The sequence below is a fragment of the Pelophylax lessonae genome (assembly GCF_965119305.1).
Source record: "Pelophylax lessonae genome assembly, chromosome: 7".
NCBI lineage: Eukaryota > Metazoa > Chordata > Amphibia > Anura > Ranidae > Pelophylax > Pelophylax lessonae.
Window position 1 is genome coordinate 112,756,640 of NC_138774.1, and position 144,179 is coordinate 112,900,818.

Here is a 144,179-nt window from a genome sequence, read left to right on the forward strand (position 1 = left end):
TGGGTGTCCAGTCTACAGGGTTATCTGCAGATCTAGTCTGGTATGACAGGAAATCCCATCACATGGATGTTGGAAGGAGGAAACCAATTTTCCAAGGACATTTGTGAGTACAGACTGCTGTTAGAGATCTTAGAGACTGTGGGATGCTACTGTTTGTGTAAAGGGGACTGCCCAGTCTATCTGCTCAGTCTATCTAATTCTAACATTTCTTTGATTGCTCAAAGAAAGAAGCTGTTGATCTTTTAACTACTACTACTAAGCCATATATTGCTTTTGCAAGGACTTTGATTCAGTTCTACAGTTGGAAGTTTTCTGTGCTCATCTTTTTTATAGTTCTTTTTCTAGTATCCCAATCAATTCCCCAAACCTACCCCAAAAATAAAGACAGGCCCCCAAAAAAAAAAAAAAAAAAAAAAAACACCCAGGACTGGTTTTTGAGCCAAAGAGTGACAGTGTGCCTGGCTGCCAAACACCTATTGGGAAAAAGAACCTGGGCAATTTTCTAGTGGCTCCTACAGGGGTAGCGCTACACTAGCTTGTATGCAAAAGCTTCAAGCTTGTTAGCTATAAACCATGACCTCTATGTTATAGGGACTGGGGAGCAACAAGTCATTGATATGTGATAAAGTGAGGAATGTTTTAGCGTGGAGGGGTTTTTGAAGGCTGTTTCACAAAAGGCATTGTGGCTGCACCAGCTGGCTATACAAAATATTCCTAGTACTTCCAATACTTCCCTGTGCATTTGCCTGCCCTTTCCTGTGCACCTTTTCTGCCTCCCTATTCATCTGCTTTGTCGGTGCCTGCTTCTTCCAACTCTTTGTCACTTCTTTCTGCCAACTGTATCCTATGCTTTGTCTATGCCTGCCTCCTGTATCCTAAGCTTTGCCTAAGCTTTGCCTTAAAGCTAAGCCTGCCCCTTCCTGTGCTTTTTTATTGCCTTCCACTCTTAAGCTTTGTCAAGGCCTGACTCTTCATGTGCTTTGCCACTGCCTGCTTCTTCCTCTGCTTTGTCACTGCTCTCCACCCCTCCGTGTTTAGTAATTGCCCATCTCCTTCTGTACTTTTTCACTGCTTGCTCCTCATATGCTTTGACAGTGCCTTATGCTTCCTGTGCTTTGTTGCTGCCTTAATATGTTATAATCAGTCTCCTGTATGGTGAATAGGGGTGGGCTGGATGTTCCAGTCGAATGTAAGTTCGACTCGAACAACGGGTGTTCGTGTGTTCGCCGAAAACGCAAACATCCGGGATGCTCAGCGGCAAGTTCGCCCACTGATGAGCACCTCATAAATACACTGCACGATTGCAGTGCGTTAAGTGCTTGTGATTGGCCAAAGCATGTACCTGACCTGTATGCTTTGGCCAATCACAGCATTATGTCCTGTCAGAGCCATGATTGGCCAAAGGCAGGGTGCCTTTAGCCAATCATGGCCCAGGGGCTAAGTCCACGCCCCACACTATATAAGGCTGCTGCTTACACATGCAGCCGTGTATAGTGTGTTATCAGTGGCGGCTGGTGCTCAAAATTTTTGGGGGGGCGCAAAAAGAAAAATGTAATAGGTATTGCTTCGCGGCAAAAAACGCGGTAAAAAATTGTATGACTTTGAGGTCATGGTACAGGCATGGCACAGGTGATGGTACAGGCATGGCACAAGTCATGGTACAGGCATGGCACAGGTCATGGTAAGGGCATGGCACAGGTGATGGTAAGGGCATGGCACAGGTGATGGTAAGGGCATGTCACAGGTCATGGCACAGGTCATGGTACAGGCATGTCACAGGTCATGACACAGGCATGTCACAGGTCATGGTAAGGGCATGTCACAGGTCATGGTACATGCATGTCACAGGTCATGGTATAGGCATGTCACTGGTTATGGTAAGGGCATGTCACAGGTCATGGCGCAGGTCATGGTACAGGCATGTCACAGGTCATAGCACAGGTCATGACACAGGCATGGCACAGGTCATGGTACAGGCATGGCACAGGTCATGGTAAGGGCATGGCACAGGTGATGGTAAGGGCATGGCACAGGTGATGGTAAGGGCATGGCACAGGTCATGGCACAGGTCATGGTACAGGCATGTCACAGGTCATGGCACAGGTCATGACACAGGTCATGGCACAGGCATGGCACAGGTCATGGTAAGGGCATGGCACAGGTCATGGTAAGGGCATGGCACAGGTCATGGTAAGGGTATGGCACAGGTCATGGTACAGGCATGTCACAGGTCATGGTAAGGGCATGGCACAGGTCATGGTAAGGGCATGGCACAGGTCATGGCACGGGCATGTCACATGTGATGGTATAGGCATGTCACAGGTCATGGTAAGGGCATGGCACAGGTGATGGCACAGGCATGTCACAGGTGATGATATAGGCATGTCACAGGTCATGGTAAGGGCATGTCACAGGTCACGGCACAGCTCATGACACAGGCATGGCACAGGTCATGGTACAGGCATGACACAGGTCATGGCACAGGTCATGGCACAGGTCATGGTAAAGGCATGTCACGGGGTCATATCACAGGTCATGGCACAGGTCATGATACAGGCATGGCACAGGTCATGGCACAGGTATTAAAACAAAATCTCCTGCGCTCAAGTAGAGTCTGACGGAGTAGAGAGGTACACTTCAAACTCAGGTGTTAAAAATGCTACCGGTCTTGCTGCCCTTCAGGATCAAGGGTGCCTTTAGCCAATCATGGCCCAGGAGCTAAGTCCACGCCCCACACTATATAAGGCTGCTGCTTACACATGCAGCCGTGTATAGTGTGTTATCAGTGGCGGCTGGTGCTCAAAATTTTTGGGGGGGCGCAAAAAGAAAAAGGTAATAGGTATTGCTTCGCGGCAAAAAACGCGGTAAAAAATTGTATGACTTTGAGGTCATGGTACAGGCATGGCACAGGTGATGGTACAGGCATGGCACAGGTCATGGTACAGGCATGGCACAGGTCATGGTAAGGGCATGGCACAGGTGATGGTAAGGGCATGGCACAGGTGATGGTAAGGGCATGTCACAGGTCATGGCACAGGTCATGGTACAGGCATGTCACAGGTCATGGCACAGGTCATGACACAGGCATGTCACAGGTCATGGTAAGGGCATGTCACAGGTCATGGTACATGCATGTCACAGGTGATGGTATAGGCATGTCACTGGTTATGGTAAGGGCATGTCACAGGTTATGGCGCAGGTCATGGTACAGGCATGTCACAGGTCATAGCACAGGTCATGACACAGGCATGGCACAGGTCATGGTACAGGCATGGCACAGGTGATGGTAAGGGCATGGCACAGGTGATGGTAAGGGCATGGCACAGGTGATGGTAAGGGCATGGCACAGGTCATGGTACAGGCATGTCACAGGTCATGGCACAGGTCATGACACAGGTCATGGCACAGGCATGGCACAGGTCATGGTAAGGGCATGGCACAGGTCATGGTAAGGGCATGGCACAGGTCATGGTAAGGGTATGGCACAGGTCATGGTACAGGCATGTCACAGGTCATGGTAAGGGCATGGCACAGGTCATGGTAAGGGCATGGCACAGGTCATGGCACGGGCATGTCACATGTGATGGTATAGGCATGTCACAGGTCATAGTAAGGGCATGGCACAGGTGATGGCACAGGCATGTCACAGGTGATGATATAGGCATGTCACAGGTCATGGTAAGGGCATGTCACAGGTCATGGCACAGGTCATGACACAGGCATGGCACAGGTCATGGTACAGGCATGACACAGGTCATGGCACAGGTCATGGCACAGGTCATGGTAAAGGCATGTCACGGGGTCATATCACAGGTCATGGCACAGGTCATGATACAGGCATGGCACAGGTCATGGCACAGGTATTAAAACAAAATCTCCTGCGCTCAAGTAGAGTCTGACGGAGTAGAGAGGTACACTTCAAACTCAGGTGTTAAAAATGCTACCGGTCTTGCTGCCCTTCAGGATCAAGGGTATCCAGAACCAACTGGGAGAAAAGACAAAAAAGAAAAAAAGAAAGGAGGGCGCACTGGCCTAGTGCATTATCATTAAAACCATTTATTAAAATATTAAAAAGTGTACAGAATACTCACAAAACTGGTGTGGTATTACACACATCAACAAATCATGTACAATCTCCAAGGTAGCCAAGGTCCCAAAAGTAGCGAATAGGCATGCAGATGGTCGCATGGGGCTGCTGTGGCTAGGCTGACGCGTTTCAGGGGCGAACCCCCTTCCTCAGAGCCAGAGAAATGCTGCTCTGAGGAAGGGGGTTCGCCCCTGAAACGCGTCAGCCTAGCCACAGCAGCCCCATGCGACCATCTGCATGCCTATTCGCTACTTTTGGGACCTTGGCTACCCTGGAGATTGTACATGATTTGTTGATGTGTGTAATACCACACCAGTTTTGTGAGTATTTTGTACACTTTTTAATATTTTAATAAATGGTTTTAATGATAATGCACTAGGTCATGGCACAGGTATGTCACAGGTCATGTCACAGGTCATGGTACAGGTCATGGTACACAGGTACAGGCATGTCACAGTTCATGTCACAGGTCATGGTACAGGTCATGGTACACAGGTACAGGCATGTCACAGTTCATGTCACAGGTCATGGCACAGGTCATGGTACACAGGTACAGGCATGTCACAGGTCATGGTACAGGCATGTCACAGGTCATGGCACAGACATGTCCCAGGTCATGTCACAGGCATGTCACAGGTCATGTCACAGGTCATGTCACAGTCATGTCACAGTCATGTCACAGGTCAGGTCACAGGTCATGTCACAGGTCATGTCACAGTCATGTCACAGGTCAGGTCACAGGTCAGGTCACAGGTCATGTCATCGTGCTGCAGCGGCTTCAATCACTTACCTGCTCTCCTGGGCTGCCTGCGAGATGTCCACGGCGCGCTGCTCCTCTCCTCGAGTCCTCTTCTTCCTTCTTCTGATGGCGGCGGGAACCAGTCCGGCGGGAAGGTGATCGAGATCAGGCAGTGAGTGAGACGTCCACGGCGCTGCTCCTCTCCTCAAGAGTCCTCTTCTTCCTTCTTCTGATGGCGGCGGACAGGCAAACCACCTCTCTCTGGCAGATCGTCATGCTACACCGGTCCGGCGGGAAGGAGATCTGAGTGACTGACGCATGCACCGGCACCGCCCCCAACTACATCAGCAGGGTCAGGATGTCCTGAATGATGATTGGTCCAGGCCGCACGTGGGGTGGAAAACCCCACCCCCCCATTGCCACCACTAAGTCCAGCGCCCCTAGTGGGCTAAAAATTGAATTTTTTTTAATCTTTTCCTTTTTCTTTTTTTAATCTTTTTTTTTCTTTTTTTTTTGGGGGGGGGGGGGGCGGTGCCCCTGCGCCCCCTATAGACAGGCCGCCACTGTGTGTTATAATAGAGATTAGGCAGGTAGTTAGTGGATAGTGTGTAGTGTACAGGCATATGCAGTCAGTGTAGTGTACAGGTATTCTCCACTTTTAAAATGTATAGATATGTTGTAGTCCTGGGTCCCCTCTCAGTGCTCCCCAAGTTTTCTGTCCCTGTCACTTATAGTTCATGAGCAGTACCATGCCAAGCTGACCAAGATTTCCCATAGACACCAATGTTAAAGACAGGGAGCAGTGCCATGTCAAGCTGACCAATATATATGCAGCCTGGAAGGTCAGGATAAGGAAGTGGGGTGACCCAGCGCCCCCCCTAAACTTTACCAGGCCACTTGCCCTCAACATGGGTAGGGTGCTTTGGGGTGCCCCCAAAGCACCTTGTCCCCATGTTGATGGGACAAGACCCTCTTCCCGACAACCCTTGTGGGGGTCTGCCAGTGGAGGGCTTATCGGAATCTGGAAGCCCCCTTTAACAAATGGGTCCCCAGCTCCCGCCCCCCCCATGTGAATGGGTATTGGGTACATCGTACACCTACCCATTCACTAAAAAAGTGTACAAAAAAATAAACACAAAAGACATTTTTTGAGAAGTCTTTTATTCAACAATAAAAAAAAAATAGTTTCCCTCGATGTAAATTTATTGTCAATCACGACGATCGCTGCACCTGAAAAATAGAAAAAAGATTCAAAGACGCTTCCGCCTATTCTGAGGCGTCCGGCCGAATGACGCTCTTGAGCTTTGACAGCTGTTTTATAGGCAAGGGGTGGGGCCACACGGTTACATCACCTGATAACATCGCCCCTTCTGACATCACATGTTAAAGGGGGCTTTCAGATTCCGATAAGCCCCCCCACCCGCAGGCCCCCAAAACCACAGCCCAGGGTTGTTGGGAAGAGGCCCAAAAGAGCACACAAAAGCACCCTTCCCATATTGAGGGCAAGCGGCCTGGTATGGTTCAGGAGGGGGGTGCGCTCACTCATCCCCTCCCTATCCTGGCCTTCCGGGCTGCATGCTCGGATAAGTGTCTGCCACTTTACAGGCACATTAAGGGGACGATATTTAAAGGAGTTTTTCATTTTTATTATTTCACTTTAAGCATTATTAAAATCACTGCTCCTGTAAAAACGATTGTTTTAAAAAACATTTTTTGCATTGATACATGTCCCCCAGTGCAGTACCCGGGTCCTTATACACTTTTCATGGCAATAACTTGCATATAAGCCTTTAAAATGAGGACTTTTGTGTTTTCATGTTCGTGTTCCATAGACTTTAATAGTTTGCATGTTTGCTAGAACTTTTTTCCCTGTTCGAGATGTTCTGGATGCGAACTGAACAGGGGGGTGTTCGGCCCATCACTAATGGTGACATACTGACGCAAAGGTGCATAGCCAGAAAGGAATGTAAGGAGTAGCAGTGGGCATTTTGACTAGAACTTATACACAACAGTGTTTGAAAACACACAGCACCTCCCCCTTGTGAAGTAACACTTATATAGAAACATTTTGGAAATGCAATTGGTAGTACAAATAAAAATAGTTAAAATAGTTTAGATTGAGTTTATTTCAGTTAGTGTATATATATAGGTGCTTGACTACAGAAACATCCACTTTAAAGTGCTGCAGCTGCTTTTTTTAAAACAGTACTCAGCTGGTATCACAAAGAAAACCCGGCTGCATTACATGGTACATACACTCCGAGTTTGCTCCGAGTTAAATTGGTGTATCAGATTTTTTCCGTCAGTGGATCTGGACTGAACTCTTCACATAAGATTTGAGTGTATGTACCGTGTACTGCAGCCAGGTTTTCTTTGTGATACCAGCTGAGTACTGTTTTTGATTGGTTGGTTCACCTGTAACCTAATGATGACACATTAGAGCTGTATATAGGATATTGCGGTGACTAGTTCCAATAGGTAATGACTAAGCCCTACCATTTGTGTGAAAAGCGTACACCTCTTTGTACCCTGCTCCATCTGTCAACTGCTTGTCATATGAAGCTTCAACAAAATAATTTTTAGAAGTGCAGCCGTCTGGAATTATTTCTTCATGATATACAGCATGCGAGATGGGATAGCACCTGACTAGTGTGTGTGGGGATTAACTAAAGACTTACTCACCTGGAGCGGCATTTTTGTTTCACAGAATTTATTGGGACTTTTTCTTATGTGCACCACCAGGGAGTTTGGACACCAACACAAGCTGGCTGAAGGACAAGAACTTTACCCACTGTCCAAATGAAGAAGTACCTCTTTAGCAAGCCTTATATTTCATTGTAACCAATTATATAGAGTGCACTATAAAGCAGTTATAGTTTGCTGGTTACAGAGGTGTTATAGAAATATTGATCACCATTGATGTTACTGTTTACCAATGTAACTGCTTATTGCTGATTTTGTTGGTTGCTAGATTTACTTTAATCTAGTGGTACAGAGCTCTAAGCTAAGCTACTATAACATTGTCATTACAATGTCTATAGAGCTGTGATTGAACTAATTCTCTATTTGCTCATTTAGGCATATACTGCCATTTACTTTAACCCATGACAATATATTGAGTTTCATTACCACTAACAGAAAGGCAGCAATCACAACATGAATTGAGATTTTTCAAGTAAGCCTTTATTGGAATGCCAGAAATTACTTGGTATTGATTACCTGGTATTGATATACATTGCTGACGTTATGAAATGAACGTTTATTCTGTGACTATAGATTTCCTTTAATTCACCTAAAATGGTTCCAAAGGCATAGGGTTTTTTTTTTTACCTTAATGCATTTAATGCTGAGCAGCGCTTTGTGTGTCTGTGGGCACACAGAACCTGCTTGGAAGCAATCACACAAGAGTTCCCCCAAAGCAGGTGGCTTGATATGGGCACTCGGCAGGGGAAGGAGGAGCCAGAAGTGCCAGCAGGGGACCCAGAAAAAGGAGGATCAGGGCTGCTCTGTGCAAAACCATTGCACAGAGCAGGTAAGTATATGTTTGTTATTTAAAAAAAATAAACCATGATCCTTCACAATCACTTCAAATATGTGTCCTAAAGGATGCCACATTCTGTGGAATGTACTTACACAAAAAAAAAATCAGATCAATACCATGAGTAGCTTTATGTATTTTACAGTAAACCACATCAAACAAAGCAAAGTGACACTGCTGGTTTTTAACACCATGCGACACCATGTAGCCATATCATAATAACCCTGCTTATCACCCAGATCTGCTGTTAGAAGCCCTGTGAAAAATCCAAACTTCTTCAAATGAAGCAAACGTGGATGCTCCCTGGTCCAGGAAGCTAATACACATATGGATTCCTTTCATTCAGTCCGTGGACTGAAATGAAGAAATCTAACAGATTCCTTCTTCTATACCAATAGTGCCGATGGACGAGTATTCCAGCCAGGCTATTGCAATGTAACAACCAGTGCCACTATCTGTCAGAACACCAAAACAGTGCCTGCGTGTGATTGGATTTTCTGACAGGCTCATTGAATAATTGGCTTTTGCCAAATGAAGCCTTGCTGACATGACCATACATTGCTTGAATTTTGTCTGAGCCAGCAGGAAGCTGGTGGAATTTGAGCAAGTCCTGCTTAACTTGCAATATGAATACAGATTTAATTACTAGGCAAAAGCACAAAATTACAATAAGGAACTAAAGGGCACATGCCCTGCAACTGTAGAGTAATTTTGCTTTGTCTAACCTCACAATGACCAGTGAAACTTTAAAGCCAAAGTATAGCCAAAGTTTGTTTGGCTGTACATCTCCTATGGATCACAGAAGTGCAGTTCATTTTGCAGTCCTGTGCCCCTTTTTTAAGCAGAGAGTGGGCTGAAGTCCGCTCTCTGCTGACGTCACAGATGTCGGACCAGGTTCCGCGTCATCACAACCTCAGAGTCGGGATCCGCTAAATCCTTGGACCAACACCCGGCTCAGCCTCTCAGCGAGCCGCTGAGAGCCTGAACTGGCCACTCTCTGCCCCCCCACAGCTCAGCGCTCCAGTGAGCGAGGAGGGGGCAGAGCAGAGAGTGGTGACTGACAGTCAGAAGCTCTCTGCTCACAAAGCTGTCAGAACCGAGCGATCAGCAGTGTTTGATCACTAGGTTCTTGGTGAAGAGCTGTCGGGGGACAGATGTAGCATCGGAGCAATGCTGCATCCACCTGGGTAAGTATAAATCTAAAAAAAAAAATGGAAACCCATACATCTTTTTTAACTTGTTGTCATTAGATAAATAAAAAGATTAAAGCCCAACTCCAAACAAAATGTGCTTGAGAAGTTCACCTTTAGAAAAAAACAATTATAAATTCACATTTTTTACAGGTGAAAAAATGTGTTTTTATTATGTTTTTGTTACATGAGCCTGTAAAGCATTGCACCAGCGATCAGCAGATCACTGATGCCATGCAGGTCTCCTGCAGTTCTGTCAGTGTATCGGCTTGCTTGCACTTTGTACTATCAAGACGATACATGCTGATAGGAACAAAATAACTACCACAGCGCTCACAGTGCAGTGGGGGTTCATTAAAAACTCCAGGCCGACAGTCGCAAAGGCTGCCAGACTTCGTCGTTTTCCATTCACAGAGGACTGTGAATGAATGACGTGGCCACAACATGTTCGATGGTGACTGAAACGCAGAGCCCAGTAAAGTGTACACAATACAGAACACACTGAAGGATATAAGTACACAATAGTATAGGCAGAGAAACATATAATTAGAGATCTTGGTAGCTTAAAAAGTGACACAAAGACATACAATCTAACCCTCACACACACTCACTCTGCTCTCTCCTCATTTTATCATAACACAGTGAATGAATGCACAGAATATTTAGAACTGCTGAATCTATGGTAGAGAAAGAGACATCACATGAATGATTTTGAGATGGAAATGTCATCCACCTGAGAGGCCTAGATGTCCAACGAGGCCTGCCATATTTTGGTGAACTGTCTCAGTCAAGCCCAACCTGTATAAATGATCTTATATTTAGGAAAAGCTGAGTTTACCAGATGGCAGACATATTGGGGGAATTTTACCAAGGGCAACTAGACCAAAGATTAGTAAATGAGGTAAAGCTTCACGTTACAAAGAATACTCAGTCACATGCAAAGAAAATAAGAAAAACCTGCATTTTTGCTTCCACATGATTGAAAGATGGAAGTCAGCAGAGCTCCCCCTCATTTACTAAGCCCTGGAGCAACTGCACAGTCTATTTGCCTTTAGTAAATCAACCCCATTGTGTTGTAGGTGAAGTAGGGCTTTCCAGTGTTGCAAAATGGTTTTCCTGGCATGGAAGAAAAGTAAATAGTATGTAATATGACTGTCGGAATGTTGAATGAAATCACTGAGATCACCAAAAGGACACGCCTCGAGTGTGAATAAAGAACTCTAAGTGGATTAAAGAATTCAACCTAGAAGTTCCAGAAGGTGGAGAGGTGAGGGCAAGTCCAAAACATGTGTAGTAAGTTAGCTGACAGTTCTCCACACCTTGGACAACAGGATCATGTTGCCGGTCCCATCAGTGCCTCTACTTCTAAATCTCCAGGGGGTCAACAGTATGGGAAGCAAATAGGGATTAGTAGAGTGATTTTAACAGAATGTTGTTGTTTTCACAGATTTTGCCATCTGTGAAATTTAACCAAAAAGAAATTCAGCATTTTACTTATTAAACTACTAAGAGGACATTTGTTCTGCTTTGTTTTTTCCTTTTATTTGTATTTCCTAAGCTAGTTTTAGTTTATTTCACCTAGTGTCATTTGTATTTTTCCTTTTTTTGTTTAATTATTTGTGTGTAATGTTGCTTTAAATTTATTTCTCTCTCTCTTTCCCTCTCTCTCTCTATATATTTTTTTGGTGAAAAAATGACCGTATTTTCCCTACTTTTCAAGTTAAAACATAGGTTTTGGGCTATACTCGCCGTATAAGACTACCCCCCTTCTGAAGCAAAGCAAGGCAACACCATATACCATATACGCCGAGTATAAAAGTTCCAAAGGTAATTAAGTAAGTGTAATCTATGAAAGTGCTGGCTGTCTGTGCCCTATTCATCTGCAAGGTACCGTAAGTACCGTAAATGTATTCTCTGATAAATCTCCAAGGTATTGTAAGCATAAAAATCCCAAAGGTAATTAAGTAAGTGTACCATAATCTATGAAAGTGCTGGCTGTCTGTGCCCTATTCATCTGCAAGGTACCCTAAGTACTGTAAATGTATTCTCCTATAAATCTCCAAGGTATTGTAAGTATTACCGGTAGATGTATCATCTCTCAAGGCGCTGGCTATGCGGGAATCCGGTACCGGTATACCGTATGTATCGTAGCTTCGGCTACATACAGTATACCGCCCTGAACCAATCATGGTGAGCGATGTATTCTATTATTGAATGCAAAGCCTGCTCAGATTGGCGGAGTCAGAAAGAGTAACATCATCCCGCCTCTCTGACTCTGCCAATCCGAGCATGCTTTGCATTCAATAACAGAATACATTGCTCACCGTGATTGGCTCAGCACGGTATACTACGTAGCCAAAGCTATGGTACAGTATACCGGTACAGGATTCCAGCACAGCCAGTGCCTTGAGAAGATTATACATCTACCGGTAATACTTTTACTTTCAATACCTTGGAGATTTATAAGAGAATACATTTACGGTACTTACAGTACCTTGCAGATGAATAGAGCACAGACAGTCAGAGGTTTCATAGATAACACTTACTTAGTTACCTTTGGGATTTTTATACTCGGCGTATAAGACGACCCCCCCATTTTTGGGGGATTTTTTTTAAGGTTCAAATGTCCTCTTATACGCCAGAAAATAGGGTACAATGATAAGGCTATCGATGGACCATTTTTGACACAAGGACAGGTCAATGTTATATAACAGAAGAATCCATAATGTTCAGGAGTATTTAAACCCCACTATTTATAAACCACAAAAAAATCAATCACTTTCATGAAAACGCTCAAGTAAACACATCTCTTAAAGTGATTAAGAATGTATCCACTCTGGAAAGGAGAAGTCATTTTGTTTACTAGCAGAGTGAGGGAAGGTTTAAACCTCTGACAGGTTGTTTTTTCTCACCTGGGCCTTTCTGTCCTGGTGACCCCCTTTTTACACCAGTGCCACAGGAACACATAGTGAAGGCAGACCTCCTCGATGGAGTAAAAACAGCAATAAACAACTGTTAGAATGTATTTTTATTACTCAATTCATACAAAACAATAAAAAAAAATGGAGTTGGCTTTAAATATGACTGGGAGCTATGAGTTAGAGAACCTTAAACCAGTGTATCTGTCAGTGTATCTGAAATACAGCTTCCATAAATAATATAGATACAGCCAAGTAAAATAACATGATGGCATTGTTATATTTATATGATCATAAGAAATTTGAATAGAAAAACAATCACATGTGCAAATGTTTGAAAATAAGGATATATAAAAAAAAAAACTATTTTGATAAGAAGTCCTTTAAAAAGTAGATTGGTGTAGAGAGCTAAGTACAGTAATTACAAGGGAAATTATTTACCCCATTATATGCTAATACTTGTGTTTAATAAAACTCACTGACAGTTAAGAGGTTGATGGAATTTGAACCTCTTCTGCTCCAACAATCCCTTATTAGTGAAATTCATTTTTAAATTGCAGTTTGGCAAAAAATTGAATGTTACAAAATGGAAAATGTGTTAACAAAAGGCAGGGCCGGGACAAGGGATGGCCAGGATTGGAGGCTGTCCTAGGCGCAGCAGTTTACTGTATAGATGGGGGCACCAGTGAGCTAATTCTAATGCATTTTGACAAGTTAGAGACTTCTGGGTGTAGCATCCCCTCTAGGCTCTCACAAAATAGGTGGGGGGGGGGGCAGTTTGGCTTCTTTGCCCTGGGCGTTGGATGACCTTATCCCGGCACTGACTAAAGATACGTATACTGCAAAAATAGAAATGTAAACATACTATGGATTTTGTTCCACTGCATTATCAAGAAATGGTACCATCTTGCTTGGTTCTGCTGAAGCCAATATAAGAACTTTTTTATCACAATTTTAGTTGCAATGTTTTGTCCACTGTAGTGTGAGCAGATCTATTTAATATTTGAATTAGTGCAATATTGCACCTATACACTTATAAAACTACAGTACCCAAGAGTCCACTGGATATAAGGAATTTGCAGTATCCGTAGCTTTTTTTTGCAGCAGTGTTTGTTTGATCTTCCATGAAGAACAGCAATAATGTCCCTACATCCAACACTTCACAAAACAATTACAAGAAATAAAATTTAATTTAAATCATTATGCAATTGAATCTGATTCTATATGTACAATATTTCACAAGTGTACAGGTGAAAAAATATTAACAGACTTTAGACCCTTACAGTATATGTACATATGTATATACAGTATATATATATATATATATATATATATATATATATATATATATATATATATATATATATATATATATATATATATATATATATACACTGTTCTATGATATGTACTTTTTTTCTATCTTAGCTTTAATAGAACAAAGAAAAGATACTGTCATTTTACTAAAACGAAATACAACAAAACTCAGAAAAAAATAAAAAACTGTTGCAGGTATAAAAATTAGGCACCTCTACATAAGGAACACTGCAAAGCTGTGACACCTTCTAGAAGTGTTGAAGCTTGCCTAGCCATTCCTTTTTTATAGATCAAAATAATATTTGCCATATGAATTAGTGGCAAGTGCATATGAGATATTGACTTCATAGAACAAGTTTTCATTTTTCCGTTTTTGATACAGTTAAAGTTAGTGTTGCATTGATATCAGTATCCCTGCCGGTACTATTCATTAAAGTGATTGTAAAGTCTTGTTTTTTTTTTTCTATTAAAATAGCATACATGTTATACTTACCTCCTCTGTGCAGTGGTTTTGAACAAGGCAGCCCAGATCCTCCTCTTCTCAGGTTCCTTTTCGGCTCTCCTTGCCCCTTCCTCATGTTGAATGCCCCCACAGCAAAAAGCTTGCCATGGGTGCACCCGAGCCGAGCTGCAGCTCCGTGTATCTATTCAGACACCTGATTGGCTAACTGAGTTTGATTGACAGCAGCAGAAGCCAATGGCGCTGCTGCTGTGTTTCAGCCAATCAGGAGAGAGAGTCCCGGATGGCTGAGGCACTCGTGGACATTGCTGGATAGAGAGGGAGCTCAGGTAAGTATTAGGGGGGCTGAGGGAGGCTGCAGCACACAGAAGGCTTTTTATCTTAATGCATGGAATGCATTAGGATAAAAAAACTTTCTGACTTTACAAATCCTTTAGGAAAATATTCGTGCAAATGCTCCGATACTAAAACCGATACCTGGTTCACATATATGCAAATTGGATGTGCTTTGAACTGCATCTGTTTCGCATGACATGTGAACCTTCAGCCTATTCAAAGTAGCTTGGTCAGATTTGTGGGGGCCGGTCGCAGCATATTTTTAAAAAGAGTCCAGTACGATTTTGAGCATGGTTCAGGTGCAAATTTAATTGTCATACACTTTGTGTGTACTTGTACTCGGTCTGAAAAAAAATGGTATTGGTGCATCCCTAGTTGCAGTGATACTAAGCCTACATTTTTTATTAAAATAAAAAAGATGTTATACTTACCTGCTCTGTGCAAAAACATTGCACAGAGCAGTAGCTTATGTCCTCTTTTTTCATTCCTCCTCTCTCTTGTGGGTTCCCCCTCAGCCAACCATGTCTTGAGAGGGCCCCCATGTGGGCAAGCTTCTGAACCAGACTGTGTGGGGAAGATTTACTAAAACTGCACTGTGCAAAATCTGGTGAACCTCAGCATAGAAACCAATCCGCTTACAGTTTTTTTTGCCAAAGCTCAACTGAACAAGCTGGCTGGCTTAGAAGCCGGCTGGCTACCAGATTCTAAGTGTTGAATTTTTTGTAAATCTCACCCTGTGTGTCCATTTACAGATGGCGTGAATCGGCTATACCCCCCACTCCCTCCTAACAGGCTATGATTGACAGCAGTAGGAGCCTATGGCCCCCAATGCTCTGAGTCTTCTGGGAGACTAGGAAAAGGGAGCACCACTGCAGATGGGGCCGTGCTGGATCGTTAGGGGACTCAGATAAGGAGGGGGGGAGAGGAGGTGGTAGGGTTTTTGTCTACCTTAATGCAGAAAATGCATTAAAGTAAAAAAAAAAAAAAATTAACTTTAAAACCACTTTAAATATTATCTGACTTTAAAAACTAAATCAGTGCTTTTCAATACAGTTGGCAGTTAATAGAACTTGGCTAGATATGTTCAGATTTGTAATTAGGATGATGATCTGCACAATTACATATTTTTACTAATATTAGTACAATAAACTATAATCACCTATTTTGGGTAGTAACTGTACTCAGCACCTCATCATTGCTCTGTCTTAGACTCAATTCACACCTGAGTGTTTTCTAGCTTGAAGCTCCAAAACGCTCAACGTCTGGTGTTTCAAAAGCTACATGAGCTACTTTTGAGTTTTTTTCCATTGATTTTAATGGGAACACCTGAAAATGCACAAAGCAAGTGCATTTTTTTCTGGTATGTTTTAGTCTATTATAATTGGTCTTCCCACCTAGTGTTTTTCATTGGCTAAAACAAAAATGCCTTAGGCTTTGAATTCACATGTAAAACACTTGAAATAAGCTTCTAAAACATGCATGTGCAAGAAAACGCTAAGAAAAAAAAAAAAAAAAGAATACCGCTTTACTGAATATGCATCTACTGGGCCTGAATCTGTCATTGTTTGTAATGTACCAATGGACGCATTTACGGTTGAAGTCTTTTTTGAATATGTATAGACAAGATGGTATTGCTGATATTTCATTCTTTTTCTAAAAGTTTATAAATAAAAATTTGTAAAAATTACTAGAATCAGATGAATATGAACATTCCAAGTCCTGTAGAAATAATTAAATAGTCTTTGCTAAAAATAAAATCACTTTCCAGGCTTGGTGTTCCTTCTCACAATGTTTTTTTCACGATGTTTAAGAAAAAGCTTTGTTCTCATATCCAGCCAATCCTCCTTCAATTGTAGGAATTTCCATATTATTGGAAGCTTTCTGGATGCTAGTTGTGCCTTGATATCTTCCGGTACGATGCTGCTCCAGAGCAGGACCCCACTCTGCAGTTGGGGAGCAGATCTTCCGAAAACGCTAATGAGAAAAGGAAGCAGAATATTATGAGTGGAGGAGAGGGGAAGGTGAAGAAAGAGAAGAAGGAGAAGGTGGAGAAGTTAGAGAAGGAGAGAAACGGATGAAAAGGGAAAGGGAAGTGGGATAGGGTTCTTTGATTCTGAAAACTCAACTAAAGATGGAATGGTCTTCTGAAAACATTACCTTGAGAACAATAGCACTAACAAAAAACTACCCACCTGCCAAAGAGATCCTTCACCCCTACATATCTTTACAGTTGCTAATATGGGTATCCAAATGATGCAGAAAACGATCATACACCATCCCAAGACAACTCCCCAGACAGGGTATTCAACATCACCATGCTTTGGAGAATCGAAAGTAATCAAGGACCATAATAAAATAGCCTGGGAAGTAAACAAGAAACATACGATTTCTTAGTATCGTAAGTATCATTTGAGTATGTTAATGCAATTTTCACAAATGTAACAGATTTAAGTCTCAATATACTTCAAACATCCAACAATGTGCAGGAGAAATTAGATTGTAAGTGTACCGATATGAAGAAATAAAATAATACAGTGCCTTAAGGATCTTATTTCTGCAGACAGATAGAGTTAGATATAATTTCCTTGTGGAAGAGACATTTCAGGAGTATTAAGACCATCATGTATGAATACATAAATTACCAATATGAAAAGGTCAAAAACCAACTGTACCCAAGTGTATCTAAACCCAAAAACAATATTTTAAAATATTATAGCTTACTAATCCTTACACATTTTGGCTGTTTTTGTTTTCATCTTCTACAATCTGCATTTCATTTTTTTTGCCCTTTATTTTCACATGGTAATCCAGCCAACAAACACACTTCCTATCTTAGGATGTCTCCACTCTGGATGGATGAGTAATGGAGACACAGCCATACCACACATGTGAAAGGAAGCAGGGTTGAAAAACACTGCAGCAAGGAAGTATTCTGGGTCATCAAGATTCATGAGTGGGAGTGAGACAGCCTGGTGATACCACTACTGCTTTCCATAGATCGAGATGGACATAATTTAGTCAAGTTTTGAACCATCTATATCCATATGATCCTCGCTGGTGTTGATCTCTCTATAATTTGAGGGTCAACACCATCTGGTAAGCAGCTCATCTTACTGTCCTGTGGTGTTTGATGATTCGCTTTTCCATCTGACTCACTGGTGTGTGGACTACATCTACTTGATTACTTTTATCATGGACTTTTTATTGGGACTATGACCATTATTGTCTTTTTTATACTTGCATTGGCGCTGCCTTCTGTTCTTTAAATGGAGACACCTTTGGACAGCAGCATTGTCAATCTGGGGAGAGGACAGTGTTTGGTGTACTAGTAGATTTAGATGAAATTGATTAACAGATTAAAGCTGAACTCCAGCCAACACTTTTAAGCAGTTCCATCAAAAGTTGTTTTTCCTTTTGAGATAAACGTTTTACATAAATTAATAAAAGCTGACCATTATAAGCACCCCTGTGCATTTTTAATGGTTTGTCTCAACCCTCTAACTGCTTCTTTTTCCGGACAGCTTGGTCTATTAAAGATAGTTGAAAAATAATAAACGTACTAGCCAGATCAGTAAGCATCCCATACACCATCAAAGTAAAGGAATCCACAAGCGGTGATAAAAAACAGGCTAACATCCAGTGCTGATCTCCTCCACCAATCACGGAATCACACTTACATTGTTAAAAATTGAATGCGCAGATCAGTATCAGAAACAGCGCCGCGGTCTCCACTCGGAAGGCAGCCTACCGCACAGACGCTCGGAACAGCAGCGGGTGACGTCATCGAAGGCAACTCCACCTCCCGTATGCGTTACGTCCTATGGGACCCCCTATGAATATCCCGTAGGACGTAACGCGTACAGGAGGTGAAGTTGCCTTCGATGACGTCACCCGCTGCTGTTCCGAGCGTCCGTGCGGTAGGCTGCCTTCCGAGTGGAGACCGCGGCGCCATTTCTGATACTGATCTGCGCATTCAATTTTTAACAATGTAAGTGTGATTCCGTAATAAAGATTGAGCTTTTATATACGGTATACACTTAGAGGCTTTTTGTCTTTCCTCTAACATATTGGCTGGAGTATATACAATTGCGGCTGGATCCGGAAGTTCTGCTGTCTCCAGACTGTATTCCTTTTGGAGGGATTGATGCAAAAGGCTTGTCTGACCTGCTGGTAACACAGGGGTCATATATTGAGGTGAGCGCAAAGGAGTGCCCCTTGGTGGAGGAGATCAGCACTGGATGTTAGCCTGTTTTTTATCACTGCTTGTGGATTCCTTTACTTTGATTGTGTATGGGATTCTTACTGTTTATGGACTTTTCCTCTACCCATCTTTATTGTATTAATTTATTTTAGATTTATGCGATTTGCGCTGCACCATTTTATTGTATTTATTTTCATCTGGGTTGTTTCACTGTGTACCCAGGTCGGTGTTCAGCTGGCATATCAGTTTTTAATTCATTTTCTGTCTGCGCTGATTGTTTTGTTTATCAGTAATAGCCACATCACATCTAAAAATAAAAAAAAGCCTGGAGAAAACAAATGCAGACACCACATCTAAGGATTGATAAACTGCAAAATTTTACATTTTTGCTTTTGTGTTTTGAGGGTTTATATACCCTTTAAGTTTAGAGTTATAAAATAAAAACACACATACTCAAACAAAACAAGAACAAAACAAAAACAAAAGGACACCAGTCATTAATTGATGAAATGGTACTTTGATGGCCCCCCCATTCTAAGCCCTTTCCCCCTTCCCACAAACTCTATGTAATCTGCATTACCACCCCCATTCCTGCCATCGAATTAGCCCTGTGTCATTGATGCATCCTTGAATTTTATTTTCTGCTGCCAACAAAATCCTTTTTTTGTGCTGGCTGTACCTGCTCTCTGAGCCTTCATAGACTTGTATAGGGTTGCCCAGAAAGCAGCAACAGGCCATAGACATGAAAGTAAATTTGGGCTCAGTGTGCACACCTGTCCACTGCTGAATAGGATTTTAGGCTGGAGTAGAAGTAAATATGGAAACACTGCAGATGAGATAGATGACCAGACTTACCATTAGCAGAAGGGGAGTAACACCAAACCAGCAAATTCTCCACCACAGCCAAAATGGCCAGCTCTTTTTTCCAATCATCATTTCAACATCTTCAATGAAGCGATTTCCCCCTTCACAAGGCACGAGAGGATAAGTACGTATAAACACTGTGATAGAATTATACCCTACCTTCCCACATTATAAATGGTATAGCAGAAATTATATGCAATAGGAGGGTCACATAGACTATGAGCATAAAAAAACAAAAAAAAACAAAAAACTTTTTGGGGCTTATTTAATATACAAGACGAATAGGAAAGTGCATAAGAGAACAAGTTAGAGCAACCATGGTAGAACAGGAGATTTGAAACATAAATGTGTAGCTTTAAAATCTGCAGAAATTGCATGGTGCAATTATGTCAATATAGATATATATCATTAAACTATGCCATAAAGAATGGAAAAAGAAGGCCTAAATCACTTTTAATTTATTGTTCCTAATAATTGCTTGGTGATATTAGAAAACGTCTTACCATAAATCCAGCAAATCCCAACAAGTTCGAGAATAGCAGCAATAAGTATTCCCCATCCAGCACAGAAATAATCAATTAGATCTACCCAATAAATTCCAGCCTGCAAAATGAGAATACAAAGTAAGAGTTACAGATATGAACCTTAGTGAGGCCATGCTGCATAATATATATATATCCACATTTAATGAAAAATTGGCATACTGTTCATAATAGCTACACATTCATTTTCTTTTTAAATCTTATTGAAATCTTTCCATTTAAAATGGATGTAAACCCCATTCATGAAAATTGATCTGGGCACATATATCTGTAGTGTTTACCTTACTCTCTTCAAAGCCCTAAGTCCTGTGTCTTTCTGCTGCTCCATTCCTCTGTTATCAGCATGATAACTTCTGACAAATTGCTGACACAGGAGATGAAAGCAGTTGTAAATTTGTGTTGGAGTGGGTTCTTAGAGATAGAATAGCAGAGAGCTGGTTGATTCACAGCACAGCTCTGCATGCTTCTTACTTCCTCTGCCTATGTAGAGGAGGTGTGTGCGTGCCTTTCCTCTAATCAGTTGTCACACAGTGTATGCCAAGACTCCACACCCAGTGCTGGAACAGGAAGAAAAAATTCTAACATGATGTGCACTTTCTAAACAGTGTAGAAAACTGAAGACAGCAGATATACAAATAAAACATATGTGGGGAGACTTGTTTTATCTCTGTGTATCATCTGAGGTTGTTCACTTCACTGGGTATATGTGAGAGTTTACATCCACTTTAAATCGGGAGCTCAAAAACATGGAGCAAAGACCACATTCCCGCAGATACCTCCAGCACACCGAGGGAGAGGTAGGGAACATTTTGGTCAAAAATGAGGGAACGCTATACCACTTGGTCAAAAGTTTATACCCATCCTCCCGCAATGTGCTTTAAATGGCCAATTTCCGTGCAAAAAATAGGATATGATCCCTTTGTCTGTTAAGGTCATATTGAAATCTGATTCCCATTCACTGAGGAAGAGTGGCACGTAGCCTCCACGTGGGTGTGAGAGCCCAATGGGAAAATGTCAAGAAAGCATTTGAACTTAGTGATGTACAAATTGAGAATCCAACCTGAGGCACTTATGTTACAATTAACTCCGATACTTAAGTGGCTACAATACCGTATACCTCAAAAGTGGAAATACACTGATCCCCCCTCGATTTAACAATGGTTCTCTGTGATCAATAAGATCCAATAGGCTTTAAAAAGCATTAGAAAAGCAGCATTAGAAAACACGGTTTTATTGAAATGCTTTCCAATTCTCCAAAGACTACCGCTCTTACCTTGCTCAATGACATCTGTATTTCACACCAATTGGTACCCTGTTTTTTTTTTTTTTCAGTACTCTTGTATGCGTAAGGGAAGGGGGTGACCACATTTCCCCTTATACTCACCCTTCCTCTTCGCCTGTACCTTTTCTTTTAAACCATATCTCACCCTTCTTTTCTCCATATTTTTTTTTCTTTTTCATCTTTCCCCTTTATAGGATATTCCTGTCCTTCTATGGAATCAGTCTACAAAATGCTTTTACCGTGCACTATGGGGTTAATTTACTAAAGGCAAATAGACTGTGCACTCTGCAAGTGCAGTTAGTAACTGAACAGAAGCTCTGCCGACTTCCATCATAAAATCATATGCAAGCAAAAATGCTGTTTTTTTTTTTCCTTGCATGCAATTGGGTATTCTTTGCAAAGTGAAGCTTTAACTCATTTACTAAGCTCTGGAGCAACAGTGTATTTGTCTTAAATTGGAGTTCCACCAAAAAGGGGAAGTTTTCGTTTAAGGACTGGTACACCTGCTCCTTGCACAATTGCCATTTTGACAGGTACCTGCTGGTTTCCACTTCCGTTCCGAGCACCGCAACGCTCAGAAACAGAAGTTCCCCCCCCCCCCCCCTGCAGTCTTCTGGGACACACTGACAGGTCAAAACTGCATCTACCATTCACCAGCGACTCGCGTATGTGCAATGGGCACCCGGCTGTGAAGCCGCAAGCTGTGCCAATATTGAAGATGCCTCCCAGGGAGGACAGAGGATGAAGACGGCTGGGCTGAGTGCACCGTTGGATCGTGGGACAGGTGAGTGGAAGTTTTTTAAAAGTCAGAAGCTACAGTTTTTGCAGCTGCTGACTCATTTTTTTCTACAGGTGGCTGGAACTTCTCTTAAGGAAAATGATCCACCATGTCTTAAAATTTTATTGGGTGCTTTCTTGATACTTTGAGTTTGTATTGGCAATTTATTCTTTTTATTTTTATTTTCCTTCATGTGACTAGAGATGTGTTGGTTCTTGACATCTGATCTTATATTTGTGTATTGTATGCTTTGTTGGAAGGACCCAATAAAAAGTTTAAAATTTAAAAAAAAAAAAAATGCAGCCAATTAAAAAAAAAAAAAAAAAAAGCTGCCAAAGAATTTCAATGCCACTTACTGGCAGCAATGAGAATGGGGGGTGGGGGATTCTTAACATTGTTTACATTTTAAAGGCAGCTGGAAATACATTTTTTTGGGTTTACAATAAGATTGCAGGCATCCCCTGCAACTGAGGTTTCATTTTAGAGAAGATATTTTTCTGTTAATGGGATACAGCGGCTGCTGTCTTTCCTTGTATGATGCTTTGCTGAAATTGATCAGGTTGGTTTAATAATGGTAGAAACCCTCTCCTATTATTCAACCTGATAAAAGTGCTTCCAAGGCTTACTTCAGTATCTACAGGTAAAAAAATCTCTTAAAATTATTTTCTGGAACCTTTGGAATGTATAAAGTTCTCCTAAAAAGTTACAAGTTAAGACTTAGTGCTGGTTCACCCTGATGCGATGCGGGAACCGTGAAAATCCACTGTGGGTTACCGCATCGTACCCGACTCGCAGGCAGTTCACACTGCCATATGCAAACCGCTGGGAATGTCAATACAAAGTTAATGACACCACCAAATTAGTTCATATATCACCCTTGCGATACGATTCGTGTGCGGACCAAAAAAAGAATCCTGCACGACTTTGGTCCGAATGCGAGGCGGATTCTGTAATACAATCTGTATGGCTGAATTTGCATTGCACAGACATTGCATGTGATTTGTATAGCAGTACGGTGCGAATCACATGCAATGTCTGACATCGCTATAGTGGGAACCGACACTCAGTCTAAATGATGAAAAAAAAAGCAAAGCAGTTTCTTCTACATTTTTCAAATCTTTGCCCACAAGGGGGCACTGTACAACCACATATTTACTAAAATGTTGTTTTCAAGTCAAATCAGATCTAGCAGATATAACATTTTGTTCTCTCATTCTCTAAACTACTTCTAGAATTGCGAAAGATTGAATTTGATAGACCGGTTTCTTTTGTTACTCTGTTAACTATATGAGTTCATAAGACTGTCTTTGTTAGGCAATTGTATGGCAATAAGATCCAATATAAGAAAATACCCCACTTTTTCTCACTGTGTAAATCAAACTTTTTCTGCCCATGTATTGATTCTGTTACATGTAAACCAAAGGCATCTTCATCCTTGCAGGTTCAGCTTGGGGTTTGTAACCTTTTTAACTAAGGTGATTGGAGCCATATTAGTGCAACAGCACAGGTGAGTATTGTCCATGATACTTTTTTTTTTTTTTTTTTTTAATTTGGACTAACATTAAAGCCCGACGCCCAGCAACTAAAAATGTATCCCTTCAGTGGGGCTGTGCCTGCACTGCAAGTGTTAAATGTTTGTTATGGTCTAGGGCAGTGATGGTGAACCTTGGCACCCTAGATGTTTTGGAACTACATTTGCCATGATGCTCAAGTACACTGCAGAGTGCATGAGCATCATGGGGAGTGTAGTTCCAAAACATCTGGGATGCCAAGGTTCACCATCACTGGTCTAGGGGAACAAAATAGAAGGTTTACTTACTCAATCCTCCACTCCTCCCAGCAGCTAGACCGGTCCCTGCAGCTTCTTCTCCTCTACAATCCAGCAGTCTAGGGGCCTGCCATCATCAAGACCAAATCAGGGTCTGTAGCCCTACATTAGGTGTGATGATGCTAGGGGGGTGGAAGATCAGGTAAGTTACATTGTTTCTACTCTCTCCTAGACAAAACAAGCTATTAACCCTTGCAGTGCTGGTGCAGCCTATACATTTTCCAGGAGTTGGAGCTTTAAAGTGGTAGTGAAAAAAAAAAAAATTTCCCTTGCATGGCAATGCTATGTTATACACCGCATACTAGCACATTATGTGAAACTTACCTTAAAGTGAAGCCCTCCAGCGGTACGCTGTCACAGCTGACAGGGCTTCTATCTTCACCCTTCTCCCTTCTGGATTCTGGTCCTTTGAATGGCCAGGCCGCGATGATGTCACTCCTGCCCTGGTTTATGGCACAGGGCCCTGAAGCAATCGCACGGGTATGCTGTTCCTTCAGAGTGCATGCGCCAGTGACATCACTGGCATCTACACAAGTAAATATCTCCTGCACTTTGATATGCTTAGTACCTACAGATAAGACTTAATACAGGCTTACCTGTAGGTAAATCATAAATAAACAGCCTTTACTACCACTTTTAATATTCAGGACAAGCTACTGGGGTATACTTGTTGTATACTTGTTGTCGGTCAGTGGCAGGGGTCTTCCAGAAGAATAATGTCATGAGTCAACATTTGACTCTTGCTTCTGGGAGGCTGCTTAACCTCCTTGGCGGTATTCCCGAGTGTGGCTCAGGGTGGAATTTCAGTGCCATTAGCGGGGTACCACCAGGGAGCATCGCTGGATCCTGGTAGAGGTTACTTACCTTGTTCCCCGGATCCCGCGATGTATTCCTACGGCATACTGCGGCCGGATCTTCCGCCTGATGCTGTGTGCCCCGGCTTCCGTTCCCTGCAAGCGTCATGTCGCAGGTGGTTGGAACCGGCAGCAAATTTGAAAAGTAAAACACACAAACACACTGATATACTGTAATCCTATTGGATTACATTACTAAATAAATAAATAATTGACCTTAGCTTGCCCCCCAGTGCCCTTGCCTGCAGCAGTTTTACTGTACTTTATATATATATATATATATATATATATATATATACATGTGTATACGTATATAATATATATATACATATATTTTATATATATATATATATATATATATATATATATATATATATATATATATATATATACATATATATATACTTTAACTTATTTATTATATTATAATTCATGATTTTATGTTTCAAACTTTATCATACCCGAGATGTTATAAAGAAGAACGCAGAGTAAAAAAAAATCATATGTAAATAGTTGGTTTGGGCTGCTCATCCTTAAGAATTACATGCAAAATAATTGTACCGCTTTCAGCACCTAAAATCGTAAACAATCATACCACCAGGGAGGTTAAAGTATATGTAAACTCTAACAATAAATTTCCCATATTTCTCCCTTTTGGTCTCTTTAATATCCAATTGAAAATGTTTTTTCTTTACAGCTGTTCAACCAGTGCAAACAAAAATGCTGTTACTCCATCCAGAAAACTTTTGAGCTAATAATTGATCCAGCTTTGACCAATGTAAGTGTTCATATTCCATACTTGACCAATTGACACCACTACTACAATGATCCTCACTGTCTTCAGGATCCCATGTCCGGCAGCTGTCCTGCTGCATAGTAATCAGAGAGGATCGTCTGCTCAGCACAGGCACAATTCTGAGAATGCCTTGCATTTTTCTCAGTGAATATAATGTGTTCTCTGATACGACAGGGTGGAGACTGTTACATCACTGGTCTGCCTCTCCACCTCCTCCAATCAAAGAACACTTTGCATTCATTGAAAAATGCAAGGCATTCTCTATGGTGGCTTGGCTGAGTGGGCATCCTCTATTTGGTTACTATTCAGCAGGGCAGCTGCTTGGCAGGGGTCCCAGAAGACAGCAAGGATCATTGTAGTAGTGATGACTACTACAGTGATTTCAAGGTTCTAGAGGGATCTCACAGGTATGAGATATGGATACTCACATTGGTCCAAGCTGGACCCATGTATCTATGCAAACAACTATACCAGGAATTTAGCCTTAAAGGAGATCTGACCCCAAACTGGATGAAATGTAGCTTGTTTAAACAGTATTGTAAACAATTGCCATTGTTTTTGCCATGCTTTTGCCATATCTACAGGGATTTGCTCTGATGTCAGCTGCACATGATTGCTCTTAACTGGCTTCCTATTTGTGGCAAAGGCAGATTATGACTTTGCAATGTGTGTTGGCATAAACACTTGTACCTAGGACACATCTGATACGGTGACAAAGCAAGAACACAACTGAGAGATAGTTGTCATCCCACAATAAACGTTATAGCAACAATTACACAAAAACATAAATTGACAAAAACATTTCTTACCTGAGTAACGCAGAGAAGTCCAAGTAAGAAAAACACAATACAGGCTCCTACAGTGATAATACCTCTCATCTTCTTCATCACTGCTGGAAATGCGTCGTGGATGGTGGTTGTAATTGTTTCTGTCATAGGAAACATATCGTTTAGGATATTTATCTTAAATTAGCAATTCAATTTCCTTACAAATGGACATTTTTCTCATTAACTGATTTTCTTATTTTTTGTTCAGCGCTGTATGCTGCATATGAACATAATATATGGTATTCACGAGTAAAGCTAGACTGCAGAACCATTGCACACATAGGGACGAATTTACTATGGAAGCAGAGCACATTCAGTCTGCAAAGTGATGGTTCAGTTGGAGAATAAGGCGATGGTGGGGTTGATTTACTAAAACTGGAGAGTGCAAAATCTGGTGAACCTCTGTATATATATATCGGCATCCAGGTATTTTTGTCAAAACTTAATTGAACAAGCTGATGTTAGAAGCTAATTGACTACCAATTACCAATGCACAGCTACACCAGATTTTGCACTCCGCCGTTTTAGTAAATCAAGCCCCACCTTTTTTGCATCTCAGTCCCCCCTTACTTGAACTCCCCCTTCACAGCCCCCCTCCTTGTAACCCAGTGCCCTTCACAGCCACCCTCCTTATATCCCAGGACCCTTCATAGCCCCTCTATCTAGGACCCAGTCCCCTTTATAGCCCCCCCTTTACTTGCATCTCAGTCCCCTTCACAGCCCCCCTCCTTGTATCCTTGCCCCCTTTACAGTCCCCTTCCTTGTATCCCAGTCCCCTTCACAGCCCCCCTTCCTAGCACCCCAGTCCCCTTTACAGCCTCCCCTTACTTGCATTTCAGTCCCCCTTACTTGTATCTCATTCCCCTTCACAGCCCCCCTCCTTGTATCCCAGTTCTCTCTACAGCTACTCTTCCTAGCACCCCAGTCCCCTTTACAGCCCCCCTTAACTTGCATCTCAATCCCCCCCCTTGTATCCAAGTCCCCTTCAAAGCACCACTACCCCTTTTTTCTGTCCCTGTAATGCTCCTCCAACATTTGCGATCCTACCTTACACTGCAGGTAGACAGCAGAAGGCATGGCATGTCCGGACATAGGGAGGGACATGCTTTTCATATTAACAAGCAGGTGATTGGTTGCTAGGACTGCCCCGCATCCAAGCAATAAATCACTGGCTTGTTAACTTGAAAAGGATGTCCCGCCCTCTGTCCGGACATGCCGCGCCTTCTGCATGCTATGGATGAATGCTGTGGTGGCAGCGGGGAGAGGATACCTAGGCTGCTAAGTGGCAGATCCGCGGTCGGGGTGGGATTGGCTTTGCGGTCCGCTTTCAACCCGTGGTCCACCATTTAGTGATGCCTGATCTAGAATTTTGGCAGGGAAGCCAAATTACTGCAGGTGACAGACTTGTCCTTATGCATTTACAGCCACAATTGTAAAAAGTAGAACTAAAGGTAGAATTTTTGTTTTCGTTATATATAGAGTAAGGGAGGGTTCCAATCCTTGTCAGTTTTTTTTTTTTTTTGTCACCTAGGTCCCACAGCCAAAGCAGGAAGTGAGAGGAAATACCTCCAAAGGGAGGGAATCGCATTTTCATTCAAGTGAACTGGACCATGCCTCAACCACCCTACAACTGAGTGTAATGAACATGATTGTGGCATAGTAATGCAAACTTTTGGGGGTTAAAATAGGCAGTGAGGAGGTGACATATTGGCTCCCAGTCACCTGTCAACCACCCTCTGAAAAGCAATCCACCACAGACCTAATTTCAGAGGGGCAGTAAGGGCTGTCAAAAGTGGGAACAAGCCCTTATTGTATTTGGGACACTGGCTTAGTCATTTGGTTTGACTTTGTGTGAATGGCCAGGGTAATATTGGTTTTTACAACCAGACTCAATAAAAGTTACATAATGTTATTAATGCATATTGAAAAGCATTGTTTGTGGTGGAGAACTTCCATTGAAGAACCACATTTATTATTGTAAGAACAAAGCAATGGACTAGAGAAAAGAAAAACTGGAGGAGTTGCAGCTGGCTTGGTTTCATTCTAACCTCTCTCCAGAAAAGTTTACACTTAAGGGCCAAAGGTTTGCAGACACCTCCATGAGCATGTTGAACATCCTATTCCAAAACTATGGGCATTATTATTGAGTCACCCTTCATCTTTGTGGGGTCACCACATGTTTGGGAAGACTTCCCTTATGTTTTTGGAGGGTGTCTATGGCATTTTGTGCCCATTCAGCCAAAGGATCATTTGCAGTGTCAGGTACTGATGTTGGGCAATAAGAACTGGGTTGCCATTGTGGTACCAATTCATCCAACAGATGTTCAGTAGGGTTGAGGCAAGGGCTGTGCACATACCACTCAAGTTTCTTTACACCAAACTTGTAAAAATCATGTCCTTATGGATATGGTTGTGTGCACCTGAATTCAACCATTTGAAAGGATGTTCAAATATTGTTAGTCATATAATATAAGTGGCTAAGGCACATCTCTTTCCATATCCTACAGTGGAGATGTTGTAGGTGTTTGCTTTTAATGTCCTGTTGGAATTCTAAGGCAAAAAAAATGTTTTGCCCAAATATCCAGTTAGATTCATGCTTACATTTTCTAAGCAAACTACACAAATTACAATGTGCACAATTTCCTTTAGATCAACCAACAACTGTATGTAGTAAAAGTGCCTGCCTGATTGTATACAGATTGATTGGATAGTTTAGGTACTGTAGGGTCTCATATAATTTATTTTAGGTAAATCTAAAGTTGTCTGTACAGTCAGATTGTAATGTGTAAGGGAAGAGCATTGGCATTCCGACTGGTCAGGTTCTGGCTTAGCCTATTGTGATTTCAGCATTATATTTTCAGGGTTAAAACAATATAGTGCAAACATTAGACAGTCTTTCAATTACATGGCTTGATGCTTTCTTGTCTCACCTGGTAAAGCTAAGCGACTGCATGTTTTAACATGACCATGTACATGTTGGATAATATTCTTATCTATCAAACCTGATTATTTCCCACAGCATAAAAGCTACTGTTTGACTCATTAAGGAGGAACACTACGAATCCGATTACTCATCTAGAACTATTAACACCCGAGGGATAGAGAAATGTGAAATGTTCCAGCACCAAAGGGTTAAACTTTACCTTGGTTCCTTTACTAAATGCTTGCTGCTAAAACAACATTTATTCTGAGACACTTGTGTCTTTTAACGAAATATTTATTTTTATGCTTAATGTTTTCCATACATGCATAGATTTCTTTCATTTAGTTTGAAGGATGAACAAAAGAAATCTAAAAGATTCCTAAACAGCTAAACAGTATAGATAAATGAACTCTCCTTACAGGCTATTGTATTTTCCAGAGAAACCTACTCAAAGAGGCACTGGGATTTTTAAACCTAGGCCAGTTCGAATGTGGGATGGTTCCTGCTGAACCATGTATAATTGGGATTTGAACCATGTATGGGCAGGCTAAATGTATCCAGTTGATGGATCGATCAACTTGGGTACAACCAGCCTGCAGGATCTTACATGTGATTATCACTAGCGGCTGGTATAGCCACGAGCAATAATCCCTGTCTTCTCCTGGCGGGGACGACTTCCACCGCCCCTCCACCGGGAGAATACAATGACTCAGCAGGAGGGATTCCCCTGTCAACTGTGTCTGTGTTAATGGGGGAATCGACCAAATGTTTTTACCTGCAACCAATGGCAACCCATTACTCAATATGCTGAGAAAACTCAGACACTATCTCTGCTTTTATCTATAGATACAGAGAACGCATTTGATCGTGTTCACTGGCTGTTTATGAACCGTGCATTGATGACATTTGCATTTTCAGGCACTATACTGTCTGCTAATATGGCTTTATATTCTTCCCACTCTGCAAGGGTCCTCTCCTCCAGCCTTCTTTCTAAACCCTTTCCAATTTCCAATGGTGCAAGGAAAGGCTTCCTGTTGTCTCCATCTATCTTTAATCTTATCATAGAACCCATAGCCGAAGCCATTCACTCTCACCCTGGAAGACTGATTAGTAAATTGGCTAAAGAAACATAGCAATACTCCCAATGCAAACTCTCTGGGATGGGCAGACTGGCTATATTCAAAATGATGCAACTACTGTCCCGATGGAACTGTGGACCGAATTTTCTTAACATTTTAGGGGCATTGTACTCAAATCCGTCGGCTAATATTATTGGGCGTGGTGGTATCTTGGATCCGAGGGGAACTAAGCAGGGCTGTCCTCTATTGACACTTCTTTTTGTCATTGCTATAGAGAGGTTGGCGATAGCCATAAGATCTGATCCCAATATACATGGCGTGGAAAGCTCTGGCAGGAGTCATAAATGTGGCTTGTTTGCCGATGATTTATTGCTTTTCATTACGGATCCTGTTACGACCTTGCCCAACCTATTTTCCTTATTGTCAGATTTCGAGAGGGTGTCTGGCCTGAGGATCAATCTTATTCACTGACCCTAAACTCAAATCACTATCAGAGCTCACAAGTGTCTATCTTATAACATTTTTGGAATACTTCACACATATGCATGTCTTGACATTCTTGAAAGCTCACCATAAACCTTCTATGTATGTCCACCCCCCACACTTGGAAGTTCTTTATGAGCCACAGTCCTCCTACCAAAGGCATATCACTATTTTACTCACTCCTTCAATGCAAAGAGACCTTTCGAAAAACTCCTCCCATAATCCAATGGGAGTCTGACCTTCAGAGGATATTAGTGATACAATATTCACACAGTGTCACCTATTGTGTAACTCATTGGGAACTATCACAAAAGATCATGTCCCATTGGTACCTCACCCCCCCCCCCCCATGCCTTGCTTGATTCTCCCCAAATAACTCACCTCTGTGCTGGAGAGGCTGTGGACATATTGGCACCACCGTCATCAACATCTTATGGGCCTACAAAGGCCTGACACGTTTCTGGCATAAAAACTTTCAGCTTATTTGCCAAGTTACTATTGTGCTCACTAGGCCTGACCTGGCTTTAGCCTTACTGTATTTAGGTATAGAGTGCCTCCCCAAGGAATTTCGTACCATTGTAGTCCTTATACTTTTGGCTAATTAGTCACTTCTGCATTAACCACTATTTTAAAACCTATCTATGAATACGAAAATACTCTTGCCATCCAAACTGGGTCTCTTTCAAAACTCCAACAAGTATGTACCTTGTGTTACCAAATGTTATTACTGTCTACATATGCTTTGATGTAATTAGCAATAAAGTTCTGCACACAACTATTAACTACACCATTCAGCAACTAACAATATATTATTATTTAGGGTGCTTAAATCTCTCCACAGTGTATCAACCTGTTAGTACAATAGTTTTGAATATACAGTATATATATGAGTAAGCACACCTCATAGCCAAACTGGTTTAGCAATAAGTTTGTATTAGGCATATACATACTGTACAATTATACAACAGGGAAAGGTCAGAGATTCTTGAGAAAGGAGGTTTTTACATCCCCGAAACTTTGGTTTGTCCTCCTCCCCTCTCTTTTCACCAGCGTGTGGCTCGGCTTTCATTTTCATTACACTATCAAGGGCATTGAATTCCTGTACGTATTTCTGAACATCAACACTTTTACATTTTTAGTGTAGCTCATTGCACCCATATACATGCATGTTTTTTGCTATGATTCAACCTTAGAGTGAATATCTTTGTTGCATTATGCTTGATGTTAGATAACATACTTGTTTATCTGTACCTGTTGTATAATTGTATGTATATGCCAAATACAAACTTATTGCTAAAGCAGTTTGGCTATGTGGTGTGCTAACTCTATATATTCAAAACTACGTATGCTTTAATCCTTTGTTTTTTACCTCTTCCCCCTACCCTGGGCTACTAAGTATGAAGTCCTTTTAATTTCTTCCTTTGTATCCAACTTAATCTCTTGTATGTTTGCTGCTATGCTTTATTACTCAAACATAGTTGGTAGGATGCCCGTTTTGTTTTACCTTGTTATCTTTTCTAAATACCCAATAAAAACGTATTGTTGAAAAAGTCAGTTGAACAATTGGCTTTTGTTAAGCCGGATGGTGCCGACAGGGACTCTTGCTATCCAACCCTGCTATTATAGTAGCGCCCCCTCCTTTTCATTAATGTAAACTAGGCTACAAATGGCAACCCTGAGTCCACGTATTCATGTCCAATAAGTTATTATTGTTTCTTCCTTGCACCAATTTGGGTTAAATTAATATTTAAGTTTATGTAGTTCCACTATTTTTGCACATTGATGTGTATTTGTTATGACTGGAATTACTTTACTGAGTCACAGATATATAAGCTGTACCTACCTACAGATGCAAACTGAGAATCAAGTCCTAAGGTGAGCAACATGAAGAAGAACAGAATTGACCAGAGTGGAGCCACGGGCAGCTGTGACAGGGCTTCTGGGTATGCTATGAATGCCAATGCAAATCCTGGAATAGAAGAGCACAAAGAATTATGTTAATTTAAATGTCAATGGTATTTGAGTATGTGCAGAGTATGCAGCCCATCCCTGATTATCACATGCAAGTTATACAAGTTAAGTACTTTTTGGCTACAGCCTGTATGTAGCACACGTATAATAATTCCCATTCATTTTACAATGATCATGTCAATAATTTTTGGGATTATTGGATTATTTATAATGCAATCAATGTAATCATTGTAAGTTAATTAAAATAGTTTACTGTAATGTATGTATTGCTGTATTTACCAAAATATAGGGATATAAAGACCTTGTAATTATTTGTCATTTTCATGTAGCTGAGACACAATAAAAGGTGCTTTATAGAGTGTATAAATGCACTGATTCATGCAAACAACCATTCACATAATTTCTGCCCTGAGGTTGTTTCAGTGTAATGTCCCTGAAACTGTACACAAGCATAAATACTTACTGTATTATATGTTTAATCTATTACTTATGGACAGTTGGTCAGGAGAAAGTAAACCCATGACCAGCATGTTTCTGCATTGTATTGTATGCGTTGTATTTTAAGGGGTCAGTTTTTAATGTTTTCATGCTAAATTCATACAACATTAACCTATGATTTACATGTTTTCCCAATTGAATGCAATTAGAAAAATTAGCAAATCTTGTGCGAAAAAAATTATAAATAAAACCCCAAGTGTACCAATTCATGCAATTATTATTTCTGAAAAGTTTTAGATACATTACTTTATTGTTAAAGCCATATTAAACTCTAAAGCAAGCAACATATTACAGCTTACTAATTCTTAGATTTGGTGGCTTCATTTGTTTTCTTTTTTAAACTTTCTTTCTTTTATTGTCTCCTGGTGATCCAGTCAGTAAGTCTGATGTTTTTCAACAGAATAAGCACGTTTTCACCAGTAGCAATTTAGACTGTTGAGACAACCCGTTTACCACTGACAAGGGTGCTTACAAAGATCAGCTTTTACTTTCTAATGTAAACCTTTATCCCAAAATAAAAAAACTTGCTGTAACTGCTGTTTGGGCTAGATTTTGGCTTCAGTTTGTCAGTGTATCTAAATCTGCTAGCCCATCTAACACTCTCCTTGCCCCAGACTGGTAATGCTGCTGTCCAAATGTGTCCCCCTGTGCTCCTTCATCCAGACTGAGGACACTCTAATACAGGAGGTGTGTTACTGGCCACATCCCCAGGTGAAAACAGAGAGGGAAAAAGGCTAAAAAAAAAATAAAACAAATGCAGCCACCACATCTAATGATTGGTAAGCTGCAATATATTACATGTTTTGTTTTGGGTGTCATACTGCTTTACACATTGCAAATTGAAGGATTTATATTCTTTTTTTTACATTTTCATTTAATTTACAACTGCTTTCAACCGATTTCAATGACACGTTTCTATACATGTTCTCTCATTATTTCTTTGATGAATGATAAACAATAGTAACTATTCCAGGAGTATACTAATCAGTATAGCCATTATAGCCCACGTGAAAATATATGCTTGGTCATTTGAGTTGCTCAACATTTTGGGCAGTGCGATTTTAGTTAATCAGGTCATTTGAGTGAAATTCATTTTAAGTTAGGTATCACAATTTTACCAAAAGCTAGTTGTCATCTAGTCCATGAAATTGGATCCCCTTAATAGCCAATCTGAACGCAATACATAGGAAGAAACATTTAAAGACAGATAAATGTTATGTGTTTGTGAATTCATCCCTAAACTGTTGCTAATGCATATTTCACTTTAGTTAGCACTGAGTGGTTATACATAGCATAACAATAACAGCAAATACAATATCATATCTTATTGCCCCAAGCTTCACTGCAAAAGTGCATTGCTAGAATTTTCTCAAGCTTATGCCATTATACACAGCCATGCTAAAACATGCAGTTAGTAAGCTACATTTAGATTAGTTACCTGAGTCCACTACGTCTTTTACTGGTTTCTGTGCTTTAAAAGCCATGTGACCAAGTATAGAGAAGATGGCAAATCCAGCAAACACACTGGTGAGGCAGTTGGTTACACACACCATTATGGCATCTCCATAACTATTATTGTGAAATTTGTTGTAGGACGAAAGAGCTGTCAGTCCACCCCACGCCACTGACAGAGAGAAGAAAATTTGCGTAGCAGCGTCTTTCCAAACCTTCAACAAGAAACAAAATATTAAAATCATTTTGATATCTGCATGCTTGTTTTACTGGATAACCCAACCAAATCATTGACCTAAAGGGGCTGCCTTCTTTTACTGAAAAAATGGTAAGCCTTTCACCTTGAAAATGATGCCTACTGCAGCCCCTCTTTGGATTCCATTCATCTAAGACGCAAAGATAAGATGCTTCTTGGTCTTCTATGGGTAACAGTGTCTGGCCACAGAAAACTTGAATTGCAGCCAACTCCTTGTGAATTGACTGAAATTTGAGCCATTGGTGGTGAAAGCACCACCTGGCTTAATAGAAGTAATAGGACTTAAAAATCGTCCAAGCCGGGTGGAAAATTATCAGATGTGCCCGACCTTCAGAGTGCATGCGCTGGTGACGTCATTGGCTACTTCCATGGTAAATATCTCCTAAACGGTGCACATCTAGGAGATATTAATTTTATCTACAGGTATGTCTTATTATAGGCTTACCTGTAGGTTAAAATCACAAAGCGGACTTTACTACTGCTTTAAGACTTTCTTTAGGAAGAAAAATAATTAGATAAATAGTTAAATAGATAATTAAACTGCACATAATAAGACTAGATTTGATGTAAACAGATCCCAAGACTGTATTTCCTGAGTTTCCCCATCATAATGAAGGCCCCTCTTGGCCTAAAGAGAAGGGGATATTAAATTCATTCTCTAAGGAGGCAATCATAACTTTTGAAAAATTTAAAACATAAAAACTGTTGTCATCTAATTGGGCTTTAATTAAACATAAACATACTTTCACTTTTTTCAGTTTGAGAACACCATTTTAGTAATTTACAATAACACAATAAAATATTCATATAACGCTTCTCCGATTAACGTATTGGGATTGATTTACTAAAACTGGAGAGTGCAAAATCTGGTGCAGGTAAAAAAATAAATAAATAAATAAAATCCGGTGCAGCTCTGCATAGATACCGATCAGCTTCCAAGTTTTTTTGTCAAAGCTTAATTGAACAAGCTGCAGTTAGAAGCTCCTTTGCTACCATGTACAGCTGTTCAAGATTTTGCACTCTCCAAGTTTAGAAAATCAACCCCATTATCCTTGTTTACAGTTTGGGAACTTACGTCTGCGTTAGCCAGTTTTGAAATGTCTGATTGCCTTCCAATATAAAAACTAATTCCGTCAGAGGCTCCTTCCAGCGTAACCCCTCGTATCAGAAGAATGAATAGTACAATATAAGGAAATATAGCCGTAAAATACACCACCTATCAAAGCAAACATCAAAAGATCAGCATACTATTCTTCATTTTATCAGATACAGTAACTTCTAAAACAGGTATTACAGATTTAACGGATAGGTTAACATATGAAGTAAAAGACTGACCTTTGGCACCACATCTTTATAACCAAAAGGTAACTTACTTACTTAATTTAAGTTAGCATATCCTCAGGCTATACATATTAAGGTATCAGCAGCAAATGAAGCCCACATTTGCCTTTGTAGCTGAGGGCTTTGTAGAGAGATTTATATTCAAAGTTCACAACCCAGGCAAAGAAATCTTATATTCATTCCTTTTTACCTTTCTTAGAAGGCAGAATCTTTGCAGCCTGCCAGTTATCTAATGTAATAAACACACAGCAGATGTTTCCAAGCTATTAGCAACAACCTGAAACCCAACTTTAGAGTCTTTGTTGTTTGCCTTGAGGATGAATTGCTTCACAGTACAAGCAGCTAGATGGCTTATTTTAAAACGTTATTACCGCTTGTTAAGGATATAGAAACAGGTCTATAGCCTGAGCTCAGGTGCCAAAATGCCCCATTCATTAGGGCTAGAAAGATCTCCATATTATTTGAATATCAATCAAATATCACTTCCTTAGTGATAATAAATTCTCAATTTTTCTAGCTCTAGATCAGAAGGGACCTTTTTGGCTTTAGTTAATTTTTGGGTTGTCCCCCTGACTTATATTGGAATAAAGTCATATCTGGACCTTTATACAGTGGTGTGGCATTGGGTCCTGATCGTTTGACCGGAAGGGAACAGCTTCAAAATAGGTAAGTATAGGCATTGTTTCTTTTACAAGGTAGATAGAAAAGGCTCAGAATAGGAGTGGGAGTAGATTTAGGCATAGTTAGGTGTAACTAACCTTTGGCTTTAAGCCAGCATCAATTCTTACATTTGCACACTTTGTACACTTACACAAAGTCAGAGATATTGTAGGATTACATACAATCAAGTGTATGATTAATCAATTATACCAAGTAGGTGCTAATGATCATCGATTTCAAATATAGGTTGAAACACAGTCATTAAGTGATTGTTAAGAAAGAAGTTTTTTTTTTATCTTAATGCATTCTTTGCATTAAGATAAAAAGCCTTCTGTTTGCAGCAGCTCCCCTCAGCCCCCCTAATACTTACCTGAGGTCCCTCTAGATCCAGCAATGTTGCAGGAGTGTCTCGGCTGCCCGGGACTCTCTTCCTAATTGGCTGAGAAAGCAGCACAGCATCGTTGACTCCTGCTGCTGTCAATCAAAGTCAGTCGGCCAAAGAGGAGAGAAAGAGGGCAGAACCAGGCCATGGCTCCATATCTGAATAGACACATGAAGCTGTGGCTCAGCTTGGGTGCCCCCACAGTAAGCTGCTTGCTGTGGGGTCACTCAACAGGAGGGAGGGGCCAGGAACACCAAAGAAGGACCCGAGAAGAGGAGGATTAGGGCTGCTCTGTGCAAACTGCACAGAGCAGGTATGTACAACATGTTTGTTATTTTTAACTAAAAAAAAACAAGACTTTCCAATCACTTTAACTGAAACAGTAACAGCTGTGTAGGAGGCCTAAAAGGAACAGCCAAACTCTTCTTCTAAGGTGAGGTTCTGGAAGACCATTTTATGTCACAGGTCAAACACCATGGCAAGACTGAGCACAGCAACAAGACACAAGATAGTTATACTGCATAAGCAAGGTCTCTCCTAGGCAAAGATTTCAAAGTAGACTGGGGTTTCACGATGTGCTGCTCAAGCTCTTTTGAAGAAGCGCAAATAAATGGGCAACATTGAGGATCGTAGATGCAGTGGTCAGCCAAGGAAACTGAATGCAGCAGATGAAAGACACCTCATTCTTACTTCCCCTTGACATCAGAGGATGTCCAGCAGTGCCATCAGAACAGAGCTGATGGAAACTAGTGGGACCCAGGTACAGCCATATACTGTCCAGAGAAGTCTGGGCAGAAGTGGTCAACATGGAAAAATTGCAGCCAAAAAGCCAAGAAACAAGACTAAGCAACTCAACTATGCATGAAATCATAGGAACACGGTAAAAATAATGAGTGTTTTGAGGCAACAATGACGCATGGTTTGGGGCTGCATTTCTGCAAGTGGAGTTGGAGATTTGGTCAGGATAAATGGTGTTCTCAATACTGAGAAATACAGGCAGATAATTATCCATCAAGCTATACCATCAGGGAGGCATGTGATTGGCCCAAAATTTATTCTGCAGCAGGACAATGACCCTAAACATACAGCCAATGTCATTAAAAACTATCTTCAGCATAAAGAAGAACAAGGACTCAGAAGTAGAGTCAGTTAGGAGGGAGTAAAGGACTGAAGGCAGTTGTAGGGTCAGCAGCGACAGTAGGTCCACAACGTCAATTGGTAGGTCTGTGCGGGAGAACCTCAGACCAAACAGGAATAAACATAACCACCCATCACGTTTAACTTCCGTAAAACTAAGAGGGGTATATGCTAATGCCAGGAGCCTAGCTAATAAAATGGATGAGTTGGAAATATTAGTACATGAGGAGGACATAGACCTTGTGGGAATAGCAGAGACTTGGTTCGACCCCTCACATGACTGGCTGGCAAATATCCAAGGGTATTCGGTGTACCGGAAGGACAGGGTAGGAAAAGGAGGGGGAGGGGTATGTCTCTACGTCAAGAACAATGTAAGGGTGATAGAGAGGAGTGACATTACGGAAGGGATGAGTATGGATTTAGAATCCGTATGGGTAGAACTCCATAGGGAAGGAGAAAAGGGAAAAGTAATTGTGGGGGTTTGCTATAGGCCACCTAAACAAGGGGAGGAGGTAGGATAGTAGCACTATTGGGTAAAGTGGCAAAGCTAGGATCAGTCATCATATTGGGGGACTTCAACTATCCCGACATTGACTGGGGAGAGGGGACTACACACTCACATAAGGCCGGTCTATTCACGGAAACCTTACAGGATAATTACATGTCACAGTTGGTGGATTCTCCTACTAGAGAAAACGCAATCCTGGATCTATTGATCACTAATGACCCAGACCTAATCTCGGAGGTAGGAGTCCAGGACTACCTGGGCTCTAGCGATCACAGGATGATCACATTTAGCGTAAATAACAATATAGCAAGGCAAGTGGGGAACATAAGAACCCTTAACTTCAGAAAGGCAAACTTTCCAAAATTGTACTCATTGATGGAAAGGGTTAACTGGGACCAAACCTTGGGATCACTGACCACAGAGGAAAAATGGGAATGCTTTAGGAACATATTAAGCAAATGCATCTTGCAGTGCATTCCTATGGGAAAAAAGCCAAACCTGGCTGGCTAAACTGTAGCGTTAAAAAACTTATTAGGGGTAAAAAATTGGCCTTCAGGAAATATAAATCAGAGGGCACAGTATTGGCTTTCGACCAATACAAGGAGGCAAATAAAAAGAGTAAACACGAAATCAAGATGGCTAAAATAAACTTTGAGAGACAAATAGCGGAGGATAGTAAAAAAAAAAACAAAGAAATTCTTTAAATATACCAACAGCAAAAAAACTAGGGCAGAGTATATTGCACACATAATTAACGATGATGGGAGGATGGTTACAGAGGACACTGAAAAAGCAACCGTGCTGAATGCTTTTTTCTCATCAGTATTTACACAGGAAAAGGAGGGGGTACACTGACCAGGACTGTATGGTTAGTGGTAATACACAGGACTTGCCACTATGGTTAACAGAGGGTGAAATCAGGGAAAGGCTGGATAAACTTAACACAAACAAATCACCAGGCCCGGATGGCGTACATCCGAGAGTACTCAAGGAACTCAGTAAGGTTATATCTAGACCACTGTTCCTGATCTTTGCTGACAGTATTAGGACAGGAGATGTACCAGGGGATTGGAGGAAAGCTAACGTGATTCCGATATTCAAAAAGGGCCAGAGGCATATACCGGGAAATTATAGGCCTGTCAGTCTGACATCAGTAGTATGTAAACTTCTGGAGTGGATGATAAGGGACTATATCATAGAGTTTGCAAAAGACAACAGCATCATCAGCAGTAATCAGCATGGGTTTACAAATGGGCGTTCTTGTCAAACCAATCTCTTAACATTCTACGAGGAGGTGAGCTGTGAGCTAGATAGGGGCAGACCAGTGGATGTGGTGTACTTAGATTTCGCTAAGGCGTTTGATACAGTTCCCCATAAGCGCTTAATTTATAAAATAAGGTCTGCAGGTATCGACAGCAGGGTTTGCTCTTGGATACGGAACTGGCTAAAAGGGCGTGTCCAAAGGGTGGTAATAAACAGCGCATACTCAGACTGGTCTGAGGTAGTAAGCTGGGTCCCCCAAGGCTCAGCCCTGGGACCAACCTTGTTCAATTTATTCATAAACAGCATTGAGGACGGGATCAGTAGTTCCATATCAGTTTTTGCAGAAGACACAAAATAGGGCAGGGCAATAACTGCACAGCATGAAGCAGGATGACCTGGACAAAATAACGGAGTGGGCAACGACTTGGCAAATGAGGTTTAACGTGGAGAAGTGTAAGGTTTTGCACTTGGGGACTAGAAACATAAAAGCACAATACACATTAGGAGGGGAACCCTTGGGGGAATCAAAAATGGAGAAAGATCTGGGAGTCTTGGTTGATGATAGACTAGGCAACAGCATGCAATGTCAAGCGGCAGCTGCCAATGCCAGCAGAATATTAGCATGCATAAATAAAGGTATGTATTCCAGAGATAAGTCTATAATCCTTCCACTTTATAAAACTCTGGTCCGACCGCATCTGGTGTATTCTGTCCAGTTCTGGTCGCCAGTCCTCAGGAAGGATGTGTTGGAGCTGGAGAGAGTCCAGAGAAGGGCAACTAAACTAATTAGGGGATTGGAGGACCTTAATTATGAAGAGCGTCTGCAATCGCTTGATTTATTCTCCCTGGAGAAAAGACGCCTGAGGGGGGACATGATAGCAATTTTTAAATATCTCAATGGGGATCTCAGCTTAGAAAAAAAGCTGTTCAGTCGAAGGGATTGCATGAGGACTCGGGGGCATACAATGCGATTAGAGGAGAAGCGTTTTAACCTCAGGCAACGTGGGGGGTTCTTTACGGTTAGGGCTACAAGATTGTGGAATTCTCTACCACAAGAGGTGGTTTCTGCAGGTAGTATGGTGGCTTTCAAAAGACTATTAGACGTACATCTCAAGGATCAGAACATTCAGGGGTATGTGAGATGATTGCAGCCACACACATCTACACTAGTGTTGAGCGAACACGGACTGTATTATTCGTGTTTGTACCGAATAATTGGATTTTTTGTACCCGAACACGGACACGGACACTTTACTCTATGTTCGGGTAAAAATCCGTGTTCGGTCGTTTTATTTCCGGGTTTTGCATGCTTTGGCGCTCTTTTCATGGCGGGCTTTCAACAGCCAATCAACAATCGTTTAACTGGTGTGCCTTAAGCCATCCCAGCCATGCCTGCAAATGTCTCAGTAGCTGTGATTGGCCGTCTGAAGCATGTGACCAAGTCTTTATAAGTTCGAGGCAGCCGCAGCGGCGTCATTATGCTGCTTAGATTCAGGGACAGAGCACACATCAACGTGCTGGCTGCTGATTAGGGAAAGATAGGCAGGAAAAAACCATTTGTGTCCGGATAGAATTGAGGGACAGGTCGGAGTGTTTAGGCAGGGCGAGTTGTAGGCATTTTAGGGATAGAGTCTGCTGAATTATAGGGTCAGTGTCTTCTACAAACTACAATCGATATTGCTGTGTGGGGGGTGGGGTCTGCACTCAATCCTGATCTACGATCTCTTCTCAATCCTGTTAGGGACAGAGTCTGCTGAATTTTAGGGAAACTGTGTTCTACAAACTACAATCGATATTGCTGTGTGGTGTGGGATTGGAGATAGGCAGGTGTCAGTGATCCACATCCATTTTTCTGTGTGTGAGCTGCAGTGAACACAATCTTTTTGGGCTGCAGTGAACACAATCTTTTTGGGCTGCAGTGAACACAATCTTTTTGGGCTGCAGTGAACACAATCTTTTTGGGCTGCAGTGAACACAATCTTTTTGGGCTGCAGTGAACACAATCTTTTTGGGGTGCAGTGAACAAAATCTTTTTGGGGTGCAGTGAACACAATCCTTTTTGGTGTGCAGTGAACACAATCTTTGTGGGGTGCAGTGAACAAAATCCTTTGTGGGGTGCAGTGAACACAATCTTTTTGGGGTGCAGTGAACAAAATCCTTTTTGGGGTGCAGTGAACAACATCCTTTTTGGGGTGCAGTGAACACAATCTTTTTGGGGTGCAGTGAACAAAATCCTTTGTGGGGTGCAGTGAACACAATCTTTTTGGGGTGCAGTGAACACAATCTTTTTGGGGTGGAGTGAACAACATCCTTTTTGGGGTGCAGTGAACAAAATCCTTTTTGGGGTGCAGTGGACAAAATCATTTTTGGGGTGCAGTGAACACAATCTTTTTGGGGTGCAGTGAACACAATCTTTGTGGGGTGCAGTGAACACAATCTTTTTGGGGTGGAGTGAACAACATCCTTTTTGGGGTGCAGTGAACAACATCCTTTTTGGGGTGCAGTGAACACAATCTTTTTGGGGTGCAGTGAACACAATCTTTGTGGGGTACAGTGAACAGAATCTTTGTGGGGTGCAGTGAACACAATCTTTGGGGGGTACAGTGAACACAATCTTTGTGAGGTGCAGTGAACACAATCTTTGTGGGGTGCAGTGAACACAATCATTGTGGGGTGCAGTGAACTCAATCTTTGTGGGGTACAGTGAACACAATCTCATACTTCTGAAGGTTTGAGGGTGCTGCCTGTTCCATACTCCCCCTACTCCTCATCTAGCCTTTTAGGGGTACAAACAATAGTAATTGGGGCCTAGTGTGGTTGTGTACGTGTGATATACATACACTTTTTTGGGATCATATTTTCTATTCCGCTATTTAATCAAAAACCTTTGGGGATCAGTTAAATTGGGGGATAGTCTGTGTTGGTACGTGTGAGAGAGATCCACCTTTCCAAGTTGTTGGGGTTCATCTCATACTTCTGAAGGTTTGAGGGTGCTGCCTGTTCCATACTCCCCCTACTCCTAGCCTTTTAGGGGTACAAACAATAGTAATTGGGGCCTAGTGTGGTTGTGTACGTGTGATATACATACACTTTTTTGGGATCATATTTTCTATTCCGCTATTTAATCAAAAACCTTTGGGGATCAGTTAAATTGGGGGATAGTCTGTGTTGGTACGTGTGAGAGAGATCCACCTTTCCAAGTTGTTGGGGTTCATCTCATACTTCTGAAGGTTTGAGGGTGCTGCCTGTTCCATACTCCCCCTACTCCTAGCCTTTTAGGGGTACAAACAATAGTAATTGGGGCCTAGTGTGGTTGTGTACGTGTGATATACATACACTTTTTTGGGATCATATTTTCTATTCCGCTATTTAATCAAAAACCTTTGGGGATCAGTTAAATTGGGGGATAGTCTGTGTTGGTACGTGTGAGAGAGATCCACCTTTCCAAGTTGTTGGGGTTCATCTCATACTTCTGAAGGTTTGAGGGTGCTGCCTGTTCCATACTCCCCCTACTCCTAGCCTTTTAGGGGTACAAACAATAGTAATTGGGGCCTAGTGTGGTTGTGTACGTGTGATATACATACACTTTTTTTGGATCATATTTTCTATTCCGCTATTCAATAAAAACCTTTGAGGATCAATTGAATTGCGGGATAGTCTGTGTCGGTACGTGTGAGAGAGATCCACCTTTCCAAGTTGTTGGGGTTCATCTCATACTTCTGAAGGTTTGAGGGTGCTGCCTGTTCCATACTCCCCCTACTCCTCATCTAGCCTTTTAGGGGTACAAACAATAGTAATTGGGGCCTAGTGTGGTTGTGTACGTGTGATATACATACACTTTTTTTGGATCATATTTTCTATTCCGCTATTCAATAAAAACCTTTCTAGGGCAAGATCTTAAATTACAGAAATATGAGGAGACCGTCAAATAAGGGCCGTGGCCTGGGTCGTGGTGCTGCTGGTAGAGCTCCTGTTGCAAGGAGAGGACATGGTCGATCTGTGCCAGCTACACGCACAAGTGAAACACCTTCCTCAAGTGTGAGTAGGCGACAGAACCTGCATCAGTATTTGGTAGGGCATCAAACGCCCCTAGAAGTGATGAGGCCAGAACAAGTTGAGGCGATAGTAGATTGGTTTGCTGCTGACAGTGCCTCCAGTTCCTTCACATTGTCTCCCACCCAGTCTACTGCAGAAAGGTCAGAGTTGGCACCTGCAGCCAATGTCCAACCGTCTTTCACCTCACCCCCTTGCAAATCAGGCCAGCAGTCTGAGCCCCAAGCCATACAGCAGTCTCTTATTCTTTTTGAGGACTCTGTCAGCAGGGTTTCCCAGGGCCATCCACCTAGCCCTGCCCCAGAAGTGGAAGAGATTGAGTGCAGCGATGCCCAACCACTTATTTCTCAAGATGAGTACATGCAAGGATCATCGCAGCACGTCTCCGATGATGACGAAACGCAGGTGCCAACTGCTGCGGCGTTCAGCATTGTGGAGACCGACAAGGAGGGCAGGGGTGAAGACTGGGTGGAAGATGATGTGGAGGACGATGAGGTCCTCGACCCCACATGGAATGAACGTCATGCAGGTGACCTGAGTAGTTTGGAGGAAGAGGCGGTGGTCGCACAGAGCCACCAGCACAGCAGAAGAGGGAGCAGGGTGCAGAAGCGGAGCGGCCGTGCCCTAGACACTACGCCCGCTACTGCCCAACGCAGCAAGGGAACGAGCGCACCAAAGTCAGCTCAAAGGAGTTCTCTAGCGTGGAAGTTCTTTAGAAAATGTGCTGATGACAGGACACGAGTGGTTTGCACCCTGTGCAATCAGAGCTTGAAGCGAGGCATGAACCTTCTCAACCTGAGCACAACCTGCATGATCAGGCATCTAAGTGCAAAGCACGAGCTGCAGTGGAGTACACACCTTCAAAACCAAGAAATGTCTCTGGCTCATCCTGCTTCCTCTTCTGCTGCAGTCTCGGCCGCTCCAGCCACATCTGTAGTGATACCGGCACCTGCCACCCCGCAAACAGACGATCTGTCAGCAACACCACCACCTGGGTCACCAACAACCATCTCCACAATGTCCCGTGGAAGCGTTCAGCTTTCTATCTCCCAAACACTTGAGAGGAAGAGGAAGTACCCCCCTACCCACCCGCGATCCCTGGCCCTGAATGCCAGCATTTCAAAATTATTGGCCTTTGAAATGCTGTCATTCCGTCTGGTGGAGACGCACAGTTTTAAAAACCTTATGTCGGTGGCTGTCCCACAGTACGTCGTGCCCAGCCGCCACTACTTTTCCAGGCAAGCCATCCCTTCCCTGCACAACCAAGTGGGGGAAAATATCAGGTGTGCACTGCGCAACGCCATCTGTGCCAAGGTCCACCTAACTACGGATACGTGGACCAGTAAGCACGGTCAGGGGCGTTATATCTCCCTAACGGCACACTGGGTAAATGCAGTGGCGGATGGGCCTGAGGCGGATAGCAATTTGGCGCATGTCCTTCCACCACCGAGGATTGCAGGGCGCTTCAGTTTGCCTCCTGTTCGTAACTCCTCCTACTCCGCTTCCTCATCCTCTACCGCCTCCTCATCCGGACAGCGTAACACCTTCACCACCAACTTCAGCACGGCCAGGGGTAAACGACAGCAGGCAGTTTTACAACTTGCCTGTTTGGGGGACAAACCACACACCGCGCAGGAGTTGTGGAGGAGCATGGAACAGCAGACAAATGAGTGGTTGCTGCCAGCGAGCCTCAAGCCCGGCCTGGTGGTGTGTGATAACGGGCGAAATCTCATAGCAGCTCTGGGCCTAGCCGGTTTGACGCACATCCCTTGCCTGGCGCATGTGCTGAATTTGGTGGTGCAGAGGTTCCTTAAAAACTACCCCGATATGTCAGAGCTGCTGCAGAAAGTGCGGGCCGTTTGTGCGCACTTTCGGCGTTCTCACCCTGCTGCTGCTCGCCTGGCAGCGCTGCAGCGTAACTTCGGCCTTCCCGCTCACCGCCTCATATGTGACGTGCCCACAAGGTGGAACTCCACCTTGCACATGCTGGAAAGACTGTGCGAGCAGCAGCAGGCCATAGTGGAGTTTCAGCTGCAGCACGCACGCGTGAGTCGCTCTGCGGAACAGCACCACTTCACCACCAATAACTGGGCCTCCATGCGAGACCTGTGTGCCTTGTTGCGCTGTTTTGAGTACTCCACCAACATGGCCAGTGGCAATGACGCCGTTCTCAGCTTAACTATCCCACTTCTATGCCTCCTTGAAAAAACAATTCGGGCGATGATGGAAGAGGATGTGGCACAGGATGAGGAGGAGGAGGAGGATGAAGAGGTAACATTTCCAAGGCTTTCAGGGCAGTCATTCGCAAGGGGCTCCGAGGGTGGGTTCCTGCACACGCAAACGCCAGGGACGCAATTGTCCAGCAGGGGCACAGTTCTGGAGGATGAGGAGGATGAGGAGGAGGAGGAGCTGGAGGAGGAGATGGAACCATGTTCACAGCAGGGTGGCACCCAGGCCAGCTCATGGCCATCACTGGTGCGTGGCTGGGGGGATACAGAGGACACGGACGATACACCTCCCACAGAGGACAGCCTTTCGTCGCCTCTGGGCAGCCTGGCACACATGAGCGATTACATGCTGCAGTGTCTCCACAACGACCGCCGAGTTGCCCACATTCTAACTTGTGCTGATTACTGGGTGGCCACGCTGCTGGATCCCCGTTACAAGGACAACGTACCGTCCTTAATTCACTCACTGGAGCGCGATCGCAAGATGCGCGAGTACAAGCGCACGCTGGTAGACGCCATGCTGCTGGCATTCCCATCTGACAGCGGGGCCACAGTGGAAGCACAAGGCAGAGGAGGAGGAGGAGGAGGTCGCCAACGCAACCAGGGCACCGCCAGCACCTCAGAAGGCAGGGTTAGCATGGCCGAAATGTGGAAAAGCTTTGTCAGCACGCCACAACAAACAGCAGCACCAGCAGCTCAGATGGAACGTCTTAGCAGGAGGCAGCATTTTACCAACATGGTGGAGCAGTATGTGTGCACACGCCTACATGTAGTGAATGACGGGTCTGCCCCCTTCAACTTCTGGGTCTCCAAATTGGGCACATGGCCTGAGCTTGCCCTTTACGCCTTGGAGGTGCTGGCGTGCCCTGCAGCCAGTGTATTATCTGAACGGGTATTTAGCACGGCTGGGGGCGTTATAACAGACAAGCGCAGCCGCCTGTCCAGAGACAATGTGGACAAGCTCACGTTCATTAAAATGAACCAGGCATGGATCCCACGGGACTTTTCCGTACCTTATGCAGAATAGCAATGGATACCGACCTTACCCACCCATTGTTCCATTTTTGCTCTTTCTCACTCTTTTGGGGTGTACCCTCATTTAAAATTTTTGAAAAGAAGCAGTGTTGGCTACCTCGTCCTCCTCCTCAGGGCCAGATTAATGTAGGGGCTATTGGAGCTGCAGCTCCAGGCCCCTACCTTTTATATAGGCCCCGGGTTGGCCATATTCACTGTTACCGCTCTTCTGTCACTTGTAAACACAGAAGTCTGGCTTCTATGCTCGCTTCCCCAGGCAGCACCCTCAGAACCTCCCCACACAGCGTGAAGGCCGGACAAGGAGGGACAGTTGGCGATGCATGGATGTGTTTATGGGCTTCAGAGACAGCATCCCATGTTGAATTAGGCATGCATGGCTGCACCCTTCCTCCTCTGGGTGCATGGCAAGGCACGGCCCTTAAGGCCCTTCAAAATCCTCAGCACCAAGCCCATGATGCTGTTAATCCGGCCCTGGTCCTCCTCCACCGCCGCTTCCACCTACACCGCCCATAGGTGTGCGCAGCCTATTGCATTAAGGTGTGCACCCCAAAGTTGAAATACACATGCATGTGTTTGCCAGCAGGGAGAGTAATGTATCGGGGCCATGTACCTGTAGGCAAGGAGAAATAGAGCAGAGCAGGTCCCAGGGAGATCTTTCCCATCTCCTCACTGGCAATGCTATGTGCCCTAGGTGATTAGGGTGTGCCCAGGCACACCCAGCACACCCTGTGCGCACGCCTATGTCACCGCCACATCCACCACCACCTCAACCTCCCTCCTACTCCATATGGGCCTCGTCCTTCAGAGATGAAGAAGAACATTGTTTTATTTTTCTGTTTTTTTTTTGTTGTTTTAAGTTATTTCCCTATCCACATTTGTTTGCAGAGCACTTGCCATGCTCTTAATTACGTTTTGCTGCCATTTGCAGCACTCTAGCCCTTTCCTTTGGTGTTTTAGAGCCATTTTAGTGCCTTAAAGTTCGGGTCCCCATTGACTTCAATGGGGTTCGGTGTCCGGGAAAAGTTCGGTAAAAGTCCGGGACACGGACCCGGACTTTTTTTTAAAGTTCGGCCGAACCCGTCGAACACGGACATCTAGGTGTTCGCTCAACCCTAATCTACACAGGTTGAACTGGATGGACTGTTGTCTTTATTCAACCTCACCTACTATGTAACTATGTAAGTAGTCTTGCAAGTGATATATATATATATATATATATATATATATATATATATATATATATATATATATATATATAGTGACAGTGCTAGGCCTTGCCATGGTGAGGGCATTGGAAAAAAGGCACACAGGGTTTGCAGTAATACAGAGTGTGAGGCTCCAGAAAATTGTTTCTGAGTGGAGAACACTAGGGTTTCAGTTTTCTCCAGGTTTGGTAGTCCTGCATCAGGGTCTGGACTCTGGAGCTTGAAGGCTTCAACGTTTTTTGAGTGGGACGAAGCCCTCAATAACGTGTCCAGGTCTTTATAGAGATCTACAGGCTGTATGAGTATGCAGGTGTGCATGCTCATTTTAAGCAAGGAGCTAGCCATAATCCAAGGCCCCATCAGGGGACAGTTGTGTGCTCCAGCCAGTTGTGCTTCGATTAAGAGAGGTGATATCCTCGACAGACTGCACTCCATGTTGGAGATATTCCCCACCAGCAAGACTGGGAAAGTCAGGACAGTTAAGGTCTGGGAAAGCTGATGTGACTACGCAAATCCAGGGGACAAAGAGAGTCTGTAAGTCTTAAGGGAGTGAGAGAGCCTGGGGTGCCAAGAGATCTTCTATCAAGAGGCTAAGGGATTGATTTACTAAAGGTAACTAGACTGTGCACTTTGCAAAGTGCAGTTGCACTCGGCAAGTGCAATTGCTCCACAGCTTAGTAAATGAGGTATAACTTCACTTTGCAAAGAATCACATGCAAGGAAAAATTATTGGATGATGGAAGTCAGCAGAGACTTATACATATCTATATATGGAGATAGATAGATAGATAGATAGATAGATAGATAGATAGATAGATAGATAGATAGATAGATAGATAGATAGATAGATAGATAGATAGATAGATAGATAGATAGATAGATAGATAGATAGATAGATAGATAGATAGATAGATAGATAGATAGATAGATAGATAGATAGATAGATAGATAGATAGATAGATAGATAGATAGATAGATAGATAGATAGATAGATAGATAGATAAATAGATAGATAGATAGATATAGATATAGATATAGATATAGATATATATAGATATATCTATATATATATATATATGATAGTAAAGTAGTAGCCAAGTTAAACCAACCCAAATATAATCTGATTTTCGAGTGCACGGTATTAAGCTACCTGAGTAGTATATGTTAATATTTGGTAGAAATGGAGTCTTTATGAGGTAATATAATTTCATGTTGGGTTCATCTGTACAGTTTATGACGCAGCCTCTCTTAATGGTTTACGGTGCACTGCGTTTTAATGCATGGCTGCGTATATCATTTACAGGGCATTGATTTTATTGGTTTAGAGCTTTATTGGCAGATACAGAAGATACAGAAGTACTTTCCATAAGGTTACATCTTGAGACTTGAGTTCATATTCTTGACTTTATGAGATAATATTTGCAATTGCTTTATGTTGCTAAAGGCATGTATTTTAGTGAGGTTGATTGTTCTGTAGCAATACTGGAGTAGCCGATTTATTGTTCAGCCTGTTAATGGTATACTATATAAGAGAGTGGCATACCATATAGTTTTATGTCAGATTTAACTAATTATGCACAGGAGCTAATTGACTTTGAATATGACTTTCATGAAGCGGAAGCTCGGAGTGATGACAGTTCAACTTTGAAGATGCTTATCATCATCATTGATATGCTCATGTCTTTTAAAGTGTGTGTTAACCCAAAGCGTTTTAATTTCAGGTATAGTGGAGAAGTGGTAAAACCTCTGTCAGGTTTACATTGTTGGTTGTGTCCCTTTAGGGAAGATGCCACCTCATAGCTTGGTCTTTTGACCATTGCTTGAGTACTCATGGCCATATTATATACCAATTTAACTAATACACAAATAAAGATCAATATATTTTTCATCAGTGTTAGTGCCCATTGATATTCAGCAGTTGAACGTGTCATTATACCATGTGTACTATGTTTTTATGGGCTTAAAGTGTTACTAAACCCAGCACCCTGCATTCACTATATCTGGTCTCCCACAGTACACACAACATGGAAATGCAATTATTTTAGTAAATATAAACTGCTAAATACTTTTTCTCATCAGCAGTATATAGCAGTCTTGTGACTTCTATCAGTGCCTGTTTAAAGCGTTTTCATACTGAATGGGCTGTCCTATCAGGATGCAGGGCCCCTGACCCTCTGTCTAGACAGTGCTGATTAGTCATATGCTGATCACATGCACTCTCCCAAGAAAAAAAAAAACTCTTTAGCAATACACACCAAACTGAGCTTGTGCAGCCTGACTCCAGTAACTCTTAAGCCCTGTACACACGTACCGATTGTCGGCCGTAAATATTCGGCCGACGACCGATCGGCTGATTGTAGGCTTGTTAGTATGATGCTTCCGACAGCCGACAGCGCATTTTCGGCCGAACAGAATCTGTCGTGCAGACTTTAAAATTTTTGTTGTCCGTCACCAGAACGGCCGATTGTTCGCCAGTCAGTACAGATTTCAGCCGACAGACAGCAGATTAGCAAGACTGGGCATGCTCAGAAAAGAAAAAAGACAAGGAAAGTTAACCATCACATGACATCACTTCTGCAGTCGGCTGTTGTTGGCTGACAAAATTCGTGTGCAGTCTTTTGCAGTTTTCAACCGACACGACAGCCCTGGACAAAAGACGGCCGATCGTTCGGCCGACGATCAGTACGTGTGTACGGGGCTTAACCTGTCTTATCTGGACATGGAGGATCTGTGCATACAGGATCAAATAGCCTTTTTACTCAATGCAGAGGATTAACCCCTTAGGTTCCACAGTGAGTATAACAAGCATGCTTTACTGCATATACACACTGATTTTACTGGTGTGGGTTTAGTAACACTTTAAGCCCTATGTACTTTTAAACTTTTGTAATAAAGCGTTGTATACTTTTAAATGAATATTTATATGATCCCCTTCATTGCCAATAAAGTCCATTGGTTTCTTTTTTTCACAAATTTGTCAACTTTTGTTTGAACCTGTACCGTCAAAGCAGCGAAAAGCACATTTTCCATAGGTGATAGCTGCTTGCATACAAATAACTTAATAGTAGGAGTCGGACAAAAGTATGTGTATGTAACAGTCTAGGTAGAGGACATTAGCTAATCACTGGATCAGCATTTCAGCTGACCTCTATCTTTTCTGTCATTGTGATTAATTTATGTATTATGCTTTCATTAACAATATACAGTACTACAAATAATGCACAGTATAATCTTAATAAAAAGTGTATTACCTTTCCAGAAGACTTTATACCCTTAAACAAAGCAGCACCAATTATTATCCATGCCAAAAGGAGGCAAAGGGCCAAATACCAGACAACATTTCCTGTTTCATCAAGTCCACTTGATCGACGAAGTGCCACTTTACTACAAAAGGTAACAAAGTCTGATATCAGTATAAAAAGGGCTACTGGTGCAGATCAGAAAAACACAAACCATTTTTATCTTTTAGGAAACTGAATAGAAATACATAGGAGCTTGTTAACATATTGTTTGGAATATATGGCAAATACTACGTTTTTACCTCTTTGTTACTCTGGAGCTTTACAGCTCAGTCTGGGTATAGGGGTTAATAACTCACATGCCCCCATGTAGGTCAGAACAAACAGCATATTTCACATAAGGAAGTATGAATCCCATTAAGCAACTACACAGCTTACTCATATAGTTTTTAAACTGAGACACATGGAAAGGTTAATGTTAAAAGCCCTAACTTACAAAAGGTCAAGCAAATGTAATATTTAACCAGGCTCCCCTGGAAATTCCCAATCCTCTTGCTGAAAATCTTCTGTGAGCCAACAAAAAACATAAGACAAACTCACTGATTTGCTATTTTGATTTAGAAAACCCTGTAACTATTTTTAGAGTAAAAAGTTCATTAACTTTGTCCAATGAGAGTTGTATACAATCCTTTATAACTCGATTAACCACTTCTGGACCGGAAGGATTTGCCCCTAATGACCAGGCCATTTTTTGTGATTCGGCCCAGCTTTTCAGTGAGCGCTGAAGGAACAGAGCAGAAAGGGGGATACTGACACCAGCTTTCTACTTATTGAAGACCAAGAACCGAGCATTCAGCGGTCTTTATTTGCTTAGTTCTCATGCTTAGAGGCGACAGGGGACAGATTCAGCATCGGACCAATGCAGCATCCACCTATATGATTATGTGTGCTTGTTATTTGTTGAGATCCCAAACGTCTCTTTAATTGTTCTGACAGTTACTAGAAGTATTTTGATTGTCTTAGATTTGAGTTGCACATGCTTCATCGCGTTTTGTCTCTAATATAAATTAAAAACATCATGCAAAGATTGCTAGCCACATGTTGGCTGGCAATAGCAAATTCACTACCCATATGTGCGCAGTTCTTGGGTTAAAAAAGGTTAATTTAGTGCCATCTGATTCCTACCACCAAGCTTTAGCTGCAAACCATCATAAATGGAAGTTATTTGTCATACATTATTGATTTGTAACAGCTTGGATGCACTTACTCCCAATATTGTTTGCTAGGAAGTTCGGTCTCCATATACACAGTTGTGTTTGCCAAACATGTGTAATTATTTTCTGTGACCCAGGTGAGATTTACTTTTTCATCTAGAGTAATGTTACAAAAGCCTGTGGACACAAAAGATATTAATAATCAGGAGCAGGTAATTAAAGAGTATTGCTTATACAAAGCCCTTAATAATCAATCTGTCTTGTATGCTAGCATATTGTCAGGTATATAAATACTGGTAATAGCTGTCTAGCGCTGTTATCACCATCATAAAGATAACACATCTATGTTTCTAAAATGAAATGAAGAAAACTGTCAATAAGTTAAATGTCACAGTCAACCCTGGAATGTTTTTAATTGTTTTATAGGTAACTTATTAAGTGGTGGTCTCCTGAATATATATATATATATATATATATATATATATATATATATATATTAGTGATCGACCGATATCGGTTTTTCGTTGCCGATACTGATATTTTGGCCGTTGTATATCGGTATTGGCCGATATTGCCTGATATTTTTGTACATTTCAAATTATTATTTTTTTTTTTTTATCACTTGACAGGTATTCTTGTGGAGGAACCTGGGGGTCTAAAAGACCCCAAGCCCCTCCTCTGCACTTAAAAACATTCAAAACGCCCAAAATTTTGAAAATGTTTAGTGGCTTATTCAAGTTATTTCTTCAATTCTAATAAATGTCAGAGAAAATACCCTAGCCTTTATATCCACACAGGTATCATCAACATGTTACTCCAATCACTGTGGAAAGGCAGACATTTTTGTCCAAGAACAGGATGGGAGGTGTGAAAATAGTAAAACCTCCCTCCTCTAGTTATACAATCACATCCTTGGTATCAAGAAGGCTTCATAGGGGGTAGGTAATACTTCAATTTACATGGCTGAAGGTGTGAATTGTTGTAAAAATGGCAGGGTAAACAATAATTCATACCTTCAGTCATGTAAATCAAAGGATTAGCATCTATAAAGCCTCCCTGACATCAAGGATGGGATTATTGAACTATAACGGGAAGATTTCAGGTCCAGGACAGGGGTTTTAAGGTCTGCACCCAGAGATCAATGCAAGGGCTGCTGCTTTAGGCTGAATTCAATCTAGAATGGACAGTTGCCTGAGAGTAAACTGCAGTCCTTTCTGCAGCTGTCCATCCGGACTGTGGTAGGGGCGGTGTGGTGCGAGAATCAGCACATCACACACCTACTTTTTTTGTTGAAATTTTATTTAACAACTTAACCTCCTTAGCGGTAATCCCGAGCGTGACTCGGGGTTGGTTTTTCATATCAGGAGCGGTAACCCCGAGTCACGCTCGGGGTAGATGTGCAGAGAGCGCAGCGGAGTCTCTTACCTTCTCCTGGCGATCCAGCGATGATCTCTCATTGCTGTGACCGCCAGCCGAGAGTCCCGCCGCTCCTCCATCGGTCTCCGTCGCTCTGATGACTTCCTAGTTCCGTTCCCTGCAGCAGCAATGCTGCATGGGAGCGGAACTAGGGAGGGAAATTCAAAAAAAAAAACGTTGCACAAAACACAAAACACATTTTATATTATATATATATGCATATATATATATATATGCATATATATATATATATATATATCTATATATATATATATATATATATATATATATATATATATATATATATATATATATATATATATGTATGCATATATATATATATGTATATATATATATATATGCACACACACATATATCTATATATAATATATAATGCATGAATTATAATCTAATCAATAATATAATTTTATTATATATATTATATATTAAATAATAAAATAATATTATTGATTCGATTATAATTCACATGTTTGTGTTTCAAATTTATCACATCTGGGATGTCTACTAGACTCTTGTTTTGGTCAGGTTTAAGTCAGTAATTACTAAGAATTGTAGGCCTATAATACATAACGCCAAATTTCCATGAAAAGAATTGTACCGCTTTTGGTATGTAATTCCTGACATAATCATACCACCAGGGAGGTTAAGGACCAAGCCTATTTCTGACACCTGTTGTTTGCAAGTTAAAATCAGTATTTTTTGCTAGTAGTTTACTTAGAACCCTCAAACATTTATATATATATATATATATATATATATATATATATATATATATATATATATATATATATATATATTAGGCAAGGACTCTGGATAATAAAATGGTGGTCGTTGCAATATTTTATGTCACATGATATTTGTGCAGTGGTCTTTTAAACGCAATATGTTTAGAAAGAATAAACTTCTCTGAATTAAAAAAATAAATAAAACTGTAAAGTTAGCCTAATTTTTTAGTATATTGTGAAAAATTATGTCACGCCAAGTAAATAGATACCTAACATGTTACGGTTTAAAATTACGCACACTCGTGGAATGGCAACAAACTACAGTGCTCAAAAATCTCCATAGAGGACGCTTCACAAAATTTTAACGGTTACCAGTTTAGAGTTACAGAGGAGATCTTTTGCTATGAATATTGCTCTCGCTCTGATGAATGTGGCGATACCTCACATGTGTGATTTGAACATCATTTACATTTGCAGGTGCGATTTACATATGCGTTTTCTTTGGTGCACGAGCACACGGGAATGGGGAATTTTTTTGTTTCCTATTTTTTTTACTTTATTTTTTATATTTTTCACTGTTCCTTTAAAATAAAAAAAAAATAAAAATCTGATCACTTTTAATGCTGTCACAAGGAATGTAAACATCCCTTGTGACAGTAATAGGCAGTGACAGGTACTCTTTATGGAGGGATCTGGGGTCTTAAGACCCCAAAACCCTCCTTTGCACTTAAAAGTATTCAAAATGGCAAAATCTGCATTTTTATATACTGTCACTTTTTTTAAATAAGCGCCATTGGCAGCCAAGTAAACCGGAAGTGACGTTGTGATGTCGCTTCCGGGTTACTTCATCGGTGACTCGATCTAAGCTGAATCCGGCTTCGTTCAGGACTCTGACCAGTGGATGCTAATCAAACGTGGTGGCTGGCCGCTTGGGTCTCCTGGTGGAATGGGAGACCCGGGAAGAGCAGCGGGAGAGGTCCCCTCCCGCTCCCTGTGATAACAGCCAATCGGCTGCTGAGCAACATCGGTTGGTATCACTAGAAAGCCAACTGCTGGCTCTAAACAATGGTACTGGGGTGATGCCTCAAGCTGCAGGCATCACCCCGGTACAACCACTTCTTCAAGCCCATGTACAGGTACGTTGATTTGCTGGAAGTGGTTAAAGTGCACAAAAGTGACACTTCATTCATGTCGCTGTACAGCAGCGCAATGTACAGTGACATGCATTCTTGTATAGTGTGCTGTGATAAAATGCAGAGCAGTGGGACATGGAAACAAGCTGAGGGAGATTAGGAGCAAGGAGAGCTGCAAGGAGGACATAACCAATAAGAGAGCATTCATACTGCTGGTGGGGGGGGGGGGGGGGGCATACCACCTAGGAGAGGAAAAGATGGTCAAAAATAATAGCAGAAAAAGGTGTAGTGTCTTTGAACTGAGTTGAGAAGTGATCAGGATACTGTCTTGTCTGTGTAACAGATCTCTAAGTAATTATTGTTACAAATACTCTGTTGCAACAAAGGCACTGTTTGTAAATGTAAGCACCTATTCACAATTAGGTAGCATTTGGTTTCTAATGGTGAACTGATACAGTGGTCTAAAAAAAAGTTGCATCCATAACAAATGTGTTTGCATAGCATAATTTTCCACTGTGCATTCTTTGCAAAATAAATAGTGATTTTAGCAGTGTGTTGGTGCAATGGATGGAAGTAAACATGTTAAGGAGGTATAACATCCGCTGACACTGAATATGGAGAAAGAGAAGAAAGAAGAAAGAAGAAAGAAGAAAGAAGAAAGAAAAGAAAAGAAAAGAAAAGAAAAGAAAAGAAAAGAAAAGAAAAGAAAAGAAAAGAAAAGAAAGAAAGAAAGAAAGAAAGAAAGAAAGAAAGAAAGAAAGAAAGAAAGAAAGAAAGAAAGAAAGAAAGAAAGAAAGAAAGAAAGAGGAGTTGAGAGGTGACTAAAGACTGAGTGAAAGAAAGGGGTGAGGAAACGCAAAAGAGAAGAAAAGAGATAAAGAGAATAGAAAAAAGTAATGATAAAGAAGCAGAGGAGAGGAATGAAAAGAAAGAGGGAATGGAAAGAAAGAGAGGGAATGAAAAAAGAGTGGAAATAGGGAAAGAAAGTAGGAAAAACATATATAAAAATGGAAAAGAATAATGGAATGGGGAATAATCAAACCTAATAAATAAAATATTAAAAAAAACATATTATATACAGTATATATATATATATATATATATATATATATATATATATATATATATATATACATGACTTATATGACTTATAAATAGTTTGATTTACCTTTGGGTACTTTGCTGCACTTGCTGTCAGACCAATCAAAGCACTCTGACCAAGGTAACACACTTGTAAATGAAGCAAACAAATAGTACAGGCTGTATGCAATGATGACATTGTAGTAAATGGTTACTAGAGTTGAAATGAGGACCATTGTAATTCCAACTCCTGTGATTGATGGGAAAAAGGAAAAGTTATAAAAAATAAGTAGTACATATTATTGTATAGGTGCAATTGCAATCCTAGTTTTATATATATTTATATACATATATCAATCAGTAAGTGCAATTCCTGTGCTACACTGCTATCATTTAGATGTCTTATCAGTTCTTTCTCTGGATTGCACAACACTACCCCTATGTTATAATGGAAAGGAGTGGGTGTCCTGCAGTGTGAACACACTGTTTGTTCTAAGATGACAACATTACTCTTCCATGGATACAGTACAGTCAGTGATCATTCTTACCATTGGACAGGAAATGTATTGCAGCCAGTACATCGAAGGTCTGTCAAGATGCAATAATAAACATCTCTGTTCTTGGGATTAGATACACTTTAATCATCTAGTGCCTTTGTGTATATGCTCTTAGTTACATCTTTGAGTAAAACAATTTCTAAACTATACCCTTGGACTACTACTACTACTACTACTACTACTAATAATAATATTATTAACAATAGACCTCTATGTCTAGTCGGAAGGATTATTGAAAAATAAAGTGGTATTAAAGCTTATTTTGTTTTTTTGCTTTTTTGCTAAGTAACAAACATGTTATACTTACCTGCTCGGTGCAGGGGTTTTGCACAGAGGAGCTTCAATTATCATCTTTTCAGGTCCCCACAAGCATTCCTGGTTCCTCCCCCTCAAGCAGTGCCCCCAGAGAAAGCCACTTGCCCTGGGGGCACCACTGCATGCTCGCTCCCGAGCCACTGCTCTATGCATCCATAAGACACATAAAGCCGTGGTTTGGCCCCGCTCTCTCCTCATTGGCTCACTGCCTGTTATTGACTGCAGTGGGAGCCAATGGACTCCCGCTGCTGTCTCAGCCAATGAGGAGGGAGAGTCCCGGGAGGCTATTGTGAACATTGCTGGATTGGAGGGAGCTCAGGTAAGGATTAGAGGGGCTGGAAGGGACTGCTGCTTACAGAAGGGGTTTTCACCTTTTTTACATTCATGCATTCTATGCATGAAGGTAAAAAAAAAAAACCTTTAGCCTTTAGAACCACTTTAAGCCCACTAACTGCTCTAGGTGGAAATGACAGCAGGGCAGTAGAACTTGCATACTACCAGACAGCAAACTTTAAAAAATCAATGAACAAACACCATCCCCGATGGAGCAGTTAGGGGCAAGTAAATAATGGTGTGAAATATACTTTCATAGAAACAGGGTTTTCGTACCTTCTATGTACAATGTGTATTTAGACATGTATTTAATTGTATTTTACATTTATCATGCAAATGGTCTAATGTTTCCATCAGTAGCACTCACCTTCAAAGATTGGAAGTATCCGCCACACAGCCACGGGTCCTAAACTAGCAAATTGACCAAGGGAACATTCCAGAAAGAAGAGCGGTAACCCAGCCAAAGCCAGCATGATGGTATATGGGATAAGAAAGGCACCTATGTAGGAATATTCAATATTAGAACAACATAAAATAAATTAAAAGTAAAAGTATTGCCATTTAGAAAAAAATATAGGGTATAATTACTGAGGGTAAACCTGTCCCTGCCACCCTGAGGTCAGTGTCCAATTTATGACTGTTTCTCCATCTAATTTATTAACTCTGTACCTATATTATATTATATTATATATGGTAAAGTGAAATTTCCTCCATTTACCAGTCTTATCTGTTGTTACACAATGTCCTTATTGTTAGTGCTCCAGAACAAATGATTTTGTGTAAACATTGTGGATGATGTGATTTTTTAATTGCTCAAGCATTTAACACTGCAAGCTCTGATGAAAGTGGTATGAACACAGTTTAGTATAATTATTGCTTTAATGTGTACTTAAAAAAAAAAGTGTAGAGTGGAATTTCTCTCTAGAAAGTCATGTAAATGTTTTAATATATTTCTGAAAAATGAAACTGAATTGCCTGGAAAAGAAATTGCCAGAAAAGATTGGATGTATATTTGCGCTCTGCCTAAGCTTAGATGTGCAGTATAATTTTTATGTTCTGTATTTATATACCCTTACATCAGTGCTTTGCAGAGTCATTTTTACCATCTTTATCAATCTCTGTACCAGTAGAAGTTACAAACTGAAGATCACCATAAAAAGACCAATGATTGTGTGATAAACTGCCTATGTTCGGCATGTCAGGCGCTGTCCTCTCTAGTTATCTAATGGCTCGTTTCCACTGAGCTTTCTGGTACGGTTCGGTTCGGTACGGTACGCTATTTATGCCGTTTCCATTATGAATGGTACCCTAATTCCGAACCGTACCGTACCACTTTTTTGGTACCCTTTCGTTGGGGTACCAAGCACATTAGTACCGTACCAACAGGGTGGAGCTACACTCTGCAGAACTTTGATTGGTTGACAGAGAATCGTCTATCACAGCTTTCCTGCTTCACCACGCCTATCATGAAAGGGTACTATTGGCAGTGGAAACACAATGTGTAACGTTCCGAACCGTACCGTACTGAACCGAACCGTACTGTACCACTAAGTGGAAACGAGGCATAATAGGCTTTTTGTAAAATATTCCAGACCAGTGTTTCTCAACCTTTTTTAAGTCAAGGCAAGATTTAAAATGATGAACAATCTCAAGGCACTCCATTCTAAAATCTAAACGAATAGTTTTACATAATGCAGCAGCATCCATATAAAGTACATACGTAAGACACCCAACATTAGAGATGATTTATTCTTCCATAATAAACACACCTTTCACTCTGACAGTGACTAGTATTCCAATGTTTCCCTTATCCCTCAGTTTCTCTCCCTCACTCAGCTTACCTAGTGTTGACAGAGGGGGGGCAGGGGAGGGGCGAACAAGGAAGCTGTACAGGTGCCCAACGTTCCTCCTTTTCAACCAATGATATCATTGGTAGTAAGGACGCTGAAGGCTGGAAGGTTGTAATGGTGCACAATGAAAACCTGTAGGCTGCATTCACACTTGAGCGTAGGGTTTTCGCACGTTTTTTTTACCGCAATTTTTACAGCGATTTTACCACGATTTTCAGGCGTTTTTTCAGGCGTTTTTGGAGGCAGGCATTGACATCTATCAAAAACGCTGGTAATCAGCCCAAAAAGAAGTTCATGTACTTTTTTCAGCTACAGGCGTTTTGCTTCAGGCGTTAAAACGCTCAGATGTGAACAGGGGCCATTTAAATGAATGGGGTTTTACTTGTTGGGTGTTTTGGAACGTTTTTTTTTTAGCGTTTTTGGAGCTGAAAAACGCTCAAAAACGCCCAGGTGTGAATGGAGCCTAAAAGGCAGACGTGGTCCTCCCGCTGTCTTGTATACAATTTTGGGGCAATTGCTAGGCATTTTTCCAAGTCATCCCTGAAAAAAAACATAAGGCACCCCAGGGTGCCCAAGCACACTGGTGGAAAAAGGCTGTTCTAGACACTTGGTATGTCATACTACTGTCTCACTGACAATAATCAGAAGATTTCACAAACGTGTAAAACAGTTGAGGTACTGGTAGGTACACAGGTTGTCATTTAGGGATGTTATCATTTGCTCCAAACGATCAGGGCAGGACATGATCAGTTTAATTTTCTTAGTGCAGCCATACAAGCATATACACTTGAGGATCATATTAACAAAAAGGCAGTCAATCAATTAGTATGTTCTTGGATTGTGGCAAGAAACAGGAGTGCCAAAAGAAACCCAAGTAAACACAGAGAGAACATATACAGTAGGTGATAGCATTTCTAAATGCAAACCTAGGGCCTTATTGCTCCCCCATACCCATGACAATCACATTGCTTCTCCCTATGACACCCACCCCGCCAAACCAAACCCTTTGTATTATAATGTAGACAATATTGCAGATATGGGGCATCATACCATGCGAAAACCCTTGCTCTCTTTGATTTTCAAGCATCTTTTAACACTTACTTGGGAGGCAAGCCTGGAAGGTAGCAGGAATGTTAGGGTATAGCACTGGAGCACTAGCCGACCGCTATATTCATATCACTTGACTGACAACACTGGAAGTTATTCGATTTTCAAAATGGAACTTAGAAAATTGACCTATTGTGAGGGTCATGAGACCCCAATCTATCTGTCCAGCCACACCTCTAAGCCCAAAGTATCATTTATTGCATGGACATTAGGGGACACAAGGTGATCAGCTAGGTCTGCTTTTAGGTAGTCTTAAACTAACCATACTAGTCAACAATAAAGTTAAGCAACAAATTCCCAGAAGACAACCACCTTTGGTGCATTACCTCCTCCATGTTGAAATGTAAGATATGGAAATCTCCAAACATTGCCCAGGCCAACAGCATATCCCACCATAGACAGGAGATATTCTGATTTACTAGACCAGTTTCCACGTTCTGTGTTCTCATCTGTGTTTTCAGTTGAATTCTTTTGAAAAAAAAAAATTGAAAAAAGCCATTAACATACTTGGCTACATTGGAAATGACTATGGCTACAAAGAGTAATCAATCATAATTTACATTTATAATAACCTTTATATAAAAAAAAATTGTAAGGTTTAAAGGCACTAAGGACTTTATTGGTACCGCCATAGACATAACAACTAAAGGTAGTTTATAGTTTAGAACCATCATATTTTATTACAGGATCTATAAAATCATTATCATATTAAACAAAGAGTTAAATCTAAAAATAGTAAAGGAAAATGACTCCTTCAAAACTGGAAGTTTTGCTCAAATGTATTACATAGCACCCCAATATAGCATGGGGTCTGTGATGGATGTTATCCAATGTTTCTCAACATGTTTCGTGGCGTTATTGTTTCATCAGTAGCGTTTGAAGGAGTAATTATCTGCACAAAATAGAATATAAATACTGTGTATTTATATATCGATAGAATTTATATTACCTTCATTGCCTGTGCAAAACTTGATGGAATTCTATGTACTTAGAATCACGGTCTTAGTGGATAACCTATATAACTATGGAGCTAGTGTTTTATGCAGTTTTAAGTGAATTACAGAGGTGAGCAATAATGTCTGCCCACAGGTTCTGGGGTAGCTATGTATTTGAACGATTATCTATATCCTTTTTTTCCTTACATTTGCATAGATCAGTTTAGTAGGTCACCTGAGTTGGGGATCCATTATTTTATCTTCATTCCATCTATGTTCACCGCCAGCCTAAAATATTCCAATACTTCAAAGCTGCTTGGTGCATATCCACAATATGTCTGTAATGGTTGTCTTAAGGTGTATGCAGTGTTTTAACACACTGTTACCTTCGTTGTACAGAGTCTTTAACCTCTTTCGTGTGCTCCTCTATACTGCTCATGTGATTTCTCTGCACGGCGCACGGAGAGATTTGTCTTTGATGTTGAATAAATCACTTTTGTACATATATATATATTTTTTTTTTTATTTTTTCTATTCGTATAGTTTATTATTTATGTTTTATTTTCTGCAGATTATTACTCCTTCAAACACTCCTGAGGAAGCGGTAACCCTGAGAAACATGTTGAAAAACACTGGATAACATTCATCACAGACCCCATGCTATATTGGAGTGTTATGTAATACTGTTGAGTAAAACTTCCAGTTTTGAAGGAATTATTTTCCTTTACTATTTTTAGATTTGATTCTTTGTTTAGTATGATGATGATTTTATAGATTTTGTAATAAAATCTGATGGTTTTAAACTATAAACTACATTCAGTTGTCATGTCTATGGGGGTACCATTAAAGTCCTTAGTGCCCCTAAATCTTACAATTTTCTATATATAGTATGTTGGAACATAGGTACTGTGACCTAAAAGATATTGTAGCACACTTGATCATATTAATCTTAAATCACACATTAATTTCACATTAATAATATAGTCTGATTGGCTAGTGTTTGTTATTTTAGTTTGATTAACAACTGAAACCGTAAAATAAAAAAAAACACATTTGGATGGATTCTCAGCTTGAAATGATCAATCTATCAATCTGGCAATTTTGGCATTTGCAGAATAATAGTCCTTGTGGGCTGGTAGGGCCTTTTTTCGATCTCTCGTTCCCACTTAAATGTTAGGCAAACAGTTCAATGTATTTCTAAACCCAAGAATAAAAGTATAATATATTCAGCTTGCCAGTCCTTGGATGTGGTGGCTGAATTTGTTTTTTTTTTTTTTTACAGACTGTTTCTCTTTATTTTTACCAGGTGATCCCCCCAGCAACACAATTTCTGTCTTAAGGTGACAATGCTCATATGCTGTTCAGTTTGGGGGGGGGGGGGTATCAGATTGTCACATCAGGACATAAAGTATGGTGGGAATACAGTTTGCCTCCCTCTCCCCATATTTCTATAAGATATAGGGGGGAATTCTGTAATTCACAGAATATAATAGTGCATGGCTTATAATTCTTGAAATCACTGCAGAGTAAACAGGAAGTTACAAGTTCACTGGCTTTCATGCAGGGACAACAGGTAGTCTTTTTTACCTATCAAAAAGATATAACAAAACTATTTCAATCTATAGCTAATAGATGAAAGGGGGGCATGCTAAAGTTCTCAAAGTGTGGGCTCCATAGTGGTCCTAAGCTCTTCCAACCTTGCACCCGACCAGCCTAGGCCTTTCTAATTAATCTCTCTCAACCCCAGCTTGGGGGAACTTCCCTCCCTTACTCTTCCTTTGCTCTTCTTCTATGCCCCTCCTTCTTCTACTATCCTCTCTCTCTTTTCCCTTGGCCCTTTGCCTGTCACTTTGTTCCTCGATCCCTCTTCTCGTTCCCTGCCTTAATTAAAATTTTAGTTTTTTTTGTTTTTTTTTTCTTTGCTTTTGTATTCAGTTTGGTTTTGTTTACCCCATTTTTGCTGGCGAGTTTTCTCCCTTTACCCACCACAGCCCCTCAGTCCTGAGGCTCAGGCACTATGCATTGACCCCTGACCTGGGTCTGAGGATCATTGACACCTATGGCAGTGATGGCAAACCTTGGCACCTCAGATGTTTTGGAACTACATTTCCCATGATGCTCCACTACACTGCAGAATGCATGAGCATCATGGGAAATATAGTTCCAAAACATCTGGGGTGCCAAGGTTCGCCATCACTGCCCTATGGCATATCTTTTTTTATGTTATCTCATGAAATTTTGCACAGTGTGTATAGTTAACCACTTGCCGACTGCTGCACGACTATATACGGTGGCGGTCAGCCCCTCCTGGGCAAAGTGACGTACCGTTACGTCACTTGCCCACGAGCCTCTAGGGGGCGAGTGCGCACTGCCGGAGGCGCGCTTCCGCCCCCGCTCGTTCCCTGACATCCCAGCGCGAGTGACCGGCGGCTCCGATGTCCGCCAGTCACTCACGATGTCCCGCTGGAGAGGGAGAAAGGCAGACGGCTGATGTAAACACAACCGTCTGTCATTCTCCCTGATGTAACTGCAGAGATCATACGATCCTGCTATGTAGGATCGTATGTCTCTGTGGTTACATCACAAGCCACGCTCCCCCACAGTTAGAATCATGCCCCTAAGGACACATTTAACCCCTTGATCACCAATAAAAGTTAACCCCTTCCCTGCCAGTGTAATTTTTACAGTAACAGCGCATATGTATAGCACTGATTACTGTAGTAATGTCACTGGTACCCCCAAAAGTGTCAAAAATGTCAGTCAAGGGTCCGAACTGTCCGCCGCAATGTTGCAGTCCCGCAAAAAAAATCGCAGATCGCTGCCATTACTAGTTTAAAAAAAAAAACAATAAAAATGACATAAATCTTTCCCGTAGTTAGTAAACGCAATAACTTTTGCGCAAACCAATCCAAAAACGCTTATTGCAATTTTTTTTACCAAAAATATGTAGCAAAAAACCAATAGGCTTAAAATTTAAAAAAAATTTGATTTTTACATTTTTGGGGGGGGGGGGGGGGGGGGGGAATTTCATATAAAAAAAATGTGAAAACTATTGTTATTTTTTTCAAAATTGTCGCTCTTTTTTTGTATATATCGCAAAAATTATAAATCGCACAGGTGATCAAATACCACCAAAAGAAATCTCTGTTTGTGGGGAAAAAAAGGACGTCAATTTAATTTGGGTACAGGGTCGCACGACTGCGCAATTGTCCGTTAAAGTCACGCAGTGCCGAATTGCAAAATTGGCCCTGGTCTTTGAGCACCCAAATCCTCCGGGGCTTAAGTGGTTAATATGCCCTGCGTGAGAATTTGGCATCTGTTCTCTCTTTCTTCATATTTCAATAAAAATGATTGTACCAAAAAAAAAAAGATGAAAAGGGAGCAAAAAAAGAAAAATTAATTGTTAGCGTTTACATATCGTTTAATGTATCTATAGCCAAAATTATATTTTAAAGCAGAGTTCCAGCCTTTTCACTCACCCGTCCCACGGTCCAGCGATGCGGCCGCCCGAACCCTTGATCCTCTTCCCTCTGGTTTCGGCGGTGCCGGCATCACTGGTGTGGGCACCCGGCTGTGACACTTTGTGGCTTTACAGCCGGGTACGCACTGCGCATGCGCGAGTTGCGCTGTGCGTCTTGATTGGCTGGCAATCTTCTGGGACCTCTGACATGTCCCAGAAGATTGCAGGGAGGGAGGGGGAGAGGAGAACTTCCGTTCAGGGCCCCGCGGTGCTCTGAGCAGAAGTGGGAGCGGGTACCTGTCAAAACTAGGTACCGCCCCCTTACTACCTAAAACGGAAGTTCAACTTTTGGGTGGAACTCCGCTTTAACTGCTGCCAGGGACCCAAACTCAGAGAGTTGCCTATGTTATCTGTCCTGAGAACAGCCTTTTCTCCAGACAAGAAGTGAAGGAAACTCCAACGACAATGCAGAAATAACATGTCTTTTTTAGGTTGGGTAGGGGGATTCTAGAACCTCTGTCAGCTTTTTAGTGTTGCTTGTTTTCCTATTGCAGTTTTTCTTCACTTTCCGCCTGGTAAAACATTGTCAACAGAATAGAGGGTGAAGAGAAATCTCTCTAAAGAAGCCCCACACATCAGTAAAACTTGACACGGGTCAACCCTTCCCCAAATTTTTCCAAAGCGAAAAAAAGAAGAAGCTTTGTCTTGACTTGATATGAACTGTAGCTTTACAGTGCAGAGTCCTCTTTAGTGGAGAGATAACTCTAATCTCCAGTTTGCTACTGTATTGTTTCCTATCTTTAGCAAATCCAAGAGCAAACACATGGAGAAGGAAAAAAATTACTTATTAACAAGTATGTAGGGATATTTGATTTCAGCCATTATTCCTTATCAAATCATGATGAGGAAATCAGTTTAAAGACCCAGTGAATGGGTGAATCGGCAAACTGCCAAATTTGAACCCTCTGAAACATAATGTATGTATGAGGAATTGTCTGAGAATAAAACCTGAATCATGATTGGCCAGATTCCTGAATTCTGGGATTCTGCATAGGTCAGACATATTTATCTACATGCAGATAAGGAGGGGCATCAAAACATGAATACTCAGTGGTTTCATTTTCATTACCCCTAATACCAAGGTAATACCAAAGAATATATCTCTACAGTCTTTTGCGATTTAGCGACTACATCCAACAAGAAGACTTTTATTTGCTTAAACAACCAAAACTAGAAAGGAGAAATTCCTGTTTGGTAAGTGTTCCAACCTTACTAAGTGTTAACCTGACTGAATGCTTAATGCAAAAACAGACTCCTTATTGGCAGAACTTCAATGCTTTGTATGCTTTGGATGTTTTGTTTCTTAAAGAGAAGCATCAGTCAGATGCGCCAAAATTAAAAGTCAGCAGATGCAAAAACTGTAGCTAGTGACTTTTAAAAAACAGACACCGGTCCCAGCATCCAGTGCCGTCCTTACCCGGACCAATTCTTCACCAGTCTATGGCTCCCTGGCACCGCCATCTTAACTGTGAGCAGCCAGCTGTGACTGTTGGCAGCCTCACAGCCGGCTGCCAAGTGCTGTGCTTTATAAATGTTCCTGCAGCCTTCTGGGATCTGTGACATGTTCCAGAAGGTTGCGGGTAGGAATGGGGGGGGGGGGGAATTAAGGAGAACTTGTACACGGATTTCCTAGGGAACCTAAGCAGAAGTGGGAGCAGGTACCTGTCAAAAGTAGGTACCCGCTCCCCCCCCCCCCAAAAAAAAAATATATAATCCAGATGTGGCAGAGGAGGAAGGGGTGAAGAGCATGACCTCCCCCTTTGGTTGAAGTTCCATTTTAAAGTAAATGTACTCTTACTGAATGACATTAAGTTTGCTAAATGATTGTGTATCATAAATGAATGACGTTTTTTTTTTTTTTTGTTTACATTTTTTGTTGCATCTCGGTGCTGCTAATCTCTTGCAATTTCTTTGCAGCCATTTCCTGTCTACATGCGCCTGTCTACATTTCTCATGTCTTTGTAATGTGTGTTGAAATGACCTTTTGTATTCTCTTTTGGAAGTCAGTGTGACAGAGTGACAACACAAGCTCATTTGGGGGGGGACTGGAACAGAGTGTTGTCACCATGTAGCAGGAAGTGCCTAAAAAGGATCTTTGTAGCAGGATGACTAGTTATTATTTCAATAAACAAGTGAAGGTCAAAAATATGAAATTTGACTTTTGAAATTACTTTAACATGCTAATGTTTATATATGAGTTTAGTGATTGGGTTTACATATTCTTTAAATCTGATAAAGTACAGTAAACCTGTTACAAAATATATAAAATACTGCTGTAGGTGGCATTCTTGTGGAAATGCTAGTTGCCTGGCTTTTTCTGACTTCACCGCTTAACTCACCACTTTCTGAGTCACTGTCCTGGACCATGCATGCAGCAAGAGAAGCTAATCAAAGTCAGGACTTCTGATCTGCATGCCTGTTCCAGGTTAGTGATTACTGAAGCAAAAGGATCATCATGATAACTGGTTCACTAGTATTTTCAGAAGGAGGTGAAAATGGCAGCTTACATATTTCTCTTATCACAGATTTGCAGAAAAGAGTTTCTAGGACAGCAAGAAAATGCAATATGTTCCTGGGAAAAGATACATACTCCCAGTGCTTTAAGTGGGCCGGTATGCACTGGTACTCAGTACCGCCACTTCCAAATATGGCTCTTGAGCATACCGCCACCTCTCTGTGCGCCTTAGCGTTCCAGTACGCTCGTTTTGGACATCTGCGCCCTCAATTCCCCCCCCCCAACAATATTTCCCACTCCAGAGCCAGACCAGTCACCACCAGTGAGTCCCCCTGCTCCGGAGTCCAAGCCCAGGCCAGGGGGGGGTGTTCTGTGGGGACCCTGATGTGGGGTGGAGGGGCGACAAAATTTATAGGTTATATTAGAGTACCGGCACCTCTTTTGGGCCACTTAAAACGCTGCATACTCCTAAAGAAAAGGCAGGTGTTTACCACAATACAACAAAGGATGCATAGAAAACCAATAACTTTCATTAAGTGCATTATAAAAAAAAATGGTGGCATATTTGGTTCCAGAAATGTACATTTTCATAAACCTGCATATCCTATTCTTTCTACCCTATTAAGAGCAGATGTTTTAGGGAAAGTCTCTGTCCTGAAATGTTCCACCCTCAACTGGTGCAACTAATGCTAACAAAATGTGTATTGATGTGAATAAAATGTCCTAAATTAAACACTATGCAGTTAAGGATTTTTTTTTTTTTTAAAGCAGAAATAAATAGCAAAACTAGTAACAGCAAAAAAAAAAAAAAAAAAAAAAAGATTTTTTCTGTAACTGTTCGTTCTCCTAACAATTGCCAAGATCAAACATTGCCACATCATTGACCTGAATCAACAGATGGTTAGTAAAAGACAGAAGAAGGAAAAAACCTTTCCTGGAGAGATTTTCCATGATGCTGGAAAATATATGAGACTGATGATGTTACTCTTGGAGGCAGTTGCAGCAGCTCTTTTACCCTCACATGGGTATTATTGAGGTGCTTGGATCAGTCCCATCACATGGTGTACATTTTGATAGTGAAGAACCAAACTTAGGCTAAGTTCACATGTAGGCGTTTTTGGGGTGTTTTTCTAGAATCAGCTCAAAAAAGACCCAACGAGACAAATCCTATTCATTTCAATGGCACCTGTTCACATCTGAGCATTTTGACGTTTTAAGCAAAACGTCCAATGCTCCAAAAAGTACATGGGTTTCTTTTTGGTCAGATTACAGGCGTTTTTATTTTTTTCCATTGGTCACTAGTCAACCTAAAAATGCCTGCACAAAAAACGCCTAAAAAAACGCTTGTAAAACGCCTGAAAAAACGCCCATAAAAACGCCTGTAAATAGCAACGCCAAGATGTGAACGTAGCCTAAAGCTTAGAAAAATGGATATTAATCGCGCTAGGCTCCTAAAAACGAGCAGCAACTTAAAGTGTGACAAACACAAAATAGAAATAATAAAAATAGAAATAATAAAAAGTAAGTCGCGCTATAAGCCGAACGTAGCCTAAAGCTTAGCTGCAGTTGACCTACACCAAGTTCAACATCTAATTTTCATGTTACTAGGATTATTCAGTAAACTAGAACAAAGAGGTATGATGCACAAATATGGGTAGCCGATTGTAGTAATACAGTGGGGTCAATTTAGTTCAATGATGAGGAAACACCGCTCAAGTGTGGCAAGTCTAGTGTTGCTTCCAAAGCAGGAGGTGCCCGCCCGGTTCGCCTCTGAGATCAACACGTAAAAATGGATGAATGACTGCACACTTAGGAAGGATACCAAAATCAACAAATAAATTATATACAGCATAGTGAGCACCAGAAGATAAAAATGTGAATGCGTTCCACACAGATAACAGCGTTTAATCATAACATCTATAAAGATTTTGGCATCCTTCCGGAGTGTGCAGCCATTCATTCATTTTTCACAATGCGGTTGATTTACTAAAACTGTAGAGTGCAAAATCTGGCGCAGCTGTGCATGGAAACAAATCAGCTTTTTACTTCAGCTTGTTGAATTAGGCTTTGACAAAAAAAAAAAAAAAAAAACTGGCACTTGACTGGATTCTATGCAGAGCTCTGCACTCCCTAATTTTAGTAAGGCTCCATTCACACTAAGGCGACTTGTCAGCCTGACAAGTCGCGGTTCGTCGCAGTCCATTGACTGCTACAGGACCCGTTCTAATAGGAGCAACACAAGTCTCTCCGACTTAGAAAAAGGGTCCTGTACTACTTCGGGGCGACCTGGGAGCGACTTGCATAGACATTCATTATATGAGTCCGTGCAAGTCGCGCCGAAGTCGCGGTGCACGGGACTTCACAAGTCGCCCCCGAAGTAGTACAGAGTCGTGCAGCGGCAGTGTGAATGCGGGTTAATCCCCCTCATAGTTACTACAAGTAAAGTTCTGCTAGGTTACTTTACATTTTAATATACATTCTTCTCCTTTGGATTGATACCTACATTCTACATTCTCGCTAAATAAAATAAATCTATCTCTGTTCTTATTCAGTTTGTATAATAATTACCCATGGCTCATCATATACAGCACCTACTATATAATAGAACAGTGATGATAAAATAAATCCCTGCAAGTCATAAATGCACTGCCTTTGATGCAAGGAGAAGAGCTTGGAATTCCGTGTTAGTTCATTATTTGTATTCTACACTTCTTGTTCTCATTTGGCTGAATTGCTAAGTAAAGGGAAAACATCCAGCTGGCTACCTTCCTAGACACTTGACACTTTTTCATTCATACATGATCCCTCTGGTCCACTCACCGTCAGGTCCTTGCTGTCTTTCTTGTTGCAGCACTTGAGGAAATTAGGTAGGGAGAAACCCATTCTTGATAGTAGACCTTAACAGTGGCTGTATTATATCCTTGTCCCTTTTAAGTAATTGTGTCTGTCCTTTGTAGCTCAAGCACTCACTGGCCCAGCCTCCTGTATAGTTCTGTCCTCAGGTAAGACAGAGCTTCTTTATGTAGACAAATCTACGCCTCCCATCATTGCTTCAATTACAGTAATGATGACTTTCACAAGTAGGCTGGACAAATTATCTTGCAACATCCCATGAAAATTACCCATAGTAAAACAATGACATTTTGGGAGTTTCAACATGATAGTGATTGACTCAAGTTTAACTTAGTATCAGGCTGGAAATGTAATCAAGCTTGTGTCAACATGCCGTTTGTCTTTGCATAATTGTGGTACAGGTGTCTACCACAGGTTCCTTTCAATGGAAACTAGTCTCGTTAGACAATTTTAAGATATTGACGTAAATGTTATCAGACAGAAATAATCCTATCAATGTGTTTATTTTTTAGAGCCCTTGTTTCTGGTAACGTTTGTGAATATAATAATGTATGTACACAATGGCAACCGTATCTGATGTTTGCACAAGCAGGCTCGGGTTCTGGTTTAGAAGAATCGTACAATGACTTTGTTGCAGCATACATTTTGACACAACTATACACAATAGACTCTCCATGTTAACGGTTGTATTTACTCCCAAGCAGAGTGATTTTCAGGCATTTTTGGGCAATGTTTTGGAGTGTTTTAACCATTTTACCACCGGAGGTTTTTGCTGTCTTACGTCCAGGCCACTTGTTGCGATTCGGCACTGTGCGACTTTAACTGACAATTGCGCGGTCGTGCGACGCCGTACCCAAACAAAATTTACGTCCTTTTTTTCCCACAAACAGAGCTTTCTTTTGGTGGTATTTGATCACCTGTGCGATTTTTACTTTTTGCGCTATAAACAAAAAAATAGAGTAAATTTTGAAAAAATAACAATATTTTTCAAATTTTTTTATATGAAATCCCCCCCCAAAAAAATGTAAAAATCAAAATTTTTTAAAACTTTTGGCCAATTTGTTTTCTGCTACCTATGTTTGGTAAAAAAAATCACAATAAGCGTATTTTGATTGGTTTGCGCAAAAGTTATTGCGTTTACTAACTAAGGGAAAGATTTCTGTCATTTTTGGTGTTTTTTTTTTAACGAGTAATGGCGGCGATCTGCGATTTTTTTTGCGGGACTGCGACATTGCAGCGGACAGATCGGACCCTTGGCTGACATTTTTGACACTTTTGGGGGTACCAGTGACATTTCTACAGTAATCAGTGCTATAAATATGCACTGTTACTGTAAAAATGACACTGGCAGGGAAGGGGTTAATTTTATTAGAGAGGGAGGGGTTAATGTATGCCTGGTGCTTACTAACGTGTGTGGGGGGAGGTGACTGAGTGACACAGGGACAGATCGCATGTTCAGCTATGCTGAACCCTGCAATCTGTCACTGTCTGTCACTTAGGAGATCCGCCCGCTTTGTTTACACAAGCGGGCGGATCTCCGAACTCGATTCCCCGACGATCGGGGAAGAGCGGCGGCGATCACCGCCACTCCTCTCCTGGCCCGACTCCCGCTGCGAATTAATACAGCGGGAGCGAGCCTCCGGCGGCACGCGAGCGCCGCCCACAAGGGGAGGAGTCCAGCGATGTAGGTCTACGTCGCTGGACGATAACTAACCACTTTGCCGCAGTAGAGCTCGAGTGAGCGGTCGGCAAGTGGTTAAGCATATTGGTGAGCATATACAAGCGTTTTAGAAGCTTATATCAAAAGCGTTTCACGTGTGTATTCACGCTTCAGGCATTTTATTTTTTTTTTCGCCAATGGAAATCACTATGGAGAAGAAACCAGTTCTTTTTGGCCAAAAAAAAAAAATGTCTGAAATATGCCTGCAAAATCCCTGCATTTACAAGTATTTCCATTGAAGTTTTTGTTTTGGGGCCAGGAATGTCCAATATTGCCTCAAATGTAGCTCTTGAAGCTATTGGGCTGTCAGGCATCAAGCTACACAGTGGCACACTGGCATTTTTTGGCCCAGGGGGCAAGAACAAAACAGAGGCCCATGGTGCAGCGACTTGGCCCCCCTCCCACTTTCCCTTTCACCCCTCCCACTCTCCCAATCCTCCTCCTGACCCCCATTCCAAGCTGAAGCCCTTCTCCAGATACTTACCGGCTAAATCCGGGTTTCCGACCTGCCCAGCAGGGGGAGGTTGGGGGGAGCTGGAACAGCTTGGTTGGGGCTGGCCAGGGCAGAAGAGTCTCCAGTGGGGCATGGAACTGACCTCTGCTTAGATACAGTTTACACCATCCATGCTGGCGGGTGGGAGGCCTTTGCTTTGTCCTTGTCTTCAACCCGCACTTAGTAAGTCAGCGGCAGGGACTTTTTACTTCTCTTCACCAGGAATCATTCAGGCATGTCTGTGGCAGAAGCAGTGCAGCCTTTTTAAAGGGCATCAGGGCGGCCCAGGAGGCAATTGCCCCCCCCCCCCGCCCCGTGGCCCAGTCCTCCCCTGAAGCTACATACAGTGTGTAAAAAGCCACTATTAAAGTACATAGAAATGTTGGATGTTAAGAGTTATGAAGCTTCAAGCTACAAAATTTCTTAGGTGGGAATGGGCCTAAAGAAAACTTGTTTTGGGATGAATATGGGAGCTGCTGGCCTCCTTCTGAAAATGCCAGGTACCTGTTTGCCTCTGGTTTCAATGTGAGTCATTGACCTGGAACAAGCATGTCCCAAGCAAAGTCAAAGGGAAATCCTGAGCTACTTGCTTCTGATCAGTGACAAACAATGTTGTGAATTTATTAGACCAGCAACTAGCATTTTCCAAAGATCAACTCAGCAGTGGCCTCCAATATATTTGGTCCAGTACAGGCTGTCAAAGGAATGCATGTCCATGCCTAGAGACTGGAGTGTAGTTGGCAGGTAACTATGAGAGGGAGCATTTATAGACCTGAAAATCACATTCATCAATTAAAATATTAGTCCAGGAAGACCCCACAGTGGCTGATGAGAAGCCTCTATGACCACAAACCACCCATCCCGTTAAAACGAATCAACGAATAAAACCATAAGGTTCAACACTCCTGCATCACAACCAAAATATGGCAAAAGTAAAAAAGTGCAAGTCACATAAAAATTGCGGCTAGTTATATGTTATATTACCATAATGACTTGAAAAACAAACTAGGGCCTTGTTTATACACCTGTTGCCCTCGGATCGCTTTTCAGATGCATTTGACAACCTGCTTTTACTCCCTTAAATCACAAACCAGCATGCCACCTCCATTCATTTCAAAGGGCCTGGTTCAGCGGGCTTAGCGGGCGGCACTGCCTGCTGAAAGTAACAGTAGGGTCAATTCTTTGCAAAAGAAATATGCATACTAATGCTAAAAACCATCAATTTATAAACTTGATTCGCTGAACCTAATTTACTAAAGTGTATAATGAACAGAAGAGGACATTCATTTACTCCAAGTATCCAATCTTCTGCAGGGCAGTATGAAAAAAAATAAATCTTCTTCCTCATATGACTGTAGATTTTAAGTGAACAGAGTTTCCCAGGATTCAGGGTAACAGACTGGAAATGTACACTTTTCCACAGATAAATAAATAGGCTTATTCTATAAGGGGCCCAATAACACTATTTTATTGTGGTAACATGTGTAATACATGTGTCTGTATGAAGCAATGTCATTCATACTGAGACCTTGCTGACCTACATAAAATTACCAAAAGTATTGGGACACCTGCCTTTACATGAACATGAACTTTAACGGCATCCCAGTCTTAGTCCACAGGGTTCAATACTGAGTTGGCCCACCCTTTGCAACTATAACAGCTTCAACTCTTCTGGGAAGGCTGTCCACAAGGTTTAGGAGTGTGTTTATGGGAACGTTTAATCATTCTTCCAGAAGTGCATTTGTGAGGTCAGGCACTGATGTTGGACAAGAAGGCCTGGCTCGCAGTCTCCACTCCAATTCATCTCAAAGGTGTTCTGTCGAGTTGAGGTCAGGATTCTTTGCAGGCCAGTCAAGTTCCTCACCCCAAACTTACTCATCCATGTCTTTATGGACCTTGCTTTGTGCACTGGTCCAAACCATATGGTGAAGGAGGAATTTTGGTGTGGGGTTGTTTTTCAGGGGTTGGGCTTGGCCCCTAAGTTCCAGTAAAGGGAACTCTTAAGGCGTCAGCACACCAAGACATTTTGGACAATTTCATGCACCCAACTTTGTTGGAACAGTTTGGGGATGGCCCCTTCCTGTTCCTACATGACTGTGCACCAGTGCACAAAGCAAGGTCCATAGACATAGAACTCTATAGTCTATAGAATCCCACACCATAATCCCCCCTCCACCAAATGGTTTGGACCAGTGCACAAAGCAAGGTCCATAAAGACATGGATGAGCAAGTTTGGGTTGGAGGAACTTGAATGGCCTGCACAGAGTCCTGACCCCAATCTAATAGAACACCTTTGGGATGAATTAGAGTGGAGACTGCGAGCCGGGCTTTTTCGTTCACATCAGTGCCTGACCTCACAAATGCGCTTCTGGAAGAATGATCAAACATTCCCATAGACACGCTCCTAAACATTGTGGACAGCCTTCCAAGAAGAGGTGAAGCTTTTATAGCTGAAAAGGGTTGGCAAATGCAATATTGAACAATACGGACTTAGACTGGCATGCCATTAAAGTTCATGTGTGCGCGTAAAGGCAGGCGTCCCAATACTTTTGGTAATATACTGTATGTGCATGCTTGAAAACCTGCATGCACTGTTTTGATGCATTTAGGTGCTTTATGCACCCCATTCAAATGAATGGGCTGTATGAACACAACATGTTAATGCACATACGCTAATTTGCCAAAATGGGGTAAATGGGCCCTAAAGAATTAATGACAGTGTTCACAGTTAATATCATCTATTATATCATCTGTCTCCAGCAGGCAAGCAGTATTCCTAAAATGACCTTCAGCTATGGCTCCACAGCATTGTGTATGGCATGTCCCATAAAGGTCTCTGCAGACAGCATCCCATTACAAATGGCATTTTACCAGTATCAGTTTTACAGTATCCTACTAACAAAATAAACTAGGGTCTCACCTACAATGTTTTTTCATTACAGAGAATAATCTTAACATGATAGATGTAAAATCAGGCAATCACTATGGGGCTGATTATGAAATGTTAATTAGAAGGAACATTTCTTGTTGCCTATAGAAACCAACAAGTTTTCAAATACCATCTTTACAGACCAGTTTAAAAATAAATAAGGGAATATTTTTGGCTGCTATTAGCTTAAAGGCATTTTTTTTTTTTTAGCAAACGTTTTATATATCGTTCCCCAGATAAACAGAATTTTATATATGGGGAGGCTAATGACACACATCTTTCTATTTGTCTATACAGAGAGCTGGAAGCAAATGGAAACATGGTTCATTTTGTAAAATGAGTTTTGTAGATCCTTGTAAATTCAACCAGCCATAGAACATAGTGTTCCCGGACAGGTAATGACCCTGGTGCTCAAGAAAAGCAGAGCCAATGTCTCCTTTTTAGATGTACATGCATGGTGTGCTCATTGCATAAGGTACTCTTAACAGTTTTACATGAACAATATACTGGACAAACAATATGTTTCTTGGTTACATACATAATTTAACAATTTTGCCTGGGGTTTGTCATCTATGCCTTTAGAACCGCCTATGCCTTTAGTTGTATAATTGAAAGATCCAAAACTTCTTTAGTGATAATGATTTGAGCCATTCAATATAAAAGACACTATTTGTTTTTATTTTTCTAAGGTCAGGATAGTCAATTTTGTGTTCAGTAAGTTTTTATAACTTAAGAAAATTATATTGTCAAGAATGTACATGGATGTACAATATTATGAAGTTTGCAGAGTATATCATCGAGACTGCCACTGTTGCTTATTAGCTCAGATGCAATGGAGTTGATTTACTAAAGGTACATAGACTGTGCACTTTGCAAGTGCAGCTACACTCATTTTCCCCAGGGCTTAGTTCATGTGGTAAAGTTTCACTAAATAAAGTGAATACCCAATCAGGTGCAAGGAAAAAAAACAGCATTTCGGCTTGCACATGATTGGATGAGAGCTTCACCACATTCATTGAGCTCTGGGGGAAAATGAGTGCAACTGCACTTGCAAAGTGCACAGTCTATTTGTTTTTAGTAAATCAACCCCCATGTGTCGCTAGATGTCAAACAGTAAGGCTCGGTTCACATATATGCAAATCAGATGCCTTTTAACCTGCATCCGGTTAGCATTACATATGAATTGGACCGGCTTTCAATGGAGCCAGTTCACACATGTCCAGGGCAGCCATGGTCCGTTTCTAAAAAGGATTCTGTGCAATTTTGGGTCCAGTTTAGGTGCGAATTCAAATCAAAATTCACAACTGAATTGCACCTTAAGCAGTAAATAAAATTGCAAACCGCAGCCGGACATGTGTGAGCCCAGCCTATAGGTAGTAGGGCAATAGGAAAATATATTTCGCAGGAGCCTACAGTTTCTTATACAATAAGAATAATTTAGGATCTGTAAAACAGGAGGTAGGAAGTTGGATGTCAGTAGGAGAGGGACTGAGCAGGAAAATAGGAAAATAATGGAAAGCAAAAGTGTGTGTGTGGGGGGGGGGGAGGGGGGAGGGAGTTACAAATATTTGTAAAGCTTAGGAGCCAATCAAATCTGTGGCACACTGAGCAAAGAATCTATAGTGCTTTATCGTGGTCATGACTAACTAACAAAAAAACAAAAACATATATATATATATATATATATATATATATATATATATATATATATATATATATATATATATATATATATATATATATTATACAGTATTAGTATGGTAAGCATTACACATTGCAGAATAACGTGTTTTTGCCATTTTTATTTCAATTCTATTTCACTTTTCTCAGGTTATCATTTTCTGCTTTATTAGGATAGGCCCATTGTTTACAGAGCTCAGTAGCTCAAGCCATAATTTACCAGCAACTTAATGGGCGGGCGGGGGGGGGTGGTGACTTATTCCCCCTCTTCCCCTCTCCCTTCCTTTTTTATGACAGATAGCTCCATAGGAAGTTTCAATAGGAAAGAGAAAGCCTGAAGACAAACAACTTATCTGTGAGGATTTAGAAAACACATATTGTTCTCTAGAAGACTGTCTATTACATTTTTATTTGTAAAACAAAAGGATAAAAAAAAACAATCCGTTTAAATGCATAAACGTATTACCACTAAAGGTTTTTCCTAAAGTAAATGGTGAACATGTGCTTCTACTGACAACAGTAGAAAGGTCCCACAAAGTTACTGACAGCTGTAGGTTTTAGATATACTGGTGACCTGGTCTCTGGGACTCGTCAGTCCCCTGACTAAGCTACACAATACTCTAAACCAACGGAGCATAAATCAGTCATGCCTACATTCCTTACTATGAAGTGCTATCACAAGCTAAGTGTTGTGTTATGAAGGAATTTCCATACATGGCTAAAGAAGATGGTTTTAGGAACATTTGAAATTAAAGGACTCCAACAAGAAAGAAATTTGCAGACAAGCTAACGCTTTACCTGTCTTCTAGCCTTGGAATTGGGGTGTACACTTCTAGTCCATTTTTAGCATTGGACCCCATTCACACCTAAAGAAGTGTGGTTCCCAAAGTGCTTCAATGCTCAACATCAAGATTCCCATTATTTTCAATAGTGCCCATTCGCACGTTGGGGCTTGAAGCCCACAAATGTGCATGAGTTTGTTTGGGGCAGAGTCAAGAGTTTTTGATCCCTAAAAAACTTCAATAGGGGCATCTAAAAAACAACTGAAAAATTCTTGAGAATGGAAGAAACATGCATTTTGTGTGATGTATTGCCTCTCTTCCTCCTAGTAACTAGCTAGAACAAAAACACTTAAGTCTCGAAACCCCTGAAAATGGGAAGAAAACACGTGTACAAATGTGAAAAAAGTGCATGAAAAGACTCATGCTCGGGTATGAATGAGTAAGATGTTAAAAATGAAACAGGACTACATATTCAGCAACCACCCAAATGTTAAATAGAAAAAGAGAGAAGTTGCCAGGCTGGAAGAAGCAGCAAGATTGCTTGTGCTCTGGGCATTTGTCCCTGGGCCCATACTGCTCTAAACGCACATATCATTAACCATTCTCATAGAATTTGACAGGCTGCCGGCAGGGGGGTTGGATGGTGTGCCTGTGCCCTCCATCTGCAGCTAAATGCCAAAACTTCATGGATGGGGCCAATCGCTCATTGTGCACAAGGCCTTACATGAGAGTTTTGCATGTTACCTGAGGGTGCTGCCTGCTAAGAGAAACTGCTGTATGCAGACTAAGGCTCCATGTACACGGGACGCTGGAAATGGCCGTTTAGGAGCAGTTGGGCGTTTTTTTCAGAAGCCCCTGAACCCATCTACATTTTATCTTATCTGTCCATGTAAACCAGGTCGTTTACAGTCATTTGCAGGCAGTTGCGTTCAGGGACTGTTTTTAGAACGCAATTATTTGCGTTCGAACGTGTGCTTCCCGGCGTTTCAAACGCACAAACGCGTCCGAACGCGTCTGAACGCGTCCGAACGCGTCTGAACGCGTCCGAACACGTCTAAACGCGATGACCCGCGTTTAGCGTTCGCGTTTTTCCATTTTAAAGGGGAATAATTTTTTTGACCTCTAGGAACGCTTCTAAACGCAAACGCCCGCAAACGCTGCTAAACGCCCGCTAAACGCGGGTACAAACGCGACCGAACGGACGTTTCAAACGTCCTAAAAATTCCAGCTTTTAAAGGGACTTTTAACAACGTCCCGTGTACATGGAGCCTTAAAGTACTCGAAATTTCTACTTGAGTAAAAGTACAAGTGCTCGATCAAAAAGTGACTTAAGTAGAAGTGGAAGTGCTCGCAGAAAAAGTTACTTAAGTGGAAGTACTAAAGTATTCAACATTTTTTTTTACTTAAGTATTGCAAGTAGTTTTTTCAAAAAAATTGCTAATTAAGTACTAAAAGTAAAAAGTACCAGTAGTTTTGAAAAAAAAATTCTACTCAAGTACTGAAAGTAAAAGTAGAAGTACTGTGTTATGTAGTTATTAAAAAAAGAAGTCAAAAGTTTGAACATCATATTGTTTTTTATTATTTCAAATGATTTATTCAAATGATTAACCTAAAGGACAATCACAATTCCTTAGGCTGTAACTTTTTGTAAACAAAAAACAGATAAAGTATGTCCCTCCCTTCCCCTTTTAAAGCATCCCTCCTTCTCTTCCCTGCATGTTTTTTTTTTTTCCACAGCTTATTGGTGCGCAAAATCATATATAAACCAATGTGATATACAACAATATATTCCAATAATGAAATAAAGGAAGCGTGTATGAAATCTAAGTCAATAAAAAGTTCAAAATATTGTGTATCTTCAAATATATATATATATATATGTGACAAAACAAGATGAATATAATTTCATATCTGCTGTTAATGGGAAAGAACCTCCCAACCAGGGCCGGCCTTAGGTGTTCAAGCGCCCTGTGCGAGCTGATCCTGTGGCGCCCCCACCAGCGCCCTGCACATTTTTTCTTGCACTTTTTTTGCACTTCATTTGACTTTTCTTTTTTATGATCACTACAAACTTAGCCCCCCTTACATTAGAGACCCCCTTACATCAGAGACCCCCCAACGGAGCCCCCCTTACAACAGAAACCCCCCAACGGAGCCCCCTTACAACAGAAACCTCCCACAGAGGCCCCACTTACATCAGAGACCCCCCACACAGAGCACCCTTACAGCAGAGACCCCTCAGCCCCCGCAAAGAGCCCCCTTTACATCAGAGCCCACCCACACAGAGCCCCCCTTACATCAAAGACCCCCACACAGAGCCCCCTTACATCAGAGACCCCCATACAGAGCCCCTTTACATCAGAGACCCCCCCCACACAGAGCTCCCCTTACATCAGAGACCCCCCACAGAGCCCCCTTACATCAGAGCCCCCCACACAAAGCCCCCCTTACATCAGAGACCCCAACACAGAGCCCCCTTACATCAGAGACCATTCCCACACAAAGCCCCCTTACTTTAGAGACCCCTCACACAAAGCCCCCCTTACATCAGAGACCCCAACACAGAGCCCCCTTACATCAGAGACCATCCCCACAGAGCCCCCCTTACATCAGAGCCCCCCCATAGAGCCCCCCACAGAGCTCCCCTTACATCAGAGCCCCTCCACACAGAGCTCCCCTTACATCAGAGCCCCCCACATCAGAGCCCTCACACACAGAGTCCCCCTTACATCAGAGACCCCCCCACACACAGAGACCCCTTACATCAGAGACCCCCCACACAGAGACCCCTTACATCAGAGACCCCCACACAGAGCCCCCTTACATCAGAGACCCCCCACACAGAGCCCCCTTACACCAGAGACCCCACACACAGAGCCCCCTTACATCAAAGACCCCCCACACATTGCCACTTACATCAGAGACCCCCCACACAGAGCCCCCTTACATCAGAGACCCCCCACACAGAGCCCCCCTTACATCAGAGACCCCCCACACAAAGCCCCCTTACTTTAGAGACCCCTCACACAAAGCCCCCCTTACATCCAGAGACCCCAACACAGAGCCCCCTTACATCAGAGACCATCCCCACAGAGCCCCCCTTACATCAGAGCCCCCCCCATAGAGCCCCCCACAGAGCTCCCCCTACATCAGAGCCCCTCCACACAGAGCTCCCCTTACATCAGAGCCCTCCCACACAGAGCCCCCCTTACATCAGAGACCCCCCTTACATCAGAGACCCCCCACACAGAGCCCCCTTACATCAGAGACCGCCCATACAAAACCCCCCCTTAAGTTACATCAGAGACCCCCCATGTTTCCCTTAACCAAGATGGCCGCCAGTGCCTCGATCGCACTGCGCATGCGCACGTGCCTCTACTGCGCGGCCGCTGGAATCCCCGCCTCCCAGCGCTGAGACGTCAGCGAATGGAGACAAGGAGGGGAGGAGCGGAGTGGCCGAAGGCCGCCACACATGTCAGAACGCCGAGAGGCGCATGTGGGAGCACTCCAGGCCGGCCCAGCGGAAGCCTGGAGCGGAACAACGCTACCCAAATGGCCAGAGACCAGGTACCCATGAAAAAGGGGGGTATCTTTACCTTTGCCTTCCTATAGAAAAGGGGAGGGGAGGGGGCAAGGCAGAATAGGGAGGATAATTGAAAGAGTGGGAGAGAGCAGTAAGGAGGGAAACCAAATAAAAAAGAAAAAGGGAAAGGCAGAGAAAAGTAACGAGTAACGATGCAGCACAAAAAAAAAATATCGGAGTAGAAGTATCGAAATCATCGAAAAAATGTAGTGAAGTAAAAGTAGAAGTAGGAGAAAAAAATTCTACTTTAGGAAAGTACAGATACCGCATTTCGGTACTTAAGTACAGTACTTAAGTAGTTCTACTTCGTTACTATACATCTCTGGCTGTATGTCACCAGGGAGAAGTGCTTGCCACAAGACTCCTACATTTTACCAGAAGGTATTTCACTACAATAGAGGGGGCACATTTTCATTAAGAGCTACATAGAGGGTGAAATATGATAGTAGACAGAACTACATTTTAAAAGAGAATAGTATATTTCTGCAGAAAGCTATGTATTAATATAGAATGTCACTTTCACCAAACATTCACTGGTAGTGAATCAATCCATGTCATATAAACACATGCACATAAAAGGGCTCTTTCAGATAGGCTGCTATGCTTACCCGCCACCGATCAACTTACCATTTTTAATTTTATTGTTTTTTTGTTTTTTGTCAAAGCTTAACCCCTTCAGCCCGGAGGGTTTTACCCCCAGGCCATTTTTTGTGATTCGGCACTGCATTACTTTAACTAACAATTGCGCGGTCGTGCGACGCTGTACCCAAATACAATTGATGTCCCTTTTTGGATTCTGTCTAAATTGGCCCTACTATATACTGTACATGTATGAATGTGAGTTAGGGACATTAGATTGTAAGCTCCTTGAGGGTGGGGACTGATATGAATGTGCAATAAATATGTAAAACGCTGCGTAAATTGACAGTGCTATTCCTGAAAAAAATAAAAATAAAATAAACTCTAGTGAAACAGATATTTGAAGTACAAATAAATGAACATTTTTTATCTGCCAAAGAAGTTCTGTTTAGCCAGGTTTGTGATCCAAACTTTCTGCCAGCTTACTGACCCAATGTTTCTCATCCACGATTCTCAAAAAAAGCATGGCGTTTTACTATTTCCCAGCCCGTGACTGGACAGTCAAGGCTATACACATGCCATGGCTGAGATGCCCTGTTTCACAGCTCAGAAACCTTGAGCTTAGGCTGCAGAATTTGAAAGGTGACACTGCCTGTTAAACTTGCCCATTGAGTTCAATGAGGCTGAACTACAACCACAAGCCAAATGCTTGGCCCAAAAGTGTGGCTTAGTCCTGCAATGTAAAATTGCCATTCAGCAATTAAAAAACAAAACAGGTGTTCGGAGGTGAAAATAGCACCTCCAGAGCGCCTGACTGCCCTCTGAAAAGTAATCTGTTGCTTCTCCGAGGGTAGTAAGGATTACCGCCAGTGTGAAAGAACACTGAAGAATTAAACTAATGATATTATCCCTGTACTGTCCTCCTCTGCTAAAAACAGCTCTGTGTAAAGCTATAGACCATCTTTATGGATGAGAATTAATCTTTAGGGATGAGAATCCCTTTCTGTGAGGGAGTGCAGAGGATTACAAAGGAATGCTAGAAGGGCAGGTGCAGATATTTCTTAGCTCTACGTAAAAATACATTTTACAATTGATAATGACTACATAACTGGGTTTAATTGCATTTTTATATGTGCCTGGAGCTCAGGTTTAATAATACATATGAATAAACCCAGTTCAAATAGCAGTACTATGAGTACACAGAGGTTATTTCACCTTATATCTAGTATGTACCCAAGTCCTTTGCCCTGCAGCTAGTAATGTCCCGGCTAACAATGTGCGATTACGTCAGTACTTCTGCTGTCACTAGAGTATAACGTATTAAGAGGGAGACTTTGAAGCCAGACTAAAGTCACAGAAATAAGCAGTCAGATACACTTGGCACTGAAAACATACATTTCAGATTTTCCTCCTTTAGCAGCTGCTGAGTGTATCTAAATATGACTGCACAGTCCAATAGACACCAGAGTATGACTAAAGTCAGTCATCCAACAGACCTAGTCATATACACCTCCTGTACTTCTCTGAATTACAAGTCATTATGAGGGTGCATGTGATGAGGGGTGAAGACATGACTCCTATGTACTGACGTGGAGCACTGGAGTGGGAGGGCAGGAAGATACAAAATGAGATCAGTAAAGTAATGCATGTTTGAAAAACATATACATATCTGGATAATGTATATGAATATAGTGTAGCACAACTTCAAGAATTGTAAACCAAGTGATTAATTATGAAGAGCGTCTGCAAACGCTTGATTTATTCTCCCTGGAGAAGAGAGAAGATTCTCCCTGGAGAAGAGATGCCTGAGGGGGGACATGATAGCAATTTGTAAATATCTCAATGGGGATCTCAGCATAGAAAAAAAGCTGTTCATTCAAAGGGATTGCATGAGGGCATACAATGCGATTAGAGGAGAAGCGTTTTAACCTCAGGCAATGTTCTTTACTGTTAGGGCTACAAGATTGTGGAATTCTCTACCACAAGAGGTGGTTTCTGCGGGTAGTATGGTGGCTTTCAAAAGACTCTTAGACGTACATCTCAAGGATCAGAACATTCAGGGCTATGTGAGATGATTACAGCCACACACACCTACACAGGATGAACTGGATGGACTATTCTCTTTATTCAACCTCACTTACTATGTAACTATGTAACTATGTAAATAATAATAATATCTTTTAATAAAATGTATATTGAAAGTCCAATGTCCCAAAGTAATTCCAATCACCAATGTGAAAAACGTGATGTCTCTTTAATCTTATGTATGTAAATGACCCACAGTGACATGCATGCACTCCACCACGTGAGATAGCTATATGCTCACCTTGTCTTTTGACGTCTTAAAGAATATATAATATAAACCCAACATTTCATATATTTCTGATATGTGCCTGCTGTAGCATAATAGGTACACCATGGCAGAACAGACAGAATAACATTTAGGTGTTCTTTTGTCTATTCTGCCATGGTGTACCTATTACGGTAGCCAGAGTGATTCATACAGATCTATGGATATTAGTCTATATCATGTTGGAGCTTTATATATTAGTCACGATTGCTGTAGTTTCTTTTTTAACTCATTGTGAATAAAAATTGTATGATTTTTTTATAATCTGTTTACACTATATTTCTTTATTTGGATGCTACAATATAGCTAGGCCAGTAAAGTCCCATTTATGGGGTCCTTTTCCAATTTTTCAATACACTGGGATGTAGGCCCTACCTTTTGCTGAATTTCACCCTCAGCTCTTATATATCTAGTTTTATGTGTATTGTGGTGTTTAGGCAGCCTGTTCAAAATATTGTACATGAACCACTTGCCGACCGCCACAAGTACATATACTGCGGCGGTCAGCCCCGTGCAGGCAACGTGACGTATGGGTACGTCATTTGCCTGCTAGCCAATAGGGGGCGCACTCACGCCGCCAGAGGCACGCGCTCCCGTCCCCGCTCGCTCAATGGGATCCCCGCGCGTGTGACCGGTGGACCCGATGTCCGCCGGTCACTCGCGATCGTCGGTTACAGCGGGAGAAAGGCAGGCGGCTAATGTAAACAAAGCCGCCTGTCATTCTCCCCTGTGTAAGTGCAGAGATCATACGGACCTGCTATGCAGGATCGTATATCTCTGTAGTTACACAAGCAGCCACATCCCTGCACAGTTAGAAGCACGCCCCTAGGGACACACTTAACCCCCTCCTTCTCCAATATTTCATTTTTACAGTAACAGTGCATATGTATAGCACTGATTACTGTAGTAATGTCACTGGTACCCCCAAAAGTGTCAGTCAAGGGTTAGATCTGTCCGCTGCAATGTCGCAGTCCCGCAAAAAAATCGCAGATCGCCGCCATTACTCGTTTAAAAAGAAAAATGACAAAAATCTTTCCTTTAGTTAGTAAATGCAATAACTTTTGTGCAAACCAATCAAACTACGCTTATTGCGATTTTTTGTAGCAAACATATGTAGCAGAAAAACAATTGGCCTAAAATGTTAAAAAAATTTGATTTTTACATTTTTTTGGGGGGGGGGAATTTCATGTGAAAAAATTTAAAAAATATTGCTATTTTTGCAAAATTTTCGCTCTTTTTTTGTTTATAGCGCATGATCAAAAAAATCGCACAGGTGATCAAATATGACCAAAAGAAAGCTCTGTTTGTGGGAAAAAAAGGACGTCAATTTTATTTGGGTACAGTGTCGCAGGACCACGCAATTGTCCGTTAAAGTCACGCAGTGCCGAATCGCAAAATAGGCCCTGGTCAGGAATGGGGTAAAATCTTCCGGGGCTTAAGTGGTTAACCCGCACCTTAAAGCAGAACTAAAGCCCTGCTATTATACACTGTGAGCAGGCAGGCTTTTCTTTTCTTTTCAGAAGAGACATGCAATGCCTCAGCTGCAATAAAAAACACTTTCCTGCTCACAGTGATCATGCGCAGCTCAGCTTACAGCAGATAGCCCAAACCCGGTGTGCAGGAATGACTATCGTCTGCGCACACGCAGCAGTGACATCATCCCTCACCAGTCAATGATGATAAATAAAACCAGCACACAGGGGAAGATGCCAGTGCCGACAAGAGGCTGTTGGAAGGATGAGTATTGATACGTATGAGTATTGATACCTTGTATTGTCTTCCCTCACATTGTAAAGCGCTGCGCAAACTGTTGGCACTATATAAATCCTATATAATGATACCTTTAGTTCTGCTTTAAAGTGAACCTGTCAGTCCTTATAAAACATTAAAAATAAAATCCCTGCCTAAAAGATGTGTGTCTGTGAAACTATTTCACAATATTACCAAGGTCCTGATTTCACTGGCCATATACTGATCATAAATTGGCTGGTTCAACAGGGATCAGCCGAATTTCAATAGGTGCATGGCTGTTCCCACTCAACAGAAGTTGACCACCTAATTGACTTCTGTTGAAGGGACATGCTGGAAAATTGTTCTTGATCAGTGGGTGCAATCAAAGGAAGAGACTCACTGCTCAAGGTGGTATGAAAGCCTGATGACACACACCGGTGCACGCCCTGGCTCGCCTCCGTGGATAATCAATAAAGAAAAAGGAACGGCTGCACTCCAGATGAGGTCAAAATCCAGGTTTATTGACTGGACATCCCAATGTGACAATAGTGACAAGGTAGACGCGTTTCACACACTGTGCTTAATTATTACCTAGTGCAATCACTCGGCTGCAGCCACTAATCAGTGTATTCTGACAGCAGTGGGTTCCACTGTTGGAATACAATGTCCCAGTGGGGGGGTTCCCCTGTCCAACTCATCTGTGTGGAAAGCGAAATCTGAATGGAGAAAGAAAAACAAAAAAAAACAAAGTGTATGGCTAGTTTAAGCTCATCAGCTGCCCCATCCCTTTCCAATCAAAGTGCTTACTCTTAGGCCTCTTGCACACTGCAGCTTAAAAATGCTCAGTACAGCTTTTTTTTTTTCTGAGCTAAAATAGAGCCCATTCATTCTTAATGTGCCTATGCACACAGTTGCATAAATGAGTGCCGCGTTTTCTTCAGTAAGAACAAAATAGAAAAATCTGCATTTTTGGTCAGTAATTTACGCCTGATGCGCGCAAATACCTCGCAAATACGCGTAAATACGCGTGAATGCCCAAATGACCCAAAATGCCAATTGAATATCAAGAGTAGAATAAATTTACGCGCATTTACGCGCATTTGCGTGAGAGCGAAAATACGCGCAAAATACACGAAAATGCACGCATTACAATTACGCCAGAAAACGTAGATGCTCTAACAGGAGTATCGTGTGTAAGATGCCTTCGACAGGACTTTTAATTTTTAAAGTTGAAAATAGCTGACAGACTTACCGTAAGCTCAGAGGCAGTGTATTTGCTAAGTGAACGCAGGATACAGAAATAACCCGCAGACTCAAAACCAGAGACTTTCGATGGAATTGTATGCCAGTGCTTAATCCCTATTGCTTTTGTGTGCCCATTATTTGCAGTTACAAAGCCTACCAGGAAGATGGAGTATTGTTCCAGTATAAACAGTGCTATTGCCAGAATTTACCTGAATATGAGGTTACCTTTCCCATCACTATCTTCCGGGTGAAAATTACATTACAAACACAAATGATGGTCATGTTTGCGCTAAATAATATTTTGATAGATTTTACTGGTTTCCAGTAAACAGATCATGAATACGCCACTGTTTTTACCAATATAATTGTTTTTTTTTTTTTTTTTTTCTTATTTATTTTCACTAAACCGCTTTCAGATTTTCCACTAACAATATGATATTGATTTGTTAGGATGACCACAAACCAGTTACATTTTTTCTTAGATTTGAGCTGCACCAACAGAAACCAAAAAGCCCTCATCTGAGCCAGCATTCTTAAAGCAGAAGATATATACTTCTTACTTACCCGACATGTCCTGCAAATAGGAGGTTTATTCTTTATTTTAGGATTGTGGACAGAGCCATGCAAATTAGTCCTTTCTGTCCCTTGGCCAACTAAACATCCAGAACTGCTGGGTTGTATCAAATATACATCCAAATATTTTAGAGGCATTAATTCCAAACAGCATATACAGTATATGTTTCAAGCCTTTTGGCCATTTCCAATTAACCTTCTCTTTTAACCACTTGCCGACCGCTCACGTTGAGGGTACTGCAGCAAAGTGGCTCGTTATCGTACAGCGACGTAGACCTATGTTGCTGGACAACGCCCCCTCTCGGCAGCGCGCGCGCGCCGCCGGAGGCTCGCTCCCGCTGTATTCAGACACAGCGGGAGTCGGGCAAGGGGAGGAACGGTGGTGATCACCGCCACTCTTCCTCGATCGCCTGGGATCGAGTGTGAAAATCCGCCCACTTGTGTAAACAAGTGGGCGGATCTCCTACGTGACAGACAGTCACAGATTACAGGATTCAGCATAGCTGAACCTGCGATCTGTGTCTGTGTCACATAATCCCCTCCCCCCACACACGTCAGTAAGCATGAGGCATACATTTAACCCCTTAATCAGCAATAAAGTTAAACTCTTTCCTGCCAGTGTCATTATTACAGTAACAGTGCATATTTATATAAATTAATACCCGCGCTTTGATGTATAAATAAGTGAAGATAAAAAATTGATAATAAATCCTGAAGCTGCTGCTCACTAAGTAAAATACCAGAAAAGTTAAAAATTCATATAAGGCAGCGCTAACAGGTAAAAGACAAAAAACTATATATACAGTGCTAAAGGTGTATAAAAATATATCCGTGTAACTGTGATCAAAATATTAAAATACTAAAATACATATAAAATAAAGTGCATACGTGATCAATAAGTACAGAAATCAATACATATTAAAATGCAGAAATATATTGCATCATGTGTCCATTGTGCAACCATATGCAAGGTGCAAAATATATAATAAAGTGCAGTCCAAAAAGATTTCTTTCAAAGAAACTATGGTGCTGGAAAGGTGCTCAAATCCATAAAGTGCCCAGGTGCTCTTCAGGAAAAAACCCCCTATGGGGATGCGCTCACCAAATTCAGGATATAAATGAGCCTTAAGCAGATATGATATCCCTTAGCCGGATGGATGGATTAAATGCAACCTCTTAGAATGGCTCCCTTAATGGTTCCTCTCCTCTCTCTCCCCAACAGTATGTTTCAAAAGAAAGGGAAGAAGCCAGACATAGTGAAGCCCGTAGGTATTTATTATAATCAAGCTAAAAAATGGTACTCACAAACATATCGTAGTAATCAGCATTGGTTTAGCAAAACACTGCGTGACATTTATATCCTGAATTTGGTGAGTGCATCCCCATAGGGGTTTTTTTCCTGTCAGTTAGGGGTCCGATCTGTCCTCCGCAATGTCGCAGTCCTGCAAAAATAATCGCAGATCGCCGCCATTACTAGTAAAAAAATAAACAATAAAAATGACAAATCTTTCCCGTAGTTAGTAAACGCGATAACTTTTGCGCAAACCAATCAAAATACGCTTATTGTGATTTTTTTTACCAAAAATATGTAGCAGAAAACAAATTGGCCTAAAATGTTAAAAAAATTAGATTTTTAATTTTTTTTTTGGGAATGTTATATATCAGAATGTAAAAAATATATATATTTTTTCAAAATTGTCGCTCTTTTTTTCAAAAATTAAAAATCGCACAGGTGATCAAATACCACCAAAAGAAAGCTCTATTTGTGGGGAAAAAAAGGACATAAATTTACTTTGGGTACAGCATTGCATGACCGCGCAATTGTCCGTTAAAGTAACGCAGTGCCGAATCACAAAATAGGGCCTGGTCAGGAATGGGGTAAAATCTTCCGGTCTTAAAGCGGTTAAAAATACGCTCATTGAGGATTTTTTTTCAAAGACATGTAGCTAAATACATTTTGGCCTATATATATGACAAAAATTGAATATATTGGATATTTTTTAACTGTCAAAGTAGAAAATGTAAATTTTTTTCGCTAAATTTTTGTTTTTTTTATTAATATCGCAAAAAATGAAAAGCGCAGAGGTGATCAAATACCACCAAAAGGAAGCTCTGTTTGTGGGGGAAAAAAAGACATAAATTTCGTTTGGGTACAGGGTTGCATGACCGCGCAATTTTCAGTTAAAGTCGTGCAGTGCCAAGTTGCAAAAAGTGGCCTGGTCATTAAGCAGGAAAATCCTCTGGTGGTAAAGTGGTTAAGAAGGCTTTTCTCTATACAGTAGTGAATCAGTAGATGGCATTTTTGTTCCTTTTTGTCCAGGAATCCTTTTTTTATTGCTCCCTACGCCCTGGCTCTATAATTTTTAGATTGAATTTCTGCTGTAGAACCCGTGGTTCTGGAGGTACGGTTGGCCAAGGGACAATTTTGCAAAGCTCTGCCCACTACCACCACGGGTTGATGGGGAATCCTTCCCGTGGAGCCATTGTATTCTCCCGGCGGGGGGTAGGGGAAACTGTTCCCACCAGGAGAACACAATGATTATTGCTAGAAGCTTTAACAGCTGTCAGCTATAATTACATTCAAAATGCAACAGACTGGTTGTACCCAAGTTGATTGATCGATCAACTTGGGTACATTCAGCCTGCCCATACATGGTTTGAATCTCAGTCGGTTCCTGTTGAACAAGATGAGATTTGAACTGTCTATAGCCAGCTTTAAAGAGAAATTATTTTGGAAAGTTCAGGAGAGGAAGGTGGATATTTCATACATGCTTCAAAATCTCTCCAATTTCTGATGAGGACATTAGCCTGGAAATTAGCTCCCCCATTGTCTGGTTATTAGGGAGCAACTATGGACCCATTTTATTGCTGGGGAAAACACTGAATATTATCTGGAAGACCATTTGTTATTGGTATTGGCTAAAAACTTAAGTATACCTAAAACCAATTTTTAGGGGAAGGGTTAAACACCTTTCAGTTTTTGTTTCCAGTGATGTATAGTAACTAAGTAGAACTACTTCACTACTGTACTTAAGTACCGAAAGGCGGTATCTGTACTTTCCTAGAGTAGAATTGTTTTCTCCTACTTCCACTTTTACTTCACTACATTTTTTCAATGATTTCAATACTTCTACTCCGATATTTTTTTTTTTGTGCTGCATAGTTACTCGTTACAATTATAAAAATGACCACTGCCAGAACAGTAGATGGCAGGTTTCATGAAGCTCAAAACATGTGTATTATCAGCGCATACGAAAATAAAAGCTACTGTATGTATAAATAAAAGCTGCATTTGAAATAATAAAAAGCAATATGATGTTCAAACTTTTGACTTCTTTCTTTAATAACTACATAACACAGTACTTGTACTTTAACTTTCAGTACTTGAGTAGCAATTTTTTTTCAAAACTACTGGTACTTTTACTTTCAGTAGCACAATTGAGTACTTGAGTAGCACAATTTTTAAAAAAACTACTTGCAATACTTAAGTACAAAAAATGTTGAATACCTTAGTACTTCTACTCAAGTCACTTTTTGATCGAGCACTTCCACTTCTACTCAAGTCACTTTTTGATCGAGCACTTGTACTTTTACTCAAGTATGGGTTTCAAGTACTTTATACAACTCTGTTTGTTTCTGCCTGTGTCTAATTGAGGAGCTTTCCCTTTACCTCCTCTCCTATAGACACAGCAGGAAGCGAAAGGAATTTCTTCTAAAATGGGGAATTTCCTCTCTTAGACAGTTATCAGCACCACAATTGTTCTAATCTTTATAATAAAAAAAAAAAAAAAAAATGCACAATAACGCATAAATTCAAATACTAACTGAAAATGTGTGTTCCCCCGAAAACACCAAATTTACACATTAGCTGTACACTTGTTTAACAAATCTGTTAAAATGACTTTACTTTCCAAATAATCATTTACAGCAGTGTGTATCCTGGGAAAACAGAGAATTGTTTGATTTTCCTGCAGATTATAAGCACACAATCCTTTATCTTAAAGCGACAGTTACGTGATAAGATTGGATTAACAAGTGAGTTTCCTTATAGTTAGCGAGTATCACTCTTTTATAAAACTTGTTGCAAACATATTTAGAGCAAATGTTCATTCATTTAGGAGTGGGAGTGACTCACATTTACAACTAATGATTATATAATGCAATGTTCACTGCTACCTCATTCAGGGCAAAATCCTTTTATAGGCAGACAATTAGTGTCTCTGTATAGGAAGTCACACCTATAGTAAAAAACAGTGAAGGCAGCAACGTTCAGGCTGTAAATTGCATCTGGGTCATTGAGTTTGATAGCAGGTTCTGTAAAATGAAAGCGAAGGAAACCGTAGCTGTATAGGATAGAGTCAGAGGAATAGGATATATGGTTTTATCTATATACAAGGAAGACTGGATAGGCAGACTAGATGGACCATTAAATCTCAGTATCACAGGTTATCTCCATTATATTTTATGGACTAGATTCATTGTCAACACTGTTTCAACAGGAAGGTAGTTGTCATTATATATGATCATTTGCAGCAAGTGAAAAACAATGTCAATTTAGCAATCAGTACTGTATGACTTTATACTGTAGAAGCAGTACAGAGGCAGGAGATGGGTAGCCATCTCAGTTCTGGAGAGCTAGTTACATTTACCTTAACAAATGATGATGGGAAAGTTAGGTAGCTTTGCAGTTCTGTGTGTAGCACCCTCCTAGTTAGGTAGGTGCTAGATAAAGCATCTATTGCTCCTGCTGCTTATTAGGGATGATCGAACTTTTCAAAAATTTGGTTCGGCCAGAACATCCGAACTTCCCGAAAGTTCGGCCCAGATTTCAGAACCCCATTGAAATCAATGGGACCCGAACTTCGGTAATCAAAAAACACCATTTTGAAGCCCTAAAACCCAATAAATGCCCCTAAAAAGTGCCTAGGGTCCTCGTCATACCCCAGGGACTATTAATCACACAAAAAAAGTTCTTAAAAAGTGTCATTTTTGATAGAGAGCCAATTATTGAAAAAATTAATAAAAAAAAAACATTTCTTTGGATTTAGTATCTGGGGGGTCTAAAAAGTGTACCTGTGAAGTTTCAGCTCTGTAGCATGTCCAGAACCATACAAAAAAAGATTGTTTGTATTTTGTCACTTATAAAACAGGTTAGTGGCTTCTCGCTTTTCACACATTGCCGGTTTAGTAGCAAGCGTTTTTTTTGGGCATTTTTTGGGTTCTTTGGAGGCAGGAAAAACATCTGAACTTGTGTATAGCGGTATATATACCACTATACACAAGTTCAGATGTTTTGCCTGCCTTCAAAGAACCCCAAAAAATGCCCAAAAAAACGCTAGCGTAAAAAAAAAAAAAAACGCCCAGGTGTGTTGTTGCAGGCATTTTGGGGGGTTTTTGGAGGCAGGCAAAACATCTGAACTTGGGTATAGTGGTATATATACACACATACTTATATGTATATTACACTTAGACATATATAGGTGTGATAGGAGCGTAACTATATTGGTGTTAATTATTTCATTAGTGCAAGTAGTTTTTTCTGCACCTTTCACACCTATATATGTCTAGGTGTATATATACATACATGGGTGTGTATATATACCCCCTATACACATGTTCATATGTCATGTCTGACTCCAAACATGTGCTCAAAAGATCCCTATGGACGCCTGCAGCCAAAAAGAATGCTGACGGCGGCGAAGCCATATTACTGCAGTGAAAGTGACACAAGAGAAAATAGCTTTTCTCTATAGCGGTCACCCTGATATGGAAGGGTTTTGTCACCCTGCCATAGCAGTCACTGTCAGTTAACCCTACACTACACTACGGTCCCCTTACACTTAACACTTTCCCTACAGAAACTGAATAAATTAAAGCTAACTAAAGTGTAAAAGAGAACTCTAACTAGAATAGATATCCCTTTCCTCACACTAAAAATTTCTAAATGACACTTTGTAACACTTTGTAACAGAAGTAACAGAACAGCATTCCACTCTCTTCTATGTCCAGTATAAGAATGCTAGGAATTTGGCGGGGGCTATCTTATATACTGGGGGGCGTATTCACTAATGATTGGTCTGTGGACCCCCTAGTCACTCCAATCACATTCCTAGCATTCTCCTGCCCCCTCAATTGGCTTTTGCTAATGGTTCTGGTCCAATCATGGGCTTTTAAAGCCCATTTCCTGTCCCATTGCATTTTGGTCGGTTCTGGTTGCCAAATTCCGAACTTTTTGGGCAAAAAGTTCTAAATTCGGCTGAACCTCGAACAGCCAATGTTCGGGCCGAACCGATGGTCGACCCGAACCGTTCGATCATCCCTACTGTTATCAGGGTAGCCTGATCTATTAGGCCGCCTGTCACATGTTTCCAGGTGTGATTCACTGGGTCTGAGGGAGTGTCCCCACTGCATCCATTGAGGGAGCTTTTTGGACAGTGGAGGAAACCTAGCCAGTGACACATCATGTTTTATGGCAGTCCCAGTGAGAGGGCATTCTCGCAATGCATCCTGGGATTGATCATAAATACTGAGGGGACATGTGACAGGGCGTCTTTGGCAGGAAGCAGAGTCCCAGGAGGAGGCTGACAGCTTTGTGTGTCTGCAGTGTGTGAGGAAGGTGGTCTTAGGCAGGCAGCCTAGTGAAGCAGGGGTGGAGCTGAGCTGCAGAGGATCCGGTGTAACTGACGGTGGAGCTGCTGGCAGAGTCTTTTGGGAAAAACAGTGTTTGTGAGTACTGAGGGACCTGCCAAAGGGTCTGGCCCAGGAAGGGGGACCACTCTAGTGAAGTCTGGGGCTCAAGGAGCTAGCTCACACGGAGAATATTACAGTAAAGGGGATGCCATGTAGAAAGCCCTGAAAAATAGGAACAAAAGGGGGTTCCAGGAAGGGCCCTGAAGTGTGTTCTGCAGTACAGTACAGCTTATCTAAAGCAGTTAATTTATTACTACTTCATCGCTATTGACAAGGTGAAGCAGCGGCCTTGCCGCACTCAAGTACAGTTAAACGTCCCAGGAAATTGTGCATAGTTTATTCAAGCTGGAGTATCACACTCATTCCCTTCTCCTATCCAAGTTCTCAATAAAACAACAAAAACCAAAACCCCTAGACTGTTTCTTGACTGAGCCCCACCACTTTAAAGTCTCTAAACTATTGTGCTGTTGCTATGGATAACCCAGGGGATGCTGCCACCAGCAGCTCCAAAGGGAGTAGTGCTACATGTGCAATTGCCAGGGATAAAATGAAAAAATCTTTGGAACAGCTGTCAAATATTTCTTCACAGGAAAACTTCACTTTAGCAAAGTTCCCCTTTAAATTGAATCCCCCCCCCCCAACCGCTTAGTTTAGCCAATAAACTAAAACACTTATCTTTATCCCCGATACCATTTTTTTTACTTGTAGGGCCCTGCTTGGCACCGCAGACCCATTAAAAGAAAGACATCCCTGAGTTCTAGGCTTAGTGTGCATGAGCATAGGTGTATTGACCACCCATAGGTAAAATGAATGCATTCGGTACTCCATTGAAGCGTTGGAGGCCACCATGAGTAAGGCCCATTTATAGGAATTAATGGGGACGAACTAAAAGTAAGCTGGTCTTTTAAATAGATTTGTAACAGCAGTTAAAATATGTCATACTGTATGTGCCTTAGACACTGACTATATACAGTACTACTGGTTGTGTCTGTTTTTGATGGATATTTACTCAATCTTATTCTAGTAATCATACTAATATTACTATTATTTTACAGGGTTTATATAGCACCAACAGTTTGCGCATCGCTTTACAGAGATGTTTTCCCCTCCGTCCACTTGTCCTCTCTTTTAAGGAGGAATGGAGTCCATACATGATTTATTTATCAAGGGAATTTGATTATTTTAGACCTAATTTACAAATATTCTAGCATGTATAGGGTGCAGACATCTCAGAAGATAGGACATAAAACAATACAATACAAATAAGGGGTTTATATAGTGAACTTGGAGTTGAGTTATTCACTTTAAGGTCATCACAGAGGACAAGGGGGCCTCTGTGATGACCTCTGTGATTACGGAAAGGTTTCTTCACAGTAAGAGCTGTGAAAATGTGGAATAGACTCCCTCCAGAGGTGGTTCTGGTCAGTTCAATGAATTGCTTTAAAAAAGGCTTGGATTATTTCCCTAGGTGTACATAATATACTGGGTACTAACATTTATAGGTAAAGTTGATCCAGGGAATAGCCGATTGCCTCTTGGGGGATCGGGAAGGAATTTTTTCCCCTGCTGTAGCAAATTGGATCAATCTTTGCTGTGGTTTTTCGCCTTCCCCTGGATCAACTGTGGGTAAAAGGATTGTGTATATGGGATTGTATGGTTGTGTTTTCTTTCAAAGATTTTTATTAAGTTTCAACAAAACAAAATCCATCAACAGATAACAGCATTTAGCCATATAAATTGGTAGGTAACTTACAGAAAGCTTCACCATACAAGTTATGACCTGTGGAGTGAAAAATGTCAGCCATAAACAACAATGCAGGTAAAGAGGCTCCTATGGAGGAAGAGCAACGTGAGTAAAAGTAGAACATCATGCAGTCGGGGGGGGGGGGGCCCTGACCCCCAGGCAACCCCAATGGGATCACCGTTTTCTTTCTTTTTATTTTTTTATTGGTTGAGCCAGATGGACTATTTCAACCTGATTAACTATGTAACCAATATAACTAGTGTATGCACACTATGAGGCTGATTTACTGAAACTGGAGAGTGAAAAATCTGGTGAAGCTCTACATTGAAATCAATCACCTTCCATTTTGTTATTGTCAAAGTGTAAATGAACAAGTTGAAGTTAGAAGCTTATTGGCTACCATGCACAGCTGCACCAGTTTCTGCACTCTCCAGTTTAAGTAAATCAATGCCAGTGTTCATCACTTTTTTTGTTCTGCATACAGGGCTATATTTAGCATCCATGTTGTCATAGGCACTCACAAATCATAGGATCTTTCATAGGGATGATATCGCCACACAAATAGTTAAAAATTAAAACCCTTATATTCATTCACCATGTTTTAGCCTTCAGAGAGAAAAAGGTGCCAGCAGATGTAATACTACATGGCAAGTATTGGAGATGTTACTGCTTGCAAGATAATACGACAATACCCATTAATACAAGTGCCTGAATGTGAACTATATAGGCCCCATACATTATTTTCAGTGTCTAATCATCCAGATCACAGTTTTTATAGATGCCTTTAGCAGTGGCGGCTGGTGCTCCATCATTCGGGGGGGGGGGGGGCGGCGTAAAGCGGACGGCGGGAAGACCCCCCATCACTCCAGTGGCAGACCCGGATCCCCCCAATCACTCCAGTGGCTGACCCGGACCCCCCTCTGAACACTCCAGCAGCAGACGCCCCCACTGGAGCCCCCCAATCACTCCAGCGGCAGACTTACTTTGCTCTGGCAGCAACTTCCCCCTCAGTCCCCATGTTCACTCTCGGCAGCTATCTCCTCCCTCCTTGGCCAATAGGATGCCTTCTCCGTTCAGCCAATCGGGAAACAGGTCTCAGGACCCGCTTCCTGATTGGCCGAGAGGAGAATCAGTGTGACAATAGTGAATATTTATTCACTATTGTCACACAACTGGGTGGGCTCAGGGCGCAGTGCCTCTTGCTCTAATCACGTGCTTAAAAAAAAAGCACCATGCGTCCAGCGCCCCACATGTAGATTAGGGGGCCGAACACATGGATAGGGGGGCGGCGCCCCTGCACCCCTAATGGACGGGCCGCCACTGGCCTTTAGGGACATGAATACCACAACCCCATTCACCACATTTAAAGGGTAGTCCAACACAAAAGTATAACCTCGCTAACAAGGACACAATGAAGTTTATTTGCTAAAATAGGAGAGTGCAAAATCTGTAACAGCTCTGCATAGAAACCAATCAGCTTCCAGTTATTTATTTTTTTGTCAAAGCTTGAATTTGAACTATAGGCAAAATGTTTTTTTTTTTTCATTTTGGATAGAGCAAGGGAGGGTTATAACCCCTGACAGATTTTTTTCACCATCTGTGTCCCATTGGGGAGATTTCCCTTCACTTCCTCTCCCATAGCCAAACAGGAAATCCCTGAAAATTAGGGGAATTCCTTGGGGACCCCCAGGTCACCAGAACTAGTGTCCCCATTGGAAGATTTCCCTGCTATTACTTTTCTGGGGACAACCCAAATTTTTTTTTTTTTTTTTTTTTTACCTTTAGTTATACTTTAATTAAACAAGCTGAAGTTAGATGCTGATTGGCTACCATGCACAGCTGCACCAGATTTTGTATTTTTCAGTTTTAGTAAATAAACCCCAATGGCAATAAAAAAAAAAATACATTTCATGAGTAGTGTGGCAGAAGGCTTGTTATTATTGCATAACTTCTTCTCACAATTGCAACAGTGACAATGCTGTCACCAAAATAGGAAGTGACAGGATATCTCTGCTACAGACATAAACATTTAAATAACACATTATAGTATAGGCGTTCTGACTTTTCCTAACTCTATCCAAAATTAAAAAGAAGTTTTATTTTTTGCTTGATATACACTTTAAAGTATAACTCCACTTTTGTTGAGAAAAAAACATTCCCCTCTGGCTGATCTCTGTACATTACAAGCGTGTATTATACTGGCATGTATAAAAAAGGGGATTCACTCCAGAAATAAAGAGATTATTCTTCCACTCTACAAGACTCTGGTCCGGCCACATCTGGAGTATGCTGTCCAGTTCTGGGCACCGGTCCTCAGGAAGGATGTGCTGGAACTGGAAAGAGTCCAGAGAAGGGCAACAAAAATAATTAGGGGAATGGAGGACATCAGCTATGAGGAAAGACTACAAGCACTGAACTTATTCTCTCTGGAGAAGAGACGATTGAGGGGGGATATGATATCAATGTACAAATACTGTACGGGTGATGACCCTAGCATACAGAACAAACTTTTCAGAGAAAGGGAATACAATAAGACACGTGGCCACTCACTAAAACTAGAGGAAAAACGGTTTAACCTTAAAATAAATACGTAAAGAGCAGTAAGGATGTGGAATTCTCTTCCACAAGCAGTGGTATCAGCAGGGAGCATCAATAGTTTCAAAAAACTATTAGATGGGAACCTTAAAGACCACAACATACCGGGTATACAATGTACGGTTAACATCAAACACACACACACACATCATAGGTTGAACTGGATGGACGGATGTCTTTTTTCAACCTCACAAACTATGTAACTATGTAACAAGGCCTTTAACAAACTTTGTTGCAGATTCCCACATTTTGTTATTCTGAAGAAATCCCTGTTTGTTTCTTGTTTGTTTCTCTGTGCTAAATGAGTCTAATGGGAGTGGTTGCATAATTATATATCAGCTGTGGCAGCTGCAGGGCTCTAATGAGGAAATCTGCAGGGTCTGCATCACTTTAGACGTGTTCCTATTGGGAGCATCTCACAAAAAAATGACATTTTTGTTGCAGGGGATGCCAGAAATCTGACTTGTATCTTAGGTAGACTTCTGGGAAAATTATTGAGCCAATCACACAAGCAGGAAATGATGTTTCTGGGGTGTGGTCAGTACACATTCTGTGTACAGAACAGCTCCAGGCAACCATATTGTATTGCATTTTCAGAAAATTACAAAAGCAGCAGATTGAAAAGGAAAGGTCATTTTTGATAACAGTCAATTACAATTTGATTTGTGTTGCAATTGTATACGCTATATTGTTTTTTTCCTTATTTGCTATTTTTTTCCCCATGAAAGTGGGGTTACCCTTTAATTCTGGTATGCATAGTGGCACAGCCATGCTGGAAATGGCCCTTCCCTACTTGTTTTATTTATGGGAGGTAAATGACTTTAAATATATATCAGGGTTATATTTTCTAGACAGTGGATCTTCTTTTGTTAGAGGGGTAAATATTAGTGCTCATCAATAGAAATATTTGGAGTTTTACAAATGTTTATCTAGAAAATACAGTGGGAGGTTCTGAGTCATTAGTTATTTATATATATTTCTTTGGAGAAATATCCCTGTCACCTTATTCATTCTAAATATTGAAATTTGAATGGGTATGTGCTTGCTTTCAACACAATTCTTACTTAGTATTTATTTGTCATTTTAGGTAAGTGGGTAGACCTATCATCATTTTTTTATGACTCGCTATCCCGAAATTATGAGAAATCATGTTATTTTTAGAATTGTGTTGTAATATTTTCTACTTTAAATTTCTGTTTTCATTTGGCTCACCAGACTGTGAATGTATTGGTTAATCCGTGTTAGCATGCGCCAGGCTCCATAGAGATAGGATATATTTGGAAAAGTAGATCTCCAAAAAGTCGAAAGCAGATGTATACATGTTGGAACAAATGGCTCTGCAAGTTTAGGTTCTGCCTGTGCTATGCATCTGTAGTTTTGGATCTACAGTTGGCAACAGAGGTTTAAAGATTGATCAGATTGATTTGCATGGCAAAGCCCAGTGTGTCTATAGCATAATTAAAATGATACCCATATTTTTGAATTTGTAATACCAAAGTAAATACCTTCTGTTTTAAGAAGTCATTATCTACAGTCAGGGCCGATGATAGGGGGGGACCACCAGTCCTCCTGTAGGGGGCCCGGGCACAAAGGGGGGCACGAACAGCAGAGGGAATTGGTGCGGTCAGACAGAGGGACAATTACAGGATGCCCTATGCGGCTCCCTGCAGCAGCTGAAAACCGATTTCTCTCCCGCCGGCTTTAAGCTGCTGCAGGGATAGACACAGACACAGGCGGAAGTTGCTGGCTTCCCTGTCCCATAAAAAAAAAATTTAAAAAAAGATAAAATAATTTTAAATATTTTTTTTAATTCTAAAATATTTTTTCAAAAATGTAAAAAAACAATTAAAAAAAGGCTAATTCACACAGCTTATTTGTTATACTTGTGTCCTAACGATTTTAGTATATTTTTAGTGAAAATGTTGTTTTGATATATTCGAGGGGGGCCCTGCCAGGCAGGCTGTATGGGGCCCCGTGATTTCTATCAACAGCCCTGTCTACACTGCTGCCCATGAAGGGCTTTTTAGTTCCTTTTGGCCCTCCTCACCATAATCTGACATAAAATACTTTATGGCCATTGTGCATACCTTGAATTAAAAGCTAAATATTGTATGCTTAGTAATGTAGTATTAGTATAGTTAAATGTATGTAACTATTTGCATTTTTTTCATGTAGCACAACAGTTTACACACAGTTTACACACATAGTATATAGAACCATTTATAGCAGCCCATACCCCAGAAAAGCTTAAAGTATATCCAAATCTAATAACAAAAATGTAATATATTGCAGCATATTAGTTCTTAGCAGGGACGGCTGCATTCATTTTTTTTAGCCTTTATTTTTACTTGTTAATCCTGCTGGGAACATTCTCTGACAACAATCACTCACCATCCTCTATCCATGGAGCACTGTTGTCACCCAAGGCTACTCTCTTCATTTGGACAGCAAACACCTTGCCTTTTTTATAACATTGTTTGAGACTTCAGTTCAGTGCAGAGGAAGATTTCTGGCAGGGACGACAGGGAATTTTTTCTACTTGCAGAAAATGTACTTAGCTTGAAAAACTCATGCAGTCACCACATCACACATCTAAGGACTGGCAAGCTGCAATATATTGTATTTTTGTTCCTGGGTTTGGATATACTGTAATGTGTTTTCAGTGGTAGCGTTTAAACTCACAAAGTTCAAGTTGGGCAACATTCATTCTACGAATCGATATGTTTTTGAAATCACAGCTCCTGGAAAAAAAAAACTCTCTGCAAAGAGAGCTCTTTGTACATTTATTGAAGTTTTTAATCTTAGTAAGAAAGTTGGTGGACAAAACTTTACCTTTGGTCATTTGGGTGCCATTTTTCCTAATGGCACCCCAATTGCAGTGCAATTTGCTGCGTTAAGGCCCGTACACACGTACCGATTGTCGGCCGAAACTGTTCGGCCGCCGAACGATCGGCCGATTTTCGGCTTGTTAGTATGATGCTTCTGACAGCCGACAGCGCACTTTCGGCCAAACAGAATCTGTCGTGCAAGCATTAAAATTTTTGTATGCCGACACCAGAACGGCTGATTGTTTGCCAGTCAGTACAGAATTCGGCCGACAGACAGCAGATTTGCAAGACTGGGCATGCTCAGAAAAGAAAAAACACACGGAAAGTTAACCATCACATGACATCACTTCGGAGGACAAAATTTGTGTGCAGTCTTTTGCACTTTTTAGCGGACACGACAGCCCGGGGACAAAAGACGGCCGATCGTGTACGACGTGTACGATCGTGTACGACGGGGGATGTGTACGGGGCTTTAGTCGCACAACAGACTTGCATAGAAAAATGTGCCTTTAAAATTGCCCAAAGCTTGTCAAACAGGAGAAGAAGTTTCTTTTGGGTGACAAACACGCATAGGACAGCTTATTACCACTTGCCGACCACCCACCCTACATATATTGCGACAGATATAACAAAAAAAAAACCTATCAGCGCAAAACCAAATATGTGATATAACACTCAAAATAGGTAAAAACACTGTGCATGAATAATGTACTGAAAAAGTGCTTGAATATCACTGTGCATAAAGCAAATATAGCCGGCAGCAAACACCAATCGTGTTCACATCCCACAATAAATCAAAATAAATACAAAAAATGTGCTGCGCCAGACGTGCACCAATAAACATAAATGATGTTAATATAATCAATAACTGAAGTCCATACAAGCTGTGATTTTGCTCAAAATCCAATAAATGTGCATTAGTGTCCAAGTGTCCAAATCAGAAATGCAATCTGGTGAAAAGTGCACACCAATCTGTGAAATCCCTCCACCTGCTAGATTGGCCTCTCACCTCCAAACAGGACCCAGACGGGCCAGCAAAAGCATGTACTGAGGATATCAGACTCCTGGAAAGACACTCCAGCCTCTCACCTCCGGAGGTCTCAAGACACGGGACATGTGATGCAAAATATAAAAGGGAAAATATAGTGCTCTCCGTTTCAACAATCAGGCTTTATTGAGGAAAATAGAAGTTTACTCACATGTACAGGGCACTTCACCGTGCCTGCTGTTATGGCAATAGTAATAGCGTGTGTCACTCGAGAGATGTTCGGCGTCGGTCACGCAAGCTCCGCCCCCCTATACGCGTTACGACGAGCGTATGGCTCCAATGTCTTCCTCCTCATTTATGTTTATTGGTGCACGTCTGGCGCAGCACATTTTTTGTATTTATATATTGCGACAGGGCAGCTGCTACGCGCTGGATCATGTACTTACTGTGTGATCCAACACTTCAGGGTTTTGGGCACGCATGTCTGCCGCTGGCGACCCGTTCCTACTGTGATTAGACACAGCGGGAGCTGATCTGCGTGTACGGTGGACTTGTTGTCCACCGACACCCGCCGATCATTGGACAGAGAGCCAGAACTGCGATCTGCCTATATAAACAAGGCAGATTGCAGTTCTGTCAGTGGGGAAGGCATTGATCCTGTGTTCCTGCAAAGCAGGAACATGGATCAATGCCTTCCCCAAGTAAAAGCACCTCCCACACACTGTTAGAAAACACTGGTTAGGCACACAGTTAACCATTTTAATGCCCCTGATGTTAACCCCTTCCCACCCAGTGTTCTTAGTATAGCAACAGTTCATATTTTTAGCAATGTTCACTGTATTAGTATCACTGGTCCCCTAAAAGTGTCAAAAGTGTCAATTAGTGTCCCGACTGTCCGCCGCAATATTGCAATCCCATTATAGGTCACTGATCGCCGCCATTACTAGTAAAAAAAAACAGATATCCCATAGTTTTTAGACGCTATAACTTTTGCGCAAACCAATCAATATACGCTTATTGGGAATTTTTTTTTCACCAAAAAAATTTAGCAGAATACATATTGGCCTAAATTGGTGAAGAAATTACATTTTTTCCATTTTTTTTTATTGGATATGTTTAAAAGCAGAACATTTTTGTTTTTTCAAAATTGTCCGTTTTTTTGTTTATATCTCAAAAAATAAAAACCACAGTGGCGATTAAATACCACCAAAATAAAGCTCTATTTGTGTTAAAAAAAGGACATAAAGTTTGTTTGGGTACAGCATTGCATGATCGCACAATTGTCATTTAAAGTAACGCAGTGCCGTATAGCAAAAAGTGGCCTGGTCATGTAGTCATGAAGGGAGAAAATCTTTCGGAGGGCAAGTGGTTAAAGTGAATGGGCTGCCCTATGTGAAACATGCAGAAACATGCGTGAATTGTGTTATAGTGTTAAAAAATCACTAGCAGGAACGCTTGTTCCAGCTACGCAAGTTCTGAACGGGGCTTAACCACTTAAGCACCGCCCGCCGCAGATTTACTGCGGCAGGTTGGCCCTCCTGCGCGAACCGACGTAGCTCTACGTCGGTCACGTGCCTGAAGCTAGGGGGTGAGCGCGCACTGGTGGCGTGCTCCTGTCCCCACTTGGCAGCGGGGACTCCAATGCACAGGGCTCCGATTGCCGCCGTGCACCCACGATCGTTCCCCGCTGAGAGAGAAGGACGGGCAGCTGTTGTAAATACAGCCCACCGTTCTTCCCTCTGGAATGATCACAGAGCCCCTGTGATCCTCCTATATAGGAGCACAGGTCTCTGTGATCATTTCAAAAGCCCAACCCCCATACAGTTAGAAACACTCCCCTAGGCTTACATTTAACCCTTTGATCACCCACTGTGTTAAACCCTTCCCTGCCGGTGTCATTATTACAGTAACAGTGCATATTTTTAGCACTGATTACTGTAGTAATGTCACTGGTACCCCCAAAAGTGTCAAAAATGTCAGTTAGGGGTCCTATCTGTTCGCCGCAATGTCACAGTCCAGCTAAAAATCACTGATCGCCGCCACTACTAGTAAAAAAAAAAAAATAACATAAATCTTTCTCGTAGTTAGTAGATGCAATAACTTTTGTGCAAACCAATCAAAATACGCTTATTGCGATTTTTTTTTTACTAAAAATATGTAGCAGAAAACAAATTGGCCTAAAATGTTAAAAAATTTAGATTTTTAATTTTTTTTGGGAATGTTATATAGCAAGAATGTGAAAAATATTGTTTTTTTTCCCAGAATTGTTGCTCTTTTTTTGTTTATAGCGCAAAAAATAAAAATCGCAGAGGTGATCAAATACAAGGACATCAATTTTATTTAGTTACAGGGTCGCACAACCAAGCAATTGTCCATTAATATAACGCAGTGCCGAATCGCAAAAAAGTGGCCTGGTCATTAACCACCTTGGCGGTGATCCCGAGCGTGACTCAGGGTTGATTTTTCATATCAGGAGCGGTAACCCCGAGTCACGCTCGGGGTGGATTGCAGAGAGCGCAGCGGTGTTCTCTTACCTTCTCCTGGCGATCCAGCGATGATCTCTCATTGCTGTGATCGCCAGCCGAGAGTCCCGCCGCTCCTCCGTCCCTCCGTCGGTGTGATCACTTCCTAGTTCCGTTCCCTGCAGCAGCAATGCTGCATGGGAGCGGAACTAGAGAGGGAAATTCAAAAAAAAAAAAAAACGTTGCACAAAACACAAAACACATTTTATATTATATATATATATATATATATATATATATATATATATATATATATATATATATATATATATATATGCGCATATATATATATATATACCGGTATATATATATATATCTATATATATATATATATATATATATATGTGTGTGTATATATATATATATATATATATATATATATATATATGCACACACACACATATATATATATAAAATTATATTATTGATTCAATTATAATTCATGCGTTATATATTATATATATATATATAGATATATATATATATATATATCTATATATATATATATATATATGTGTGTGTATATATATATATATATATATATATACACACACACATATATCTATATATAATATATAATGCATGAATTATAATCTAATCAATAATATAATTTTATTATATATATTATATATTAAATAATAAAATAATATTATTGATTTGATTATAATTCACGTGTTTGTGTTTCAAATTTATCACATCTGGGATGTCTACTAGAGTCTTGTTTTGGTCAGGTTTAAGTCAGTAATTACTATGAATTGTAGGCCTATAATACATAACGCAAATTTCCATGAAAATAATTGTACCGCTTTTGGTATGTAATTCCTGACATAATCATACCGCCAGGGAGGTTAAGGGGGCAAATCCTTCCAGTCCAGAAGTGGTTAATAAAAGCAGTTTTGCAACATAGTGAATAATTGTTTCTTGTATATATGCAGGATCACAAACCATTTAGGTAAATAATGGCAGGAACCAATTAACACTAATGGGGAGTTCTACCTAAAATCACTAAAGGTAATGTGTTACCTATTGTTTAAACAGCGGTAGGACTATCGAATGACAATGAGTTGACATTTATAGGCTATTTTTCTAAAAGTTGAGGGTGGGATGGGATTATTAAATGATGTTGCATGAGAAAGGCTTTCTATAAAATCTCATTGTAATCCACAAATCCCACAAAACAGCACAAAGTCAATGTAAGACATGCAGCTGACACTTATTAGGTGCATAAATTAAATATATTGATCCTGTGAGCTACTATCTATGAAATTAAGAATGAAATTCGAGTTGAATTTCAATTAGAATTTCAAAAATTTGGGAAAATTTAGTTTCGTTATTCAGAAAAGTCAATGAAATTAGTTTGCACGGTAATTTGGGGATTCGGATATATCCAAATCTCCAAATAATGAAACATTTGTCTGAATATTTATTTGGAATGAAACAAACCACACATGTCTTGTAGTCAGTAGTAAAATGTGCAGCAGTACAAATACACACACAACTAATACACATTTTTGCTAGGTGAAAGACAGTTGGATTTGTGTTAGATAGGCGCCTGATTCTGTCCATATCTTGTTTGATTAAAGTGGACTTTTCCCTCCTTGCACTAAAAGATCACAGCAGTTAACCACTTTACGACCGACTCACATAGATTTACTGTGGCATTCTGCTGCTTACAGGCAAAGCGACGTAGACCTCTGTCGCTTGCCCACAAGCCTGTAGGGGGCGAGCGCGCGCCGCCGCCGGCGCGCTCCCACCCCTGCTCGTTCCCTGGGGGAGCCAGGGGATGTGACCGGCAGGTCCGATGTCCACCAGCTACTCGTGATCTTCCGCAGGAGAGGGAGAAAGACAGACGGCTGATGTAAACACAGCCGTCTGTCATTCTCACTGAAGTAAGCACAGAGGCTATGCAATCCTGCTATATAAGATTGCATGTTTTTGTGGCTACTTCACTAGCCACGCCCCCTGACAGTTAGAATCACGACCCTAGGGACACACTTAACCCCTTGATCACCAATAAAGTTAACCCCTTCCCCGCCAGTGTCATTTTTACAGTAACAGTGCATATTTATAGCACTGATTACTGTCGTAATGTCACTGGTACCCCCAAAAGTGTAAAAAATGTCAGTCAGGGGTCCGATCTGTCCACCGCAATGTCGCAGTCCCGCAAAAAAAAGAAATTACATAAATCTTTCCCATAGTTAGTAAACGCAATAGCTTTTGCGCAAACCAATCAAAATACGCTTATTGCGATTTTTTTTACCAAAAATATGTAGCAGAAAACAAAGTGGCCTAAAATGTTAAAAAGTTTGATTTTTACATTTTTTTTTGAGAATTTCATATAAAAAAATGTGAAAAATATTGTTATTTTTTCAAAATTGTTGCTCTTTTTTTTGTTTATAGCGCAGAAAATTAAAATCGCACAGGTGATCAAATACCACCAAAAGAAAGCCCTGTTTGTGGGAATAAAAGGACATCAATGTAATTTGGGTACAGTGTTGCACGATTTGTCCGTTAAAATCATGCAGTGCCAAATCGCAAAATAGGGCCTGGCCTTTGAGCAGCCAAATCCTCCGGGGCTAAAGTGGTTAACTGATATAAAATAATCTTACATTCATTATTCAAACATTTTTGTTTTTACATACAATCACTGATGATTAGTGTTGAGCGAACACGGACTGTATTATTCGTGTTCGTACCGAATAATTGGATTTTTTGTACCCGAACACGGACACGGACACTTTACTGTATGTTCGGGTAAAAATCCGTGTTCGGTCGTTTTATTTCCGGGTTTTGCATGCTTTGGCGCTCTTTTCATGGCGGGCTTTCAACAGCCAATCAACAATCGTTTAACTGGTGTGCCTTAAGCCATCCCAGCCATGCCTGCAAATGTCTCAGTAGCTGTGATTGGCCGTCTGAAGCATGTGACCAAGTCTTTATAAGTTCGAGGCAGCCGCAGCGGCGTCATTATGCTGCTTAGATTCAGGGACAGAGCACACATCAACGTGCTGGCTGCTGATTAGGGAAAGATAGGCAGGAAAAAACCATTTGTGTCCGGATAGAATTGAGGGACAGGTCGGAGTGTTTAGGCAGGGCGAGTTGTAGGCATTTTAGGGATAGAGTCTGCTGAATTATATAGGGTCAGTGTCTTCTACAAACTACAATCGATATTGCTGTGTGGGGGGTGGGGTCTGCACTCAATCCTGATCTACGATCTCTTCTCAATCCTGTTAGGGACAGAGTCTGCTGAATTTTAGGGAAACTGTGTTCTACAAACTACAATCGATATTGCTGTGTGGTGTGGGATTGGAGATAGGCAGGTGTCAGTGATCCACATCCATTTTTCTGTGTGTGAGCTGCAGTGAACACAATCTTTTTGGGCTGCAGTGAACACAATCTTTTTGGGCTGCAGTGAACACAATCTTTTTGGGCTGCAGTGAACACAATCTTTTTGGGCTGCAGTGAACACAATCTTTTTGGGCTGCAGTGAACACAATCTTTTTGGGGTGCAGTGAACAAAATCTTTTTGGGGTGCAGTGAACACAATCCTTTTTGGTGTGCAGTGAACACAATCTTTGTGGGGTGCAGTGAACAAAATCCTTTGTGGGGTGCAGTGAACACAATCTTTTTGGGGTGCAGTGAACAAAATCCTTTTTGGGGTGCAGTGAACAACATCCTTTTTGGGGTGCAGTGAACACAATCTTTTTGGGGTGCAGTGAACAAAATCCTTTGTGGGGTGCAGTGAACACAATCTTTTTGGGGTGCAGTGAACACAATCTTTTTGGGGTGGAGTGAACAACATCCTTTTTGGGGTGCAGTGAACAAAATCCTTTTTGGGGTGCAGTGAACAAAATCATTTTTGGGGTGCAGTGAACACAATCTTTTTGGGGTGCAGTGAACACAATCTTTGTGGGGTGCAGTGAACACAATCTTTTTGGGGTGGAGTGAACAACATCCTTTTTGGGGTGCAGTGAACAACATCCTTTTTGGGGTGCAGTGAACACAATCTTTTTGGGGTGCAGTGAACACAATCTTTGTGGGGTACAGTGAACAGAATCTTTGTGGGGTGCAGTGAACACAATCTTTGGGGGGTACAGTGAACACAATCTTTGTGAGGTGCAGTGAACACAATCTTTGTGGGGTGCAGTGAACACAATCATTGTGGGGTGCAGTGAACTCAATCTTTGTGGGGTACAGTGAACACAATCTCATACTGAAGGTTTGAGGGTGCTGCCTGTTCCATACTCCCCCTACTCCTCATCTAGCCTTTTAGGGGTACAAACAATAGTAATTGGGGCCTAGTGTGGTTGTGTACGTGTGATATACATACACTTTTTTGGGATCATATTTTCTATTCGGCTATTTAATCAAAAACCTTTGGGGATCAGTTAAATTGGGGGATAGTCTGTGTTGGTACGTGTGAGAGAGATCCACCTTTCCAAGTTGTTGGGGTTCATCTCATACTTCTGAAGGTTTGAGGGTGCTGCCTGTTCCATACTCCCCCTACTCCTAGCCTTTTAGGGGTACAAACAATAGTAATTGGGGCCTAGTGTGGTTGTGTACGTGTGATATACATACACTTTTTTGGGATCATATTTTCTATTCCGCTATTTAATCAAAAACCTTTGGGGATCAGTTAAATTGGGGGATAGTCTGTGTTGGTACGTGTGAGAGAGATCCACCTTTCCAAGTTGTTGGGGTTCATCTCATACTTCTGAAGGTTTGAGGGTGCTGCCTGTTCCATACTCCCCCTACTCCTAGCCTTTTAGGGGTACAAACAATAGTAATTGGGGCCTAGTGTGGTTGTGTACGTGTGATATACATACACTTTTTTGGGATCATATTTTCTATTCCGCTATTTAATCAAAAACCTTTGGGGATCAGTTAAATTGGGGGATAGTCTGTGTTGGTACGTGTGAGAGAGATCCACCTTTCCAAGTTGTTGAGGTTCATCTCATACTTCTGAAGGTTTGAGGGTGCTGCCTGTTCCATACTCCCCCTACTCCTAGCCTTTTAGGGGTACAAACAATAGTAATTGGGGCCTAGTGTGGTTGTGTACGTGTGATATACATACACTTTTTTGGGATCATATTTTCTATTCCGCTATTTAATCAAAAACCTTTGGGGATCAGTTAAATTGGGGGATAGTCTGTGTTGGTACGTGTGAGAGAGATCCACCTTTCCAAGTTGTTGGGGTTCATCTCATACTTCTGAAGGTTTGAGGGTGCTGCCTGTTCCATACTCCCCCTACTCCTAGCCTTTTAGGGGTACAAACAATAGTAATTGGGGCCTAGTGTGGTTGTGTACGTGTGATATACATACACTTTTTTGGGATCATATTTTCTATTCCGCTATTTAATCAAAAACCTTTGGGGATCAGTTAAATTGGGGGATAGTCTGTGTTGGTACGTGTGAGAGAGATCCACCTTTCCAAGTTGTTGAGGTTCATCTCATACTTCTGAAGGTTTGAGGGTGCTGCCTGTTCCATACTCCCCCTACTCCTAGCCTTTTAGGGGTACAAACAATAGTAATTGGGGCCTAGTGTGGTTGTGTACGTGTGATATACATACACTTTTTTGGGATCATATTTTCTATTCCGCTATTTAATCAAAAACCTTTGGGGATCAGTTAAATTGGGGGATAGTCTGTGTTGGTACGTGTGAGAGAGATCCACCTTTCCAAGTTGTTGGGGTTCATCTCATACTTCTGAAGGTTTGAGGGTGCTGCCTGTTCCATACTCCCCCTACTCCTAGCCTTTTAGGGGTACAAACAATAGTAATTGGGGCCTAGTGTGGTTGTGTACGTGTGATATACATACACTTTTTTGGGATCATATTTTCTATTCCGCTATTTAATCAAAAACCTTTGGGGATCAGTTAAATTGGGGGATAGTCTGTGTTGGTACGTGTGAGAGAGATCCACCTTTCCAAGTTGTTGGGGTTCATCTCATACTTCTGAAGGTTTGAGGGTGCTGCCTGTTCCATACTCCCCCTACTCCTAGCCTTTTAGGGGTACAAACAATAGTAATTGGGGCCTAGTGTGGTTGTGTACGTGTGATATACATACACTTTTTTGGGATCATATTTTCTATTCCGCTATTTAATCAAAAACCTTTGGGGATCAGTTAAATTGGGGGATAGTCTGTGTTGGTACGTGTGAGAGAGATCCACCTTTCCAAGTTGTTGAGGTTCATCTCATACTTCTGAAGGTTTGAGGGTGCTGCCTGTTCCATACTCCCCCTACTCCTAGCCTTTTAGGGGTACAAACAATAGTAATTGGGGCCTAGTGTGGTTGTGTACGTGTGATATACATACACTTTTTTGGGATCATATTTTCTATTCCGCTATTTAATCAAAAACCTTTGGGGATCAGTTAAATTGGGGGATAGTCTGTGTTGGTACGTGTGAGAGAGATCCACCTTTCCAAGTTGTTGGGGTTCATCTCATACTTCTGAAGGTTTGAGGGTGCTGCCTGTTCCATACTCCCCCTACTCCTAGCCTTTTAGGGGTACAAACAATAGTAATTGGGGCCTAGTGTGGTTGTGTACGTGTGATATACATACACTTTTTTGGGATCATATTTTCTATTCCGCTATTTAATCAAAAACCTTTGGGGATCAGTTAAATTGGGGGATAGTCTGTGTTGGTACGTGTGAGAGAGATCCACCTTTCCAAGTTGTTGGGGTTCATCTCATACTTCTGAAGGTTTGAGGGTGCTGCCTGTTCCATACTCCCCCTACTCCTAGCCTTTTAGGGGTACAAACAATAGTAATTGGGGCCTAGTGTGGTTGTGTACGTGTGATATACATACATTTTTTGGGATCATATTTTCTATTCCGCTATTTAATCAAAAACCTTTGGGGATCAGTTAAATTGGGGGATAGTCTGTGTTGGTACGTGTGAGAGAGATCCACCTTTCCAAGTTGTTGGGGTTCATCTCATACTTCTGAAGGTTTGAGGGTGCTGCCTGTTCCATACTCCCCCTACTCCTAGCCTTTTAGGGGTACAAACAATAGTAATTGGGGCCTAGTGTGGTTGTGTACGTGTGATATACATACACTTTTTTGGGATCATATTTTCTATTCCGCTATTTAATCAAAAACCTTTGGGGATCAGTTAAATTGGGGGATAGTCTGTGTTGGTACGTGTGAGAGAGATCCACCTTTCCAAGTTGTTGGGGTTCATCTCATACTTCTGAAGGTTTGAGGGTGCTGCCTGTTCCATACTCCCCCTACTCCTAGCCTTTTAGGGGTACAAACAATAGTAATTGGGGCCTAGTGTGGTTGTGTACGTGTGATATACATACACTTTTTTGGGATCATATTTTCTATTCCGCTATTTAATCAAAAACCTTTGGGGATCAGTTAAATTGGGGGATAGTCTGTGTTGGTACGTGTGAGAGAGATCCACCTTTCCAAGTTGTTGAGGTTCATCTCATACTTCTGAAGGTTTGAGGGTGCTGCCTGTTCCATACTCCCCCTACTCCTAGCCTTTTAGGGGTACAAACAATAGTAATTGGGGCCTAGTGTGGTTGTGTACGTGTGATATACATACACTTTTTTGGGATCATATTTTCTATTCCGCTATTTAATCAAAAACCTTTGGGGATCAGTTAAATTGGGGGATAGTCTGTGTTGGTACGTGTGAGAGAGATCCACCTTTCCAAGTTGTTGGGGTTCATCTCATACTTCTGAAGGTTTGAGGGTGCTGCCTGTTCCATACCCCCCCTACTCCTCATCTAGCCTTTTAGGGGTACAAACAATAGTAATTGGGGCCTAGTGTGGTTGTGTACGTGCGAGATACATACACTTTTTTTGATCATATTTCCTATTCCGCTATTCAATAAAAACCTTTGAGGATCAATTGAATTGCGGGATAGTCTGTGTCGGTACGTGTGAGAGAGATCCACCTTTCCAAGTTGTTGGGGTTCATCTCATACTTCTGAAGGTTTGAGGGTGCTGCCTGTTCCATACCCCCCCTACTCCTCATCTAGCCTTTTAGGGGTACAAACAATAGTAATTGGGGCCTAGTGTGGTTGTGTACGTGCGAGATACATACACTTTTTTTGATCATATTTCCTATTCCGCTATTCAATAAAAACCTTTGAGGATCAATTGAATTGCGGGATAGTCTGTGTCGGTACGTGTGAGAGAGATCCACCTTTCCAAGTTGTTGGGGTTCATCTCATACTTCTGAAGGTTTGAGGGTGCTGCCTGTTCCATACCCCCCCTACTCCTCATCTAGCCTTTTAGGGGTACAAACAATAGTAATTGGGGCCTAGTGTGGTTGTGTACGTGCGAGATACATACACTTTTTTTGATCATATTTCCTATTCCGCTATTCAATAAAAACCTTTGAGGATCAATTGAATTGCGGGATAGTCTGTGTCGGTACGTGTGAGAGAGATCCACCTTTCCAAGTTGTTGGGGTTCATCTCATACTTCTGAAGGTTTGAGGGTGCTGCCTGTTCCATACCCCCCCTACTCCTCATCTAGCCTTTTAGGGGTACAAACAATAGTAATTGGGGCCTAGTGTGGTTGTGTACGTGCGAGATACATACACTTTTTTTGATCATATTTCCTATTCCGCTATTCAATAAAAACCTTTGAGGATCAATTGAATTGCGGGATAGTCTGTGTCGGTACGTGTGAGAGAGATCCACCTTTCCAAGTTGTTGGGGTTCATCTCATACTTCTGAAGGTTTGAGGGTGCTGCCTGTTCCATACCCCCCCTACTCCTCATCTAGCCTTTTAGGGGTACAAACAATAGTAATTGGGGCCTAGTGTGGTTGTGTACGTGCGAGATACATACACTTTTTTTGATCATATTTCCTATTCCGCTATTCAATAAAAACCTTTGAGGATCAATTGAATTGCGGGATAGTCTGTGTCGGTACGTGTGAGAGAGATCCACCTTTCCAAGTTGTTGGGGTTCATCTCATACTTCTGAAGGTTTGAGGGTGCTGCCTGTTCCATACCCCCCCTACTCCTCATCTAGCCTTTTAGGGGTACAAACAATAGTAATTGGGGCCTAGTGTGGTTGTGTACGTGCGAGATACATACACTTTTTTTGATCATATTTCCTATTCCGCTATTCAATAAAAACCTTTGAGGATCAATTGAATTGCGGGATAGTCTGTGTCGGTACGTGTGAGAGAGATCCACCTTTCCAAGTTGTTGGGGTTCATCTCATACTTCTGAAGGTTTGAGGGTGCTGCCTGTTCCATACCCCCCCCTACTCCTCATCTAGCCTTTTAGGGGTACAAACAATAGTAATTGGGGCCTAGTGTGGTTGTGTACGTGCGAGATACATACACTTTTTTTGATCATATTTCCTATTCCGCTATTCAATAAAAACCTTTGAGGATCAATTGAATTGCGGGATAGTCTGTGTCGGTACGTGTGAGAGAGATCCACCTTTCCAAGTTGTTGGGGTTCATCTCATACTTCTGAAGGTTTGAGGGTGCTGCCTGTTCCATACCCCCCCTACTCCTCATCTAGCCTTTTAGGGGTACAAACAATAGTAATTGGGGCCTAGTGTGGTTGTGTACGTGCGAGATACATACACTTTTTTTGATCATATTTCCTATTCCGCTATTCAATAAAAACCTTTGAGGATCAATTGAATTGCGGGATAGTCTGTGTCGGTACGTGTGAGAGAGATCCACCTTTCCAAGTTGTTGGGGTTCATCTCATACTTCTGAAGGTTTGAGGGTGCTGCCTGTTCCATACCCCCCCTACTCCTCATCTAGCCTTTTAGGGGTACAAACAATAGTAATTGGGGCCTAGTGTGGTTGTGTACGTGCGAGATACATACACTTTTTTTGATCATATTTCCTATTCCGCTATTCAATAAAAACCTTTGAGGATCAATTGAATTGCGGGATAGTCTGTGTCGGTACGTGTGAGAGAGATCCACCTTTCCAAGTTGTTGGGGTTCATCTCATACTTCTGAAGGTTTGAGGGTGCTGCCTGTTCCATACCCCCCCTACTCCTCATCTAGCCTTTTAGGGGTACAAACAATAGTAATTGGGGCCTAGTGTGGTTGTGTACGTGCGAGATACATACACTTTTTTTGATCATATTTCCTATTCCGCTATTCAATAAAAACCTTTGAGGATCAATTGAATTGCGGGATAGTCTGTGTCGGTACGTGTGAGAGAGATCCACCTTTCCAAGTTGTTGGGGTTCATCTCATACTTCTGAAGGTTTGAGGGTGCTGCCTGTTCCATACCCCCCCTACTCCTCATCTAGCCTTTTAGGGGTACAAACAATAGTAATTGGGGCCTAGTGTGGTTGTGTACGTGCGAGATACATACACTTTTTTTGATCATATTTCCTATTCCGCTATTCAATAAAAACCTTTGAGGATCAATTGAATTGCGGGATAGTCTGTGTCGGTACGTGTGAGAGAGATCCACCTTTCCAAGTTGTTGGGGTTCATCTCATACTTCTGAAGGTTTGAGGGTGCTGCCTGTTCCATACCCCCCCTACTCCTCATCTAGCCTTTTAGGGGTACAAACAATAGTAATTGGGGCCTAGTGTGGTTGTGTACGTGCGAGATACATACACTTTTTTTGATCATATTTCCTATTCCGCTATTCAATAAAAACCTTTGAGGATCAATTGAATTGCGGGATAGTCTGTGTCGGTACGTGTGAGAGAGATCCACCTTTCCAAGTTGTTGGGGTTCATCTCATACTTCTGAAGGTTTGAGGGTGCTGCCTGTTCCATACCCCCCCTACTCCTCATCTAGCCTTTTAGGGGTACAAACAATAGTAATTGGGGCCTAGTGTGGTTGTGTACGTGCGAGATACATACACTTTTTTTGATCATATTTCCTATTCCGCTATTCAATAAAAACCTTTGAGGATCAATTGAATTGCGGGATAGTCTGTGTCGGTACGTGTGAGAGAGATCCACCTTTCCAAGTTGTTGGGGTTCATCTCATACTTCTGAAGGTTTGAGGGTGCTGCCTGTTCCATACTCCCCCTACTCCTCATCTAGCCTTTTAGGGGTACAAACAATAGTAATTGGGGCCTAGTGTGGTTGTGTACGTGTGATATACATACACTTTTTTTGGATCATATTTTCTATTCCGCTATTCAATAAAAACCTTTCTAGGGCAAGATCTTAAATTACAGAAATATGAGGAGACCGTCAAATAAGGGCCGTGGCCTGGGTCGTGGTGCTGCTGGTAGAGCTCCTGTTGCAAGGAGAGGACATGGTCGATCTGTGCCAGCTACACGCACAAGTGAAACACCTTCCTCAAGTGTGAGTAGGCGACAGAACCTGCATCAGTATTTGGTAGGGCATCAAACGCCCCTAGAAGTGATGAGGCCAGAACAAGTTGAGGCGATAGTAGATTGGTTTGCTGCTGACAGTGCCTCCAGTTCCTTCACATTGTCTCCCACCCAGTCTACTGCAGAAAGGTCAGAGTTGGCACCTGCAGCCAATGTCCAACCGTCTTTCACCTCACCCCCTTGCAAATCAGGCCAGCAGTCTGAGCCCCAAGCCATACAGCAGTCTCTTATTCTTTTTGAGGACTCTGTCAGCAGGGTTTCCCAGGGCCATCCACCTAGCCCTGCCCCAGAAGTGGAAGAGATTGAGTGCAGCGATGCCCAACCACTTATTTCTCAAGATGAGTACATGCAAGGATCATCGCAGCACGTCTCCGATGATGACGAAACGCAGGTGCCAACTGCTGCGGCGTTCAGCATTGTGGAGACCGACAAGGAGGGCAGGGGTGAAGACTGGGTGGAAGATGATGTGGAGGACGATGAGGTCCTCGACCCCACATGGAATGAACGTCATGCAGGTGAACTGAGTAGTTTGGAGGAAGAGGCGGTGGTCGCACAGAGCCACCAGCACAGCAGAAGAGGGAGCAGGGTGCAGAAGCGGAGCGGCCGTGCCCTAGACACTACGCCCGCTACTGCCCAACGCAGCAAGGGAATGAGCGCACCAAAGTCAGCTCAAAGGAGTTCTCTAGCGTGGAAGTTCTTTAGAAAATGTGCTGATGACAGGACACGAGTGGTTTGCACCCTGTGCAATCAGAGCTTGAAGCGAGGCATGAACCTTCTCAACCTGAGCACAACCTGCATGATCAGGCATCTAAGTGCAAAGCACGAGCTGCAGTGGAGTACACACCTTCAAAACCAAGAAACGTCTCTGGCTCATCCTGCTTCCTCTTCTGCTGCAGTCTCGGCCGCTCCAGCCACATCTGTAGTGATACCGGCACCTGCCACCCCGCAAACAGACGATCTGTCAGCAACACCACCACCTGGGTCACCAACAACCATCTCCACAATGTCCCGTGGAAGCGTTCAGCTTTCCATCTCCCAAACACTTGAGAGGAAGAGGAAGTACCCCCCTACCCACCCGCGATCCCTGGCCCTGAATGCCAGCATTTCAAAATTATTGGCCTTTGAAATGCTGTCATTCCGTCTGGTGGAGACGCACAGTTTTAAAAACCTTATGTCGGTGGCTGTCCCACAGTACGTCGTGCCCAGCCGCCACTACTTTTCCAGGCAAGCCATCCCTTCCCTGCACAACCAAGTGGGGGAAAAAATCAGGTGTGCACTGCGCAACGCCATCTGTGCCAAGGTCCACCTAACTACGGATACGTGGACCAGTAAGCACGGTCAGGGGCGTTATATCTCCCTAACGGCACACTGGGTAAATGCAGTGGCGGATGGGCCTGAGGCGGATAGCAATTTGGCGCATGTCCTTCCACCACCGAGGATTGCAGGGCGCTTCAGTTTGCCTCCTGTTCCTAACTCCTCCTACTCCGCTTCCTCATCCTCTACCGCCTCCTCATCCGGACAGCGTAACACCTTCACCACCAACTTCAGCACGGCCAGGGGTAAACGACAGCAGGCAGTTTTACAACTTGCCTGTTTGGGGGACAAACCACACACCGCGCAGGAGTTGTGGAGGAGCATGGAACAGCAGACAAATGAGTGGTTGCTGCCAGCGAGCCTCAAGCCCGGCCTGGTGGTGTGCGATAACGGGCGAAATCTCATAGCAGCTCTGGGCCTAGCCGGTTTGACGCACATCCCTTGCCTGGCGCATGTGCTGAATTTGGTGGTGCAGAGGTTCCTTAAAAACTACCCCGATATGTCAGAGCTGCTGCAGAAAGTGCGGGCCGTTTGTGCGCACTTTCGGCGTTCTCACCCTGCTGCTGCTCGCCTGGCAGCGCTGCAGCGTAACTTCGGCCTTCCCGCTCACCGCCTCATATGTGACGTGCCCACAAGGTGGAACTCCACCTTGCACATGCTGGAAAGACTGTGCGAGCAGCAGCAGGCCATAGTGGAGTTTCAGCTGCAGCACGCACGCGTGAGTCGCTCTGCGGAACAGCACCACTTCACCACCAATAACTGGGCCTCCATGCGAGACCTGTGTGCCTTGTTGCGCTGTTTTGAGTACTCCACCAACATGGCCAGTGGCAATGACGCCGTTCTCAGCTTAACTATCCCACTTCTATGCCTCCTTGAAAAAACAATTCGGGCGATGATGGAAGAGGATGTGGCACAGGATGAGGAGGAGGAGGAGGATGAAGAGGTAACATTTCCAAGGCTTTCAGGGCAGTCATTCGCAAGGGGCTCCGAGGGTGGGTTCCTGCACACGCAAACGCCAGGGACGCAATTGTCCAGCAGGGGCACAGTTCTGGAGGATGAGGAGGATGAGGAGGAGGAGGAGGAGCTGGAGGAGGAGATGGAACCATGTTCACAGCAGGGTGGCACCCAGGCCAGCTCATGGCCATCACTGGTGCGTGGCTGGGGGGATACAGAGGACACGGACCATACACCTCCCACAGAGGACAGCCTTTCGTTGCCTCTGGGCAGCCTGGCACACATGAGCGATTACATGCTGCAGTGTCTCCACAACGACCGCCGAGTTGCCCACATTCTAACTTGTGCTGATTACTGGGTGGCCACGCTGCTGGATCCCCGTTACAAGGACAACGTACCGTCCTTAATTCACTCACTGGAGCGCGATCGCAAGATGCGCGAGTACAAGCGCACGCTGGTAGACGCCATGCTGCTGGCATTCCCATCTGACAGCGGGGCCACAGTGGAAGCACAAGGCAGAGGAGGAGGAGGAGGAGGTCGCCAACGCAACCAGGGCACCGCCAGCACCTCAGAAGGCAGGGTTAGCATGGCCGAAATGTGGAAAAGCTTTGTCAGCACGCCACAACAAACAGCAGCACCAGCAGCTCAGATGGAACGTCTTAGCAGGAGGCAGCATTTTACCAACATGGTGGAGCAGTATGTGTGCACACGCCTACATGTAGTGAATGACGGGTCTGCCCCCTTCAACTTCTGGGTCTCCAAATTGGGCACATGGCCTGAGCTTGCCCTTTACGCCTTGGAGGTGCTGGCGTGCCCTGCAGCCAGTGTATTATCTGAACGGGTATTTAGCACGGCTGGGGGCGTTATAACAGACAAGCGCAGCCGCCTGTCCAGAGACAATGTGGACAAGCTCACGTTCATTAAAATGAACCAGGCATGGATCCCACGGGACTTTTCCGTACCTTATGCAGAATAGCAATGGATACCGACCTTACCCACCCATTGTTCCATTTTTGCTCTTTCTCACTCTTTTGGGGTGTACCCTCATTTAAAATTTGTGAAAAGAAGCAGTGTTGGCTACCTCGTCCTCCTCCTCAGGGCCAGATTAATGTAGGGGCTATTGGAGCTGCAGCTCCAGGCCCCTACCTTTTATATAGGCCCCGGGTTGGCCATATTCACTGTTACCGCTCTTCTGTCACTTGTAAACACAGAAGTCTGGCTTCTATGCTCGCTTCCCCAGGCAGCACCCTCAGAACCTCCCCACACAGCGTGAAGGCCGGACAAGGAGGGACAGTTGGCGATGCATGGATGTGTTTATGGGCTTCAGAGACAGCATCCCATGTTGAATTAGGCATGCATGGCTGCACCCTTCCTCCTCTGGGTGCATGGCAAGGCACGGCCCTAAGGCCCTTCAAAATCCTCAGCACCAAGCCCATGATGCTGTTAATCCGGCCCTGGTCCTCCTCCACCGCCGCTTCCACCTACACCGCCCATAGGTGTGCGCAGCCTATTGCATTAAGGTGTGCACCCCAAAGTTGAAATACACATGCATGTGTTTGCCAGCAGGGAGAGTAATGTATCGGGGCCATGTACCTGTAGGCAAGGAGAAATAGAGCAGAGCAGGTCCCAGGGAGATCTTTCCCATCTCCTCACTGGCAATGCTATGTGCCCTAGGTGATTAGGGTGTGCCCAGGCACACCCAGCACACCCTGTGCGCACGCCTATGTCACCGCCACATCCACCACCACCTCAACCTCCCTCCTACTCCATATGGGCCTCGTCCTTCAGAGATGAAGAAGAACATTGTTTTATTTTTCTGTTTTTTTTTGTTGTTTTAAGTTATTTCCCTATCCACATTTGTTTGCAGAGCACTTGCCATGCTCTTAATTACGTTTTGCTGCCATTTGCAGCACTCTAGCCCTTTCCTTTGGTGTTTTAGAGCCATTTTAGTGCCTTAAAGTTCGGGTCCCCATTGACTTCAATGGGGTTCGGTGTCCGGGAAAAGTTCGGTAAAAGTCCGGGACACGGACCCGGACTTTTTTTTAAAGTTCGGCCGAACCCGTCGAACACGGACATCTAGGTGTCCGCTCAACCCTGATGATGTAACCCTGGATTGAAAGTGGTTCTAAAGGCAGAAGGTTTTTTTATCTTAATGCATTCTATGCATTAAGATAAAAAAAACCTTCCGTGTGCAGCAGCCCCCCTCAGCCCCCCTAATGCCAATCAAAGTCAGTTAACCAATGAGGAGAGGGAGAGAGGGTGGGGCCGAACTGCGGCTCTGTGTCTGAATGGACACACAGAGCTGCAGCTCAGCTCGGGTGCCCCCATAGCAAGCTGCTTGCTGTGGGGGCATATGACAGGAGGGAGGGGCCGGGAGAGCCAAAGAGGGACCTGAGAAGAGGAGGATCTGAGCTGCTCTGTGCAAAACCACTACACAGAGGAGGAAATGAAATGTTTATTATTTTTGAGGGGGGGGGGGGGGGGAGAAAAAAACGAGACTTTAGTATCACTTTAAAGCTGCATCCTGTGAAGTTCTGTCTCTTGTTCCAGGAGGGAGACGTAGAGTTCCATGAAGTAAAGAGATATAGATTCTTCTACCCTTAGTAAAAATGGCCACCCTGACAAAAAAAAAACAATATAAAAGAAAAATAAGGTATACAAAGAACAAAAATAGAAGAAAAAGAAGAATAAAAATATTTATAAATATTGGTTTGTAGATTGCCCTTACAAAACAATTCTAAAGGAGCCTAATGGCTGGAATACACGGGCCGAATATCGCCCGATCATTCGACCACCGACTTATGAAAAAGTGTTCGTTGGTCGAAAACGTTGCCAACATACACAGGTCAAATATCGCCCGACCGTTTGACCGCCGACCATTGAAACAGTGCATGCGTGATGATGTTCTACAGATTTTAAATGAACGACCTTAACACCAACGTATAGAATATCGTTCGTTCACAAACGAGACGACAGAATTTTTCGTTTTTTTCAAACTGGATTTTTCGTTCACAATATCGATATCGGTCACTGATGGCTGGGCATTAACGAGTAGAATATCGGCCGATCCTTCGCTGAACGGAAATTTTCGGCCGATTTTCTTATTGTGTATTCCGGCCATTAGTGTGTAGATTACAGTGTAAGGGTAAAATTTCACTTTATTATCACTTTACATTCCAAACAGACATAACACCTAAATGAGAGAATAAAAACACTCAAAATCTGGTGCAGCTGTGCATGATAGCCAATCAGCTTCTAACTTCAGCTTGTTCAATTAAGCTATGACAATAAAACCTAGAAGCTGATTGGTTTCTCTGTAGATCTGCACCAGAGTTTGCACTCTCCAGCTTTAGGAAAGCAACCCCAATGAGATTATTGCTAGCGGCTATAGCTGCTGGCAATAATCACATAAAAAATACAAGAGGACGGTTGTATCATCTTTCAATCTGATTCAATTCAAGCTGATCAATTGACCAACTTGAGTACTATCAGCCTGCCCATACATGGTTCGAATCTTGGCGGGTCCCTGCTGAGCCGACCTGAGATTTAAACCAACTATGGCTGGCTTTAGACAGGGTGTTTTTCCCACTTATTGAAATATTTTTCTGTGAGTGGCCTCGATCATACCATATTGTCTGCATCAGGAAGAATTGCAGTGGATCCCAGACACTATGACAACTAACACATAGACTAGCAGATATCTCCCCAATTGTTCTTCTTGAAAAGAAGTTTCCAGTCAACAGTTGCCCAAAGATTACATGCACTGTACTCATTTTTTGCTTTGTACCAAAACTGAAGGTATATGATGATAATCTTGTGATATCTATAAATAGGTGCTCAGTAGAAAGCTCAGTCTGCCCATTGATACATTAGGTTCAACTCACAAAGCTAACACACAAAGGTACAGCTTTTTGACCTTAAAGTGTTTGTTACCCCAACACTTCATATTCCTGATATGTGCCTGCTGTACCATGCACTTGTATAAGAAAGTATCCTGTTCTCTCTGTATTTCTTTGTTTGTGTTAAATCTCTGGTGTTCCTGCCAGTCCCTCTGCTTTCCTAATAAAACTGATCACACTAAGCAGGAGAACACAGCATGGTCAGTTCTCTAGCTATTCTGGGAACTCAGCTTGCTCTCCTCCAATGATCAGACCTGCCCTGACACACCCCACCTGCACAGTCATTTGCTTGGAAGCTCAGTGTGCTGCTGTTTCTCCTCCCCTAGCTCTTACACAGCTGAGAACAGAGTGGATGTGATCACTTATAAGAAAAGCGAAAAAGGTATTTATAATGTTTTTTTTAATCCATACAAAAGTGTTTTGCCTTTAATTTCTATTTTAAACTGAATAGGTTGTTTTACAAGGTGATCGTTTTCAATCACTTTAACCTCCCTGGCGGTATGATTCTTTCGGATTTTAGGTGCTGAAAGCGGTACCATTATTTTGCATGTAATTCTTGAGAATGAGCAGCCCAAACCAACTATTTATATATGATTTCTTTTTACTGTGTGTTCTACTTTATAACATCCCGGGTATGATAAAGTTTGAAACACAAAATCCTAATTTATAATATAATAAATAACTATAAAATAACAACAAATAATAATATAATAATAATAACACTTTTTTTCCCCAAAAATAACACTTTTTATTCAATAAATTATAGTAAATAACGTAATCAAAAACACTGACATTTTTTTTTGTCAAACAAGGATGCAATATATTTTTTTTTTCCCAAAAAGGATGCAATATTAGTGGTCATATTGCTTCAATAAACGTCCCGGGTGTGGAAAATTTTGAAACAGGGTACAGCGCAAAGTCCAACGTCACAGTCTGGACAGTAGTACTGCGTTTCCTTTCTGATTTTCCGTCCAGTGTCGTCGCGCTTGGAACAGCAAACCACACACATCCTTGTGGGTGCAGTCTTCTTCTCGTCGGCGGAATGTGGTCCATAAAATGACGACCGGTCAGTCGTTCGGGGTTCACAACACCAGAAGCATGGGGTCCGGATCTACTTACTGTTGGTGTCCGGTGCCTGAGAAATATGAGCTCAGCAATTTTCCACACTAAGGCTTCTTTCACACGGCCGCTCCGCTGCTTAAGTCCGCTGCGGGACTTTTTTTTTTTTTTTCACGGAGCGGATGACATTTGTGTCATCCGCTCCGTGTGTCCGCATATCATTCCATCCGTTTGCGGATGATATGCGGACATAATGTAAGTATATGGCATTGCGGATGTCAGCGGATGACACCGCTGACATCCGATTTTCCTTCCTTTCCGTTTTTTACACGGATGAAAAAATAGGGTTCTGGTCCGTTTCAAAAAACGGAACAGAACTGAAAGGAGGAAAATCGGATGGCAGCGGATGGTATTCCGCTGACATCCGCAGTGCCATTCACTTACATTATGTCCGCAAATCATCCGCAAAAAAATAGGATGATTTGCGGACACACGGAGCGGCCGTGTGAAAGGACCCAAAGTCTTGCATCAACCACAGGCCAGTCACTCTTCTTTTTTAGGAGAATGAATGCGTTCCACAAACATTGTTCCAGGAGATGCCTGAATATTTTTTTATAATATTTTTTCTGCTGTTTCCGCATTGCCGGATAGAAAGTCATGGCCTGGTCAGCTCTGTCCACACCTCCCATGGTGTTGTTATAATCCAGGACCAGTTGCGGTTTCAGAACATATTTTCCCCCTTTTGTATGTACCATGACAGGAGCGGTGTTGTGGATGGTACTCATCAGGCAGACATCTTTTTTGTCACGCCATCTCAGTGCCAACATTTTTCCTTTCTGCCAGGCAACTAATTCTCCGGGCTTCAGCATTTTGTTGGCAAAGCTGGGGGGCATGTCACGCCGGTTTGCTCTGACGGTCCCATACGCATATGTCTTATGAGGAGGAACTCAAACAGTTCTGGGGACGTATAGAAATTGTCTGTGGTGAAACAGTACCCCTGATCCAGCAGAGGCTCAATCAGTGTCAGAACAGAAGCGGTTGCCATCTCATAGCTGCTGAACCTTTCGTTGAACTTGGTTCCTCTCCCAGTGTATAGGACCGAATTACAAATATATCCAGAGCTGGATTCACACAGCATAAATGATTTTATTCCAAAGCGTGCTCGCTTGGGCGCAATATATTGTATCCAGCTGAGTCTCCCTTTAAAGGCCATTAGACTGTCGTCTATGCAAATGTATCTTCCTGGGACATAGGACTCCTGGAAATTTTTCAAAATTAGTTGGTAAATGTCCCAGATCTTTTTGAGCTTCGGAGCTGGATGAGAAGTCTCATCAAAATCGTCATTATTGGTAAAGTGCAAATACCTCATAATGAGGGAAAAAAAGTGGCCAGTAATTTGTTGGTGGTCCAATACCACTTCTGCAGGGGTTTCCCCACCATTCCCTGCAGAATAATTAGGCCCAGGAATTTCCAGATATCCGCACTGGTCACGGGTTCCCACATCCTGCTCCTTGAAAACCGCTGATGCGCTGCGGCTTGTTGCTCCTGGTACCACAACTATTTTTTTGATAACCTCATCAGTCAAAAAAAGTTGCAGATATGCCAAGGGGTTATCCTCCTCAACATCGACTTTAAGACCAGGGGCTCCGGTAAACGGGAACCTTGGGGGCGCTACGTGCTTCGTACCGCAGTCGATCACGCACCAAGTACGCACATCGCTCGGCACAGTCACAGCATCATCACTGAACTCACTTTCAGCGTCGGATGACGAACTTCCCCATGAATCGCTGTCACTCCACTCTGCAAGCGATTCAGGATCGCTGTCGCTCTCGCGCAGCAGGTCATATACCGCTTTTGAGGTTGGGGCGCGCTTGTTTGAGGCCATGGTCGCTCTGCAATGTCCAGATACAGTGTATAGGAAAAATGCAGGAAGTGCAATGGAGAAAGCACTGGGGGGCAATCAAAGGTCAATTTATTTTATTTAGGGAATGTAATCCAATAGGATTACAGTGTATCAGTGTGTTTGTGTGTTATACTTTTTGAATTTGCCGCCGGTTCCACCCCCCTGCGGACGTAACGTCACAGGAGACGGAAGCCGGGGCTCACAGACAATCGGGAGGAAGCTCCGCCACCGCATACCGCCTGCATACATCGCTGGATTGTGGTGACAAGGTAAGTAAAACCTCTACCAGGATCTGGCGATCTTCCTAGCGGTACCCCAAGTGTGGCTCGGGGTTACCGCTTTTGGCTCTAAAATGTAACCCAGAGTCACGATCGGGAATACCGCTAGGAAGGTTAAAGAGTCCAATGAGATTTGAAAATTAGTCGCATGAAGAAAATAAAGATCCTCATCATGGTGTTAAAGCTTTGTGAACTAAGCCTATAGAATGGTTCCAATTCTAAGAACTGCCAGCTGGCCAGAAACTGACAGAGTTTTGATAGCTGGAAAAAAGAAAAAAGTAGTTCTGAAACCGTAAGGTTTTTCACTTTAATGCTTTCCGATGCATTAAGGAGAAAAATCTTCTGTGCTGCAGCTCCCCCCCAGACCCCCCTTTTCCTTACCTGAGCCTGATCCAATCCAGCGATGTGCACGAGTGCAGCCATCACAATTTCTAAGCTGCATTTTAATAAATCTTTGCTTTTGGAGTCACAGAAGTCATGATAATAAATATCACCTGGACAAAACTTACTCTTGTGTTTAATTAATGGCATATATTTTTATAGAATGAATGGTAAAATTAAAGGTAAGAATGAATTGCCAAACATTTGTGGTCAGCTAACCATCACTCCATTATAAACTTGTACATCCTATTCAAAAATCATGAGCACTAATATAAAGTTGGCCCCACCTTCATGTCTATAACAGAGGTCATTCTTTTAGGAAGGCTTTCCACAAGATTTTGGATTCTGTCTGTGCCCATTCAGCCAAAGAGCATTTATGAAGTCAAGTACTGATGTTGCACAAGAAGACTTCGGTTACAATGTATGTCCTAATTTTTTCCCAAAGATGTTCAGTAGAGTTCAGGTCCGGGATCTGTGCAGGCCACTCAAGTTCCTCCAAACTTGTCTAACTATGTCTATCCTTGTGCACAGGGGCACAGCCATGCTGGAATAGAAAAATGTCCTTCCCTTAACCTTCCTAGCGGTATTCCCGAGTGTGACTCGGGGTAAGATTTTAGTGCCAAAAGCGGTAACCCCGAGTCACACTCGGGGTAGCGCTAAGAAGATCGCTGGATGCTGGAGGAGGTTTTACTTACCTTTTCTCCGGGATCCAGCGAAGAATGCGAGCGGTGTGCGGCGGCGGAGCTTCCTCCCGATCGTCTGCGAGCCCCGGCTTCCGTCTCCGGCGACGTGACGTCCGCCGGGGGGTGGAACCGGCGGCAAATTCAAATGTAAAATGCACCAAACACACTGATATCATTCAAAATAAAATAAAATCACATTACATTGCCCCCCAGTGCCCTTTCCTGCAGTTTTACTGTAATTTTTATGTATATATATGTATATATGTATATATATATATATATATATATATATATATATATATATACATATATATATATATATATATATATACAGTATATATATATATATATATATATATATATATATACACATATACATTATATATATATATATACATATATATGTATATATGTGTGTATATATATATATATATATACACGTAATTCTTGTGAATGAGCAGCCCAAACCAACTGTATACATTATATATATATATATATATATATATATATATATATATATATAATATATAATATATGTATACATAATATATGTATACATACATATATATATATATATAATATATATAATAAATGTATACAGTTGGTTTGGACTGCTCATTCACAAGAATTACATGCAAAATAATGGTACCGCTTTCAGCACCTAAAATCCAAAAGAATCATACCGCCAGGGAGGTTAACTGCTGTCACAGGGTTAAATTGTCTAAAATTACTTTTTTGGCTTGATTTACTAAAATCAGAAAGTGCAAAATCAGATGAAGCTCTATACAGAAAACAATCAGCTTCCAGGTTTTATTGTAAAAGCCTAATTGAACAAGCTGAAGTTAGAAACTGATTGGCTACCATGCAGAGCTGCACCAGACTTTGCACTTTCCAGTTTTAATAAATAAAACCCCTCTATGCTTTATAATTAAACAGTACTCTTCACTAGAAACACCTGAACACAGTAAGTTAGAGGTCTGTCCTTGTTCTTTGGGCCATTTAGTGTAGCTGATATTTCCTTTAGTACTTGTAACGAGTGTTAATTTTGGCATCAAATTTTGATTTAGTTTTAGTTATAGTCTTTTGATTAAAATGCCATTTTATTTTTAGTCCCATTTTAGTCTGCAATTGTTTTAGTTTTAGTTGTATTAGTAAAATCTCATGTACATTTTATTTGAATAAAATCATTTTAGTCAACTAAAAACTAGTTTTTAACTAACTAGTTTGAAACTGATATACCCCTGGAGTAAAAAAATCGGATATCATGTTATAATTTATGGTATTAAGGTTTGAACAAACTCACAGATACATATTTAGCCACTCTGGATGGTCTGAGGAGGCCTGTAATGCTGCACGGTGCTCTGGGGAGGGGGTCTGAGAGGCCTTGTAATGCTGCACAGTGCATAGCCCCCAACTGTCCCTGATTTCGAGGGACTGTCCCTGATTTGGAACAATGTCCATCTGTCCCTCTTTCCTCCTCATTTGTCCCTTATTTTGGTGTAATCAATATAGTTGTATATAAAATGCACTATTTACCTTTCAAAAAGTGTTTCCCAGTGCTAAACCCTTAATCCAATTTCTTAATTGCTACATTTGTAAATGTCAAAAGCCAGTATAAAAGAATAATAGTGGCTAAAAAAAAGCCCTTGTGGGTTTAAAAAACAATTTTTTTCTTGCATAATTCTCTTTTAAGGGGGCGTGGCAGGGGGTAGTGTCCTATGCCCACAAACTTTTGCTAATAGGTGTCCCTTGTTTCCTTTTCAAAAAGTTGGGAGGTATGACAGTGCTCTGGATGGTGGTCTGAGGGGAGGCCTGTAATGCACAGTGTTCTGGATGGTGGTCTGAGGGGAGGCCTGTAATGCTGCACAGTGCTCTGAATCGTGTTTTGAGGGGAGGCCTGTAATGCTGCACAGTGCTCTGGATGGTGGTCTGAGGGGAGGCCTGTAATGCACAGTGCTCTGGATGGTGGTCTGAGAGGAGGCCTGTAATGCACAGTGCTCTGGATGGTGGTTTGAGGCAGAGGCCTGTAATGCAGCACAGTGCTCTGGATGGTGGTCTGAGGGGGGCCTGTAATGCACAGTGTTCTGGGATGGTGGTCGGAGGGGAGGCCTGTAATGCTGCACAGTGCTCTGGATGGTGGTCTGAGGGGAGGCCTGTAATGCACAGTGTTCTGGATGGTGGTCTGAGGGGAGGCCTGTAATGCTGCACAGTGCTCTGGATGGTGGTCTGAGGGGAGGCCTGTAATGCACAGTGTTCTGGATTGTGGTCTGAGGGGAGGCCTGTACTGCACAGTGCTCTGGATGGTGGTCTGAGGGGAGGTCTGTAATGCACAGTGCCCTAGATGGTGTTCTGAGGGGAGGCCTGTAATGCTGCACAGTGCTCTGGATGGTGGTCTGAGGGGAGGCCTGTAACGCACAGTGCTCTGGATGGTGGTCTGAGGGGAGGTCTGTAATGCACAGTGCTCTGGATGGGGGTTTGAGGGGAGGCTTGTAATGCTGCACAGTGCTCTGGGATGGTGGTCTGAGGGGAGGCCTGTAATGCTGCACAGTGCTCTGGATGGTGGTCTGAGGGGAGGCCTGTAATGCTGCACAGTGTTCTGGATGGTGGTCTGAGGGGAGGTCTGTAATGCACAGTGCTCTGGGATGGTGGTCTGACACTGAAAGGCCTGTAATGCTGCAAAGTGATGGATGGTGGTCTCAGGTCTGCGGGATAGCCTGTAATGCAGAGTGCTCTGGATGGATGTCAATCTGAGGGGAGGCCCCAGGCCTGTAATTGTACTGTACACACTCACAGTGCTCTCTGCTCTGGACGGTTGTCATCGTGAGTTGGAAGTGGGAATCTCATCGGGAGGCCTGTAATGCACAGTGCTGCTCTGTAGGTCGTCTGAGAACTCGGAGGCCTGTAATGCTGGCTACACAGTCATTTTCGTGCTGGGAGTGGAAGCAGGCAAAGCTCCGTGGAAACTGGAAATTCATGAGGGTAAACGTCCCTGCCTTACATTTTCGTTTAGTTTCCATTCGTTAATGAAAACGGAATTGATTTTCACCATTGTTTTCAACAGTGGACAAAAATGTGGTAAAAAAGCCACTGATGAAAGTTTTTATTGAAAAAATTAACACTGCTTGTTCAATTTTAGCAACTAACAAATACATCAAAATGCAAAATATTCTAAAAGCAGAATATTGTAAGTATTCCTGAATCTCATCTCCTCATATTTAGTGTTGTTGAGAAATCATTAATCATATTATCAAGAAGAAATGTTTTTATGTATGTAGTTTTAGTGATCAGTAAACCAATTTCAGAACTTTTAATATTTAACATGCATAATCTCTATACCCTGCAAAAGGAATTATGTCTATTAAGAGTAATAATTCGTCAAGTGGTGCCATAAGATGTAAGTGAGGGAAATTCTTTCTGGTTTATGAGTTAGCCAGGAATGGCACATATGTGCAAGAAGTAACAAGTCACTGTAGTTAATATAAAAAAAACAAACAGTTAGAATGCAGATCTGCAAAAGTATTCAATGGCTCAACACACCAAGGCAGATCCCCATGTGCCGTTTTTGGCAAAAGCTAAAAGATCTTCTTCTAGATCTCAACTCCTACATTATAAATAAACACCAACTTTTCCTTCTCACCAATACATTATTTGGTTTAAATGATAAGCTGCATATACTGTAAACTGCAATTAAATAGTTGGTGACATCTTTGTGTATCAATTAAATGCTTTTTTCTATTGAAGAACAATATGGCAATTAGCAGTACTTAACAGATCTGTACTGATCGTCTCATATAGCAGGATGACTGATGCAGTAGGGGAGATTTACTAAAACTGGAGCACTCAGAATCCGGTGCAGCTGTGCATGGCAGCAAAGCAGCTTCTAACTTCAGCTTGTTCAATTGTATAGGCTGAAGGTTCTTTATCTTCATGCATTCTATGTCTGGCTAATCTTCACTAACTGCAAAACCAGATCCCAGTAACAAAGAGAAAATAGATCAGAGAGCACAAAACAGGCTTTCCTAGCAATTAAAAGTAGTATGAGTGCAAAGTATCTTCTGGAAAACTAGAATAAATTAATACACGTTCCCACCTGGCCTAAAGCAAAATGGCCCTGTGGCGCAATCTGTCATGGGCTGTTCCTGATGCACACATCAGACACAACCAATGACTGATCAGTTTCCCGGCCCACTGCAGGTAACAAGTGACCACTGTGACCAATCACAGCAGATCACATGACATTTGTACACAATGGAGGGCTTCCTTTCATGCCATCCATTGTGTATAAATGTTTTGCTAGATGTGATTGGTCACAGGGATCACATTGTATAGACAGGCCAATCACAGCCAATCTGTACCGTGTGATTAGCTGCGGCTAATCACAGCTAATCAAAACAAACACACTGAATGAATCAGTTTCACTGTCATAAACAAACTTAATGTGTAATAAAAAAAATCCTGATTACTTCTCCAGTAGTAGTAGTAGTAGTAGTAGTAGTAGTAGTAGTAGAGTAGTGCAGCGTTACTATGGGTCACAGTGTGTTAAAATAAATCTTTAAAAAGAAGGAAAAAAAAATGAAAAAAACATTTTTTTTCTGTACTGTTACCAGTCAGTGTCCCTTATCACCACCACACATTTCCAAACTACTCTGTATTTTTTTGTTTATTTAGTGTGCTGTTACACAGTTAATATTCTCATTATTGTAGATGCAATTTACATAGTATATTCTGTGATTTATTTACCATGTATTTTTCTATGGGTAGGTATTTGCTGCCCCTTCTGGCCTTCTTTGGTAATGCTCTTGTTCCTCCTGTGAGCTTCATACATCATTTCCTTGTATGTAAACTCCACCCCCTGCTCTTCTGTACTTCCTGTGTCATGGCTGCTTGCATTTACCTCATGTAACAGGGACTCTTGTATTCCACATGCTAAGCTAAGGAAAGCATCATCTTTTGACCGCATAATACTGAAATCCATTCATTCTGCTGTATTCCTGTTGTGTGATGTTCAGAATAAACCAGCTTTTGGATGAAACCAGTATTGGTGAGTTCAGCTATCTGAGGAGGATTGTCCGTAGTGACCGTATCTGCTTATACAGGCCACAATGGTTAGATCACTATCACAACAATCCGAGTCAGAATAGTCAAAAGATGCATAGAAGTCCTGCAGCTGCTGTGTATATGTGAGAGCATAATTTACAATCTAGCTCAGTCCCATCCCCCATCTTGTGAAGCACATGGTGGCTGAAGCTCACTGCACTGCATATGATCTGTTCTTACTGCATTCTAACTGCACTTCATGTGAACATTGAAGCTGCTTCTCTACACTGAACTGTGTTACCTGTCTAAAGCTGCCGTCTAAGCTGCTGTGTAGTTTCTTAAAGAGACAGTACCATTTTTTGCAAAACAATATAAAATGTCTAACCAAGGCTCTGAACACTCTTTTATGGCAGAAACAATACAGATACATCATGCCTCTGAACCAGAAGGTGCACAGGGAACAGATCCAGCAGATATTACAGAACAAAGTGTAAAAGCCAAACGTATAATAAAACCGACACAGAAACTCAGAGAAAACTATGAAGAAACTAGAGATGAGTTCTCCAGTAATCTGTCAGACCTCTGGGACAGAACCTCACACTGCTTGTCAGTTTTGGCAAATTTTACTGATCAACCGGCTGAATTAAGAGACTCTGTAAATCGCCTATGTGCCGCATATGAACGCTATAAGCGGTTGTCTGTAAAATACTACAGGACTCTAATATAGAGGATTCTTCAGCAGAACTGACCAGGACCAATGCACTAAACCAACAAAGGGATCTTGAAGTGCAAAATGCTAAGCTTAAGGCAGAACTCTGCATATCTCATCTGCTGGAGACCAGATCTCACAGATCCACCTCAACCAAGCGCACTGCACCTTCTTCTAGATCCTCTCGCTCCAGAAATTCATCATTAAGTGATAAGCTTATTGAGGCCCGCGCTGATGCTGAAGCAAAAAAGGCGCAAAGCTTTTTTATCAGAAAGCAAGCAGAGGATGAAGCACAAATAAAGATTCTGCAAATGGAAGGTGAGAAAGCAGCTTCCCTGGCAAAGCTAAAAGTCCTCGAACAAGCAATGGGACAAAGCACTAATCTGGACTGTCTTATCCCAGCAGAACTGGAAGATCCAGTTGAACACACCAGTGAATATATACTAAAGCATAACATTTGCAAGGATACAAAGTCATCTCCTGTAGTTCCTACAAGCAACACTGTTCTGACTCTCAACACGGAGACCTCTCAACACAATATGCCTGAGCCTCTTCAAGTCTACAATACAGGTACATCTATGCAGCCAACCACATCTTCTCCTGCAAACAACAATGTGACTTTCGGTGACAAGCTGCATCTGAAGCCACCGCCAGCACAAGCCTTAGAGACTAAGCCAAAGTTAAACGCTCATGCTACATCATTCTACCCTGGTGAACCTCACCCTACATCACCAGAGAACTTTCACAACCAAGGGGTTCCATAAGTTACTTTGGTACCAAAGAGTGAGAAATCATTTTTGAATTACTTTGCCAGATATATGGTGCGCCCTGAGCTCATTAACACAAGCCTCTCAAGGTTTGACGATAGTGCAGAGAGCTACAGGGCCTGGAGAGCAACATTCAAGGCTGCTATTGCTGATCTCAACCTTACTGCTAGGGAAGAACTTGATTTGATCATAAAATGGTTGGGACCAGAATCTTCCGATCGTGTTAAAAGACTGAGAACAGTACATGTTGACCACCAAGATGCAGGTCTTTCTGCTGCATGGGCAAGACTTGAGCAAACTTATGGTAGTTCTGAAGCCATAGAAAGTGCTCTATTCAAGAGACTGCAAAACTTTCCAAAAATATCAAACAAAGACCATTGCAAGCTGCAAGATCTAAGTGACCTCCTCATGGAGTTGGAGTTGGCAAAGAGAGATCCACGTCTACCTGGACTAAGCTTCCTGGACACTGCTCATGGTGTCAACCCAGTGGTGTCTAAACTGCCATACAGCCTACAAGAGAAATGGGCACAACAAGGATCAAAGTATAAAAGAGACTATAATGTATATTTTCCTCCATTCTCATACTTTTGCAGGTTCATTAGTGATCAAGCTTGGATGAGAAATGACCCCAGCTTCAGCTTCAGTGAACCCAACATGCCTGCTTCATCCACATCATCATCAAGGTATGATAACACAGCACCTAAACGTAGAGACTTTAATAAAGCAATATCTGTCAAGAGGACAGACATCTCACCCTCCGTCACCTCACCTAGTGATGAGTGCGTGGTTGACAAAGATAAAGACCCTAATCGCCAGTGTCCTATTCACAAGAAGCCTCACCCTCTTAAGAAATGTTGTGGACTTAGGGCAAAGACTCTACAAGAGCGCAGGGAGATTCTCTAGAAACTTGGAATATGCTTCAAGTGCTGTGCTTCTTATAGCCATCTTGCTAAAGACTGTGAAGCCCTCATCAAGTGCAACGAATGCAGCAGCGACAAACATGTTACAGCTATGCATCCTACTCTACTTCCAGACAAGTTACAGCAGCCACCTACCTCCTCACCTGCCTCAAGTTATGGCAGGGAGCAACAAAGTCATGCTCCAGCCAAGGATAATGTTCTCTCTTCATGCACAGAAGTCTGTGGAGAAGGCTTCGATCACAAATGCTGCGCCAAGGTGTGCCTAGTCAAGATATACCCAAAGGACCATCCTGAGAAAGCTATTAAGATGTATGCCATAATAGATGAACAGAGCAATAGATCCCTGGTTAAGCCTAAATTCTTTGAGATCTTTGGCATAGAGGGTCATCCCACACCGTATACTCTTAGAACCTGTTCTGGTCGTGTAGAGGCCTTTGGCAGAAGAGTGGATGGGTTCATGGTTTCTCACATCAAAGGGGGACAGGGTATACCCCTACTAACATTAGTTGAGTGTGACCAGATACCAGATGAAAGGCAAGAGATTCCCACTCCAGAAGCCGCATATCACCATCCTCACTTAAGGCACCTTGTTGATGAGATTCCTGCAATGGACATGAATGCTGAAATTTTGGTTCTCCTAGGAAGAGACATCCTCAGAGTACATAAAGTGCGCGACCAGTGTGATGAACCTGACGACGCCCCTTATGCACAAAGACTTGACCTAGGCTGGGTAATAGTGGGCGATGTATGCTTAGACAGGAAGCGTACGTCATCTGAGATCCGCTCCTTCAAAACGTACATATTGGTGAATGGACGTGCCTCCCACTTCAAACGATGCCCTCGCCGTTATGAAGTAAAGGAAAAACCTCTTGATGTCATCCAAGTACGGCATACTGCTTCTATTCTTTCTTATGACAACCTAGGTGCTGCAGCGTTTAGTACTACAAATGATGACAACAAATTAGCTTTGTCGATTGAAGACAAAGAATTCATCAAAATAATGGACAAAGAATTCTTCCAGGATGAGTCTAACAGCTGGGTTGCGCCATTACCTCTTCGAGCAGCAAGAACCAAACTCCCTACCAATCGTGAACAGGCTGTATCCAGATTGAATTAACTTCAACGAACGCTAAAGAACAGACCTGAAATAAATCCTGCAGATCATGCCACCAGGCCAGTGTCTGCAAGTGCTTTTGCTAATTCTTCTTGGATAACAGGTCCTGAATTCCTGCTGGATCAGCCAGAAGAAACCACAGCTGATGTCTTCAGTATCCTAGAACCTGACAAAGATTCAGAGATTCGTCCAGAAGAGAAAACCCTCGTCACTCAAACTAAACAAAGACTCATCTTGGATTGTCAGCGATTTGAACGATTTTCCAAGTGGATAAAGCTTGTACGCACCATCGCAAGGTTAGTCCACATTGCACGCTGCTTTCACACAAAGCCCACTGATCCTCAATGTCAAAGTTGGCACATATGTCAAAGGTTTCTTTCTGCAAGGGACATTGCTGAAGGTGAAATGGTCATAATACGCATTGTACAGCAGGAAGTCTCTGGCTCAGACATTAAATGTATCCGTGACAAGAGGGATATTCCAAAAACCAGTGCAATTGCTAATCTAAACCCATTCATTGACAATGATGGTACGTTAAGAGTTGGTGGACGTTTAAACAAGGCCGAGTTGGGAGAGAAAGAACAGAATCCTCTCATTATGCCTGCTCGCCATCACATTACCACTCTGCTCATACAGCACTACCACGAAGGGGTTAAGCACCAAGGTAGACACTTCACTGAAGGTGCCATAAGAGCTGCAGGCCTTTGGATCATAGGAGCAAAAAGACAAATTACAGCTATACTGCACAGCTGTGTTCACTGCCGCAAACTAAGAGGTAAACATCAGCAACAGCAAATGTCAGATCTGCCAACTGACAGGTTAAGTACTGACCAAGTACATTCACTCATGTTGTTCTGGATGTTTTTGGACCATAGATGGTAACAGCCCGCAGAACTCGAGGTGGTCAAGCAAACAGCAAACGATGGGCAGCGTTGTTTACTTGCATGAGTGTGCGTGCAGTACACATTGAAGTAATAGAAACTATGGATGCTTCAAGCTTCATCAATACTTTGAGACGATTTCTCGCCATCAGAGGACCAGTCAAGACACTTAGGTCTGATTGCGGTACTAATTTAGTTGGAGCCTGTCAAGAGTTAGAGCTCAACTCTAGACCAATCCAAGACTTCTTAGCTCAAAAGGGCTGTACATGGTTATTCAATCCTCCTCATTCTTCCCATATGGGCGGCTCATGGGAGAGAATGATTGGCATTACACGTAGAATACTGGACTCTATGCTTATGGACTCAAATTGCACAAGACTTACCCATGAGGTTCTAACCACCTTTATGGCAGAGGCATCTGCTATAATTAATTCCAGACCACTGGTTCCAGTGTCAACAGATCCAGAGAATCCAACTATCCTAACTCCAACTACTCTGCTTACCCAAAAGCTTGGGTCCATTCCTGTCCCACCCGGAAACTTTAACTCAGGAAACCTGCGCTATGACCAGTGGAAGCGAGTGCAACACCTCGCCAACTGCTTCTGGAATCGTTGGAAGATGGAGTATCTTTCTACTCTGCAAGGACGCAGGAAATGGCAACACCCAAATCCTAACATTAAAGTTGGAGATCTTGTTCTGCTCAAGGATCAACAAGCTGGGAGACTCGAGTGGCCTATGGGACTTATTATAAAGAGTGTTCCTAGCGATGATGGCAAGGTACGCAAGGTGGAGATGAAGGTTGCAAGACAAGGGACTGTAAAGACCTTCATCAGACCTATCACTGAACTTATTCTGCTCTTGCCCTTTGGAGAATGAACTTACTTGCGTATGCTGTTTGTTCCTACCTTTGACTTCAAGAAGGAAGAGTCTTGGACGTTAATGTTAACTTGAAGTTGTTGCATTTTTTGCATGTTTTTTCTTTATGTCTTTCAGGTTCTCAAGACATCAAGCAAATTGCACTGTTGTTTATTTGCACTTGTATAATTACCGTTATGGTATAAAATAGTGACATTTACAATGTCAGACGGGGAGTGTGCTGTTACACAGTTAATATTCTCATTATTGTAGATGCAATTTACATAGTATATTCTGTGATTTATTTACCATGTATTTTTCTATGGGTAGGTATTTGCTGCCCCTTCTGGCCTTCTTTGGTAATGCTCTTGTTCCTCCTGTGAGCTTCATACATCATTTCCTTGTATGTAAACTCCACCCCCTGCTCTTCTGTACTTCCTGTGTCATGGCTGCTTGCATTTACCTCATGTAACAGGGACTCTTGTATCCCACATGCTAAGCTAAGGAAAGCATCATCTTTTGACCGCATAATACTGAAATCCATTAATTCTGCTGTATTCCTGTTGTGTGATGTTCAGAATAAACCAGCTTTTGGATGAAACCAGTATTGGTGAGTTCAGCTATCTGAGGAGGATTGTCCGCACTGACCGTATCTGCTTATACAGGCCAGGCACAGAGGTCTCACAAGGGTTAGATCACTATCACAACAATCCGAGTCAGAATATTTAGCAAAAAAAAAAAAAAACAGCAGTGAATAATTACTATCAAAAGAAAGCTCTATTTGTGTGGAAAAACAAAATGATAAAAATTTCATATAGGTGCAGTATTGCATGACCGCACAATTGTCAATCAATGTGCGAAAGCGCTGAAAGCTGAAAATTGGCCTGGGCGAGAAAGGGGGGCAAAGTACCCGGTAGTGAAGTGGTTAAATGCCTTATCAGTTCTCTGGTGGATTGTAAAATCCTGGTGCACAAGTCTAGAATAAAGACTTCGATATGAGGATAAGGACATGCTGGTAGGTTACCTGGCTCCTGTCTAAATTGGCCATAGTACATGTATGTATGAATGTGAAGTACCTGTAATAAATAAATAAATACATAAAACATAATGCTACTTATATCATTATCATGTTAAAGTGCCTGAAAATCAAAAAATAAAATGAGTGTAGTTTGGTCAGTCAGATTTATTATCCTGTATATAAAATGGTTTATTATCCTGTAAAATATATGTAGCAGAATATCCAGAAATAACCAGAAGCATCACACACCCCAGATTTTATAAGATTACTAGCAATGTAACACCATACCATTAATTGGGTGCCCGTGAAGTGTAAACTGCTATTTGCCATAATTAGAGTTTAGGTTTACAATTGTGGTGTGGGGAGGAAGGTTATTTTTTAAGGATATAGGTTCATTTTTTCTTTACTACTGTCACACATTTGCATTACATGCTTTTACCCCCTAATGACCTCAGTAGATCTACATCCCAATTTGCTGATCATTTCCACCCTGGGGTGCAAATCCTGGCTTGCAATATTTAACACTTAAAAGAATAAGTGCGCTTGCAGAAATGTATTTCTGTTGACGTGGACAATTATATTGTATTATGTTAGAGCATAACCAGATGAACCTTGCCATCCAGAAATGAAATTCCACATCAGTTCACCTCTTCCGGTATCATTCAAATAAGCTCAGATAAGGTTTCTGAATAATGTGATTGCTAAGGCAGGTGATAATGTCCACTATTCAAACACACTCTCCAATTTCAGATAAGTTTATCCCTTTTGTAAACTACATGTAACTTTAATAGATATGTCCAGGTTATGGGAAACCCTAATCAGTCATTCGGACTGTCAGGGCGCCCCATCTAGTATGGCTCATAGGACCGCTATTGCACAGTTGCCAATATTTAAAAAAAAATTTCAGGGACACTTTGCAGCACAGCTATCAATTACCACACTCACTTCCCTGAAGCTCCGCCCACTCTACATCAGATTATAGAGCCTACGCAATATAGAGAGAATTACAGGAGATTAAAGAGGTTGTAAACCCTCTTGTATAACTTTTACCTATAGGTAAGCCTATATTAAGGCTTACCTATAGGTGCTATAAATATCTCCCAAACTTGCACCGTTTAGGAGATATTTACAGCGCAAACTGCCGATGACGTCATCGGCGCAGGCGCTCTGAGGGAACGGCCACCCGTGCCGTTCCTTCAGAGCTCAGTGCCGTGAACGGCGGCTCCCGCGTGCATGCGCGGGAGTGATGTAATCGCGCCTCCGGCCAATCAGATGGCCGGAGGACGCGAACCCGGAAGCGGGACGGCAGGACATGTCGCCGTCCTGTCGCTGAGGTGGCGGCACGGCGGAGGCTTCGTTTTAAGGTAAGTACTACATAATGAGCTAGTATGCGATGCATACTAGCTCATTATGCCTTTCTCTTTACAGGGCTTTTTTTTTCTCGTTTTTTTTTTTTACTTTACTTCCTCTTTAAAAGAGGGAATTTCAAACTTAAGGCCACAGTAGCAGAGTTGGAATAAGTCTCCCATTCAGCTGCACAACTTCTGCGTAACATTTATGGGCAGCCCAATTAACAGGCGCTTCCAGGGACAATATAAATGACCGGGACAGGCTCCTATTTGCAGGGACTGTCCCTGGAAAAAAGGGACAGTTGGCAAGTATGCTATTGCACCCGTCTCTCTCTCTCTGTTCCCTATACAGATCTGCTTCAGTATAGATCTTTGTAAACCTCATGTTTAAAGTGATTGTAGACCCTTACATATACCCAGTGAAGTGGCTGGCATGGCGTGATACTCAGAGATTAAACACGTTCCTACTACATAGGATGTACTTGTTTATCTGCGGTATTCTCTTCTCTACATCTGTTCAAAGCCCATAATTTAGAAAGCTTGTCTGAGCCATCAAATAAAAGGAGGTGGAAAGCTGAAGGTACACACTGCAGGAACAGAGCTAATGCTGTCAATCAGCTGGAGATCCCTCCCCTGTCACCCTTTTTCTTTTGGTGTCAGGAAAGCTTGAAAGAAGTGACTTATGATAGCAGAGGAATAAAGCAGCAGACAGAAATTACACTTAGTGCTCTTAGTTGAGACAAGTACACACTATAGATGGATATGCTTTGTCTGTATTTCATGTCTGAGGTTTCCAACCTCTATAAACAAGAGAGTTTAGTATTACTTAAAATATATATACTGAAGCAGATATGTGTGGGGATACTAATTTATTCACTTGCTGAGTATTTTTTTAATCATTGCCTATGTTCCAGTTTAAGTTAGTCCCATTACCACTGCACAAAGTTTACAGCATCCTATGGAGCCACACTTGCATGCGGGACATAGAGCTGTCTCTCTACACTTTGTGTATCAACAGAAATACACAGCCCCATAGCCCAGGATGGTAAGACACACCCCTGCTTCTCCTAGAAAGTTGCAAAGATTGGCCCTTGGGACTTTAAATGAGGTGCGACACGATGAAATTTAAAATGCAGGCCCACAGGTCCTATAAACTTGCATTTTTTTATTTCATCATTGGGCGTGTCGCACCTCATTTAAAGTCCCAAGGGCAAATCTTTGCAACTTTCTATGTTATTTAAGGATGGAGGTGTGTCACGGAATGCATCAGGACATATTTTATTATCCCCTGCTTCTCCCACCTCTCCCTTGCCTTCTCAAAAGCTAACAGACTGACTGTCCACTGGCTGGAGCAAGTAAAACTGCAAGTTGTAAACTGCAAGTACAATAGTTTCCTTAGGAATGATTATGTCATTGTGCTCAGTATGTTAGGATAAAAACACTGAAGGTTTAATACACCTTTAAAGTGGATGGAAAGCAAGACTTAAAAGATAAAGAAGCTGCATACTCAGGGAGTGATTAAATCACCTGCTGAAAGTGCTTAAAAAGTGAGGGTTCAACATCACTTTAAAGTGGTTGTAAACCTCTGACATGAAATATGAACAAAGAATATCCCTCAATAGTGTGTATGTGTCTCAATCCAGAGCAGTAAGTGTAATTTCTGTGTGCTGCTTCATTCCTCTGCTATTAGCATGAGTCACTTCTGACAAGTTTTCCTGACACCAAGAGAAAAAAGGGGAGGGAGCTCCAGCACACAGCCTGTGATTGACAGCCTCATCTCTGGTCCTGTGTGCTGCGTGAAGGGGGGTGTGTCCGTTCCCTCCAATCAGGTCTCACTCAGCTCTACAGAGTGTGACTTCAGCTCCACACCCCCTACTTTCTAGAAGCTCAGATAAGCTGTATAATTTTCTGGCATTTGAATGGCTGTAGAGAAGAGAAGACTGCAGATAAACAGTTACAACTTATATAGAGTGATTTGTTTAATCTCTGTTTATCACCTAAGGCCAGTCACTTCGCTAGGTATATGTAAGTGTTTACAACCGGTTTAATCTTAATATCGCTTTAACTTCAGCCCCTTTCTTCTTTATTGATTTCCTTCATCCCGATATGCTTCAGCCTTGCTTTTTTTTTTTCACCCCTGTGCCCTGTGCCCTGGCCCCTCTTTAATCTGGCAACACTTCCCCAACCACAACCACCTGTGGGGTGTGTTAGACCATCAATGAATTGAACTAATTTCTGTACCTCCTTCTGTTATATACTTTCTTAAAGGCAAGTAATGTTCTTTAAAGTGCAACTTTATCTATACAAACTTTATACAAAAGAATGTTCTTTAGCAAAGAACATACATTCCACAATAATATTTTGGCTACCAAAGTTAGTGTGTGCTCTAAATTGCCTTCAGGTTATTCCTGTTTCTTCTTGCTGGAGGCTGCCATTTTGTTGAAGCCGCGAACCCCTGGAGTGGCGGGATTTCTAACTGTCACATTTGCTTGTTTCCTCAACCAAACTGTCAAATCATCAAATGGCTGGTGTCACAACTGATCACATGTGCAGCACCATGGCAGATCAAACAGAAGCAGCTTCCTTGGCTGTAAAGAATAGAAGGGTTTAACTCTGCTTTAAGGCTGTCAGCAAATCAGTCTCTACAAATTCTGCAGTGCCTAAAAAGGCCTAAAAATTGAGAGCAACTGAGCACGAGCAGAGCAGGGTGAGACTGTGTATTACTAGATTTTAAACAATAGAGACCCTTATTTTTGATGTTTTACATAGCTATACCTGAAAAATGGGCCAGCATGAAGTTACCTAGCAGGACTTAAAGCACAACTAAAGGCAAAACCTTTTTTCAGTTTTAGATAGAGTGGAGACAGATTAGAACATCTGTCTCTTTTCATTGCTGTTTGTGTCTTTCAACGTGTCCCCCGTTAGTGAGATTCACCCTCTTTAT

General features: G+C 42.0%; 1 protein-coding gene across 1 annotated transcript; it reads right to left on the reverse strand.

Moving 5' to 3' along the window:
- Positions 1–16,385: 16,385 nt before the first annotated feature.
- LOC309560918 (sodium- and chloride-dependent neutral and basic amino acid transporter B(0+)-like) lies at positions 16,386–71,938 on the reverse strand. The gene is made up of 14 exons (XM_082264608.1): positions 71,752–71,938; positions 62,348–62,489; positions 59,432–59,563; positions 57,948–58,109; positions 53,538–53,661; positions 52,283–52,415; positions 36,295–36,435; positions 34,950–35,178; positions 32,886–33,011; positions 26,540–26,658; positions 20,154–20,253; positions 19,642–19,751; positions 16,778–16,945; positions 16,386–16,559 (listed from the first exon to the last, which is right to left on the reverse strand). Exons 1-14 carry the CDS (start codon positions 71,812–71,814, stop codon positions 16,392–16,394), a joined length of 1,917 nt encoding a protein of 638 aa, XP_082120734.1. The 5' UTR covers positions 71,815–71,938; the 3' UTR covers positions 16,386–16,391.
- Between the last annotated feature and the right edge of the window lie 72,241 nt (positions 71,939–144,179).

Coding starts and splice junctions, on each gene's coding strand:
- LOC309560918 (XM_082264608.1), bottom strand. CDS start 71,814: ATGGGTTTCTCCCTACCTAATTTCCTCAAGTGCTGCAACAAGAAAGAC. Junction 52,416..53,537: donor CCTAGCAAACAATATTGGGA/GTAAGTGCATCC, acceptor TACCTTTTGTAG/TAAAGTGGCACTTCGTCGAT. Junction 16,946..19,641: donor TTACTCCCCTTCTGCTAATG/GTAAGTCTGGTC, acceptor TTTACTTCCCAG/GCTATTTTATTATGGTCCTT.